The 144,179-nt window shown below is 43.8% G+C and overlaps 1 protein-coding gene across 1 annotated transcript; it reads right to left on the bottom strand.

The window, feature by feature from the left end:
• Window positions 1–21,714: 21,714 nt before the first annotated feature.
• On the bottom strand, window positions 21,715–83,740 carry LOC126260950 (uncharacterized). The gene is made up of 7 exons (XM_049958461.1): window positions 83,620–83,740; window positions 76,860–76,883; window positions 69,960–70,171; window positions 43,316–43,439; window positions 42,309–42,461; window positions 33,482–33,657; window positions 21,715–21,910 (listed from the first exon to the last, which is right to left on the bottom strand). Exons 1-7 carry the CDS (start codon window positions 83,675–83,677, stop codon window positions 21,803–21,805), a joined length of 855 nt encoding a protein of 284 aa, XP_049814418.1. The 5' UTR covers window positions 83,678–83,740; the 3' UTR covers window positions 21,715–21,802.
• Window positions 83,741–144,179: the final 60,439 nt, after the last annotated feature.

The raw sequence follows: 144,179 nt of genomic DNA on the forward strand, positions 1-144,179 counted from the left end.
TAGAAGATGTACTGCGACTATAATAAATACTAGCTAGAGTCGGGAGAAGGGGAAGGGGGGGAGGGAATGGACCAAGGAAATTCTATGCTGGATTCCAATAGAAGAAAAATGGTCTAGTCGGTGACTTAGTGAAAGGCGGGTAGACGGCGTTAGGGAAGATGCAGGAGCAGAATGGATGTGCATCACTAAATCCCAAACCTCACGGGGAAGCCTAGAGGAGCCCTATGTCCAGTAATGGTACGTGAAAGTAGTCGAAAAACATTTGTATGGAATCTCTAGGTTTAGGTGTTATTAGGCTGAAGAGAAAAGGGAAAGCAGAAAGGTGGAAGGAGTATATAGAGGGTCTATACAAGGGCGATATTCTTCAGGACAATATTATTGAAATGGAAGAGAATGTAGATGAAGTAGGCGATGTGATACTGCGTGAAGAGTTTGACAGAGCACTGAAAGACCTAAGTCAAACTAGGCCCCGGGAGTAGACAACATTCCATTAGAATTACTGACAGCCTTGGAAGAGCCAGTCCTGACAAAACTCTACCATCTGGTGAGCAAGATGTACGAGACAGGCGAAATACCCTCAGACTTCAAGAAGAATATAATAATTCCAATCCCAAAGAAAGCAGGTGTTGACAGACGTGAAAATTACCGAACTATCAGTTTAATAAGCCATGGCTGTAAAATACTAACACGAATTCTTTACAGACGAACGGAAAAACTGATAGAAGCCGACCTCGGGGAAGATCAGTTTGGATTCCGTAGAAATATTGGAACACGTGAGGCAATACTGACCTTACGACATATTTTAGAAAATAGATTAAGGAAAGGCAAACCTACGTTTCTAGCATTTGTAGACTTAGAGAAAGCTTTTGACAATGTTGACTAGAATACTCTCTTTCAGATACTGAAGGTGGAAGGGGTGAAATACAGGGAGCGAAAGGCTATTTACAATTTGTACAGAAACCAGATGGCGCTTATAAGACTCGAGGAGCACGAAAGGGAAGCAGTGGTCGGGGAGGGAGTGAGACAGGTTGTAGCTTTTCCCCGATGTTGTTCAATCTGTATATTGAGCAAGCAGTAAAGGAAACAAAAGAAAAATTCGGAGTAGGTATTAAAATTCATGGAGAAGAAATAAAAACTTTGAGGTTTTCTGATGACATTGTAATTCTGTCAGAGACAGAAAAGGACCTGGAAGAGCAATTGAAAATGAATAGGCAGTGTCTTGAAAAGAGAATATAAGATGAACATCAGCAAAAGCAAAACGAGGATAATGGAATTAAATGATTTGCTGAGGGAATTAGATTAGGAAATGAGATACTTAAAGTAGTAAATGAGTTTTGCTATTTGGGGAGCAAAATAACTGATTATGGTCGAAGTAGAGAGGATATCAAATGTAGACTGGCAATGGCAAGGAAAGCGTTTCTGAGGAAGAGAAATTTGTTAACATCGAGAATAGATTTAAGTGTCAGGAACTCGTTTCTGAAAGTATTTGTATGGAGTGTAGCCACGTGTGGAAGTGAAACATGGACGATAAATAGTTTAGACAGAAAGAGAATAGAATCTTTCGAATTGTCGTACTACAGAAGAATGCTGAAGATTAGATGGGTAGATCACATAACTAATGAGGAGATACTGAAGAGAATTGGAGAGGAGTTTGTGGCACAACTTGACTAGAAGAAGGGGTCGGTTGGTATGGCATATTCTGAGGCATCAAGGGATCAACAATTTAGTATTGGAGGGCAGCGTAGAGGGTAAAAATCGTTGAGGGAGACCAAGATTTGAGTACACTAAGCAGATTCAAAAGGATGTAGGTTGCAGTTGGTACTGGGAGGTGAAGAACCTTACACAGGATAGAGAAGCACGGAGAGTCGCATCAGACCAATCTCTGGACTGAAGACCACAACAACAACAGTCTAAAAAGCGACATTCGTCCGCAAAATGCTCTTAGTAAATGTATAGATTCGGTATTTGTGGAAGATTGCGCTACAGTTCCTTTGTTTGCCTCGTATACCTCATGAAGAGTGGACGTGAATAAGGTAAGACAGGTTAGGTCCTGTACAGAGGCATACCACCATTATTCTCAGTATCACAAGCAGCTGTTCCACATTCACTGCTCGGTAAACGCCTCCCCTAGGTTTTCCATGATTTTAAATATTCAGGTAGAGGCGTTCATGTTGTGATTTATTTGCTTCGCCCTTTACGAGAATGTGTGAGGAGCGAAAATCGCTGTACAGGGTAGCCTCCGTCCTGACAAGTATAGCCAGTGCGTTGCGAAATATCCCTCTGTAGTGGAGACAGACTCGTTGACTACTGGGTGCGGTGTGGCTATTCAGCAACGGTGTCATGCAAAAGTAATCATGACCTGGCCATCAGCCGCTGACGCAGCTTGTTCTGTAGCTTATGGACTAAACTTTTTAGAAAGGTTCGACAGCTACGAGGAATCTAAAATTTGATCCAAGCAGCCTGGAAAATCTGACAAACAAACTCACTATTAAACGTGCGACTAAAATAATTACTCAAGGAGGGAAAAAGTCGAAAAAGTGACGGATCAGCTCCAGGCTGCATTCAGAAGAATAGACGTTGAGATCTGGAGTTCTGGCCCTGTCTTTGGAAGCGAATCAGACTTACAGTGTTGAATGGAATGAACCAGCTACTCTGAACAAAATGTGTCTTAGAATAAACAAGCCAAAGATGTATCAGGTAAAACATAATGGGAGAAATAAGTTGTTACGTTTGCTGATATCGCCACTGCGAAAGACAGAAAGGAGTTGGAGAATTTACGCATGTGGTAAACGAGGTATCATAAACTGAACGGAGCAATGAGGGGATCAAAAACAGATTTGCGCAGAGAAAGAAAACTTTTTTCAATCGATGTTGGCGTAGAATTGAGCAAAGAATTTCCGGATGATGAGTCTATGGCAAATATATTTGTCGAAGAGAACAGGGAATTATAGTTAATTCGCAGAAGAAGAAACTCGGAACTTTTGCAATTATGTCCTGCAAATTAAGCTGCAAATTAACTGAACGAATTACGTACGGAGCAATAGACACTGCAAAGAACAGACATATAAAGTAGTCTGTGGAATTCATTTTCAACAAGCAGACACAGGCCAATGAAAAATCTGTTAAAATATCCTTAAAAATTTGATTTATTGACAGTGAGAATGGAAGACAGCAAAGTGTTAGAGAGGGCCAAAATAGGAATATGTTCACAGATTAGCAAGAAAGTTGGTTGTACTGGTTACGTAGATAAATTATTGACAGGAAACAACGGAAGACGCAGATACAGTAAAGAAAACCTACAACTGTAACAGTCTGACTGATAAATAAAATAAACATCAAATAATGTAGTTTTTTTCATTACTTCTTCAGTGTCAGTGCTTAAGCTTTCCTAACCAATGCAAGACTGTCTTCGTCTGCCTCATCTTCATTCTTCTACTTCTTTTTATTATTCTTGTCGCTTAATCCCGTGTCTTCACACGGATGTGGCAATGTTAGTCCGGCCAGATGCGTTGCCCCATGCCCTTCCTATTGCTGTCCCTTAACCCTCCATTGACTCCTGTCCCCAACCTCCGCTCCTCGAAGATGGAATTTGAGCCACCAGTCTCTGTACGGTATTATCCCGTGAGAGTGTGTCAGAACGTTTTCAAAACAGTTGCGAAGCATGTATCTGAGGAGGGACGTTGATACCAGCCTGGCATTCACCTAGTCGGACGTGGAAAACTGCCTGAAAACCACATCCAGGCTGACTAGCCGGCACTCTGGCCTTCGCTGTGGATTCGCTGAGAGGGCCCGATCCGGGATCGACGCGCTCCCCTAATCCCGGGAGCGGCGTGATAACGTGCACGATTATCCGGGCGGTTTCTTCCTTATCTTCATATTTAGATTGATTTACATATATTGCTTAATTTAATTTTGTTTCAGTTACTTATTAAAATAGAAACCAGAAATACTCTATGAGAAAAAAAGGCTTGCACGAATTCAGTCATACGAGAGCACAAAAATACGAATATGAATGAGTGGTTAGGCGGCAGTTCTGAAGCAGCAAACATACACGCCCCCCTCCTCCCCCCCCCCCCCCCCCCCCACACACGCACACACATTAACACAGACACATAAATTGCTACCTTTCATCCAAACACAGAATGAAATGGTGGGAGGGGGGATTTCAGGTCGAGATGAAGGAAAATAGGTGAAGTTTAGTATTTTTTTCATACGAGGATTGTTTTTAGTAAAATAAGGATTTCACCACATTACTATACCTTTATTAGTGTATGTATGAGATTTTTGTATGTCATAACAAATTAAGAATGGCGACTGAAGTCCTTGACATAGTATGTGCCACGCAGCACGTCTAGGTTTGAACGAATCATTTTACAGACTCGTGGCTGCTTCTTAAACCTATAAAAATAGAACATTCTTAATTTAGAATGGCTTTCCGGAGGGCGGGGGGGAGGCAATCACGATGGGGTTTTGAAAAATACCTCGAAATATAAAAAGACAACTACCTGAAAATTATGTCAGTAATTATAATATTTTTAAGAAAATTTAAAATTCAAAAACAAAAAAAGCTCTCGCTAAGGCCCATTACATTTCATTGCCTTTCATTTTAAAAACTGTCAGCTGCGTCGGTTAATCTGTCGAGGGTCTAGAGCGCTTCGCGCCGAAAAATGTTGTTTCAAGACAAACGCATCTAAAATTTGCAGTAACAAACAAGAAGCTGTTTGGAAACTTACTGTTTGTCTGGAATCTCAGGACCGTAGAGGTATCCTTCCTCCACATGCTGTGGTTCTGAAATCGGCGCTGCTATTTTCTGAATCTCTTTTAACAAAGTGAGACATTCTTTGATCCCCGCGTGTACGCCTTTCCTGTCAGATAACTACACGAAGGTTTTGCTGGTCGTCCGTATGACGATTCCTAACACGACCATGCCATTCAGAGTAAATGACTAGCCTTCGGTGAATACACCTACAACTATGTAATTTCCGTTGTTATTTGTAAAATGGTTGCCACACAATTAATGTGTTTCAGTACCTGTTTTCAAATGCACAAGTTGAAGCTCTCGTCGTCATTTAGCGTTTCGGTACCGGTGCATCGTTGAATAAAATCTTCGCCGGCCAGAGTGGCCGAGCGGTTCTAGGCGCTACAGTCTGGATCCGCGCGACTGCTACGGTCGCAGGTTCGAATCCTGCCTCGGGCATGGATGTGTGTGAGGTCCTTAGGTTAGTTAGGTTTTTGTAGTTCTAAGTTCTAGGGGACTGATGACCTCAGAAGTTAAGTCCCATAGTGCTCACAGCCATTTGAACCATTTGAACCAAGCAAATCTTCATTTGACATAAACTGGTATACTGGCTGGATATTTTCTTGAAATAATTCAAAGAGCACCTACAGCTGCCTATTTTTTGACTGGCACAAGGTTACGTTCAAGACGCATATTCACAAAGAGCGGACAACGGAGAACTGTTTCGGCCCATAAGATCCTGATACGGAAAGAAATTTTCGTCGGTGAAGCGAGGTAGAAATGAATGTATTCAGTCGCTCATTGGGTCTCAGTTTCGTGGTTTAGACGCTGAACTGTTATGTCCGTCTGTGTGTGTGTGTGTGTGTGTGTGTGTGTGTGTGTGCGTGTGTACCTTCTAAAATACTTAAAATACTTTCACAATCAAAGATTCCTTTTGCGGACATAATCCGTACACTTAAGTCAGTGTTCGAAAATTTTTTACAATGCTTGTAAAGTAATAAACGCATGTAACACGCACTATTACTCATTCCCATAGCTACGTGTGAGATTCACTGAAGACCAAACTATGGTTCCTCTGCAGTGAGTGATCGAGATTGTGGTGATACTGAAATCTAACAAACTCCTTCCGAATAGCGAATGAGGTGTCGTCATATCTGACTTCTCTATCAGACGGGCGGATCACTATAAACAATGCCACACCGTGTCGCCCCTGCAGCACACACAACCACACACACACACACATACACACACACACACACACACACAGACAGGCAGACATAACAGTTCAGCGTGCAAAGCAGGAAACTTAGACACATATTAGCAACTGAATACATTTATTTCTACCTCGCTTCGCCGACGAAAATTTATTTCAGTATCAGGATGTTATCGGCTAAAACGGTTTTCCTTTGTCCGCTCTTTGTGAATAAGAGGCGGACTGTTCTTTCCAAAGCTGCGATTCTTTCGCTTTTGAGAGCATTACTTCATCGGAGCACCGCCAAACCCCAGATTTCTATTTAGTTGGGTTTCCAAAGTTGTAGAATCAGGTCACCAGTTAGTGTGTGCTACAGTGTGGACCGCTGCATTTTTTGGGCGTGCTTCTACACGTGCCTGCCCAGTTGGCTTTCTTTCAGCTACCCTGAGGTGAATGTCGTATCGAACGGGTATGCCGCTCAGAAGGGAACCGTACGCACTTGCCCTCACCGATTTGGTGCATGTCGACAGTCTGGGTAGAGCACGGCCTGGAATTCAACTTACGCTAGGAGGAAGCCCCAACTCTCCACCGTTTTCGAGAAACTAGTGCTAGACAGTTTTAGGGATGCCTGCGTATACTACTGTGTGATCGCCAACAAACAGGGAGTCCGTAAGCAAGTCATAAAGTGCTTAGTTTCAGAAGCCCAAGGTCTCTGGATCGAACCTCATTGCTGGTGCTTTTTTTTATTCCTACGTAACTCTAACACCAGATTTATTATTGATGTTCAAATTACTGTATCAGTATTTAATGTCTCACTTATTATTTGCATAATATTTATCCTGAAAAATAGGAAAATAAAGTATTTATGTAAGGGCATTGGAAATAAAAAAAACGATACACTTCCATTTTGAATTAAAACAGTATAGACTTTTTATTGACTTTACTTTGCCTACATTTGTGATACGTATGGAACACTTCACGAATCAGGATGATACTGATCGTAAAAACATGTAAAGCAATCATTATTGTGGTATACAGCACGTCGAGTTTTTGCATGACTAAGACTTTTGCAATGTTTCTACTGCAAAACAAACTTGGTTTACTTTCATAAACTGTCCTCCGTCATCACATAGTTTCGGGGCATCCCAGACATATGTGATCATATCACCGAATATTGGTCAGGGAACGGATGGATACGACTGATTGAATTTTTATGCAATCTTGTCTTGAAGCTTTCACCTTTTTGTGTTCGATAATGTACGGACACTTTTGTAGTCGCTTTGTAAGGATTTTCACATCCCTATAAAAACAAACGTCGCTGGCCCCACCAACGGAGTACACGTTGCAGGAATTACTTTAATACTGTACGTTGGCAGACCCTCTCTATCTTGAAAAATTTCGTCGTAGAAAACCAGGTTCGTTTGCCATCCCCATGCATCGAAGGAAAAAAGAAATTGTTCTTCTCTCACGTATGGCTTCAACACGTCAATTAGAAATTTCCTGCATGGTACTGTTGTGTGTTTGCCAGACTTCGAAGATGTTATAATAATGTTTTTATATTTGCGACATTACTCATCTGCTGCTTTTCGCACCCTTGGTCCAAATGAGCCAGTGGTCTCTTGCAAGGCAACGAAGACTGTTTTCAGATCAGGTGACAGCATATTGTGCGTTACATGAATGTGTCACCTTGTGCATATCCTTTCGCTGCACAAGAACCACCTTTGTTCCGAGTTCGACGAGAGGTTACTCATACGTTTATTGATGTCAAACATTCACAAAATAGCGTCGTCTGGTTTATAGAAGTACTATTGCAATTGATGTAAATGAATCAGGTACCTTTGTCTGTACTACCTGTTTGACCTGTGTTGCCGGCCGGAGTGGCCGAGCGGTTCTAGGCGCTACAGTCTGGAGCCGCGCGACCTCTACGGTCGCAGGTTCGATTCCTGCCTCAGGCATGGATGTGTGTGATGTCCTTAGGTTAGTTAGGTTTAAGTAGTTCTAAGTTCTGGGGGACTGATGACCTCAGAAGTTAAGTCCCATAGTGCTCAGAGCCATTTGAACCATTTTGACCTGTGTTAATAATAAAATTCCTATCGTAGTTTGGTATGAGAGCTCGAATCTATAGTAATTTCGGAAATTTGCTACTTCATCACGGATTTTCTGCAGTGAAAAGCGCTTTCCCTCTCGGATACAAATCTGGTGATTTTTCTCTGACGAATCCGATATCTTCTTTTGAACAGCGCGACCTATTAGTCAGAAGCTTGAAAACTTAAATCAGAAAAGGGCTCATTGCTCGTCGTCATTTGCTGATTACATTCTCGAGCTTCTATGAAATAATCATAGATACACTAATGAATTGTTTTGAGTTCTTCATGCTTTGTTCCATCTTGTTTCATATCATCTTCCCATATTTTAAAACCTTTCGTGCTTTTGAGACGTGAAGCTACCCTTCTACAAGGAGTGGTCGAACATCCTGGATGCTGCTTTCTCGCTGCACTGGCAATCCTAACCTTGTAATATTGCAGAATGTAACCGCGTCCATTTTGGACTCCATCTCGTAATCGTGTCATGAAGATAAAGCGAGTCCATCAGGTTCTTCAAACCCACCCTTATCATCTTGGTGGGCAATTAGTTCGTCTTGTGCCACGAGTTGTCTCTCCGCTAGCATTTCAAAAATTGTGCGAAGTATTTCTTCTATAATTTCCACGTGTTCTTGTGTTATTACTGCAGAACTTTTCGGAGAGATGAGATTGTCTTGAAAGAGGAGCTGTTCATTGCACTCCAGAGCCGTTTTTAGTCACAGTTTTGAAACTTCACTGTTAACCGGTTCGCCTTCACAGTCAGTTTCACGTTCTCTTGCTGTCCAAGTATTGGCCACATCAATGCATCTACTCGTAAAATCAGACATCATGGAGGTTAACGTACGTGTTTATAAACGTTGCTCCCTTTCTCCATCCATCGACCGAATGTTGTTTGTGCACATGCAACTGTTTCTGATGGATCAAAACTAACTGCAGGATTATCGGGAAAATGGGTTCATACGGTGAGTCGTTTCGTACGCGTACCTATACAGGGTACCCTCCGCCACGCACCGTACGGTGGCTTGCGGAATATCTGTGTAGATATATACATAATGCTAAACTACTTCCAAAACGTTAAAGAAAAGCTAGAATTTTCAAGGTGAAGATTATATAAACAATAAATGATTCCTTAGGTACTGATAATTTGCACAATCATAATAAACCTGTTATCAGAATTACGTAAATACGAAGAAAAACGAACCACAGTGGCGGGATCGGGATTCGACCCAGAGGCTTCCGACTTGGGTAACCAAGCGTTTATTCCGAGGACTGCGGGCTGCCTATACCAGACATTGGCATCTGTGCATGCTTGAAACTTTCAAACTCGAATTTTCTCGAAAAGAGTTGAGAACTGCGGCCTCCTTTTTACGTATGTTGAAATCCTAGCCATGATCTACACATCCTGTGAATATGAATGAGATCAATGAGGGCAGGCAGGTGCGGTTCTCCTGCCAGGGGAGCTCGACTGTACAGGCACAGCCTGCACCGTTACATTCGATCCTACTCAGTAGTTCACACTACACCAGCAGAGTTTAATCGTGTTACTGCCATTCCCGAACCTAGAAACCAACGGAACCAATCTTTCACTGAGACCCTGGAAGCGATTGTCTCACAAAACCTGCGACGGTGCTCTATGATAAGCCGTTTTTGCAACCGTAAAAACCGTGATACGAAAACCATGTACAAGTGCCATTTCTTCACCCTTCTCATATTGGATGTATCAGGAGTTGGTTGTGTAGACTGTATAGATTAATTCGAAAAAAAATTTCCGTGTACCATTTGCTCTTTTTTATTTTTGTTTTTATTTTAATTTTTAATTTTTTTACAATGTTTTCATTTCACGTGTTCGTGCTCCAGTTGCTGTGCGTTCATTTATGAACTGTCATTTTTGTTTTGAGGTCAAAGTTGCCCTTGAGTTCACATTACTGATTTTTTCAACTGCGATTGTTATTGCGATTTGTTGACTAACCTGCTGTATCGTTTAGGAACGCCTTACATACATATCTCAGCTGTCATATTTCGTTGAACGTACAGAGTAACATACCGTGGATAAATTAGTATGCAGTATTGAGCTAGTAGAACGCACTCTTTCGCCAGGCTCAAGTAGAATTCCCACATACAAGAATATGGGCACTGCTACTTACGAACGCTCTCTATCCTTATTTACAGCGATTTCAGCACCTTTGAGAAGGAGATGAGGGTGGACGATTGTAATTTGAACGTAGGCTAGATCACGTCGCCGAGCAATCCCAATAATACAGTTTACCGACGAAGTCACTTGGACTCGTGACGGTATGAACAACACTAAGGCGTTTGATTGCGTTGATCACAAAATATTGCTCCAGAAGTTCGACCGTTACGGAATACGGGGAGTAGCTCACTACTGGATCATCTCTTACTTTAGCAACAGACAGCAAGAGGTCATTATTCACAGTATTGAGAATGGCTGTGATGTGGGGTACGGTCAAGCGAGGGGTGCCACAGGGCTCAGTGTTGGGGCTACTCCTGTTCCTTATTTATACAAATGATATGCCATCTAGTATTACAGGTAACTCTAAAATATTTCTTATTTTCATTCGCTTATCTCATATGGTATTGTATTTTGGGTTAGCTCTTCCCTTTCTAAAGGGATATTTTTGGCTCAGAAACAGGCGGTTCGGGCGATGGTGTGAGTTCACGAACCTCTTGTCGACCCGAGTTCACGAGTCTGGGTATTCTGATATTGGCCTCTCAGGATATATATTCTTCACTGTCATTCCTTGTTAACAATATTACCTTATTTCTAAGAACAAGCAGCTTTCACTCAGTTAATACTCGGCAGAAATCAAACCTGCATTTGGATCGGACTTCCTTTACTCTTGTGCAGAAAGGTGTGCTGTATACTGCTGCATCCATTTCCAATAAGCTACCACTAGAATTCAAAAGTCTTAGCAATAATCCACGCGCTTTCAAATCTTCATGGGTCACTGATTCTATTCTGTCACCTTAAGGTGATTCTTGTTGTATTGCTGATTGCGTTTACTTAAACTTATGGCTTGACATAAACATTTCATTTTTATCTGTTATTACTTTTATGTTTTAATTTCATGTACTGACGCGTTCCATGACCTTGGAGATTTGCTCCTAAAATTGGTTCTACGGAATTTGACGTCTAACTAATAATAAAAAAATAGCAGTCGTTAATTACATCAGTGATTCGACGAAAACTCGTAGGTCTTTAAGGAGACAAATTCTCAGTAATGCTTCCCCGTAAGTGTGTGGCGTGGTGTGATAAGCAGTCACTTGACTGAGCGTGTTGCGTCACCGCATCGTGGTACAGGGCTCCGTTATCGAGACCTAATTCATTACGAGTCTGCAGCATTACTGGAGGAAGTTCCTTCGGCTACAAGGGTGGGTACGTCCTTCCAGCACGACAGCGCCCCTGCATGTTCCAGTCATCAGCTGACATATTATCTAAAGCTAACATTCCCCGAAATATGGTACGTCAGAAATAGTCACGTTCCTTGGCCACCGAGGTCCCCTTTAGGGAAATCACGGAAAATCTGATCAGGGTGGCCGGACGCGCGTTTGAACCGCCGTCCTCCCGATTGTGAGTCCAGTGTTCTAACCACTTCGTGCGGTAGCGTTCTCGCTTCCCACGCCCGGGTTCCCGGGTTCGATTCCCGGCGGGGTTAGGGATTTTCTCTGCCTCGTGATGGCTGGGTGTTGTGTGCTGTCCTTAGGTTAGTTAGGTTTAAGTAGTTCTAGGGGACTTATGACCACAGCAGTTGAGTCCCATAGTGCTCAGAGCCATTGAACCATTTGATTTCTAACCACTGCGCCACCTCTCTGGGTCTCAATAAGGCTAGAAGTGGCTACTGTCTTATCTGGGAACAGTAATGTGACTGTTTTATGTTCTAAAATTACGTACTCTTTACGCGTTGTAACTCTAGGAGCCCGCCAGATGCCGCCTTCTACTTGTGTATGGTCAAGCGGAGGTGAGGTGGCGTGGTCCTGTTGTGCACCGAGGCTCTAATGAGGCATCGTTTAATTAACAGCCACTTACTTACGAGAGCTGTACAATCACTCTGTGTCGTGCCCACTGCGGACTAGCAGCGGGCCTCACGAGCGTCCGAGGCCAGCGCCGCAGGGGGGCGTGGCGGCCGGCTGCGGACGTCTGTCGCAGCCTCCGCGCTCTCACTGACTGAAGGCGCAGCCTCACACGTCTGTAAACCACACTTGTCAGTTATCGAGGTGGCGTGCAGGCGGAAGACCCGACAGCGACACGGAGGACGGCCTGAGAGGCGGTCCCAGCATGCGACTGGTAAGGCGCTACTTTTTCTGCTCACGAGTGGCGGCACGGGCGCCCTGCCCCCGAGCTGAGCAACTCGCTCACACCCAGATCGGCCCTTCATTCCCAGAATGGTAGTTTCAGCTGTGACGAGCAGGAACGCAGCTCGCAGAGCCCAAGTGCGGACTGACCCGGTAATATTTCGTCGTATTCACCGGGCCATCCTGAAACTACTAGAGCCAGGTGAGTTCGCAGCCGTCCAGCTGTGGGGGGAACTTGGACTCTGCGAGCTGTGTTCCTACTAGAGCTGGCCTTCCATCAGTATTAGTGATGCAGATGGAGTGGCCAGACTCCGACAACGAGTGGAAGGACGGCGAAGGTTTTATAGCAGTCGATTACGTGACGCCCCGACTGGTGGCTGAATGTGCTCCCATTTTGTCGGCGTTTCAGTGTTCTTGGTTGTCCTACTGTTTGATTTCAGAGTTTCGGAGTATTCCTTTACGCAAAGTTTGCAGCCTGAGAGGCGTTGGTGCGGCGTCCCTACATGCAGCTACAACACACGGACCCGACACGTACACAAGAGCGCTGTGTCTGCTCCACAGCGTTCTCCAAGTGCTCACTCTTGAGTTCCTGGAGTTTTCTCTCACACCACGTCAGGCGAAGACTTCAGTGCTTGTTTATATTTCGGTTCTTCCGAGAACTGATATTGTTTATGTGGTGTCACCGCCAGACACCACACTTGCTAGGTGGTAGCCTTTAAATCGGCCGCGGTCCGGTAGTATACGTCGGACCCGCGTGTCGCCACTGTCACTGATTGCAGACCGAGCGCCGCCACACGGCAGGTCTAGAGAGACTTCCTAGCACTCGCCCCAGTTGTACAGAAGACTTTGCTAGCGATGGTTCACTGACAAATTACTCTCTCATTTGCCGAGACGATAGTTAGCATAGCCTTCAGCATCGTCATTTGCTACGACCTAGCAAGGCGCCATTGTCAATTCCTATTTATCTTGTGATGCATGTACAGTCATACCGATGTTGACCAATTATGGATTAAAGTTAAGTATTCCTGAAGCTACGTACTTTTCTTGATAGTATAATTACTTTACCTTTTCCAGACCTCACGCCAGCCTGCGTGAGCTTAAACGCGTGCCTTTCGGCTTACTCCTAGTGGCTTGGCTGTCTTGCCAAGTCACAACAGTTTACGCCATGGCTGCATACTCAACGAGCGTGCTCCTCTTACCGTCGTCCCAAAAGTTTTCAGCATAATTTTATCCCTCGCTTAGTTACAATTTTGCTGTGTGAAACATCGCCCTCCCCCGTCCTTTGCAAAATTCGTCCAGAATTTTCGTACTTTACTAACTGGTATACATGTTCTATTAGTTCACCCTTCATTGCATTTAGCTGTTTTTAAACTAAATATAATTCTGGAAGACATAATCCCTTTAAATCATTATTCTAATTCCTTGCTTCCTCGTGCATAGTTTTACGATTCAACTTGATTACTGTGTTGAACTTCCTCTCATACTGCTAAACCAGGCAGCAGGGAACTGATGCACAGCTAATTCTGCGTGCTCTACAGTCCTTCGCTTGTAGTAAACATCAACTACACAAATGGCGACCAGAATTGTTACAGTACTGGTAGCCGAAATACCTATGTCCGCAACCTGGATACACTAGTTTTTGCGGCACTGTTGGATATGTTACAACATCTGTTTGACGGAAATCCGCTGCTTCAGTGACGCTATTAGTTGGTATAACGTGTGCAGGACATCCAGATTTAATGTATCGTTTAGAAGTGTTTCAAGCTTTGGACTGGCAGTATCTCTAACATCTTCCCAGTTGAAACCAGCAAAGGTTTGTCATCTCGATTATTTTAGTATCCGTAATAGCTGATAGGCAGAATTTTTCCTAGCTACGCCACAAACTGTTCTATTTATTAGCGTTCCACTGTCTTTTAGCTGCGTCTCAGATATTACGGTGACTTTCTTTTTGTGTAACAATTCAGAATTATAACTTCTGGAGTATACACCGAATAAATTCAGTAGGTGCCCATTCTTTGAAAATTCCGATAGAGGATTAAAGTTCCCTCTGTTGCTTCAGATTTTCGCAGGGACAATTGTACCTCATATACTTGGGTGCCGGTCCGAAACACTCAGGTTGGAGAGACCGTAGTACTCTTTTGTTGACAACCCTGCAACTCTTGCAAGGACACCAGATCATAAGTTTCCCTGTTTTCGGAAATTATTAGTACTTTGTTTTTGTGTACAGTACTTGTATCCATTTCCCTGTTGTACATGTTTCAATGGGTGAAGGTGTACAACAAAACACTGATAAGGGGCATTTAAGCATATTACCGGAAAGTGTATCGACACATGCAATCTTGCTCCATCTTTCTTCATTTCGAGTACGGAAATGTGCTAACACAACGCCAAATTGTCCATAGTTGGTTCCGCTGTACGCCGTAACTCGGTTATAAAATCCTTCTGTGCTTCTCGCACTCCAGCTAAGAACTGCTGCAATGACCCTTTGTTGGTCGTGTATGGCATGCAAGGCGGATTACGGTAATGTTACAGTTTCCAATATTGCGCTATTAATACTATCCGACGAAGTCCGTAACAGTGTAGCTACAGCTACCTGCCCATCAGTTGCATCCAGTTGGCTCTGCATCCTTTTCAGACCATCATTCAGAGTGCACTTGGTGCTTTGCATTTACTGTATCACTTCTGTTACCAGTTCTCGTACCATACTCGTGTTATTCAGTACAGTCTGCTCCGATCTCACCACGTGCATGGTATGCCATTCTACCATAGCCCCGGTACTGCTTGTACCTGGCTCAGTGTGCTTTTTAAATTCTGGATATTTTCGTCATCTGCTGTCCCGAACACTGTCTGCAACAGTTTTCCACCTGTATTTAACCATCCTCTCTTTCTCCGGATTAGAGACCGCTTCACGAGGTCGATCATTTGTTTTAACTGCTCCCTCACATTCTCATAAAAGAGTTGTAATTCTTCTTGACCTTCCGCCAGAATTCCTTCTTCCTTTGCTTCTTTCTGAAATTCCATAAAAGTATCTTCAATCCCCATACATTTCTAATCTTACACACATTCAGAGTCAATCCAAGCCTCCACCAACGATTTTTTAACAGGACGTTGGGTTCTCTTGAGAACAGCGCTACAGACTGAAGAGGCTGACCTGTGATTCACCCCTTACTCCCTAACAGACGAAGTGTAGGAACAGCAAGAGTACCATGTTATTCCTAACTGCTTGTGCTGGTATGCCATATGGGAGAAAGGAATTTCTCATCACTTCACCTCTGTCCTAAAAATATTTGTGCACAATAAGATATAACCGAATACTACGTGCTAACGTCCTTGCCACAGTGTTCCGATCAATCACCGTAATTAAGCGCTGTCAGGCTCGGTTAGCAACTGGATGGATTAATGTCCGGATCTGCTGAGTGCTGTTGGCGAGTGGCATGCACTCAATCCTTGTTAGGCAAATGAGGAGCTACTTGACTGAGGAGTAGTGTCTCTGGTCACAAACACTGACGACGGCCATGAGAGTGCTGTACTGACCACATGCCCCTTCATATCTGCCGGCCGGGGTGGCCGAGCGGTTCTAGGCGCTACAGTCTGGAACCGCGCGACCGCTACGGTCGCAGGTTCGAATCCTGCATCGGGAATGGATGTGTGTGATGTCCTTAGGTTAGTTAGGTTTAAGGAGTCCTAAGTTCTAATAGACTGATGACCTCAGAGCCATTTGAACCTTCATATCTGCATCTAGTGATGCGTGTTGGCTGAGGATGACTCGACAGTCTGTCGGGGCCATTGGGCCTTCTGAGGCCTGTTCGGACGGAGAGTACTACATAATATGAACCCCTTCACCTACCAAGGAATGAACCCCCAAAACAAAACAACACAAAACTCAATGGTTCAAAACCAGCAAGACAAAATATAGTCAACAAACAGCAAAAAACTAAACACGTGGTCTTAATGCGTACAGTATTATACGTGAACTCATCATTTTTTAATCTACTGACTCCATGGTCTTCTTAGATTTTTCGTTCTGTATCAGTTGCGGGGTTGGAATCTGTAACAAAGTATCTACTGCTCCACTGAAAAGTTTGACTCAGTTTATATGAATAATCGACGTGTTAGTTGGTAGCTGCACCTTCACGTTTACTGGTGGTTATCACGTTCTCTTAACCGTTTCGTGAACTTTTCACTGACTGTTCATTAGCAGAACCTCAAAAGATGGGACCTTTCTTCTGTATACCACCTTCTATGGTGAGAGATCTGTACTAGGAAGTACTACATGCTGATATGACACGTTGGAAATGCGTATCACAATCAACATGCAGGCTAATTACACAATGACTCAAACATTTTCGAAATTGTGCAATGAGCCCTCTGAGTATGTCTATTTGCTTGTGGGAGGAAAGGACTAGTGTGAACTTTTTGGACTAGAAGCAAGTGTCACAAGTGCTTAAAGAGGTCCAAAATGAAAGTTGTACCCTTATCTTAAATTTTAGTATCAGGAATGCCAAATCTTAGTGTCCCATTGTTAACCGTCACATTCGTGACTGAGCTCGCTCGCTGGTCTGGAATTGCTGTCATTGCTAAGAACTGGGAAAAGTGATCTACTATTATCATAATAAACTTACTTCCAGCTGCTGCCCTATTAAGTGGTCCAAGAATATCAAAATCCTAGCTTTCAGACTGTTCCCTCACCTCTGACCACTTAAATAAGGGCATACGCTGGTCACTAAGATCTGCTCTTTGTGCACATGGCACACAGTCTTTGAAATAGTGTTAAAAATCTTGCTGTCTGGTACTCCATCAAAATATTCTGGTTATGTGTCTGTCTGTTGTTCTACATCCCCCATGACCTGCCAACAGGTGGTCTTACGGTTCTCAAAATACTTCGTTTCTGAACGCTGTGTGAACCATCATGCACGGTCTGCTTTTCGTGCTCCTGCACAGCGAGCCATCGTGTATCACAAACAGCGGCTATGACCTAAAAACCCGACAGTCTAACCCGCTTCTTTTGCCTCATCACACAGTTTTCCTGCTTAGTGTTTCTAGGTTAGTCTGCTGCTTACCTGGTATATGCACCACAACCTAATTAAACTCGCTTGTCTTCAATTCCCACAACGCTGATATGCTGAAAGGATCATTCAATCCCAATATCCACTTAAGGGAAGCATGCTCAGTAACTACCTTAAACTTTTGTCCACATAAATAACAGTAAAAGTAGGTAATACCATAAATAACAGCTGCATTTCCCTTTTTGTTGTTGAATAGTTACATTCTGCCATGTTGAATTGTGTTGATGCATAAGGCACTGGATATTCAATGTTATCCACGATTTGGCTCAAAACGCAACCAACTGCCATAATACAGGGTGAACTATTGTTCAAAGTTAGGAAATACTATCACAAGACTCAGTACCAAGGATGTTTCAGTTTCTCAAATATGGCTTGACTGTGGTGTCACCGCCAGACACCACACTTGCTAGGTGGTAGCTTAAATCGGCCGCGGTCCATTAGTACATGTCGGACCCGCGTGTCGCCACTGTGTGATCGCAGACCGAGCGCCACCACACGGCAGGTCTCGAGAGACGTACGAGAACTCGCCCCAGTTGTACGACGACGTTGCTAGCGACTATACGGACGAAGCCATTTCTCTCATTTGCCGAGAGACAGTTAGAATAGCCTTCAGCTAAGTTAATGGCTACGACTTAGCAAGGCGCCATTAGCCTTAAATAGCTTGTATATAAAGAGTCACTTGTATCGCCACAATCTCCAGATGTCTCATCAAGAACGATGTATACAAGGATGTATTAAAAGTTAAGTATATTCCAAAGATACGTATTTTCTTTATCACATTCATTAAGTCTCCTGCTTCAGACCTCATCCCATCCTTCGTGAGTTAGCGCGTGCATCTTGGCCGCCTCTTTCAATTAGTGTGCGTAGTGTTGGCAAGTCTGCCGACACTACATTGACACTCTGCTCAACACTTCGAATTTCACTCCTTTTTATCACATGCATGATTCAAGGGTTTGGCAGTTTTTACAAGATCCCTCACAAACTTACTATAAAATTAAAGAGGCTTGAAAAGACTGTAAATTCTTACGTAGTCTGGGGCAGCGGAAAATCACCAACTACTGATATTAGCATTGGATCAGTTTTTATTCTTTCCTGTCTAACTTCATGCCACAGATAATTTACTTCTGTTAGAGGGAAATTGTTCGTATTGGCACTGAGTAGAGTATGTGCTGAGTGTAGTCATTTAAAAATTTCTACCAATAGTTTCACGTATTCGCCCATATCCTTTGAAAATACAATAATGTTATCGAGATAAACTATGCATTTTTTAAGGTTTCAGTCCCAAAGCATTCCATCCAAAAGTCTCTGAAATGTAGCTGCCGCATTTCTCAGTCCAATTAGCAGCCTGTGGTACTGGCAAAGTACCGTGTTGTGGAAAGAGCTCTCTTTGGACAGTCTTCTGGAACTACCTGGACTTCGAGCTGGTGGTAACCACTTTCAAATGCATGGTCGAGAAATGTCTACACTGGGCCATATTGTCGAGTTTTTCCGCAATGTTTGGCATGGGATATGCATGAGTCACAGTTTTTGTCTTGAAGGTTTTGTGCTCTGCTACTTGTAGAAATTATAAATATGTGATCGTATTAACAAATTGTTTGGCAACTGGGATACGGTAGAGAACATTAAAATAAGCTACGACTGATGATGGGCAACGCCCGAAACTATTCTGATGAAATAAAATACTACTCCAAAGCAGCTTTTGTTGGGCAATTAATTGATAATATTTTTGTTTAGGTACCAATAATCGCGACAGTATCTGTATTTCCTGATACCAACGGATAAGTTTCTGGGCACAATGACAACTTTTTCTCTACAGGGTTCGTCACTCTCCTCAGTGATCCAATCAGCCAACTGCTGATCACTGAATTCCTCTATCAAATGCTATAATGCTTTGAGACCCTGTGTGTCACTTATATACCAAAGCTTTGCTTCTTGTTGGTATTCTAGGCTGTTTTATAGGTGTCGCAGATAATGCACCCACTGAATCGGACAAATCTGCGAATCTAAGTAAGCAAGCAACAATCCGTCTCTACACACGCCCTTGCAGTGTGCCATTTTATTGGGAATGACGTTTGGTGGTTAGAGCACTGCCAGTAGCGTTTAACGAATGCTTATTTTTATCGCGCTCATCCTGCTTTCTACTTTTGCAGTCACTCGCCTTATGCAAATCTCACCACATTCAAAGCACTGTGGCTAGCGGCATTGTTCCTTCAAGTGGTCTGCTTCCCTACATCTATAGTGACTGACATCGGGGGAGAGAGTACCACGCTCACCGCGTATCTGAGCCGCTACACCTCTCCCCTCCAGCTGTGTGCCAATCCTGACAGCTGAGGAGAAAATCGCTAAGGCTTTCCATCCTCACTCGTCGTGACATCCCTTACGAATACGTCAACTTTCTGCTAACTGCAAAAGGATTTTATCCAGCTCTGCATTATGCATCATTTCGTAAATCTGTAAGTTCATCTTACTAATTCTGTCGAAGAATATCTCTACTTACTATTCTGCTGTGCAACCTAACTATTGTTCTGTTCTGTGGGTATAATTGTGTGCAATGAATTCAGAGACTTCTGTTGCAAATTTAATCTCCTATATGAATATGTTACAAATTAATATATTTTGAAATACTAATGGTTTTTCAAACTTTGGGTGGCGAAAGAAAAGTTCCATGAGCTTTTCAAAACCTACAACTTAAATGAGGCAATATTATTGCTATTGTTGGATGTAGTAGTATTTTCATTTATTCTTCCATTACTGGAATAGCTTCGAAGTTTTCACACCTTGACAACAGTACATATATCAAGTTCATTTTGTTTGTCAGTGTCTTGTCTAGCGTAATCGTCTTACTGAGACGTCATACACAGCATAGCTCCATAAACAACGGAATAAAGGGGGTCCGACTTCTTTCAAGAACAGAGTTTTCTTAATCCCCAAACATGTTTCATCACGGTTTCAGCATTTCCAGTGGTTATTTCGTTTATTTTTTCTAAAATATAAAGGTACATGGAATACATGTGTATTTTACCTTTTTTTGACATGACGTAAGCGGTTTGGCTGTCAAAAAAATCAGCAACAAGTCTATGTTAATACGAGCAACATTTCATCTGCAACACTTCCATCTAGAGCAACCCCTGAATTGAATTTTCCTTTCGAATACAACCTTTAAACTATATATTTCCGTAAAACCGTAGCATGTGTCCCTTTTTGACCTTCACCATTGCTGTAGGCGACTTGTCCTGAGATGTACTTAGTTTTTATTTGGCTGCTAAATGTGTTGTTGTTATTGTTTTTATGTTTAAAGTGACCTAGTGCCATAGGTAAAATTAGGTTGTGTTGCTGATTTATAACACGATTTGTTACGTTTTCTCGTGATCAATAGCTAATTGAAGGGCTTATTTCAATAGTGGTACAAGTCCATTACCTCCACTTTTCTGTCTATAATGCTTCTGAAATTAATGAGCCAAACAAACAGAAAGGAAGGTTCATCTCTAGCAAGAAGCCATATGCTCGAATATTTCTGGTATCTCAACTGCAGATTTTTCAGCGCTCCTTTAACTTTAGGACTCTGTATCTCAATATGAACAAAAATGGACTTGCACCACCATGGAAATAAGCCCTTCAATTGTGGGTGTTACCATGTTGCTGTGGCTTGCATACTCTTTTCCCTGCAATATATGTGTCAGATTCGTTGTTGTCAGTCGTTAATTTAATTATTTTATTTTAGATTGACGCCCGATAAGTCTGAATTTGTTGAGACATATTCCCAATTTCTCTTTGTGTGTGACAGAAAGAGAGAGAGAGAGAGAGAAGAGAGAGAGAGAGAGAGAGAGTAAGCAAATGTATTGTGTGTGGTTTGATAGTTGACTTAGAGTGTTGAGTAATGTTCTGTTTAATTCGTTATTATTTTCTGCGAGCACGAAATAGAGCTCAAAATTCTCTTATAATAAATTGGATAAAAACTGTAGATAACGATGATTTTCATAGAACCAGTAGCGATATATTTTCTGTCATTGATCGTAATCGCTTCCATCTTCCACGTTTCAACGATATAGAGTGTATTCCGTTTGTAATTGCAGAGGCTTAGTAGGGCAATAAATCCATGTCTTGTTCCTTTACTTCACTGATTTCATTTGCGTTTTGGAACTGTAAGAGTTGTTCACATTCGTTAAAGAAGATTTCTGATTTCGTATTAAGTAGTTCATCGTTTCCACTACCAATTTCAGTACATGTAGGTACACAAACACACACACACACACACACACACACACACACACACACACACGCACACACACACACACACACACACACACACAGGAAAAAAACTCTGTCTCACATGTGAAACACGTTGTTCATTCTATATTGACATGTCATGCACTGGAACACACTTTGCAGTATCTTTTATTCAGGATGTACAGTATCAACACCCGATGGTCTTTTCGTTGTCCTTGAAGTAGACATGCAAGGAGATGACTCCCACTTTGTCGACCCAGTCCACCAGGCAGTCAGGAGAGTGTGGAACAGTCGGCTGCAACAAAAAATTGTACTAGAGGGCACATAAAAAAGTATGGATTCTGATGCAGTCTGCATGAAAGCATGACAATTCCATTATAGAACTAAATTTTTTTCATTATTTCATTATATTCAGTCTGACCGCTGATGTGCAGAGGATAACGTGTTACTAAAGAAGACTTCGTTTGCTCTTTCACACGGCAGATTGTATGTACTTCAGCTCAAGTGTCGACCCTAATCTGAACCTGGGTTCGAGGTTGGGGTCCAGCTGAAGGCGTGAGAGAATGTTGAGCACCCTTCAGCTGGGAAGGTCCCCAGACCGCGAGTATCTGTTGTTAACTAGCTCTCGTCCAAGTCTGTGGTGACATATTAGTAGTTTTGTCACAATGAGTGATGGTAAGTACGCTGCTACACGTGTAATAATATCAGCTGCCTTCACGTCTCCGCCTGTTAAGGTGGGCATAGCCTACGATGTGGTCCCCAGTCCGTCCCCTCCAGAGCTGTCAGCGGGCACGGTGCCACTGCCGAGCAGTGCCCACAGAGGGGCGCGGGCAGGAGCGCGCATCTGCACATCGTGCTGCTCAAGTAACTTTACACTGCACAATGTGTGCACTGTGTAACAAATAGTGTGGAAGTGTGGATCACACACACTGAAGACTGTATAAGCATCGTATTCACTACTTTGATTGACTTCACGTAGCACACACAGCAATCGATGATAGCATTTTCTCAAATATGGTGAAGTTCAAAAGTCAAAGAGTAAATCGGTTTTTCAAAGAGTAAATATTTCTCCCTAATTGACGTAATACTCGTCAAATCAATTAGTATCTCGTACTACACACTTTCCAAAATAGCCTTTATTCTTCCTTAGGGTTCAAGCTACCTCCGTACCAAATTTTATCTAAATAGGTTCAGCGGATTTGTCATGAAAGCGCAACAGAGCTACTTTCGCATTTATAATATTAGAACGGATAAATCCTTCAGGTAGGATATTTTCTTTTCGGTCACTTTATTTTGATTAAAGAAAGCCTGTACGGTGCCCCAAGCTATCCTCAAGTTTCCTGTGAAAATCCCATGACAGAAGATGGCGATTTTAAACAAACAGACACACCATAGTTTTATATACTCTACGTGATCAAAAGTATCCGGACACCTGGCTGAAAATGACTTACACGTTCGTGGCGCCCTCTATCGGTAATGCTGGAATTCAATATGGTGTTGGCCCACCCTTAGCCTCGCCTAGGTGCTGAAAGTTTTCTTGGGGAATGGCAGCCCATTCTTCACCGAGTGCTCCACGGAGGAGAGGTATCGATGTCGGTCGGTGAGACCTGGCACGAAGCCGGAGTTCCAAAACATCCCAAAGGGGTTCTGTAGGATTCAGGTCAGGAATCTGTGTAAGCCAGTCCATTACAGCGATGTTATTGTCGTGTAACCACTCCGCCACAGGTCATGCATTATGACAGGTGCTCGAGCCTATTGAAAGAAGCAATCGCCATCACCGAAGCAAGAAGGTGCTTAAAACATCAATGTAGGCCTCTGCTGTGACAGTGCCACGCAAAACAACAAGGGGTGCGAGCCTCCTCCACGAAAAACACGACCACACCATGACACCACCACCTCCGAATTTTACTGTTGGTACTACACACGCTGGCAGATGACATTCACCGGGCACTCACCATAACCACACCCTGCCATCGGATCGTTACATCGTGTACAGTGATTCGTCACTCCACTCAATGTTTTTTCACTATTCAATCGTTCAATGTTTACGCTCCTTAGACCAAGCGAGGAACCGTTTGGCAATTACCGGCGGGATGTGTGGCTTATGAGCAGCCGCTCGACCATGAAGTCCAATTTTTCTCACCAATGTCATAACACATGCAGTGGATACTGGTGCAGTTTGGAATTCCTGTGTGATGGTCTGGATAGATGTCTACCTGTTACACATTACGACCCTCTTCAACTGTTGGCAGTCTCTGTCAGTCAACAGACGAGGTCGGCCTGCACGCTTTTGCGCTTTACTTGACCCTTCACGTTTCCACTTCACTATCACATCAGAAACAGTGGGCCTAGGGAGGTTTAGGAGTTTGGAAACTTCTCGTACAGGCGTATGACACAAGTGACACCCAATCTACTGACCACGTACGAAGTCCGTGAGTTCCGAGGAGCTCCCCATTCTGCTCTCTCACGACGTCTAATGACTACTGGGGTCGCTAGTATGGAGTACTGGCAGTAGATGGCAGCACAATGCACCTAATATGAAAAACATATGTTTTTGGGCGTATCCGGGTACTTTTGATCACATAGTGTATTTATTATTACTCGCAGTACGATTATTAACAAAACCCAACAAGTGCTACAGATATAGTAGATCTTGAGGAAAACTCATTTTTTTATTTATCTTACCATGCCACAGTAACTTAAAAACTTACCCGGGTAAATCGGATTACTAGCAAAGAGGTGTCGAACCGAATTGAGGAGAGGTGAACGTGCAGTTCACAAAGTGACTGAGTGACGGGACAGATTAAAAGGACACGTCCTGATGCATCAAAGAATATTCGGTTTGATTATGAAGGGCGGTAGAAAAGACCAATGTTTGAGTGCAGAGAACACATTCAAGTGGATGTACGTTGGAATAGTGATGCGAGCACTAAGAGATTTGCATACGGTACATTAACGGATAGAGATGTACCAAACCTGTCTGCGGACTGAAGACCACCGCATCTAGTGCAGGGTGACAATTATTGAACTATATGAAACAAACGTAACTTAATTACAAACTACGGTGTGTGCGCAGTTTATTCAACATGTAGACGTCACTACAGATATTCGAATTTATATTATGACGTGTTCGGTATGCCTCCCATCATTTGCGATGATGTGGCGGAGACGAATGGCGAAGTTCTGCATGACCCGCTGAAGTGTCGGAACATCGATGCAGTCGATGACGCCATGAACGGCTGTTTTCAGCCCAGCAGTGCTGTACGCTTTGTCTTTAATACAGCCCCACAAAAAGGAGATCCGAAGAATACGGCGGCCTGTCGAGGCTCATGCCAGCGGTCTCTGGGTACACAAGAGCCAGGATGCGGTCTCCAAAGTGCTCCTCCAGGATATCAAACACCGTCCTGCTTCGATGGAGTCGAGCTCCGTTTTGCATGAACCACATCCTGTCGAAATCAGGGTCACTTTGGATGATGGGGATGAAATCTTCTTCCAAAACCCTCACGTACCGTTCGGTAGTCACCTCGCCATCAAGGAATATCGCACCGATTATCCCGTGACTGGACATAGTACACCACACTGTCACCCGTAGAGGGTGAAGAGACTTCTCGATCGCGAAATGCGATTCTCAGTCTCCCAAATGCGCCAATTTTCCTTGCTGACGAATCCATCCAAATGGAAATAGGCGTCACATCATACTAATTTCCTCCATGCCCCGCGACTAACCGTGCAGTTTCAACGTCCTGACGCAAACCGTTCAGAAGTTACGACGATTTTATGTCGTATAGTTCAAAAACTGTCCTCTGTACATCATTGTTATCGAGATCGAGTGAAATTTTTACCGTGAAACGATCGTTCCTAAAAGTACAAAAAAGATACACGAACTGTTATTCACAGCATGAAGTATGCGTAAGGTTAACAGAAGAGGACGGTCATTGTTCAGACACATTGCTGCTAACACTTCCGTATTGGTTTGTGCTTGCTATCTATCTACTTATTGGGTTGCTAGCACCAATTAGACATTGTCACGTCTCAGGATACGTTTAATTCAATCTGAATAGCAAAATTGTCATATTAATCTGGGAAGTTACCGCCAGTGTTTCAGCTTTCACGGAACTCGCGCAGGATTCGATGGCGAACGAACATTTTCTATACCAAATTTACTTCATTCGTACCAAGGAACTATTAGTGGTAGCCAGTCATTAAGAAAGGTCCAGACTCCCCCCTACCAAGACCTTTCCATAATTTGTCACAACTATTATAGTATTAAAGTTCGACAGAAATAGTTCTTACACCGTGGTGAGCGCGACAGCGGATTTAAGGTTTAACTAGGAGGGATGTTGCATCAGTTGTCTTCAACAAAGACAGTGCCTGCGTTCATGACAACTGCCGAGTCCCTGCTTAACTTTGATCGGCTTCTGTTACTATTGTCGTCATACCAGCGAAAAAATGCTCCTATCGGAACACAAAAAAGGCGAATATGCTCCCGTTTAAAAGACTTACTGTAAAGTGGAGTACAAGCTGCCTCGTTCTGCCTCCCTCAGTACCTTTAAAAGTTTTCACAAAAATTCTGGCATGTGAACATATTTGTGTCATAACATGGATTCCCCTAACCGAAACTCGCTCACACCCGCTAGTCCATTGCTGTAAGTCAGTCATACCCATTCAATCCTACTTGCCCACTCTCACTCACTCATTCGTCCAGACCATTATCTTTTTGTGTTTCTCTATCTGTCACTGTCTGCTGTCTCACAGCCACAGTTTCCTACTACTACTGTCTCCTCTCACTTTCATTGTCTCCCTCTTGTTCTCTCTTAGTGCTACCATCTCATTTATTCCTCGCCACTGCTGCTGTCGCTTATTGTTGTTCCTATCTCTCTCTTCCTCATTGTTATTGTCAGAGATTATGTCTCTTATTATCACTGGCTCTCATCCACTTCCACTTTCTACGTTTCTTCATTCCTTTCCCACTATAACTGTCTCTTTCATTCTTTTGCTAGCATTGATCTGTAATTGTCAACTGTGTTCCACTGCTACTTTGTCCCTCTCTTTCTCTGACACTGCCATTGTTTCCTTCGCTCAAGCAGTGTCTACTATCTTGCTCTCTCAGCATAAAAAAAGCGCGAACATGTTCGCATGCTATAAGTTATGGGAAAATTTAAATAGGCGCTGAGAAAGGTAGAATAGGTACTGAGAAAGATACAGTGAGGCAGCTGATACCCACTTCTCGGTCTTTTGAAATAGGAGCACTCTAGCCTTTTTTGTGCTCCCATAGGAGTACTTTTTCGCTGGTTCCCTTATTTCCCTTTCCACAAGAGGGCATGTCACTCATATGAAAAAACTTTTTGGATCAGTAAGATTTTGATGTATCACGTATGTGAAATTGAAATAACGCAAAACTAATTTTACATCTCAGACCAGGATTTTACGTGCACAAACATTTTGCGTATGTTTCTGTACTACATCGTGGTGGGGTTCCCAGAGCCCTTCTGATGCTAACGGAGACATTTTACAGCTTATTTCTGGGTGCTACGTCATTTTATAAACTATGTTTTCGCCTCACACCGGATTTTACGTGTTTATTTTACATATAGAATTAGAGTAACTGTAAACATATCTATCTCGGAAGCGGATAAAGATATTACGAAAATTTTCGAGATTGAGATTGGGGTTTTAGGAACATACCGTAAAAATTTCAGTCATTTGCTGTGCATAGACGTCGTCGAATCCGCGACTCGATTTTGGTACCAAAAAACGGCACACAAAATTTTTCCGTGTTTTCTAATGGGGCGTCCACAACCCCCGTAGGATGAAACTGATTTGCTCCATTTATCTAAAGAGAAATAATTGTGTAACATCATACTTTCACCCTGTACTGTAGTATGGTGACACTAAGACGATCGTCCTGTTGGGTACGCAAATGGTCCATAATCCAATGGCTATTCAAAAGGCTTGACCCTGCCTTTATATGACTAGCAGAAACCGAGGTATGAGCCCCGGAGGAATCCAGGTTTTACGCGCGGCCCTTTGGAACATACTTGGTAGCACAAGCTGTCGCTTGCGTACCGATATCTATTCCGGTGAGTGAAACCTGTATAGTTGAATTACATTTAATTGTGCCGCAAAGCCATCGACTTTACGAGAAGTGAAATGGATTGAAACAGTTCGAGGAGGAGCATCGAAAATTGTTCTAACGAAGACAGAGTTCGATAACATAATCTTAGTATGAAAATAGAATTCTATAGACGAAATTTAATGGTTAAGAACCGAACAGTGAAATGATAACCTTATGTTGAGGTCCTCCTCCAAAGTGCAGCTGATACGAAACACCAGAGGAAATAACGAGAAAATAGCATCCAAACTATTTTGCGATGCATATTCATAAATAATCTAAGAAATATATTAGTCGAGTCGTCTGAGTAGTGTATCTGTTGTGTTTAGGGAACATTCCAAGACGTCGAGAGCCCGTATTTTAGAGCTGCCGAAGTTCAGCTGTTCCACCTTTTCCTGCGATGGGATCTATGAACGATTATTCCATCTGGTCTATTATCTGGACGAGAGGACATATTTTTAAAGTCGTACTGTAAAATACGTACTTGATAGAGCAAACGCAACCATAGCAGTGAAAATTTTTCATAAAAACTATTGTTCTAGTAGTTAGAGAAAATATTGTCACATAGAAGAAAATGCAATTAGATGAATGACTAATACCAACTTCACTTAACGAAGGTTTATTCGGCACTTGCACATACAAGAGCGCGGAGCGAACTGCCTCCGGCCACAACATGTACAGTATACATACAGCTACAGAACATTCCAATACAGTGATTCTTGTGGATACTTCTAGAATGTACTGCAATTTACCCTGGGTTGCAGGATCCTTATAGGGCTTCATTCGAAAGACGTGGAACGTGTCTCTGATCTTTCGCTTGGCATGCGAGAGGTACTGGGATCGATACCCAGCGTCTAATGTCGCAGCAGATGCTGAGGAGCACCGTGATGTAGTGAATGTGCTACTAAACTGTTGCATCGAGAGTCGTGAGATCAAAACTCACCTGGACTGCACAGTTTTAATTTCTATATTAGGTCCGAGTACATTCTAGAAGTACCCAAAAATGTTAAGAATCACTGTACTGGAATGTTCTGTCGCTGTTTATAAATTGTATGTGTTCTGGCCGGAGGCAGTTCGCTCCGCGCTCTTGTATGTGCAAGTGCTGAATAAACCTTCGTTAAGTGAAATTAGTGTTCGTCATTCATCTAATTACACCTTCTTCTACGTGACATTATTCTGATGGAGGCGCCGGGTATTGAAGCTTGTGATAGCGCACATTATCGACGACACAGTGGCTCCCGTCAGACCACGGTAGAGCCGCTTTTTGCGTGGCGAGAAACCCAAGTTCGAGCCATATTCAACAGATCGAAATCTATTGGAGACAGAAGAAGAAGAGAACGTTTACGATGACAGCAGCTGTGTGCCACCACATGAGACATCCTTCCGGGTTCTCTGGTGAAGATGGAAAAGATGCAAAGAAGTGGCTGAAGGTATATGAGCGTATAGCCAAATTCAACAAATGAGATGACACCGTGTGTTTGGCTAACGTATTTTTCTACTTGGAGGGCACTACCAGGCAATGGTATGAGAACAACGAGGAGAAGTTCAGAAGCTGGGAAGTATTCCAGGCGGAACTGCGCAAGTATTTCGCCGACACACAACGACAGAAGTGCAAGGCTGAAGATAAAGTGCAGGGCACAGCGTCCAGGAGAAACAACAGCATCCTACATTCAAGACGTCTTTGAGATGCGTAAAATAGTGGATCCTCGAATGAAGGAGGAAGATAAGGTTGCACATCTCATGAAGGGTATTCCTGAGAACATGTATCAAGCCCTACTCCTGAAGGAGTTTCCGACAGCAGACGACTCCACAAAATGGGCCAGTATATCGAGACAATGCATCAAAAAAGAATTACACGCAAGAAGTTTGAACGGCTTCCAAACGTCGTATCGATGTCTGTGATGGTTTTCTGCAACTGGCGACGGTACTTCTCCAAAACCACTGAATATGATGCTCCAGAGTCCACAAGATATTTGCTGACGCCCGCGCCAGAAGACAGCAGATCGATCCTAGCCGACTCCAACTCCGGGATGACGAAGGTGAACAAGAAGATGTGGGTGCAGGACGACGTAGGTCACCATCACCACAGGCGAGCCGCTGCAGAGGACGCTCCTCAACACGCCGGCCAAGGTCTCCATCGCCGTTTAGAAGCCGCAACCTGGAAAACTAAAGGCTGTGACCTTCCTTGGAGGTGCGGCCGCCGAAGAGAAAAATCCTCCGCCGTCGATCACTACAAAAATGATAGGAAACTACGTCGATATCGTCATGGATGGCCGACCAGCCCAAGCTCTTGTGGACTCTGGAGCATCATATTCAGTGGTTTTGAAGAAGTACAGTCGCCAGTTGCAGAAAACCATATTTTTCGACAGCAAAACGTCTGTGCTGAAGGTGGCTGGTGGGAAATATGTAAAACCTACAGGAAGATATACCATTCGTGTGGGTATAAGTAGCTATACACAGCCCTTAGAATTCATCGTCTTACAATAGTCATGACGTCATTCTCGGATGGGCCTTTTCCAGCAATGGATTGTTGTCGCTCGAAGATTATGCTAGACGAGATGAGATACTGTGGACAGGAAGATGCGCATCCGAGTGTGTGGAGACTATGTGAGCCGGATGAAGTGATACTTCCTGCAGTCAGCGCTAGAAAGATAACTGTCACGTGTCAAGCCATGCATCAAGCCACGGATCTTGTAGTGGAATTTAAGAGAAGCATAGCACTGAAGAATAAGTTGGTCATCCCAGGCTCTGTCGTCTCATTTGAGAATGGATTCAGTGAATTGTGGACAACTGTCGCCGAGAACCGCAGATCCTTCCAAGACGCATGTGCGTAGCAACTGCAGAGCCGTTAATTTAAGAACAGCTGTGTGCCATAGAAACCTCCCATGCCGAGTCTGTGGGCGTAATTAGCGCTACCACTACGAGACAAGATCTTCTAGCTGGACTATCACATTCACTACACCACGGTGCTATTCAGCGTCTGCTGCGACAATATTATTACACATGTGTAGTGGGTTAATTAATACGAGTGGTCGGTTAATGCTTTGGTGAGATAATGGTTACGTACGCCGTACACTAGAGCGTAGAGAATATTAATTCAATTTTAAGTTACGAGAAAAAATAAATAAGAACAGCGTAAACTGTGAGGTCGGCAAACATGACGCAGTGCAGTCTACGTGGGTACATCGTCAAGCACAGAGACAACAAAACAGGAAAACATAAAAGCCTATACCGTATATAAATAGAAAAACTATATTGTCTCTCATAAAACTATTTAAAAGGTCTACTTTTAATGTAATACCAACTGTTACCCGCGGCTGGGTTTGCTTATTTAGTTTATTTTTTGCTCGTGCGTCGAATCTTAGTTTAAAAAAAACTACAAATTCCTGTCATTTGTATATACCGTATACACCGTGGCAAATCTTTGGTTTTCTTGTTTTTTGACTCGTTTTGTTTCTTTTTACTTTCCCAGTACTCACTGAGATATATAGTGACTCTTTACATAATTGAACAGCTTTGCTTGACACGGTGCCAGTATAGAAGCTGAGGAAGAAAAGTACGTAAATGAATACTCCAGTGTCAGATTTTGGTAAGTGCAACTAAACGGGCAACATGGCAACCAACATGAGATTCACACATGTTATCGAGGCTAGTGTATCAGAAAGGTTCACACCATTGTTTATATATTGATAATAAGTGTCCATTTCCACCTAAATACGCAGCTACAATTTTGACGGAAGTAGAGAATTTTATCTGTCTTTCTTAAGATTCAGCGGGGAATTTGTAGAAATTAGCACGACAGAGTGAAAAAATGATTGGACGCCAGTTGAAAGACGTACATTAAGATGGAACTCCAACTGATTTCACATTAGCAGGAATAACAATCTTGCCGGCCGGTTTAGCCGAGCGGTTCTAGGCACTTCAGCCTGGAACCGCGCGACCGCTACGGTCGCGGGTTCGAATCCTGCCTCGGGCATGGATGTGTGTGATGTCCTTACGTTAGTTAGGTTTAAAGTAATTCTAAGTTGGTTCAAATGGCTCTGAGCACTATGGGACTTAACTGCTGAGGTCATCAGTCCCCTAGAACTTAGAACTACTTAAACCTAACTAACCTAAGGACATCACACACATCCATGCCCGAGGCAGGATTCGAACCTGCGACCGTAGCGGTCGCGCAGTTCCAGACGGTAGCGCCTAGAACCGCTCGGCCACTCAAAGTTCTAGGGGACTGATGACCTCAGATGTTAAGTCCCATAGTGCTCAGAGCCATTTGAACCATTTGCATAACAATCTTCGAGGACACAGCTTAGAGAGTAAATCATAATGCAGCATCAGAATCTACGAAATGGTGCAAGATCCCTAGAAATTTAAACTTTAAGACAAAATAAATGATAAATCCGGAGAAAGACGTTGTAATCCCACGAAAGAAACAATGAATTTATAATTTTAAAGGTCAAATTCATATGGACAAGAAGAAATAACTAATAAGCAATGAAAGTAATAATTTGTGTGACATAATTCAGCCACAGGAAGTTCAATCACCTGTATCACAAAGATAATGAAATATATTCAAAGTATATAATTATTCGCTGTGATCTCATCATTCGATGAAATACAACTGATCTGTACACGTAGTAAATTGTAGTGAGTTTATGACAGACGACAGGCAACTGAAGACTACAGCCGATTCGAAAAATCTCCGAAAATGATAAGCAACTAACAGGCTGCGGTATTTCCTTTCTTAATGTGGCACGTCGCTGATATTAAAAACAATTCATCTAGCTTTTATACTTAGAATTTTAGTTGCAATGCATATTCCTCGCGATAAATTCCGCAATTTTATTGACGTTTGAAGTTTATCGTTTATTTTACCATCTCAGTCGCAAATTAAATTTATGTTCTTAGTAGTTTTTATCAAAATAAACATCACTACTAACAGTATTTTAATTCACTCTTAAAAAAGTATGATACCCCAAATTTGAATACATGAATAAATAACTCAATGAACAAATAAATTAATGAAAACTCAGACAGTGTGCACAAATACGAACTTCAACCTACGGACTATGAATCTTTCAGAACTGGTGATTAGATTTAAAAAAAAAAGTCGATAGCATATTCACAATGCCAATTCCAACGGGCGAATGTAGTTATGAAGGTATGGTTCAAATGGCTCTGAGCACTATGCGACTTAACTCCTGAGGTCATCAGTCGCCTAGAACTTAGAACTAATTAAACCTAACTAACCTAAGGACATCACACACATCCATGCCCGAGGCAGGATTCGAACCTGTGACCGTAGCGGTCACGCGGTTCCAGACTGAAGCGCCTTTAACCGCACGGCCACACCGGCCGGCTATGAAGGTATGAATTAGCTGGATCCTATGGGAGTCAATAATTCTCATTGTTTTGAGTGTGCTATGATTCTTCCTTCACGAATATGCGATACTCGAAACCAACGATCATGTTTGGTGGAAATCGTCATGTTGATTATCATGAGGGTCTAAGAGGTTGGTATTGTTTCGTTAGGTTTCGATGCCTCCGATAGTCTGAAACGAAGAGGGGAGGAAATCGTCGCAGGCCACATCGGACAGGTCAGAGGAAATAAAAAAAATTGTAAACAGGCCAAAACTAACTAGAAAATGTGTGTAAAACTCTCTCTTTGAGCTTGAGCAACTGAAAAGTTACTGTATGATTTTCAGGGATTCTTAGTATGTTTTTAGTGACACTCTCGCACAGGACTGCTGCACGTACCTTGATGGCGGCAGTGGGGATGGCCTCGAACCAGTTCCTGCTCTTCTTGCTGGCCTTGCCGTACGTCTGAAAGCCGACGCCGTGCAGCTTCCCGGAGCCGCCGTCCACCAGCAGGAAGTAGGGGAAGAACTGCGAGCAGTCCGACGTCTCCGTCATGTTGTAGTAGTAGTGCGTGCCTGTGGACGCGAGGAAGATTTCCTTACGTAATGCGGGAATAACAATTCACCACCTGCAATCTGCATTTATATCGTTCAAGGAACGTAAAGGTCATGATATGAATGGAATTAACAGATGACAGAGGATGCTGCGTACCAGTGGTGCAGAGTGAAGTCATTAAGATTCGGTTTACTGGACCAGGAGTGTAAGTGGGTTTTCAAACTGATATAGGCCTAATCACCTTCAAAAAATGAGATCCCATTGAGCGTCGGCTTTGAAGACTAATTTAAGAAAGTCACTCCCCATTCTAGAAGACCACGATTTCTGCAATAATAAATTCTAATTACTAAAATTTTATCACAACTTTTCAGTGAATACGGAAATGTAGCCTGCAAAGTTGAAGGTAATTTGCAGGCAAAAAAATAAAATAAAATAAAATAAAATAAAATAAAATAAAATAAAAATAAAAAAATAAAAACAAAAAACTTTTTTCTGGCGAGCGGTTTAGTCAGCAATTATTAGTTTCTAGGTTTCCTTATCTCAGTCAGTAAAAGCGGAACTCTTATACGATCACTTTGTTATCCGTCTGTGAGTCTGTCTCTTTGTCCGACTGCCAAGGCCGTATTTTCCAGGAACGGGTGAAGGAATTAAGTTCAAATTTATGTCAAATACTATTGTCTATGGTCCTTTGCCGTTATAAATAATGAAAACTAAGTCATTGCAGTAAAAAGATACGGCCATAAATGTCACATACACGGAAGCGCCAAAGAAACTGGTATAGGCATGCGTATTGAAATAGAGAGAGATGTAAAGCAGGCAGAATACGGCTCTGCGGACGGCAATCCGAACATATGACAAGTGTCTGGCGCAGTTGTTAGATCCGTTACTGCAGCTACAATGGTAGGTTATCAAGATTTAAGTGAGTTTCAACGCGGTGTTATAGTCGGCACACGAGCGATGGGACACAGCATCTCCTAGGCAGGTATGAGGTGGGGATTTTCCCGTACAACCATTTCACGAGCGTACCGTGAATATCAGGAATCGGGTAAAACATCAAATCTCCGACATCGCTGAGGCCGGAAAAAGATCCTGCAAGAACGGGGCCAATGACGACTTTAGAGAATCGTTCAACGTGACAGAAGAGCAACCCTTCCGCAAATTGCTGCAGATTTCATTGCTGGGCCATCAACAAGTGTCACCGTGCGAATCATTCAGGTAACATCATCGATATGGCCATTCGGAGCCGAAGGCCCACTCGTGTACCCCTCATGGCAACATGGCACGAACTTTTACGCCTTGCGTGGGTCCGGCAACACGGCATTGGACTGTTGATGACTGGAAATATGTTGCCTGGTTGGACGAGTGTCGTCTCAAATCGTATCGAGTGGATGAACATGTACGGATATGGAGACAGCTTCGCGAATAGATGGACCCTGCATGTCCGCACGGTACTGTTCAAGCTGGGAGTGGCTCTGGAATGGTGTGCGGCGTGTGCAGTTGGAGTCATCTGCAACCCCTGATACGCACGTAAGCATGCTGTCTGATCACCTGCAGCCACTCATGTCCATTGTGCATTCCGATGGACTTGGGCAATTCCAGAACAATACGACACCAGAATTACTGCAGGGTGGCTCCAGCAACACTCTTCTGAGTTTAAAAACTTCCGCTGGCCACCAAATGAACACTATCGAGCATATCTGGGATGACTTACAACGTGCTGTTCAGAAGAGATCTCCACGCCTCGTACTCTTACAGATTTAAGGGCAGCCCTGTAGGATTCGTGGTGTCAGTTCCCTCCAGCACTAATTGAGACATTAGTCGACACAATGCCACGTCGAGTTGCGGCACTTTTGCGTGCTCGCGGGGGCTCCATACGATATTAGGCAGGTGCACCAGTTTCTTTAGGTTCTCAGTGTATTTTGATACTCGCTCATCAAAACCTACACCTGGACTACCTATCAGTATGTTAGCCTGGTGGTCTGGCGGTTATAATTCTGCCTTGGGCGCCGAGCGAGGAGGTCGTTGCTTACATAACTTCCTCGCCTCAGCGTCGCAGTTCTTGGGAGTTATTAGCTTCGTGGCGTTTCTGTCTGTGTGTGTGGACATCGTCACTGTATCGTCCCGTCATTCGCTGGGTGTCTGTATCTGACACCGGCGTAATCCGCTCGTGTTTGTTTCGCATGGCATACAAGAGTGTTCCACTTGAAGGTACTGTGAGTTCTTGATTTCATAACATGCAGCCCTGATCTTCAGAAACCCATGTCTGGTTACCTGATACTTTTGATGTTAGCTCGTACCAAGTGCATACCACATACTCTGACTCGAATGCCACGATACTTCGTGTGCTTTGCGCACTATTTGTTTCACAATATTCCTGTTTCTTTTATGTTTCCCAGCTCTCTGATGTTTTCCTCTGTAGAAACTTCAAGTAAGTTACTTGTTTTTCTTCCTTAACTTCAGACTTGTACTTAAAAAAAATAGGTAACGCCTTCACAAACAGTGCACCCTAGGAAAACGCTCTTACATTTTCTCCGTCGACGGCCGCGCGGCTGGCGGGAACCGACTGTGCCCTTCCGTGAGCCGCCTCAGGGAGACCACTGCCAGCTACCCTACGCCAACGTCGTTTCACTGCCACCGTCGCTGCAGTCCAGTCACGATGTCGCTCCACACGGATACTATTAATTATTTTAAAATGTTTGTTGTTTCCAGTTATTTATCTCCAATAATGTAACAGAAGAACTATCGATCCTTCCGAACAATCATACGAAATCGTTATCACAAGTCGTTGTGTTCACTGTCGAGCGTCGTGACCCGACGAACCAAGTGTTTTCAGCCTGGACACTTCCCATCTTCTCTTAGAAGGTGCTGAACGAACAGAACGAGGATCTCCTTGATTTGATCCAACCACGTGCACGCTTCTCTTCACCTCGGTCTCTTGCCTTCATCTTCCTCTCCGTGATTATTTTTTGTAGGTACCTGAAGATAATGACATAACGGATACATACTCTCTTCTTTCTGTGCATTTGTTTCTGCCCCAGCAACGAAGCTCGAGTGCATCAATACGCTAGCTGTCCCTGGCCTTAAGGTTAGACGTAACTGAAAACACGAGTGTTTCAACAATGCAGACCTCTGTGGTGTCTGTTAGCGCTCTCTTCTGTCAGATGTCGGTCAGTCTCTTCGTAGCAACTCGCCCTAGCGTGATCTGTCTTCTTATCTCATCTTTACAGCTTCCTATCTCGAACATGGATGACTCGAGATAGATGGAAGAACGCATGATTTCCACTTCCTTTGACCTTAGTGCGAGTCGAACCTGTGGTCCTCGAACAATTACCATAGTTTGAACTTGCTGAGATTGAGGTCCAATCCATATGATAGACTAATGTCGTTTACTTTTGTTAGCAGCTCAGCAAGTTTGTCTTCGCTGCCAGCTAAAAGCACAGTGTCATCAGCCAATCGGAGTTTGTTAATAGTTCTTCCACAAGTTGAGTGCCTGTAGTCCTACCATCAAGAGTCTTACTGATGAAGTGTTCTGCATGGACGTTGCACAGTTGGGAGGTAAGAACACACTTGTATTCACAGCTACGAAGTGGTTTTTGTATAGAATACCGATCCACGCTGTCGAGCGCGGTGGGACACCAAAGTCTGAAAGCAGCTGCCACAACTTTACTCACACAGACGCTTTCCTACAGTCAAGCAACCATATGCAGACAAACTCCCGCGATTTGTCGATTTTTTGTCGTACGTTGAAAATCTATTCGCGAGTTCCGTTTTACTTCAACAAAACGTGCTTGTTCTTTGGATATGCGTGGCTGAATGTATGGCGTCAAACGCTGGTTCAACATTTAGGGCAAAAATTTGCTTGCGTGGGATATGAGAGCAACACTTTGGTAGTTGGAGAAGTTTCTAATTGACCTTTTCTTGTGTAGGGGGACAAAGAGAGACTTTGACCAATCTTCTGGACACTTCCCAGTTTCCCACATTCTTGTACATATTTAATGCAACACATCAACACCTTCCTTTGATCATCTCACCAGTTATAATATCTAGCGTAAGCCTGTATGATCCAGAATAGGTTGTTCAGCTACTGGACTTCCCATACTGTTGTTGATCCCAGAACACAACTTTCCAGGGAAGTGTTTCCATCTCGGAATCATGCGCAATACGTTACATTTATTTATGTAATATGAGTTGCTGCACCAAGCGCCCCTCCTCTGCAGACTCTCCAGCTACACTTTTACGGCACTGCTACTATGTTACACGCAACAGTAAAATCCGCGAACAGCCTTAGGAGCACCTGTGACCTTCAGCTGGAACATTTATACAATATGGTAAAAAAAGTTTCGCACCACTTGCAGATCTGTGAAGGCTTGTGAGCTTACTTTCAAGGTGAGCGGGGAACGAAAGAAAAGGTCTTACGAAAATGAAAAGTAGCTTTTTTCTCGAAGAGAAACAAAAGAATAACCAAAACAGTGACAGTCTAGTCGAAAGCGGCCATCATTGCGAATCTGCCGCCTCGATCCACAGCTCGGACATCCTTCGGCATGACGGCTGAGCCGCTGCACTTCAACCTGCCCCCACGCTTCTACAGCGGCCCCTGACTTGTATCACACCCACCATTTTCGTATGGCAGCGAAACTTGGTAGATATTGTAATGAATTATTGTGGAACAGATTTATGCTGGGAAACAAAATTATTTTCACTTCTGACCAACATCCGCAAACCTGGCCTGCGGATGCAAGAAACACGTATACAGGTTGGTCCATTGATAGTGACCGGACCAAATGTCTCACGAAATAAGCATCAAACGAAAAAAACTACAAAGAACGAAACTCGTCTAGCTTGAAGGGGGAAACCAAATGGCGCTATGGTTGGCCCGCTAGATGGCGCTGCAATAGGTCAAACGGATATCAACTGCGTTTTTTTTTAAATAGGAACCCCCATTTTTATTACATATTCGTGTAGTACCTAAAGAAATATGAATGTTTCAGTTGGACCACTTTTTTCGCTTTGTGACAGATGGCGCTGTAATAGTCACAAACGTACAAGTACGTGGTATCACGTAACATTCCGTCAGTGCGGACGGTATTTGCTTCGTGATAAATTACCCGTGTTAAAATGAACCGTTTACCAGTTGCGGAAAAGGTCGATATCGTGTTGCTCTATGGCCATTGTGATCAAAATGCTTGCGCGTGTGCTACGTACTCTGCCCGGTATCCTGGACGACATCATCTAAGTGTCCGGACCGTTCGCCGGATAGTTACGTTATTTAAGGAAACAGGAAGTGTTCACCCACATGTGAAACGTCAACCACGACCTGCAACAAATGATGATGCACAAGAAGGTGTTTTAGCTGCTGTCGGGGCTAATCCGCACATCAGTAGCAGATAAACTGCGCGAGAATTGGGAATCTAAAAACGTCGATGTTGAGAATGCTACATCAACATCGATTGCACTCGTACCATATTACTATGCACCAGGAATTGCATGGCGACGACTCTGAACGTCGTGTACAATTCTGTCACTGGGCACAAGAGAAATTACAGGACGATGACAGATTTTTTGCACGCGTTCTATTTAGCGACGAAGCGTCAATCACCGACAGCGGTAACGTAAACCGGCACAATATGCACTATTGGGCAACGGAAAATCTACGATGAGTGCGACAAGTGGAACATCAGTGACCTTGGCGGGTTAATGTATGGTGCGGCATTATGGGAGGAAGGATAATTGGCCCCCATTTTATCGATGGCAATCTAAATGGTGCAATGTATACTGATTTCCTTCGTAATGTTCTACCGATGTTACTACAAGATGTTTCACTGCATGACAGAATGGCGATGTACTACCAACATGATGGATGTCCGGGACTTAGCTCGGGTGCGGTTGAAGCGGTATTGAATAGCATATTTCATATATTTCATGACAGGTGGATTGGTCGTCGAAGCAATCATGTTTACCGGATCTGATGTCCCCGGATTTAAAAAAAAAAAAGAAAGAAAGAAAGAAAGTGGTTCAAATGGCTCTGAGCACTATGCGACTTAACTTCTGAGGTCATCAATCGCCTAGAACTTAGAATTAAACCTAACTAACCTAAGGACATCACACACATCCATGCCCGAGGCAGGATTCGAACCTGCGACCGTAGCGGTCGCTCGACTCCAGACTGCAGCGCCTAGAACCGCATGGCCACTCCGGCCGGATTCCCCGGATTTCTTTCTGTGGGGAAAGTTGAAGGATATTTGCTATCGTGATCCACCGACAACATGCGTCAGCGCATTGATAATGCATGTGCGAACATTATGGAAGGCAAACTACTCGCTGTTGAGAGGAATGTCGTTACACGTATTGCCAAATGCATTGAGGTTGACGGACATAGTGAGCCGTATGTTTGTGACTATTACAGCGCCATCTATCACAAAGCGAAAAAGTGGTACAACTAAAACATTCATATTTCCTTACGTACTACACGAATATGTAATAAAAACGGGGGTTCCTATTTAAAAAAAACGCAGTTGATATCCGTTTGACCTATGGCAGCGCCATCTAGGGGGCCAACCATAGCAGCATAGGGATTCCCCGTTGAAGGTAGAGAAGTTTCGTTCTTTATAGTTTTTTCGTTTGATGCTTATTTCTTTAGATATTTGGCCCGGTCACTATCAATGGACCACCCTGTATAAACGTTTGCATGTGTAATGGATTAGGAACGGGACATGATCAGTTGAGGTCAAACAAGTGATATGATTAACTGGCGCTTACACAATTTGTTCGATGTAAGCACCGGAGGCTTCGACGAGATGCTGTATGTGTGAAACGACGTGATCAACAATTGCTCGTTGCAGTTCCGGTGGGCTCTGAGCAACGCCTTTGTGTGTACTGTACTTCAGATCAGGTAGAACGTATCCCTGGTACACGCTTTCCTTCAGATGCCCCAGAGCAAAAACTTACGGGGCTTCAGATCAGGTGATCTCGCAGGCCATGCATCTGGAAAACCCCTGGAGATAGGATGTGCGTGGAAGATAGCTTGAAGCAGGTCCTTCACTGGGCAATTGACATGAGGTGGCCCATCTTGCATGAAGACAAGGGTTTCCAGGCAGCTGCGCTCTTCCAAAGCAGGAATCACGTGCAGTGCAAGGAGGTCTCGATAACGTGCAGACGTCATGTTACACCTGTCAGGCTCTCTGGGTGTAGTCTCCTCTACCAAGAATGGATCTAGAGTAAAGCTGATTGTGAATCCACACACACAGTCACATACGGCGAGTGCAGTGGCTCTTTCTTAACAACACACGGTTTAACAGTACCTCAAATTCGGCAGTTGTGTGTATTCATCGCAGCCTGTTGTGTAATATGTGCCTCGTCGCCCCGTAGAATATTGCCAGGCTGTATTTCATCAAATCTGATCCACGCCAGAAATCGAAGAGCAAATTCAGACCGTTGCTACGATCATGAGGTTTCAGTTGCTGCGCCGTCTGGATCGTGTGCGAATGCCAGTGTAAAATAGACCGCAAAACTTTCCATATTGTTGACCGTGGGATGGACAAGTCTCGTGACACTGTATGAGACCTAGCACTACCCGGACAAGTGCTGCATGGTCAGTTATAACAACAACGAGCTCATCAGTAACTTCCATTGGGGGTGGGACGCCTTCCTCTTCCAGGTGACACACCAAGCTCTCCTGTGGTTTCGTATTTCATTGTCATCTTCTTTAAACCAGTTATGACATCAGGTCTCTCTGTAGACCATTCGGCCGCTCTCTCATTGCATCACTGCAATTGCTGCCTTTCACATACAACGGCTTCACTGACAGCGCAGCGTCTTTCTTCTCGATAGCCATACTGTTCGTCCAAGTTACGGCTTGTCAAGTGATAGCGTGGACGTCTTACCGTCATACAGACAGTGTACAGTGCCAGATTTGCACCTGGTGTCCACAACTGGAACTAATTTGTTTTCCAGCACAAAGTGGTTCCGCATGAACGGAGCAGCACCTCTACCAAGTTTGACTGCCGTATGTTAACTGCAGCCCACACTGGACCTCCGTTAGAAGGTGCACTTTAATTACAGCGATCCGGCATTAACTTTGCGGATATATTCAGTGGTATATGTGAATAGTGTCTGCAAAATGTGTTGCAAATAGTCAGTGGTAATAATAGGTCATAACTGATGCTGGAGTTCTACTGCGTGAACAGCAAAAATGTGGTGGGCGATAATCTGTTTGCCCTTCTTTTCTCGTGTCGGATGGGTGGGGGAGAGGGGGGGTAGACGAGGAAAAGTTTCGAAAAGTATTGAAGTTATGTATAAAATTTACTGGAAGTCGCTAAGAGTTCTCATTCTCAGATGCTGGCTGAATACAGTTTGGGTAATCCGCAGAACATGAGTTACGTTGCCTCATGATATATGAACTTTAATATTTGACTTATAACGTTATACCTTTAACGTCGGGTTATAAAAAATTACGTGAAGTACTGAAAATCATATTTTTGCTGTCCCTGTAAGCCGTTAGATACGCAACCTGCAACGCAAGCTCTTGTAGCTTTTGCTCTCTCTCTCTCTCTCTCTCACTCACTATCTTCACACATGAACACACGTTAGCTGTTTGCAGTCTATAATTGATAAGTAGTCGCAAATCCCAGCTGAGGCTGTTCACGGCGAGCGCATGCGCATGCGCCACACTCACCCATGGTGGGGATGCACGCCTGCTCGGTGTACGGCGTGTCGCTCTCGATCTTCGCCTGCTCGATGGGGATCTCCAGACGCCCGTTCTTGCCTTCGAACCAGAGACCGCTGCCGAGGCCGTTCTTCCACGTGCTGCGCCCTTCGTTCAGTTCATCTGTGCATCATGGGAGTCTGCTGTTACTGCATAGCTGACGACATTATAATAAATTATTATGGTGCAAGCATGAATTCTACATCTAAGTGCGCAGTCCTCAACTAGTGCCCTGTTAGGAGTGTAGATCATTCCATCTGTGGATTTCTGTCAAATGTTCGAGTCACCAGACGTTTGTTACATAGTGATACTGCTAAAGTCACTAATAACCACCTAGTGCTTATGCTTACTACAATGATACATTTGGAAACTGGGACTCTTTCGCAACGATCTTTCAATCTGTCATCAGTAGACTAGGAATCAAGATTTTTTTCATTTTCTTCTGTTCATATCCGCTTCATTTGACATTCTCCAAATAAGTTGAAAACAAATAAGAGCAAATTTCTTGCAGGTAGTACATTTTATTGGAGAAACTGAAAACGACACATAAGCTATCTTCTACGAAATGATATCGATATTATTGCTCATCATTTAGGATTCATTCAAAGAACTCCCATGGTTCTAAGAAAATACTGAAAAGTAACTGGTGTGGTGTGAACAGGGGGAGAAACTAGTGATCCAACCCCTCCCCTCTTCCTTTTCTGTACTGACGAAACAGTTGCGGTTAATTACTACATACTTTCTACCGTTTGATGATGTTCAGAATGAATAACTTGTATTTTTATATATTATGATGAGGCTTTTAACGGATTAATTATCACATCTGAAGATGGCAACAAATTTCCGAAACCGATAATGTAAATATCGTAGTAATTAGGCGATCGTAGCATAATGGGGTAGTTACAGTAGCTCTCGAATGTCGAAGACAGTAACTCAACTTTCATAATTTGTAGAATTTCAGAAGAGAGATTGCGTACCTTCCGACACCCAGTAGACACGGGTTCTGTAGATGGGGACACCAAAGCGCTCCATTTTGACGAACATCTCCTGCGAGTCCCAGTCGTAATCCACGTCCAGCCCGGACACATCGTCCACCAAAACCTGCAAAACATTATGCCTGTGTGGAGCGAAGTGCACTTCCCAGTCGACGGAGCGCAGTTGGTCAGGTGATACTGTACAACTCATTCCTAAGAAAATGAACGTTCTACTACACAATGAACTACTCAGATTGTCAGGTAGAAAATTATAAAAAGTCTGCAGTTCTACAGTTTTATTAAATAAACTGCAGATGAACTGTCGGTGTCACTGGCGCTTCTTACTGATTTCGCATTGGCAATATCGCATTTTATGAGTTGAAGCAAATCCAAACAGTAAAAATAGTATATTTTTTGGATATTCGGACACATATTTCGGAATGGAGGGTCTTTGTCTATGTGTAGTCAGGAAGTAGCAGTAAAAAAACGGCTAATTCTAGGCTTTGCTAGTATCACAACCAGTCTGCACAATATCCCCAGCGATTAAAAAAGTAATTTTCATCCGACTTCGTATGCAGAAAAAATATTTCAGTGTACACTGTTATGGCACTCCCTGGCAGACAAAAACGAACACTCGTACATTCTCAGACTTCGGTATATTTTTTCTCGCAGTTGCGCTAGGCTAGAAAGTCCGAAGCTTTGAACAGGACTGCCCCACCGCTGTATCGATAGAGTTTTGAGGGTGAAAAACAAGCGTAAAGGTTCTGGGTTCGGTGTGCCATTCTACACTGCTGGCCATTAAAATTGCTACACCACGAAGATGACGCGCTACAGACTCGAAATTAAACTGACAGGAAGAAGATGGCTCTGATCACTAACTTCTGAGGTCATCAGTCCCCTAGAACTTAGAACTACTTAAACCTAACCAACCTAAGGACATCACACACATCCATGCCCGAGGCAGAATTCGAACCTGCGACCGTAGCGGTCGCGCGGTTCCGGATTGAAGCGCCTAGAACCGCTCGGCCACTCTGACCGCAGGAAGAAGATGCTGTGATATGCAAATGATTAGCTTTTCAGAGCACTCACACAATGTGCTGACTTGGGTAAAGTTTCCTACCGATTTCACAAACACAAACAGCAGTTGACCGGCGTTGTCTGGTGAAACGTTGTTGTGATGCCTCGTGTAAGGAGGAGCGATGAATACCATCACGTTTCCGACTTTGATAAAGGTCGGATTGTAGCCTATCGCGATTGCGGTTTATCGTATCGCGACATTGCTGCTCGCGTTGGTCGAGATCCAATGACTGTTAGCACAATATGGAATTGGTGGTTTCAGGAGGGTAATACGGAACGCCGTGCTGGATCCCAACCGCCTCGTATCACTAGTAGTCGAGATGACGGGCATCTTATCCGCATGGCTGTAACGGATCGTGCAGCCACGTCTCGATCCCTGAGTCAACAGATGGGGACGTTTGCAAGACAAGAACCATCTGCACGAACAGTTCGACGATGTTTGCAGCAGCATGGACTATCAGCTCAGAGACCATGGCTGCGGTTACCCTTGACGCTGCATCACAGACCTGAGCACCTGCGATGGTGTACTCAACGACGAAGCTGGGTGCACGAATGGCAAAACGTCATTTTTTCGGATGAATCCAGGTTCTGTTTACAGCATCATGATGGTCGCATCCGTGTTTGACGACATCGAGGTGAACGCACATTGGAAGCGTGTATTCGTCATCGCCATACTAGCTATTACCTGGCGTGATGGTTTGGGGTGCCATTGGTTACACGTCTCGGTCACCTCTTGTTCGCATTGACGGCACTTTGGACAGTGGACGTTACATTTCAGATGTGTTACGACCCGTGGCTCTACCCTTCATTCGATCCCTGCGAAACCCTACATTTCAGCAGGATAATGCACGACTGCATGTTGCCGGTCCTGTACGGGCCTTTCTGGATACAGAAAATGTTCGACTGCTGCCCTGGCCAGCGCATTCACCAGATCTCTCAGCAACTGAAAACGTCTGGTCAATGATGGCCGAGCAACTGGCTCGTCACAATACGGCAGTCACTACTCGAACTGTGGTATCGTGTTGAAGCTGCATGGGCAGCTGTACCTGTACACGCCATCCAAGCTCTGTTTGACTCAATGCCCAGGCGTATCAAGGCCGTTACCACGGCTAGAGGTGGTTGTTCTGGATACTGAGTTTAGGTTAGGTTAGGTTAGGTTAGGTTTTCTCAGGATCTGTGCACCCAAATTGCGTGAAAATGTAATCACATGTCAGTTCTAGTATAATATATTTGTCCAATGAATATCCGTTTATCATCTGCATTTGTTCTTGGTGTAGCAGTTTTAATGGCCAGTAGTGTAATTAGATCCGTAATTTCCCAACATGGCTAGAATAAATAGCCGGTGAAGAGAAACTGCCACACTCGGAGGTCCGGACGCTATTCCACATCCAGATTCAAGAAGTTTCTTTGGCAGAATTAGGATGTGCCCGTTTTGAAAGGAGCCGGCAACACTGTCACATCATGCAGCGCACGGGAATGGTCAGAGGAATGCGTGCCACCCTGCGCTGCCCACCGGCCGCCATCGTGGGTGGCTCTCTGAGTGAGGGGAGGGGCCCAACGCGCTGTCCCAGCAAATGTCCGCTTCGAGGGCCGGGCGGGAAGGTTCTTGTTTACTTCACTCGCCACAGCGTCGCTTGTGTGGAGTTTTCCTTGTTAGTGTTGTTCTGTCTGCCGAGTGACTCGTAGCGCCTCCGCTCCGCCTTCCTGTCCGTTTGTGTTCCTCTACTTGCAGCGCCGTCGACTGCTCCGCAATGGCTATGAAGGCTCCAACGTGCATTCTACGAAAAGGTACTGTGAGCTTTACTTTCTGTAAAACAACGCGACACGTGCAGCCCGGGTCTTTAGAAATCCACGATTGGTTTGTCGATACAATACGAGTATGAACTCTGATCAGGTCCACACCGCTTATTTGGTGCAGACGAGTACGTGTTTTAAGTGAAATTTATGGATCTCCTTCACGTTAAAAGATTACTGTCGCGACATGGTTCTCACGTCCCGTTCAAACATCGCGATAATTCCGTCAGTATGGTGTCACTCACTGATGCTGAAATTGAATATACCGATGTTCGAGTGTTCAACCTCCCGCCAGAAGATAATGACAACCTTCTAAAGAACGCATTGACATATTATGGTACTTCGAAAAACGTCCGTCGTGAACTCTGGTCTACTCAACACAGATTACAGTGTTGCAGTGGAATTCGTTCTGTGGAAAATCAAGTGAAACGCAGTATTCAATCACATTTACAGGTGTGTGGTTACCGCGTCCCTGTCATGTTTACTGGTCAAGAGGGATCCTGCGATACCTCCCGCCCGTGGTACGGTGAGTGGTGAAGATGTTATCTCCAGCATCCCCCCCCCCCCACTCTCTGTGTATCGAGAGGGAACGGAGTCCCCCCCCTTAGTCTGAGACGATGCAGTGTCCTCCTGCTGCTTCGTCTTCAGCCGCTGACGGTTTCCTGAATTTTCTGACCACTGCAACTCCTGAGGGAATAAAATTAGCGGCCAAGTATCGTCTGTTGCATTGGCAGTTCCACAGAATGCTTCCGCCTTATTGACTGGAAGTGTATTACATGCCCCTAGTCCTGAGGGACAGGAAGCTGTGCCTATGATCCCTCCCAAACCTCCGTCTACAGAGGCCGCCATGGCTCGTAGCCGACAGAAGCAGCGCATAAACCTGACCGTGTGGTGGCACGTAAGAAATCTCAGAAACAAGGTTGCGATGGCGGCGGTTCTGGACCCCCGACGTCTGACTCATCTGTGGATTCCGCAATGGACCTTGGCTCTCAGCTATCTACTTAATTCTGTTCGGATGTTTCGTACATCGCTGTACAGCCTACACGTTCCTTTCCTTCAATGTTAATCGTGTGAAATCAGAATTACGATTGGCTTCGCTGCGTCAGTTCATGTTTGATTCATGTGCGGATATAGTCTTCTTATAGGAGGTGTTATTTAGGCATTTCTCCTTACCTGGTTTTCGTGTGATCTTTAATGTAGCACCTGAATATTCTCCGTGACCGCCTTATTCTTTCGCGAAGGCATTCCTATTGCTGAGGTGGAAATCTTGGATTCTGGCAGGGGCATAGGTTGTCAACCTTTTAGTCTTACTTTGGTTCTTTTATATGCTCCTTCTGACACTGGTCGCGCAGTGGATCGTTCGCGTTTTTATCTGTTGCGTCAGGGTCCTCCAGGTATTCTGTTGGGTGGTGATTCTAACTGTGTGTTGTGTCCTGCAGATCAATCTCCAGATTTTAATTTCTGTCGTCAATTACATGAATTGGTCCACTCTTTACGCTTGCAAGACGTCTGGATATGTAAATACTCGTTAAATTTACCCACTTTACTACGCCTTCTAGTACCAGGTTGGATAGGTTACATAGGTTTTACTTATCAGACTACCTGCGCGATTGTACACTTAATGCTGAAATCATCCCAGCTTCCTTTACGGATCACTGTGCTGTGACTACAACTCTCAAACTAGAACGGCAACCAGTCAGATTGTTTCGCACTCCGTGGATGTTAAACGTCGCTCACCTAGCTGACCCCTCTCTCGATGACGTGATGCGAACCGTGTGGGAGCGTACTCTACAGTCCACTAGGAAGTACTCTTCCATACTTGACGGGTGCACACAGCTGGCAAAACCGAGGCTCAGGCAAACATCGAGACATTCGGAGAAATTACGAATATTATTATTCAATCGTGCGTGAACTTTATGATGCTGCGGATCACGCCCCTTTGCGAATTGCGAAGTTAGGCGTGTAAAGGCAAAATTGTTGACCTTGAAAAGAATACAAATGGAAGTGTTGAAAATGCGATCATTGGTGACAGAACAACTGACATCCTTACATCATTTGCTTCGGCATCAGTCAGGGTTCCTCCGAGCCATAATCCGTGGGTAGTGGCCAATCACTGCAGTGGTATCTCTTGAGCGGCCTGTGCGAGGCATGTCATCGACACTTCCTGTCTCTCTGTATCTTCTCCATGTCCGAACAACATGGCTTTGGTTCACACCGAGACGCCTGGACACTTCACTTGTTGAGAGCCCTTTCTGGCACAAATTTACAATGCGGAGGCGGTCCAACCGCGGTATTGACCGTGTAGGCATGTTCAACTACAGACAACACGAGCCGTGTACCTCCTTCCTGGAGGAATGAGTGGAACTGATCAGCTGTCTGACCAGGCGCTGCTCATGCGTGGTTGTTTACATCTTTGGGCGGGTTTAGTGACGTCTCTGAACAGTCAAAAGGACTGTGACTATGACACTATATCCACAGTCAACGTCTGTCTTGAAGATTTCTGGGAACCGGGGCGATGCAAAACTTTTTTGATGTGTGTACTACGTGATGATTGACTATGGTCATAATAGTACCAAGTCACTCTGTTAATTAAAAAGAAAGACTAGACTGATGGGACATCGAAACAACATCCAATATGGTGCTATGGTTCGAATCCTTGTCAGGTGTTTTTTTTTTTTATATTTTTTAGACATCTGTTCCCTAGTTCTCGTCGTGTGTAAGTAGGACATCATTTTGTCACCCCGGATCCCAGGGGACTCACCACTCTTTGGTGAGCCGGCCGGAGTGGCCGATCCACTCTAGGCGCTTCAGTCTGGAACCGTGCGACCGCTACGGTCGCAGGTTCGAATCCTGCCTCTGGCATGGATGTGTGTGCTGTCCTTAGGTTGGTTAGATTTAAGTAGTTCTAAGTTCTAGGGAACTGATGACCTCAGATGTTAAGTCCCATAGTACTCAGAGCCATTTGAACCACTCTTTGGTGAGTACGTGCTCGGTTGCTACAAGGTCCCAGGCTTTGCAAAGCTTCTTCCCTTTCAATGCTGCACGACTATCCTCCTGGTATTCTTTTCCACATCCTTGGTGACCAAGTCATCTTCTTAGTGATACTGAACGCCTTGGTAAAAATGTGTACGGATTCGTCGCGTCCACCCATCTTTCTTTCCCTGCCCTTCCTTTTCTTGCTATTCCTCCTCTTTGGCGTTTGACGTCTCTCGTTTTGCTTTTCTTCTTTTTCCCCCCTGTGCATTTTTAAAGACCAGTCCACTGTGAAACGTAAAAGTTGACTGGATAACCCGTAATTCCCAGCCTTGGGTCGACAAGTAGGGCTCATACGATCCCTGGTAAAGGCCATGTCTAGGGAGTGGTGACTGCATGAGCTGGTGCCGATTGGTACCTCTGACTGGAGTCTAGCAGGTGTCACCTGAGGTGTGAACATTCATCTCAGGCTGGTGAGCTGTTCCTGATGGGGTTCCCCAGCAGGTATGAGCAGGTATTATGGGAGATGAGTTCCTCATCTCAAAAACGTAAATGGGCTGAGGCGAAAGAATCGCCTCTCCCGGCTGCACCCAAATACCTCATGCTGTCACACACGGAAGGTGGTCACAGTTTCACGATAGTTAATCCATTTGTTATTCAGAAGGGTGTTGATGCAGTTGCCAGTCCTGTGAAATCCTGCTCTTGGTTGCGTTGTGGGAACTTCCTTTTGCAGACGGAAAGTGCTTTTCAAGCACAGAAACTGCTTTATGCAACACTATCCTGTTAAAGCAGAGATCCACTGCACTCTGTATTCCTCCGGTGGTGTCGTATAATCTCCACTGCTTCATGGCCTGTCCGAGGTTGAAATAACGGCTTCTTTCACTGACCAGGGAACTGAAATTCACTGGATCATGAAGAGGGTTGGTAAAGAATTTCTACCAACCCACATTCTATTCCTCACATTTGATCATGTGGTATGTCCATCAAAAATTGAGGCTGGTTATGAAGCTAACACTGTCAGATCATATATCCCAATTCTCATGCGTTGCTATAAATATCAGCATTACAACCACACCTGTGAATCTTGTGAAAATGCAGCCAAATACATAAACTGTGGCACGGACACTCATGAGGGTGTGTGGCCACCTCCTTACCCCCACTGTATCAAATGCAAGAGTTATCATGCTGGTTCCTCCTGTGACTGTCCAATCTAAATGAGAGAGCTGTTCAGGAGATCCAGAGGAAGGAAAAGATTCCTACTCACATTGCTCAAAAATAGTGGCTAACCACAAACCTTGTAAACCACTCTCTGGCAATTACGGTATATTTCTCGGTTCACCTCCGCCTATGAAGCACATGGCCCTTCAAACTTGCAACTTCCAGTTCAGTGCCATGGTTGTGAAATAGACCAGCTCGAAGATCACACCCTCATCTTCACCTGCTACAGGTCCACACCATACCAATCAACCTTTTCCTGCGCCAGCGAAATCGCATGCCTCGCAATCAGAAGCTCGGAAATCCGAAAAAGGAGTATAACCCCAATGACTTTTTCCACACACCTAGCCAGCCAACGTCTGGGTATACGCCTGACAAACGCCAAGGTTCGAAGCAGCCAAACAAAGCAAACGATCTTCCCTTTCTCCACCTCAGCGTTCTTCTTCAGCGGCGTCACCACGCTATACACTCACCCAACTGACCTCCTTTTCACTGGGATGCACTGCCAAGAGTCTGCTGGCCAACCAAAGGTGAATACTGACATCTCTATCGAACTAATCAGGATTATCCAGCCTCTGAACCTGGTCAGTATCCATGTTCAAATTCTGCACTCAGCAACCACCTTATTTGACCCATCTCGTATCATCGGGTATGGTTACTCTCCAATGGGACATTCACGGAATCAGATAGAATATGACTGAATTACAGCTCCTCCTACCATCATACTGTCTAGTTGATTTCTGCCTCCAGGAAACAAAATTACGCCCTCACGATCGCTTCCACCTCCGACACTTCTGTCCATTTTGTCCCACTCCCCCTGAAGTGGGGACTCAGGCTCATGAGGGAGCCATTTGCTCACTCAAAACGACGTCTATAGTAACACTATTTTCTTACACACCCAGCTTAAGGCTATTGTTATCTGTGTTTCCCTTCCCAGTTTCACCTTCTCTTACTCCATCTACTCACCCTCGTCTTCCACTGTCACCAGGGCAGACTCATTTGGAACTTATTGCTCAACTTCCTCCTCCCTTTTTGCTGCTATCCTTCTTCAATGCCCACCATCCCCTTTGGGGAACACGGCTACACCCACATTTCTTTCCAATTCCACAGATTTCTTTTCCCACTTGAACCTTTTGATCCGTACTGCTCAGCTTGTTTGTCGTCTCGAATGGTCCGTTTCCTCCGACACACACTCGACTGACCACATCCCCTACGTCATTCGTTTGCTGATGCCCATCGTATTTGTGTGTCCAACCAACTGGTGGCGTTCCAAAGCTGACTGCCAGCTCTACTCCTCGCTGGCCGTTTTCGACGAACATCATTTCCCCTGCACTGATGAGCAGGTGGAATACCTTACAAACACTATCCTTACTGTCTTGTAATGTTTCATACCTCGCGCTTCTTCCTTGCCGTGACGTACACCCGTCCCCTGTTGGAACGAGGCTTTCCGCGACGCAATCAGCGCGTAGAGACGAGCTTTCCGCGTTTTTAAACTCCACGACGGCGAATTGTATCGGTTATAAACAGCTATGTGTTCAGTGTCGCCGCATTTTTATGGATAGCAAAACAGCTAGTTTGCTTTCTTTTCAAAGCTCTTTTACTCCCTCTTCTGTTGTTTCGGGTAATCTCTGTCGGCTTTCAGGAAACGCGGTTCATTCCCCAGTTCCTGGTCTGACCGTAGCGAACAATGTCATTGTAGACCCTCTTGATATCCTCAACACTTTGGGCCAATGTTTTGCATACCTTTCGAGTTCCAACCACTACCATCCTGCCTTCCTTTTTCTGAAACAGGTGGCTGAGGCAATGTTTCTTCTCCCAGGATCGTGAATATTACAATACTACTTTTACTATGAGGGAGCTTAAACATGCACTCTCTTCGTCCTAGACATCAGCTCCAGGACTGGACGACGTTCACATTATGATGTTGCAACACCTATCTCCCGAGGGCCTTCGCCTTCTCCTCCATGAATATGTATTTGGCCAAATGGCACATTTCCCAGTCGCTAGCGTAAGACCATCGTCATTCCCATACCTAAAGGTGGTAAGGAAAAAGACCTTCCTTCCCGCTATTGCCCAATTTCCTACACCAGTAGCGTCTGCAGGGGTAGGTCGCTTTCGTTTGCTGCTTCGACACCTGTTCCCCTTGGCCACGCGGGGTAGCCACGCGGTCTAGGGCGCCTCGTCACGGTTCGTACGGCTCCCGCCATCGGAGGTTCGAGTCCTTCCTGGGATATGAGTGTGTGTGTTGTCCTTAGCGTAAGTCAGTTTAAGATAGATTAAGTAGTGCGTAAGCTTAGGGACCGATGACCTCAATAGTTTGGTCCCATAAGACATTACAACAAATTTCCATTTTCCACATTCCCCATGTGTGCGAGCTCTTCATTGCTCTGGATTCGTGCCAAGGTATGTGTCCATTTTGGAGCCTATTCGCTTCCTAAGGAACCTACTCCTAGCTTGGTGTATCGCAGCAAGTTTCTCGCACTTCACACGCAACTTGGGGACAGTGTCCTCGTCTCCACCAAAGGTTCCAAAACCGACCATGGCGTCGGGTGTGCCTTTGTACTTGGCGATGATACTTTTCAATATTGGCTTCTTGCCCAGTGCTCAACTTTTATTCCAGAGCTCTACACCCTTTATCGGACGACCCAGTACATCCAGCGACATGGGCTTCCAAATTGTGTCATCTGCTCAGATTCTCTCAGTGCCCTTCAAAGCTTCCAGTGCTGTTCTCAGTCCACCACCTAGTGCAACGGATCCAAGAATCCCTGCATTCGCTTACTGAGGGGGGGGGGGGGGGGGGGGGGGAGGGAGCCAATTTGGTGTTCCTGTACATTCCTGGTCACGTCGGCATGCCAGGGAATGGTGCTGCTGATGCTGTTGCAAAGGCTGCAGCTGTCCTCCCTCAGCCTGTTAGTTGTTCTGCTCCCTCAGGTGATTTTGTCACTGTCTGTCAGCATGTAGTATCAGTTTGGAGTGCACAATGGTCTTCTCTCCAGGGGAACAAACTCTGGGACATTACGTCTCTCCCAATAGCATCATCGACTTCCTCTCGGCCCTCACATCGTGAGCAGGTCATTCTATCCTGACCGCGTATAGGACACTGTCGTTTTAGTCACCGCCATTTATTAAGTGGCGACCCTGCACCACTCTGTGCCTACTGCCCTCAACCCTTGACAGCCCGTCACTTTCTGATCCCATGTTCATTTTTTAATTGTTCACGTTTACGTCTATGGTTGCCGTCTACTTTGACAGATGTTTTAGCCGATGACACACGTTCTGTCTATCGTATCTTACGTTCTATTCGCCGCAGCGGCATGGCGAAGCAAACGTGATACCCTCCATGGGGACCTACGCCATCTCAACGGTATTTTGAGAAATTTTCCCTAGGAACGTCCTGGTCCTTAGCTGTTCTTCTTTTAAACTTGCTTGACTGAGTTTTTGCTTTTTTCCTCTTGGTTTTTATTTAGTAGCGGTTTTTCCTTGCATTACGATACAGGAGCTTACGACCTTTGCAGTTTTGCGCCCTAAAGCACCAAACACCACATCATTTTGTCACATGACAATAGGCTATCACATGACAATGGGATCCATTAAACTGCACGCATGTGTCTACAAACCATGCAGTGCACAACCATAACTGGTTCTGTCCAGTTCATGTAGGTCGGCTTCACGATGGGACACACCAGAGGCTGAATCTCCCCAGGGGGCTCACCGCTCTTTGGTGAGTACGTGCTTGACGACCACAGTGCCCCAGCCCTCGCAGCAGCTATTCTCTTTCTGTGCTGCTTGTCTCCTCCTGTCCTTTTTCTCTCTCTTGGGGACATGTCTCGTGCCTCCATGGTCTGCTTGTAGGAATATTCTCCCTTGTACTGCTCTTTCCTCGTTTTGCTCCTTCCCTGTTTAGCTCTTTCCCTGTTTAGCTCCTCCCTGTTCACTTTGTCCATGTTCCGCTCTTTCCTTGTTCTTTTCTTTTTCCTCCGCTGCAGCGTTTGAGGAAATCCTTTCTTTCTTCCTTTCATTCTTATCTTTTTTTCTCCTCCCTGTATGTGCCTGATGGCCACCCACACGTAGCAGGACAATGGGTAACGGGTAATTCCCAGCCATGAGTTGGCACATAGGGCTCGCACGTACCCCCTGCTACCAGCCAGGCCCGCAGAGGTGTGATTACCTGAGCTGTTACCTTCCTCCTCTTCCGATTGGTCCCTCTGTCTGCCATTATGGAGGTATGACCTAAGGTGAGGACAATCACCTGAGGTGGGGGCCTCCCCTTTGACGGGCCCCTGGCTGGAAGGAGCGCGCCATCAGAGACGCTGGCAATCATGGGGGACTTCTTCCCAATGACTGATTTTCCTTCTGTTTCTCTGAGTGTTTCACATAAAATAAAGCGGAATGAGGTTCCTGCCTCAATGTCTCTTCCTGTAGCGCCTCGATATCTAGTAGTCTCACATTTAGACGAAAACAAGACTTTTGCTACTGTTAACCCCTTTGTTATACAGAAAGGCGTGGATGGCATCGCCGGCCCTATGAAGTCATGCTCTCGTCTCCGCAATGGAACTCTGCTTTTGGAAATTGATAGTGCTCTCCAGGCCCAGAAACTACTCAAGGCCCAAATCCTCCCCGAATATCCTATATAAGTGGAGGCTCACAGGACACTTAACTCGTCCCACAGTGTATCTACACCCGGCTGTTGGATGGTATGACGGAGGACGAAATAACTAATTATCTATCAGATCAAGGCGTTGCTGCTGTTCATTGAGTTATGAAGAAGAAAGCTGCCGACACAGTGCCGACTCGCACGTTGTTCCTGACTTTCGATCGATTAACGCTTCCTACCGAGATAAAGGCAGGCTACGAAGTCATCTCTGTCTGCCCTTACATTCCCAATCCGTTGAGGTGTCATAAATGCCACCAGTTCAATCATACCAGCTCGTCATGTAAAAACGCAGCCAAATGCGTTACTTGTAGCAGGGATGCATACGAGGGCGTCTGTCCACCTCCTTCCATCCGCTGCATCAATTTTAATGAAGACCATGCTGCTTCTTCTCGTTCTTGTCCCGTCTATCGGGACGAGCGGGCTCTTCAGGAGATAAGGGTGAAGGACAAGGTACCTTTTCCTGTTGCCTGGAAACTGTTGGCGAGCCGTAAACCGACTGTCCCTTCGTCTGGAAGTTACAGCACCGTGTTAGCCTCTCCCCGTCCCACAAAAAACATGGCTACGCAAACTTGTGCCTTACGGTTCAGTTCGTTGGTGGCAAAGTCGCCTCGCCTTAAAGCTGTCTCCTGCTTCCCGGGCCGTAGACTCTGATACCTGTTCTTCACCCTCACCGGCGAAGACAGCTGCAACGCAGCCATCAAACCATCAATTCAAAAACGGTTATTCCCAGGAAGATTTCTTGCATACCTCGAGTTCGCAGCCGTCTGGCTCATCTGCAAATCGCCAAAAGTCAGAAGAATCATCCAAAGGCAAACAGTCTTCCCTCTCTCCGACTCGTCGGCCCTCTTCGGCTCGTCGGTCCTTCTCAACTGACCGACACCGGGGAACCTTCGTTGATACCGCAGATCCTCCACCTGTGGATTCCAGTGGCCATCCTCACTCGATGGCTCGCCCTAAGCGGCCGTTGAGGAGAGTGTTTCTTATTTATTCTTCGGTGTTACTAAATTTTATGGTCCTTTTACAATGGAATATCGGTAGCCTTCGGTCTGACCGGGCGGACCTCCAGTTGCTCCTGCGACCGCAATGTCCGCTTGTAGTCTAAGAAACCAAGCTATGTCCTCAAGACCATTTTGCTCTTTCCCATTTTACTTCGCTACTGATGGACCTTCCTCTTACGGCGGGAATTCCTGCTCATGGTGAGGTCATGATGCTTCTACGAGATTATGTTTGTCGTCGTCCTATCCCCTTGCACACCCACCTGCAAGCAGTTGCTACCGGTGTTTTCCTTCCCGAATTTAGATTTCCCTTCTGCACCATCTATATCCCTTCGGCTTCTGCTGTCATTAGAGCGGACCTGGTTCAGCTTGTTGCTCAGCTTCCTCCACCCTTTCTGCTCCTCGGTGACACCAATACCCATCATCCTCTTTGGGGCTCGCCTGTCACCTGTCCGAGAGGTTCTCTTTTGGAAGATCTTCTTAATCATTTTGATCTTGTGTGCCTTAACACCGGCGAAGCCACGTCTCTCTCTGATTCCACGCACACTTATTCCCACTTAGACCTCTCGATCTGCTCTGCCTAGCTCGCGCGACGTCTCGAGTGGTGTGCTCTTTCCGATACTTACTCGAGTGACCACTTACCTTGTGTGACTCGCCTGTACAGTCATACCCCGCTGACTGGAGGCTCTATTCATACTTGGCAGTCTTTGACGAACGGCCGTTTCCCAGCTGTGATGATCAGATCGAGCTCCTCGTGGACGTTATTCTCTCGGCTGCCTAATCCTCTATCCCTCGTACTACTACTTCTCCTCCCGGTCCATCGGTGGACTGTAGAGTGCGGCAGTGCGATTCGTGCCCGACGACGTGCGCTTCGTGTCTTTCACCGTCATCCTACGTTAACGAACTGCAACCGCTACAAGCAACTACGTGCGCAGTGCCGTCGCACTAGTAAGGAAAGCAAGAAAGCGTGCCGGGTTTCCTTCACTAGCTCGATCGACAGATTTACTCCGTCCTCTCCCTTTTGGGGTGGCCTGCGCTGGCTTTCCGGGACTATCGCCCACTCCCGGATTTCTGGGCTGACTGTGGCGGGAAACGTCATAATCGACCCTGTTTATGTTTTCACTGCTTTGGGGCGTTACTTTGCGGAGGTTTCAAGCTCCACCCACTACCATCCAGCCTTCCTTCTTCCTAAACAGGCGGTGGAGGCTCGTGCAATCTCTTTTCTCTCTTTGAACCAAGAATGCTACACTACTCTTTTTACTATGAGGGAGCTCGAGCGTGCTCTCTCCTCATCCAGGTCTTCTACTCCTGGGCCCGATACAATCCACGTCCTCATGCTGCAGAATCTTCCTCCTGCGGGAAAACTCTTTCCTCTCGATACCTACAACCGTACCTACAACCGTATTTGGAATGACGGTGTATTTCCCATGTTTTGGCGTATAATTACTATTGTTCCCCTGCCTAAGCCTGGTAAAGACAAATCTCTTCCTCCCAGCTATCGCCCAATTTCCCTTACCAGCAGCGTTTGTAAGGTGATGGAATGCATGATCAATGATTAATTAGTGAGGTGGTTGGAGTCACACCACCTTCTCACTAATGCTCAGCGTGGGTTACGAAAGTGCCGCTCAGCGGTTGAACATCTCGCCATCCTGTCGACGTTCATCATGAATAATTTTCTGCAAAAGCTTGAAACAGTGGCCATGTTCTTTGTATCTGGAGAAAGCCTATGATACTTGTTGGTGGACGGGCATTCTACGTACTATGCATACATGGGACTTTCGCGGTCTTATTCCCATATTCATCTGCGAATTTTGAACAGACAAAGTTTTCCGGGTATGTGTGGGTTCCTCCTTATCCCACACCTTTTCGCAGGTGAACGGGGTGCCTCAGGGATCCGTATTGAGTGTCGTCCTCTTCGCCATAGCCATCAACCCTATTTTGGACTGCCCTGCAGCTACCATTTCCGGCTCTCTTTTCGTTGATGACTTCGCTGTTTATTGCAGCTTCCAGCGGACGTGTCTCCTGCAACGCTGTCTTCAACGTTGTCTGGATCGTCTCTATTCGTGGTCACAAATTGTTTCCGCTTTTCTGCTACCATATCAGTTTGCGTCAACTTCTGGCAGTACAAGGTGTTTCTTCCACCGTCCTTACGACTGCGCCATATCCTCTCCCGTTCGTGGATACAACGAAGTTCTTAGGGCTTATGTTCGATAGCAAACTTAGTTGGTCTCCCCACGTGTCCTACCTGTCTGCACGCTGCACCTAGTCCCGCCATGTCCTTCAGGTATTTAATGGCACCTCTTAAAGAGCTGACTGGACTGTCCTCCACGTCTATCGATCTCTTGTCCGCTCCAAGTTGGATTATGGATGCACTGTCTACTCATGTGCACAGCCGTCTATCTTACGCCGTCTAAATACAATCCATCATTTGGGGATCCGTCTTGCCACTGGTGCCTTCCGTACTAGCCCAGTTGAGAGTCTATATGCAGAAGCCGGTGAACTACCACTGTCATACCGGCGCGACATTCTACTCAGTAGGTATGCGTGTCGGCTTTCTTACATGCCAGGCCACCCAACCTCTGACCTTTTTTTTTATGACATTCTTGACCGCCAATACGAGATGTACGTTTCTTCTCTGCAGTCTTCCGGCCTCCTCTTTCGTCACCAGCTTCAGCAGCTGCAGTTCACACTTCCTGCCACTTTCCGAATGGGTGAGAGCCCTCACCACTTTGGCTTCAATCACAGGTTTGTGTTCATTTTGACCTCAGCTAATTCCTGAAGGATTCAACTCCAGAGCTGACGTATTGCTGCAAATTTCTCGAACTTCACTCACAACTTGCCGATATCATATTTTTGTACACCGCCACGGTGCTGGCTGTGCTTTTGTCGTTGGGATGATAAGTTTCAATACCGGCTTCTCGAGAAGTGCACAATTTTTATTGCATAGCTTCTTGCCCTCTGTCAGGCTGTTCACTTCATCTGGAGGCACCAGCTCACTCGCTGTGTGATCTGCTCTGACTCCCTCAGTGCCCTTCAGAGTCTAGATGATCCTGATCCAGCCCACCCCATCGTTCGACGGATCCATGACTGCCTCCATTTGTTCCCAGACGGGGGAGCCAAAGTGATGTTCCTGTGGGTTCCTGTCCGTGTTGGTATGCCTGGGAATGATGCTGCTGATGTTGCAGCTAAGACCGCAGTCCATCTCGGTCGGCCTGCCTCTTACTCTGTTCCCTCGCAAGATATTTGTAATTTTCTGTATCGGCATATCACGTCACTTTGGCATGACCGTTGGTGCTCACTTCATGGGAAGAAAGTCAGAGAAGTCAAACCTTTCCCAACAGCTGGTCGACTTCCTCCCGGCCGTCTCGCTGTGAAGAAGTAATGTTAACCCGGTTGCGAATAGGGCACTGCCACTTTAGTCACCGCCACTTGTTGAGTGGCGACCCTGCACCCATCTGTCCTTTCTGTAGCCAGCCATTAACAGTAAGACATTTCCTGATCCTCTGCCGCTATTTTAGCCACTTACATCTGAGGGTCGGGCTGCCGCCCGCTTTGCCGGGCATTTTAGCGGATGACGGGCGAGCTATGGCTCGCATTTTAAGGTTTTTTAAAAAGCAGTGATATGACAAAAGAGATTTGATTTCTCCCTGGTGACTCCGGTGTCTTGTCGACTCTTTTAGATACTCTTCCGTATCGTCTTGACATTTTCGATTTGTTTTTTCTTCCTTTCTGTATTGGTCCTCGAAACGGTTTTTTTCCTTTGCGGTGCTGGGCCCCACCCCCACAAAAAACAGAGGATGAATATGTCGATATCGTTTTAGTGGTGGGCACTTCTGGTAGCCAAGTAGCTGCTGCTGCTGCTGCTCCTCCTCGTGCACATGCTGTGCGGTGCCCTCAAAGGTGCCATCCTGATAAGAATATTTTTGTTGCCCGGGGCAACCAGTAATCTTCGGCCACAGGTAATGGACAAGGGTCGTCCAAGGACTAGACGTACTCCACATACAGAGGACGTGCTTCTTGTAACCATTCACGAACCACAACAGCGAAGTATCCATGATATTGCAAGGCAGTTCCAGATATCTCAATACTGGTGTTGAAGTATTGCACAGTGAAGAACTGCATCCATATCGTTACATGTTAACACCACACCCCAGAGGGTACACAACTATTTTGTGGATATGTGTGTAGTGAGCATGGGACCTCGAGCTAGTGTGGCCCTCTTTCCTTTCCGGGCTGCATACCTTCCTTTTCCACATCCTTCCCCATCCCCCACCTCCCCCCCCCCCACCTCCGCCTCTTCCCTTCCCTTTCTCCCCCTTTCGGAGTATGTTTAGTGCCTATTCCCAGAGACAGACGCTTCAAACTGCAAAACAGGCTCTCTTCTTTGCTTTCTCTGCTGGCAAGTCTCTGTCCTTCTCTTTTCCTTACTTCTTCTCTTTACCCTCTTCTCCACTGCGGCGTTTGAGACCTCTCTTCTTTTCTTTCCTTTCCTTTTCTTTGTTCCTCCCCTTCTCTTTTTTCCTCCCTGTGCGTGTCTGAAGGCCGACCCACGCATTCCCACGCATAGTCGGTGACGGGGTAACGCCTAATTCCTCGCCCCAGGTACACAGATAGGAAACGTACGTACCCCCCTGGTAATGGCCAGGCCCAGGGAGGGGTGATTACCCGAGCTGGTATCTTCTGAAAGTGCCGACTGGTCGCTCCATCTGCTTCTCAGGAGGTGTGACCTGTGGTGTGAACAATCACCTAAGGCGGGAGTGCCCTCAGAGAGGGCCCCCACAAGGAAGGAGCGCGCCATTGAAGACGCCGGTAATCATGGGGGATTCTTCCGCAAATGTTTCCTCATCATCTACTATGTCTGCTCACAAGCGAAAGTTAAATGAGTCTCAGCCACAGACAGTTCTTCCATCGTTGCCACAGTTCCTTGTTGTATCTCGGTCTGACGAAGGTCAAGACTTCTCCACGGTCAACCCTTTCATTATTCAGAAAGGTGTCGACGCAATTGCAGGTCCTGTAAAGTCTTGTTCCGATTACGAAATGGCACCTTGTTGTTAGAAACAGTCAGTGCCCTCCAGGCACAAAAATTGCTGCGTACTTCACTGCTACACACCTCCGTCTGGGTGGAAGCGCACCGCACTTTAAATTCATCACGTGGGGTCGTTTATACACGCTCCCTCGACGGATTGTCCGACGAGGGAATTCAAAACTACCTGTCTGACCAGGGCGTCCCGGCTGTTCATCGAGTCTTGAAAAGGGTTGACAAGAACATCGTTCCAACCCATACTGTCTTCTTGACATTTGACAGAGTTCAACTCCCATCGAACATAAAAGCGGGCTATGAGATAATTTCCGTTCGCCGTTACATCCCAAACCCTACGTGTTGCAATCGGTGTCAGCGGTTCAATCATACCAGCCAATACTGTTCCAATCCGGCCAAAAGCGTTACATGTGGCAAGGATGCCCATGAGGGTGCTTGTCCACCTCCATCCCCTCGTTGCATCAACGTATGGGTGACCACGCGGCTTCCTCTAGAGATTGCTCCATTTTCAAAGATGAAAAGCTCATCCAGGAAATCAGAGTGAATGAAAAGGTGTCGACCTTTGCTGCTCGAAAGTTATTCGCCAGTCGAAAGCCCACTGTGCCTCATGCAGGTGAATACAGCACTGTCCTTGCGTCTCCTCGGCCTACAAAGGAGGCAGCCACGCAGACTTCTGATCTCACCTTTAGTGCCACAGTCGTCAGATCGGCCAGCGCAAAGATCGCCCGTTCAACCTCACCACTTTCGCCTGCCCACTCTCTGGCTCACCCTTCATTGGGTTCTGCTAAATCACGAGCCCCAAAATCAGACACCCAGACTTCCAAAAAAGAGCCTACTCGTGAAGATTTTTTACGTACCCCGACTTCACAACCATCGATTCCTCCCTCATCTCAACGTCCTGTTTCTAAGAAGGCTATAAAGAAACCCAGTTCTCTCCTTCTCCGCCACGGCGTGTCTCATCTTCAGTGCCACCTGGCGGTAACCACCCTCGGCCGTCTTCTGTGTCGCCAAGGCGAACTGTTGGCGGCCGATCAACCGGCCGATCGCTGATGGCAGGAGCTGCTCCCGAATAACCTATGGATCAGGATCTTCTGCCTTCAGCTAAATGCCGTTCCATGCTGTCGGCCGCCGGCTCTGAGCAGTCGTTGAGTTGAGGGCAACCTTGGTCACATTCTTCCCTTTTCTGTCCACCCTATGTCCATTATCCATTGGAATATCCGCGGCATTCGAGCGAATGGGGATGAATTGTCGATCATCTTACGATCCTACTCGCTGGTCATCTTCTGTGTCCAGGAAACAATGCTGCGTCCCCACGATCGCTTTGTTTTCCCTCATTTTCAGTCAGTCCGATTTGATCTCCCCTCTGTTGATGGCACTCCAGCACATGGAGGACTCATGATTCTTCTCCATGATACTGTCCATTACGAGCCAAACCCCTTAAACAGTTCCTTACAAGCTGTTGCTGTCCTTTTCTGGATACACCTTCTCTCTTTGTACTGTATACATTCCATCTTCCACACCAATGGCCAGAGCTGATCTCCTTCATGTTCTTGGTCAGCTTCCGCCCCCCCCCCCCCCCCCCCATTTGCTGGTTGGGGACTTCAATGCCCACCACCCACTTTGGGGATCTCCGCGTCCTTGGCCGCGTGGCTCACTATTGATTGACGTCTTCCACCAAGCGGATCTTGTTTGCCTCAACTCTGGGGACCCTACATTTTTGTCTGCCTCCATGACAAATTTCTCTCATTTGGACCTTTCGGTCGGTACTGTTCCACTTGAATGGTTCGCTCTTGCTGATACACACTCGAGTGACCACTTTCCATGTCCTTAGATTGTAGCCACAACTGCCATATATGCGCCCGAGACGCTGGAAGTTTTCCAAAGCCGACTACCGAGCGAGGTGGCGCAGTGGTTAGCACACTGGACTCGCATTCGGAAGGACGACGGTTCAATCCCGCGTCCGACCATCCTGATTTAGGTTTTCCGTGCTTTCCCTAAATCGCTCCAGGCAAATGCCGGGATGGTTCCTTTGAAAGGGCACGGCCGACTTCCTTCCCCATCCTTCCCTAACCCTATGAGACCGATAACCTCGCTGTTTGGCCTCTTCCCCCAAACAACCAACCAAAGCCGACTGGACACTTTTTTCATCTCTAGCAACATTCGATGACCGTCACTTTCCTAGCGTCGACGATGAGGTCACTCATATTACAGAAGTTATTCTTACAGCTACGGAACGTTCAATAACTTGCACCTCCTATTTGCCCCGGCGCCCCCCAGTTCCTTGGTGGAACGTGGCATGCCGTGACGCAATACGTGAGCTGCGACGTGCTCTTCGCATTTTCCGCCACCATCCTACTTTGGCCAACTGTATGCGCTATAAGCAGTTCCGTGCGCGATGCCATCGCGTCATCCGCTATTGCATGAAGGCAAGCTGGGACTTCTTTACTAGCTCATTATCACCTTCCCTCCCTCCTCGGAAGTTTGGAGTCGGATTCGACGGTTATCTGGCGCGCCTAGTTTCTCCCTGGTCTCTGGGCTCACTACCACGCATGATACCTTAGTGGACCCCATCGCAATTTCTAGCTCATTGGGTCAAAACTTTGCTGAGATTTCGAGCTCTTCAAATTACCCACTAGCTTTTCTCCCGAAGAAACTTGCTTTCTCCTCTCAAAATCGCGAAAGCTATAATACTGTTTTCTCCATTCGGAAACTCCAACACCCACTCTCTTCTTCTCGCTCTTCCGCCCCAGGACCGGATGGTATCCACATCCAAATGTTGGTGCATTTATCATAACATGGTCTGCGCTACCTCCTTCGCCTTTATAATCGAATTTGGGCAGACAGTACTTTTCCCAGAAGATGGCGGGAAGCTATCGTCGTTCCTGTTCCGAAACCTGGAGAGGACAGACATCTTCCCTCTTGCTATCGCCCCATTTCTCGCACGAGTAGAATATGTAAGGTTTTGCAGCGTATGGTGAATTGCCGTTTAGCCTGGTGGCTGGAGTCCCAATGCGGTTTCCGAAAGCATCGTTCTGCCGTTGACCATCTTGTTGCTCTCTCCACTTATATCATGAACAATTTTCTCAGGAAACGCCAAACAGTAGCAATATTTTTTGATCTGGAGAGAGCATACGATACCTGTTGGGGGACAGGCGTCCTCAGAACATTGTTCTCTTGGGGCTTTCGAGGTCGGCTGCCCCTTTTGCTTCGTGAATTTATGGCAGAGCGCACACTTAAAGTGCAGGTGAACACTACTTTCTCCCATTGCCATAAATCAAATTATGGATTGTCTCCTTCCCGATGTCTCGGGCTCCCTCTGTGTGGACGATTTTGCGATCTACTACAGCTCTCAACGGACCAGCCTTCTTGAACGACAAGGATGACTCGATCGCCTCCACTCTTGGAGCATCGAAACCGGCTTCCCCTTTTCTCCCAGTAAGACCGTTTGTGACAATTTTTGGCGTCGTACGGAGTTTCTTCTGCCTTCCTTACATCTAGGCCCTGTCAACGTTCCGTTCGTGGACGTCGCTAAATTCTTGGGTCTTATGTTTGACAGAAAACTGTGCTGGTCCTCCCACGTTTTCTATCTTTCACCTCGCTGTCTATAACCTCTCAACACCCTCCTTGTCCTGAATGGTACCTCCTGGGGAGCGGACCGAGTGGTCCTTCTCCGCTTCTATCGCACCTTAGTGCGCTCGAAATTGGATTATGGAAGCACAGGTTACTCCTCTGCTGGGCCGTCTATTCTTCGGCGTCTCCACTCTGTCCACCACCGTGGATTACGTTTAGTGTCTGGAGCTTTTTACACCAGCCCTGTGGAAAGCCTTTATGCTGAGACTGCTGAACCTCCGCTGTCCAATCGGCGTGCTGTCCTTCTGAGTCGTTATGCTAGCCATCTGTCTTCCATGCCTGCTAATCCGACATTTTTTGCGACGCCTCCTTGGATTTAGGGTATGCAGGCCGCCCTTCCTCCCTACTACCACCGGGGGTCCGCTTCCGTCAAATGCTACGTTCTCTTTCCTTCCACTTTCCTAAAACTTTCTCGACAACTTTGGGTACAGCACCGCCTTGGCCCCGGCCCCGGACCTGCCTGCTCCGTGACCTTTATCAGTTTCCCAAGGATGGTACCCCTTCTCTTGTTTATCGTCGGGCATTTGCTGCTCTATGCGCACATATGAAGGATGCCACATTTATTTACTCTGATGGCTCTAAAACATCATTTGGTGTTGGGAGTGCCTATATTGTTGGCGACCCCCCTAATTGATTTCGTCTTCCCGACCAGTGTTCGGTTTTTACTGAGGAGCTTTACGCTGTTTCTAGGGTGTCCAATACATCCGTCGCCATCAGCGGATACTGTATATTATATGCTCAGATTCGCTCAGCTCTCTCCTGAGTCTCCAAGCTATCTACCCTGTCCAACCGATTCAGGACTGCCTCCACATGCTCCACTTGGGGGGCGTCTCTGTGGCGTTCCTCTGGATCCCAGGAAATGTTGGTATCTGTGGAAATGAGGCGGCCGATATAGCGGCCAAGGCTGCAGTCTCTCTTCTTCAGCCTGCTGTTCGCATGGTTCCCTTCGCCGATCTACGGAGTGTTTTATGTCGTCGTGTTGCTCTTTTACGGCACGCATATTGGTCGACACTTCCCAATAATAAATTGCGGAATGCGAAAGCTCTTCTCTGTGCTTGGACCTCTTCCTCACGAACTCGTCGTCGGGAGGAGGTAATTTTAACTGGTCTCCGAATAGGGCACTGTCTTTTAGCCATCGACATCTTTTAAGCGGCGATCCTCCACCACTCTGTCCCCACTGCTCTCAACTGTGGACGGTGAGACACCTTTTACTTGAGTGCCCCTATTTTACTCCGTTATGAGCCCGTCTACAGCTGTCGCCTGATATATCTTCCATTTTAGCAGATGACACGAGCTCAGCTGATCGCGTTCATGAGTTTATCAGTGTTAGTGAGATGACGTCAGTCATTTGAAGCTCTTTTTGGTGACAAGCTACCCCCCTTCTATAGTGGTTTTCCCACTTTTTTGAGTTTCGCTCCCATTGCTGCTGGTTTCCAGTTTGGTTTCTTTATCTTTTCCTAAGTCACAGACCGGGCGCCAATAACCGTAGCAGTTTTGCGCCCTAAAACCATTAAAAAAATCTCAACACCAGCGGCCAGAGGACTGCATTTAACGAGTACAGTTTTATGAATGGCTTTTGCACCAAGCAAAAGATAACGTGATATGCACTGACGAATATAGCTTCACTTGTGAAATAATTTGTCAACCTCCACAACATCCATTTTTGTTTGGAACACAATCCACATGTCAACAGTGAACGTGACTTCAGGCACACTTTGGCATAAAACTGTGGGCTGGAATCGTAGGAGGAGTACTTTTAGGCCCTTACCTATTGCCGGGCAATTTGTATGCGCCCCTGTATCGTACGTTTCTTTGCAATACTTTGCCTGACGCATTAGAAAATGGTTTCAGCATGATGGTACACCTCCACACTTTGGAATGAATGTGCAAGTCTTTTTATACAAAGCGTTTCCAGGAAATGGATGGGACATGAAGGTCCAATGTTCTGGCACATTATTGGTGGGAACACTTAAAGGAACAAGTTTATAGTATTCCACATACGTATATACAAAATCTAACAGATCACATGCATGCTGCTTCAGCACCAGTGAATGCAGGTGTATTGCGTAGGGTCCAGAAAAATATGATGCAGAAAATGGCGAATTGCTTGCAGATGCAAGGTGGTCGCTTTGAACATCTTCTCTAAAGTGAACATTGCACGTATGTGTACGAACTGGCTCTAAGAAGGGATGCCCGGACATCTGCTGTACAAAATGGAATTATCGTGCATAGCATATGCGCAACTAGTTGTAGCCTACCTATTATGTTTTTGTACCCTTTATTATTATCATCGTATGCATCAATTACAGTAATACACATTTAGCAAAACAAACCTCACTGGATACAGAAGATGTTACTGTATCCACTAATTTTTCTATTGGCTTTATTTGTGTCGTGGACGAAACGAAATGGTCGTTTATGTCTGTAAGAAGTTCATGTTATGTGTTAATATTTAAATAAAGGTAACCGTAACAGAAAGCAGTACGCAAGGTAACTGTGGACCAAATAAAATTGCCCCAGATGACTGAAGGGAGCCAGGACGTCTCCTAACATAACTGATGGGTCGAGAGAGGCTGGTTCCATCATGATCAGTAATGAGGTCGTAAGGCGCAATGGGCATCTATGCCACAGCTTTAGGTGGGCACTGCTGTAGAAGACGAGGCTGAAATGCCTTCTGTCCTTGGGTGGAGTGAGGGACTTGTATCTAATTTTAAACAACATCCCTTTTCTGACAAAGAAGCTGTAATGGTCATAACACTAAAAGCCTGTCCCAGGGATTGTGTGACGTGTGGAAGCCATGGTGCTAAGTACAAGTTGGCATAATGTGCTCACAGCACGATATTTAGAGACCATAAGAGTTGATCGACTATGCTGGCCCATAGGCGTCTATAGTTCAGTGTTATTGTGTGCAGGATGTTGGGTGTGAAGTCCAGTTCTAGGCATCATAGAGCATTGGTAAGCAGAGAGGGGCAACGCTCCCTTGTGACAAACCTGACCCTATAAGCAGCTTTAGTGACTTGTCGATGTTGAGTTTACTTTCTGATTCTGTTCCGTATATTACAACCTAGGACATGACATCTCTTATGTCATCGGCTCCACGGATGATGAACACCACATCATCAGCATACACCATGGACTGGTAAACTTATCAGCCAAATTGGAGTCCTGTTACTTGTTGGCTCAGGCCACACAACAAAAGGTTCCAAGGTCAAAGCATAAAGAACCATAGGAACAGAACAGCCCTCGTGCACGAAATGGCTGATGTGGAGGGTATCTGTCAGGCAGCCACTGACAAGTACCCGTGATGGTGCCGCCTGTAGAAGGTGCATTATTGTATCAGTGAAGGCACCCGGATATCGCATCGTGCGTAGCACTGCAGTGACATAGGTGTGGTTGACACAATCAACTGCCTGACTAAAATCCAGTGAGGTCAGCATGCATGGCTGGCGCTGGATCCATGCTAGGAAGATTAAATTCCTGTATTGGCACAGAGCAGATCTGATATTGTATTGACCTCCTAGGGAAGTTTGGGCTGTGGAGTGATGTGGTGGATTGAACATCGTATTCAGTTTTCCACAAGCTGTGTGAAAATTGTCGAGTCACTGTTAAGCATTATCAAAGGCTGGTAGTCTCGCATTCAGATTTCACCTTTACGTTTGTGTATTGACACTACCAGACCTTCAAAGAAAGCCTCAGGTGACACATTATGGGGGACAGCAATTCTCTTCAGATCTCAGTCCAACATGGTGTCAACAAGTTCCAAGTTGATGGATCGAAAGCCGTTCCTGAGACATACTGTCATGAGCTCACGACCTTATAGTGGATATGTGTAGCTGAAGGATCACCAGTGCGACGATCTTTACCTTGGCGCTATTGATCAGCATCTGGTGATCTGGTGATGGAGGCATAGCGGAACACTCTCGAAGGATGGTATAATATTGGATTTTGCTGCATCCCTACCATACACCATCATTATCCGCCAGGGAGCTGGCTTTGTACTTTTGATGCATTAAGTTAATGCTGATCTGAAGTGAATGTGATGCCGAACAACTTGGTGCCATGCGGTCTCCACTACGTCCCTGCACACTTGTGGGGCGATGTGGTTAGTGTCCTGCTTCCAGCGGAGTCGACTCCTCCATATGCAGAAGGGTCAGCAGTATCACAGATATGTGCTATGTGGTCAGCGAGGGCCATAGGCCATACTTCCACACGTCTTATAACTGCCATTAGGATATGTGTGATGTAAAACCAATCTGCTTCAAGAGCTACTGGTAAGGTGGTGGAATCCAGGGGGGTCAACAGCGGCTAATCAGCGGCCCCCAGTCCTTGCAAGTTCCACAGGATCCAATCTCCAACGAGCCACTTCGGCTGAACATTGCTCCCACATACTTATATAAACTTGTGGGTCTTTCACAAGCATGAAAGTGGTATTGACGCGAGGTCTCCGCGGAGTGACTGATTTTTTTGTTCCATGTGTTTTATATAGTCACAACTTTAAATATGGTATAGAATAATAACCGCTACCAATGACCACAGAATGTGATTTTATGTGGCATACGACCGGTTTCGGGCTTGTGCCCATGTTCAAGTGGTTTACATTCATGGACATGTTTCCGTACTCATTGTTAGAAACGACTATTTAAATCAAAAACAAACAGTGATCTCAATGGAAAGATGTACGTGAATAGAAGACAGTTGAAGATGGGCACAAGCCCGAAACTGGTCGTGTGTTAAATAAAATCACCTCCTATTGTGAATGGTAGCGGTTATTTTTCTACTCTTCTAAAGAAATACTCACGGAATTCAACTACATCGATTATGAATGAAGTTCGATTTTAAATAATATTGTGAAATAATGAATATTACCAAAAGTTCGTTAGAGTAGTACTTATTAGATAATGGTCAACATCGCTGCAATCACCTGTTTCACATCAACTGGTTGACAAACGCTTCCTATAAACTCTTCCATGGAATTAGGTCCCCAGACAAACGCATCAATGTTGCTGCTGTTTTTCTAATGTGATCCGCTCGACGTCTATTAAGTCATTCATTGTCTAGTCTACTGTACTGGACTCAAGCAACGTATTTCCTCTAAGAGTCTGCATCAACTTTAACGGCGCCATGCAAGGCATTCCAAGTGCCGGCTCTCGAAGTCTGAGGCAGCCGTGAGGACATGCGCGCTATGGTCGCTGTCCGCCTCCACGTCAGAGCCCCTGGTGTCGGGTACTGCAGATCTCAGACAGAGGGAGAACGAGGCAAGGCAGTACTCACGCTGACGTCGATTCCGGCGGCGACGCCGTTGGCGTCGTAGAGCATGCAGACGCGCGGGTCGTCCTCCATGCAGTAGGTGGTCACGTTGGAGGTGACGCCGGAGTCCACGGCAGCCAGCCAGCCGTCGGACGTCGCGTCGCTCACCGTCTTCGGCATGTCGAAGAACGACGCCAGGTGGAAGATGTCCACGAGGCCCAGGACGGACCACCTCACTGGCGAACAAGTAGGCGCAGATCAGGCCTACTGAAGTCAGGGGGATAGGATGCTCCAGTCCTACCTATGTGCCAGCGCACGTGCTTTTGTGTGTGTGTATGTGTGTGTGCCCTGTACATGTCTCCAGGACAGCTACTTAATTGTTTCGAAAGTTCAAGAAAGTCTCGAAGATATTGTATGTATATGCCTCTTAATTTCTGTCTCTTGAATGGTGTACTCTTAACAGTGTCACAATTTGACATCATAGGTGATTTCCTTTCATTTTGCGTCTCAGGAGCGGCACTGTTGGTTGAAAAGACAAGAACGAGTCGTTTATAGTTTGAATCTTTTATAATTTCAGAGTAAAGGTGCACGGAAGACAAAAGAGTTTGCAGGGGTTCGAATAGCAAATGCCGTTTACAACGCTAGATGAGTGACGTCGTAATCTGTCAGCAGCTCTCACACCCCTTGTTACTGGAGAGTTTCGTGTTTCATATCAAAGTATGTAGCGACTCGACGAACACCACTTTGAAATAGGTAGAAAATGTAGCTCATATGAGTATAAAAGGTTATACGTAACCCTAGCAACCACTCGAAAGAAATGTCTTATTTCATTATTGTTCTGTCCCAGTGAATTGCTAATGTTTTTTTTTTTTTTCTTTTAGAGTGTGTTTCTTGCCTCCTAATGACCTTCTTGCACCACAGAACTACGCAGGGAATCTTGCTGCGCTGGTTGACCATCTAATACGTTTCGTGTCCTCCTCGGCTTAGAAACGGTGTTGTCAGCAACACCTAACGCGAGGCTGATGGTGACTCCACTGAAGACATAAATCAAATGAAGAATGATTACGGAAAACGTTCTAAGTGCCAAATATGAGATTACCAGATGAATGAAAAATGATTGTATCCTGTATGTACATAACTGATTTGTATCTAAAATATTGAGAAGATATAGTATGCCACAGAATTATGCTGATTATCGGATTACCGCTCAAAAGATGAGACGAAGTACAAAATAAATACTTTATTAATAATGTTCTTTGGGTCATACCAGGATACGAACTGATTTTAACTGCCAATAAGAAAGTTTTTCCAAATTGTTTCTTGTAAAGAAGAAAACCATGAACGGCCACTGTTAATAACGCTGTTTATTTCCACAAATAGTTTCGAAATAATACATTCATCTTCAGACGGCTGTTCGCATTTATATTACATTTGTTGTCGTTTACATTAACTTTTTAAAAATTTTCCAACAATTTATGTAAAGAACAACAAATGTAATGTAAAAGTGAACAGCTGTCTGGAACGTTCGTTTCTGTACAGGTAACGGTGCTGTTTGTGGACAAAACAGCGTTACAGTATCAACAGTGGTCGTTTACTGTTTTCTTCTTTGCAAGAATCAATTTGTATTTTATGCACAGCAACGATCTGATAAACGTCAGATTTCCAGAAAACAGCGCGTAGGAAGTTTTCGTTGCCAGTGCCGTTAATACTGAGGCACTACGTTTCATTTTTGATAATACAGGTACAGAAATACAGAATTAGGTTTTTAATTAGTAGAGCTGTAACCAACAAAAACAGGTTCTCATATTTTTCTGTCCTTGGAACTGCAAAAGGAAGCACAGCTTGACACAGAAAGCCATGCACCATCTACTGACGCATGTTTGGCACACTTTCTCCATGGTTTGGGAAACTTGAACAAGTTAATGGACACGCAACAGTGTGTCAGGAACACAGAAGGACTGGATACGCGTTCTAAGATGAAAATGGCACTGAGAATGTTTTTCATGTTCAGTCTTCATGTATGTCTCAGGTGCTCTAAATACGAAGATTATAGGAATGACACAATCCATCAACGAGAGATATAAAAATTTCCTTGTAGTATTCCCGGCTATGTCGTTACATGCAAGATAGCATACAAATTCATCATAACGCGTCACCTTAGTGTATAGGTATTCTTTATAGTCCTAGTACGCTACTCAGTTTAGTACAAACATAATTATAAATGTTCGAAGTTGAGACGTGAACTGACAAGAGGACGCACGCACGCACACACACACACACACACACACACACACACACACACACACACACACACACGCACACGCAAACGCTCACACACACACGCACGCACGCACACACACACACACACACACACACATATATATATATATATATATATATATATATATATATATATATATATATATGTGTGTGTGTGTGTGTGTGTGTGTGTGTGTGTGTGTGTGTGTGTGTGTATGTGTACAGGGTGTCTCACCTAACTCTGCCACCTCAAATACCTCTGGAACAACAATTGGTATTCAAAAACGGTTTTCACCAGCATGAACCAGCTTAGGAAACCAAATACCATGTGAAATTTTAGAACGTAAACAAATACTGTTTTCAACACAAACTTGTGTATTTTTAAATGGACACTCCCTATTATTTCGTATGCAATTAATACCATGAAAAATCTCAAAGATAATGGCGTTGGTTGCATCGCAATACGTCAATTACATCCCGACAAATCGCGAAGCGAAGTTGACGCTTGCAATAAATTGAAGCGCATAGCTAGCGCACGTCCTGAGACTCAAGCGTGCAGCTCACGCTGCCGGTAATCGTGATGTGATCGACTTACGTCAGTGGAGTGTTAATGTATGGAGTGGTATTGTATGACAGCACATCAGTGGCCCATATTTCATTGATGGCACTCCTAAAGGGGGATAGCGTAGCTCCTTCTTGAGCTGTAGCTTACGTCAACTGGTCCAACTCTTACAATGTGTCAATAATGCGGCATCAGAATGATGGATGTCCTGCTGCTAATGTTTACTGTTGTGAAATGACAACTAGAGATGCAATTAGTGGTAACACACTTGGTTTCACGTTTCTAAACCTCATAAATTCACAAATGTGTGGCTTGTAAAGTATAACAACGGCGTCACAGTTTCTTACGTAATATATCGCATGTAATACTGTGCTCAGAGCAGGGTTTGCCTTCACTGGCGCCTGTATTCTGCGGTAAACATACCAATATCACCACGGCACGCTCTACCTTCAGTGTACAAGTGTCTCCTAATCTGGTCTGCTTAACTGCTCTCATATTGTAACGTAATTCACATACGTTGCCACATTAAAACTTCTTTTCTTGTGGCTTGTTAAATCTGCCGTCATCTAGTCGATAAGCCGGGTTTCAGTAATGAAGAAAAACTATACAGGGTGTTACAAAAAGGTACGGCCAAACTTTCAGGAAACATTCCTCACACACAAAGAAAGAAAATATGTTATGTGGACATGTGTCCGGAAACGCTTGCTTTCCATGTCAGAGCTCATTTCATTACTTCTCTGCAAATCACATTAATCATGGAATGGAAACACACAGCAACAGAACGTACCAGCGTGACTTCAAACACTTTGTTACAGGAAATGTTCAAAGTGTCCTCCGTTAGAGAGGATACATGCATCCACCCTCCGTCGCATGGAATCCCTGATGCGCTGATGCAGCCCTGGAGAATGGCGTATTGTATCACAGCCGTCCACAATACGAGCACGAAGAGTCTCTACATTTGGTACCGGGGTTGCGTAGACAAGAGCTTTCAAATGCCCCCATAAATGAAAGTCAAGAGGGTTGAGGTCAGGAAAGCGTGGAGGCCATGGAATTGGTGCGCCCCTACCAATCCATCGGTCACGGAATCTGTTGTTGAGAATCGTACGAACATTTCGACTGAAATGTGCAGGAGCTCCATCGTGCATGAACCACATGTTGTGTCGTACTTGTAAAGGCACATGTTCTAGCAGCACAGGTAGAGTATCCCGTATGAAATCATTATAACGTGCTCCATTGAGCGTAGGTGGACGAAACTAAAATGAGCTCTAACATGGAAATTAAGCGTTTCCGGACACATGTCCACATAACATCTTTTCTTTATTTATGTGTGAGGAATGTTTCCTGAAAGTTTGGCCGTACCTTTTTGTAACACCCTGTATATTATTTCAATTTATGGCAAATGTCACAGAAATGCAGCTGCAACTGTGACACTGTATGCTGAACGCTATCCAGATCGGCGGTGTCCGTCACTTCGATCCATTGGTGACATATGCAAGACACTCACGGAAACAGGAAGCTGGGCTCCCACAAAACGTCGACGTACAACGCCAGCGACTGGCAATGGAAATGAATTTGCTGTTCTGGCTGCTGTGGCGCACAATCCTCAGGGGTGTGTACGAGAAATTGCACGAGGTGTAGGAATAAGCCACAGTAGTGTATGCAGAATGCTGTATCGGCATCGCTTTCATCCGTTCCATATCTCACTGCACCAAGAACTGTACGGGAATGACTTTGAATCCCGCACTGCATTCTGTCGTTTTGCACTTTAGCAGTTGCAAGGTAATCCAGTATTCCTAAGCAATACGTTGTTTACGGACGAGGCTTCATTTACAAATCATGGTAACCTGAAACTGCGGAACATGTACTACTAGTCCGTGCAAAATTCCCACTGGATTCGCCAAGTTGCTCATCAACGACGGTGGAGTGTCAGTGTTTGGTGCGGTATCATTGTTAATCATATTCTAGGCCCCTATTCTGACAGTGAAACATTGAATGGACAGCGATGTGCATCATTTCTTCGACACACACTAGCGCTTCTCATGGAGGATCTAGGATTGGAAACTCGTCTATCAATGTGGTTCCAACATGATGGAAGTCCCGCACACAATGCAAAAGTTTCCAGAGACGTTCTAGATGCGACATTTCCAAATAGCTGGATGGGGCAGGGAGGTACTGTGCGATGGCCAGCACGGTCCCCCGACTTGACGCCATTAGACTTCTTTCTCTTGGGCGCACTGACAGGCACAGTGTATCAAAAATCCCCAACGACAGTAGAGGACATGCGACATCGTATTACTGCGAGTGTGTGGCAATATCAGCTGTAGAAACTCTACAATCTGTGCAACACTCTCTCGTTAGCCGTAGCCAAACATGTATTGATGCAAACGGAGGGCACTTCGAACATATGTTGACGTAACACAGTGTCATTGGTCAAGATGTGGGTGTATTTTCTATGCTGCACAACAATACAGTTTCTGTGGACGACAGGGCGCTAGTAAATGTGCTTAGCAAAGTGAATTCGAGTGTGTTAATTCTAATTATAGCTCTAGTTGTCATTTCGCTAGAATAAACATATATTTACAATTTGAAAAACATAACTTTGCATTGGACGTGTTACTTGTTTATTTTAGTAGATTGCGCATACCTTCCCATTGTGTGAGCCCCTGACACAGGCAGCGTGATGGCTCAACTGGCTCTGACCACTATGGGACTTAACTTCTGAGGTTATCAGTCCCCTAGAACTTAGAAATACAGAACCTAACTAACCTAAGGACATCACACACAGCCATTCCCGAGGCAGTATTCGAACCTGCGACCGCAGTGGTCGCGCGGTTCCAAACTGTAGCGCCTAGAACCGCTCGGCCACCCCGGCCGGCAGGCAGCGTGAGGTGCACGCTTGAATCTCAGGACGTGCGCTAGCTGTGTGCTTCATTTATTTCAAGCGTCAACTTCGCAATTTTTCGGGATGTAATTGACGTATTGCGATGTAACCAACGCCATTATTTTTGTGATTTTTCATGGTATTGATTGCATACGAAATAATAGGGGGTGTCCACACAAGTTTGTGTTGAAAACGGTATTTGTTCACGTTTTAAAATTTCGCATAGTATTTGGTTTCCTAAGCCCCTGCCGTACGTTGATGCTGGTGAAAACCGTTTTTGAATATCTATTGTTGTTCAGAGATATTTGACGTGGCAGAGTTAGGTGAGACATAACGTTACCGCTGGATGAAAAAAAACCTACGTTTTTTTAAATGGAACCCCGTTAGTTTTGTTAGTACATCTGAACATATAAACAAATATGTAATCAGTGCCGTTTGTTGCATTGTAAACTGTTAATTACATCCGGAGATATTGTAACCTAAAGTTGACGCTTGAGTACCACTCCTCCGCTGTTCGATCGTGTGTATCGGAGAGCACCGAATTACGTAGGGATCTAAAGGGAACGGTGATGGACCTTAGGTACAGAAGAGACTGGAACAGCACATTACGTCCACATGCTAATACCTTTTTATTGGTCTTTTTCACTGACACACATGTACATTACCATGAGGGGTGAGGTACACGTACACACGTGGTTTCCGTTTACAATTACGGAATTGAACTTTCGTACGTTTGTTTCCAATAGCGCAAAAACTTCATTCCGTATGTCCAGTTCCACAAATATTCTTGCTGTTCTGTTTCCCCCACAAAGGAATAAGCTGCGTGTTCAAGGACCAGAACTTGACAGTATGTAAGAATTATTGGTAAGTGGATGATGATCCAACTGGTTGCGTAAGACTACTACTGAAAAATATGTCTTCCTTATATTCACACCGGTGTCGTAATATTTGTGATTTGTTGTAATAGCAGCCTTACCTTTTTAGATCATCATATTCCTTTTTGTTTGTTCTAAGGAGTAAAATGTGATACGGGAAAATCAAAGCGTTACGTTAGGTAACGAAAGTATTTGTACTATGCATCAGGCTAGAGTGTAATAGTGAACGTAGGAGAATGCGTGCTTAGCCTCACCTTTTCAGGGACAGAGTTTACCTGCATACGGTGTCTCTGATGCAAGTTTATTCTAACTTACGCAGATGCATTACTCGGACATGGTTATCTCACCTCTCAATCCGTCCCACGACGATTCTGAAACAGATATGGCAAAGCCACGACGATTAGTTATTTTAAATTTCAAGTGAGCCATAGCAGCGTCTGCTGCTCGTAATGAGTACACTACAGCTATAATATATGAGTATTGTGTTTACATTAAGATGGCTTGGACATATATCATTTGTTACTGTGCCTTACATGGAGAATTAGTTAAATCTCGGATGATTTATATGACTATCTTCAGGAAATATCATCTACAACCGTAATGAGGTATATACTTTTTATGTATATCTTCTCTTGTTTACTCTTGCCGGAGTAGTTCCTTGACCCATCGTCTTACAAGGGCGCAGAAGTAATCCACAGAGCAGACATCTTTAAGTAACAAGTGCTATGGTTTGATGGACTTGTCAAACTGACATCTGGTGGTGATTATACGCTGAGAGGCGTTTCAGTGTGTTGGGTAGGGAGCGCTTCTATCACCGCTCTGACTGAAAACTCTGATCTTGTACTCATTATCACTGTGACGGCCAAGACGAGTGACAGCTTTTGGCATGCGTTCTACGTCCCACGTACAATTTTTGTATCTCCTGTCTGGGTTTAGGAAACCAGACGGAGAACGCGTTTGACACCGCCGTCTCAGGCAGGCCGCTTGAATTTACTCTCGCAACGACCTGATTTGCTAACTTCACTGCTAATTAACTGCGTAAAGGCGCAGGTTATCGAGTTTTTTCTTAACAATTGTTTCTCAGAACGACATACTATGCAACACATTTACAAGCTTCTCGGACTGTTTCTGACCACCTCGTATATTACTGCAAAGTACACAGGTTAAGTCAAGGGCCATGCCCGGAACGATGCTTCAATTTAAAACCTGCTGTTACAGACCTCGCATTTTACGTGAACTTGACTGCAGACTCATAGTCAGGTGAGAACCTTATTTCTTATTTCATGGAAATGCATTTGAAAAGGAAGTCTCGTTGTAGAAGGTACAAATTCTGATGAAAAACAACATACATTTCTCTTTCACTGGTGTTAGAGAAGACCCGTTGTTTGATGAAGTCGTTGTGGCCTTGAAGGAGTTACAAGGATGGTTTTCTTAACTTTTGTGGACACTGCCATTCTTACATCCGTTTTCGAGACCGTTTGCCATTTCAGCTGAAAACACACCTGCACATCTGCACATGTAACTGGTTGATCTACAGTGTAATTTCCGTTTTAAAGACAAATGCTTTTACTTTAAAACTGTCCACGATGTCTACATCGTTTGGTTACGGCTGTAACAACGTATGTGTGTGAAAGATTTTTTTTTTCGAGTATGAAACTAAATAAGTCACAGTTATGTGACAACCCGAGCGCGAAAATCTGTGAAATTGTCTGCCTCTGTCCGGATGCTAACAGTCTGTACCAGACAAAAATTGTATTATGTCTTCAGCCCGCCAAAAGTAATTAAAAAATACTGAAAATTTGTTTTGTTTGTTTTCTATGTTATTGAGGAACTAGGAAATCAAGTTGAAGTCAATACGACAACATTTCCATTTAAATGCGGTGCTTTAACAGTTTCTCCCTGTCCCCCCACCTACAGCTCAGACAGTGTGCCACGATGGGGGGGGGGAGGGGGGAGGGGGGCGGTCACGCGTGCAGGCACGCCAGGCAGGAAAGCGAGCACTGCTAATGCTCTGACTTTTTGGCTGCCCCTGTTCTGAGTTCTGACTTCTCTTCTGTACTGTGCAGCTGAAGTTGGCCATAAGGCGTTGTGGCACCATAAATTTTAAAACATCCTATTATGCCGAATTATTGATGGCACCATCAGTTATGCCACGATCAGTTATTCACGAAATATATTACTTAGTAGGGGTTTGTGATGTGGTCGCATTTGAGAATCAGGCTTAAAATGTATGTTTTTGTATTCCGACATGTGCGAAGGAAATGACTATGTCCAGTCGTAAGTAAGGTATGGATTTGGAGTACTGTGATAGCATGGGAAGAGTGTGTCAAGCCATAAGAACGGTACTGATATTTCTATTCCCAGAGCCACAGCCGTCAACAGAGTGTGTTTCCAATACTTTGCTCATTGTCGAATGTTGTTCAACTGAGACTGCGACCGTAACATTTAGTTGTGCGTACAGGGATAAAATGTATGCGACCCATTTCTTAGGATAAACATTCTACCTGTGCGTGCTCGGCCTGCAGTGCCGGTGACCTGTGCGGGGATGATTCACGTTTCCCGTTAAAGGTAGGAGCTGTCAGACTGGAGATGACTGTTGGAGTGTAGGAATGTATATGAATTAACCGTGTTGTCCTCTAGACGACCTAATAGCGAACTAAAACTTAGATTGTGTTGGACAGCTTTCGCGATCGCGTGGAAATCTGACGAGATTCAATATGGACATGTGTTTGCGGTGGGCCATTATTCCCTCCTATGTGAACGTTCGGTTTACTGTTTCTTCACATTTCCCGTCCTTATTTATTTGAGAGGAGATCGATTGTGGAGTGCGTGTCTATCAGGCGGAAGTTACGTTTGCAGATTCTCTAGACATGAGAAACACCTTATTTGACTTTGCAGATTATAGTGATGATTTGGAATCTGCTACATCACTGACATCTGTATTTGCAAGTGTAAATATCTATTTCCTTTATTTGTTTCGAGTTCTCACATAAAGGTCGTCACAGATGGAATAAGTTTGTAGTTATTCAATGGTCTAGAGCACTCCCCAGATAGCTAAAGTATGGGGTCTGTTGAGAAATAATTCCCAGTACGCATCTTCAGAATTATGTTGCGTGAGCGATTGCTAGGATACTGCTGTGTGCAAACCGTGCGAAAATATATTTGTTCTTGTAATCCCAGACTCTGGAGGTGTGTGTAGAAAAAAGTAAGCAGGGAAGCAGATCCAGACCAGAAACAGTAACACATTTGTGTCCAGGGGGAAACGAGCCAGTCTTTTCACAACACTTCTGAGAGTGACTTACATTCACTGACAGCTTTCTGATGTAAAAGAGATGATTTTGTATGGTGTAGAATATGAATTGTATGTTCACTACATCGACACAGTATGCAGTAATATATGGCTGGGTTGGAGATTGGTTTCACACTGTAATATTCAAGCTCCTGTCCTCAGTGGGAGAGCAATGTAATTGAGTAAGAGTCTTTCCATATTTGACGATATGTATGGCACTTTGCGAGGTTTAGTTGTTGGTGCAATATGGCGATCAGTGTAAAATAGATTTTTTGCCGCTGAAAGTCACGTCTGTAGAAAGAAATAAAAGGCGGACGGTGCTTCCCTAGGACTGAGGAGAACAGTGAAATATAGCCGGTGTGAGTGTAGGCATATAATAATTTTTTCGAGTGCTGCACAGATATAAAAGGTAACTGAACTGTTTGTGTAAAATGCGTATATGTTGCATTGTAAAGTTACTGTGGTTTATGTTGTGGCATGACAAGATAAAATGAGTGCATGTGCTATTGTGAGGGAGGTATTGATTCAGCACATCGATAACCACTAGGGTATGAGAGAGATTTCTTATATGAAAAATTAGGTGGGCTATAGATACTGAGATTCGTTTCACAAGCACAGCCACCACAAGGAGACATTACCTGTACATCGATCGGTGTCAGACTGTAGAAGCAATCGTAATATTTAATTGTAGTTACACTGGTAAATATGTTCCTGGCTTCCAGTATTCTTGTGAGTCTCTTATGTATTTGGTGATCCGTAGACAACTTTGGGGGTTTAACTGTCAATGCAATTTAGCGACCTGTGCAAAATTATTTTACCACTTAAAGTCTCGTCTGCAGAAAGAAAGAAAAGGTGGATGGTGCTCCGATACTGGCGGCATCAATAATTCTGCAGGTAAATTCGATAAGAGCCAATCATAGTGCTCGATTCATTCACAAGACATCCTTTGTGCTAGGATATAGGAGTCTCTACGTAGCGGTGGGAACATTTATGTGTGTTGAAAGCAGGAAGGTTAACACGTGATGGACAGGGTATCACGTTAGGAACGCTGGCGAGAGTGCATTCAATGTTGTTCTGCGTTATTTTCGTAAACAGGTTCTGTTAGGGCAAGGATTTCCGAGCATACAAGCTGAGACATCATGAAAACTCCTACAAAAGCTCACATTAAGTATTTCTGGGACACTATGCAGTTTACTAGAGTTCGACTTGTTTATTATTTTAGATAGCCATGTGGCTTCAGTATAACATTGAGAATGTTGCTAGATGCACTTGTGATGGTATGTAGCTACGCGCGGCAATGCGTCAGCCACACTTTACACATGGTCCATTAGAATCGCTAGGGAGAAAGCAGCTTGTGCTGTTCTGGAATGGATTTCTGCAGCGTTTTCGCCAGACAGCAGGTAGAGGGAAGGTAGGGGTGAACACACGTGCACATGGCCCAGCTTGGAGCGTCTGCAGTCTGTAAATAAATCTTAGCTCCTGTTAGTCGCATCAGCAACGGTGCCTAGATATTTCGAGAGGAATTTCTTAGGTACCAAGTATGAAAGGGACATCGCCACCTCATGTATGCTTGACTTGAACTGGCACCTGTGTATGGTTTGACAGTTGACTTCCGTGTCACTTTGCGTGGCTGTCAGAACACTCATGTGCGGTCTAGTGGACAGGGGACAGTGTCTGGTGTCTGCATACGTTGTCTGGGTGTCTGTTGCATTATTTTGAGAGTGGGTCTGTGGACTGCACTATGCATTATTTGGATAGTTTGAGTTGATTTCATGTCTGCACATGTATGTACTGCATTATTTAGGAGGAGTTTGCATGTCTGTTCTGTAATTATTTCGGTAATTTAGGAGCTGTTTGAGTGTCTGCAGAGCGATATTTAGAAATGGTTTGCAGGTCTGTCGTCATGATCAGTAGTACACAGGATTTTCAACGTTAATATCTTCTTGAGTGATGTTACCAGTATCGTAAATATGGACAAATACAAAAGATCGTTCTTCTGACAGATAAAAACGTGAAATATCACCCACCATATAAAATTTCGAGATGGATTTGACGTATAACATGCCAATGATTCGTACATTCTACGAAATTTGCTGAGGCATAGAAATACAGACTAAATATACAAATATGGCACAAACCAGTCAAATTAATGAAGAGTGAAGTAATATTTCAAAAGAATGTCTATGATGTATAAGAAAATACAATCCTTCTTAGAACGGAAAATGTGATGATTTGATACGATTTTTGTGGAATCGTCTATGGTCGACGTCAATACTCGTAACCACTCACAGACTGCGGGTGGCAGTACTAGCAGTGGAGGATATATGAAGCGTGTCGGACGGATGCTGAAAACAGTGCAGTCGTTGCAGTAATGCGGAAGTGGAGCATGGCGTATCTGGCGTTCAAAAGGGCACGATCGCTACCTCTGGGGCCAAGTTGAGATGCATTTGCAAAACAGATGTGTGAAATGTTCGCGTACGACCATAGTTAAAGCACACCGTGCATGACAAATTGGCGATACTCAAAACCGGCGGTGAGGTAAGTCTGATGCACCGTGGGCCATGACAAGGGTGTACGAAGGCTGAGGAGATGTGATCAGGCGTATACACGTGCAAGTCTTGAGCAACTGACTACCCAGATGCACCAAGGGGCTACCAACAGCGTCTGCTCAACTACCGTTCAGCGAACGTAGCTGTGTGGGCCTTGCAGCGGACACCTGGTCCACGCACCCGTGCTGACCGCTCTACATCACACGTGAAGGCTGGGATTTTCACACCAATACCGTAAATGCACGTCCACTGAGTGGTGATATAAGGCCTTTCCAAATGGATCACGTTTTATGCTCCGTCGGCCAGACGGCAAACTCGCTGCAACAATCGTCGTAAGGGTTCGTTGCATTCCCTGGGTGATCTGGGCCATTCTGGGAGGCACAAGGGATCAATACAAGTACGCATCTGTCATTGGGGTCCATGTCCTCCCCTACATCCGGCGTGTTTTTCTTCGGCACGATAGCATCTACCAGCAGGGCAATAGGTTCGCAGTGTATGTGCGTAGTCCGAAGACCTGCAGGATGAGTTCAGCATATCCCCCCACCCTTTCTCTCGGCCAGCAAGTTTTTCCGGATCTGAACCCAATCGAGAATATGTCCAACCACTTCGATCGGGCTGCACGCGCCATAGATCTTCAGGTGAGAAGTCCAACACAACTGGCCACAAAAATGGAGTCAGCGTGGATCCACCACATCTGTGTCCGTACCCTCTAGAATTTCATTCGTTCTCCTCCTGCACGTCTCAAAAAATGGTTCAAATGGCTCTGAGCAATATGGGAATTATGAATGGTGGGTTCCATGTAGTTCCCAAGTCGCGCAGTGACCGTAAACCAAATATGCAGCAACATGGTTTTGCGACTGGTTGCTGCATATTTGGTAATAATATGGGACTTAACATCTCAGATCATCAGTCTCCTAGAACTTAGAACCACTTAAACCTAAGTAACCTAAGTACATCACACACATCCATGCCCGAGGCAGGATTCGAACGTGCGACCGTAGCGGTCGCGCGGTTCCAGACTCAAGCGCGTGGAACCGCTCGGCCACTGCGGCCGGCTGCACGTCTCACAGCCGTCCGCGCAGCAAAAGATGTTTATTCCCTCTTTTGAAAGGTGATCACATTAGTGTGACTGCACAGTGTATAAAAACACATTTGATCGCTCAAAGCCTTCTACACGTCCACCCTACAGTCCGTAGTATTTTACTCCAGGTAGCACTAGACAGATATGAGATATATAGATGCACGATAGGCGCAAGAAGGAAATCTCACCTGTGGCGCAGGCAGCTGAGATGCAGCCGACGAGGAGCAGAAGTTTGAAGGCGGCCATGGTGACGAGGGCGGATGAGCGCTGCGCCGGCCGCTCACGCCTACGCCTTTATACCGGCGGCCTGAGGCAGTGGGCGCTGCAGTGAGTGTGCGCGCGTGTGTGTGCACAGCTGCAGCATCAGATGCAGGGCTCCACGTGCCGGAGAGCGCCCAGCCACAGCTGCACCTGCCAGCTGATACCTGCTGCTGCTGCTGCCACTGCTGACGTGGTGTGCAGAAGAGAGCAGCTGCACGAGTGCTGCGTGCTGCGAGATACCTCTTTCTGCCCTCAGTCCCACACAACAATCAGTCTCAAACTGTAAAATAAGAGACTTTGCTGTATCACAAGGTGACGGAATGGATTGCGAATTACTCCTGGGATTCGCCCGCAAGTAGTAATAGGCTAATTTTTTGTTCAACTGTTGGTTGTCGCAAGAAACGTCACCAAAAACACACAACTAAAGTACAACTTCGTTTCGAACGTCCGCCACTTTATTATTGTGTCAAATTTCAAATAACTGTGCTATTACCCCGTGCTCAGCATCCCGCGGTTTAATATTTTTTTTTTTTCATTTCTGGTAAGATTTGCAGACTGCAGGACTTTCGTCATACACACATCTCATTTTGCACACAGCAAACTTAACTCCTCGGATGGGGGGCTTAATGATGACTGATTTTCTTTTAAAAAAAAAAAAGTCAGAAAATGTTGTCCAAGAATCAACAAACATTGTGCGAAAAGATTTGCTTTGCTTGTTTTATTAGTTTTCACAAAACAGAAACGTTAGAATGGCGTATACGAGTATTGTAGGCTGACTGAGAAGCATAGACCGTCAAACAAAAAATGGTTCAAATGGCTCTGAGCACTATGGGACTCAACTGCTGAGGTCATTAGTCCCCTAGAACTTAGAACTAGTTAAACCTAACTAACCTAAGGACATCACACACATCCATGCCCGAGGCAGGATTCGAACCTGCGACCGTAGCGGTCTCGCGGTTCCAGACTGCAGCGCCAGAACCGCGCGGCCACTTCGGCCGGCAGACCGTCAAACAGGCGCGGTCAAAGAACAGCCCGCGTCCCTTGAGAATGCATGCGTATTGCATGGGCTTCCGGCATCTTCGGGTCCATTCACCTCTAAAGTCCAGAAAATGACAACTGAAGATGACACACAGACGAAACCTGAGGTGAGAGGTCTGCTGTTCCAACCATCTCCCAGTGGACAACACGGCAGCCACCATTCTGACAGTAATAATGACATTAGCGGCGAATTGTAACTACGATTTCAGTTGGAATGTAAGATATCGAAGAAGGTGTTTCAATACCGCAATTTCTACCTTTAATTCGTCATCAGCTACCTTAAAATACTTTATACCCGAAGTTTTACTCGAATCCGATAAATACATGATTTTTTATCCTCCATTTCCCAGTTTGTAATTCCAACGTCTGATTCGTAATCAGCGACCTCAAAAATCTAAAAAGAACACAGTTTTCTAGGATTTTATGTAGCTCCGTCCCTCACTCCGTCTCCATCAGACATTAGTTGCGTTTCCACATCTATACCGTAGCCAAAAGCTACCTAATAGGGTGTGGCGAAGGGTAGTTCTCTTACCACTGACTGATTATACCACCCGTTGATGTTCCATTCGCAAATGGCATTTGGAAAGAAATGTTGTCAGTAAGCCTCTGTATTAGCTCTTTGGGGAACAATATTCAGTGTTATAACACATACTTTCTGATGTGAGCACCTTTATTATTCACAGTTTACCCACATCTTTCAGAGAACAACTTTACAAACTTTTTGGTGAACAAACATTAGACAAAGAACAAAAGAGATTACAATCGTCCATACCGGTGCATCCCATGCTTCATAAGTTCACAATCGATCTTCGATTTATGTGTGCATCCGCCACAGCTCTAATTGCTCGAATTTTCTCCTCTTTGCCATTTCGTGGGATGTGTGTGGGAGGAAGCAAAGAGTTGTCCTACTTTCCCGTAACGATCTCACTCTTAATATTCAATAGTAAAGCCCTACGTGCTGCACAAATCCTAACGGCTGCCACTGAAGTTTCCTGAGGATGTATGTAACGCTCCCGCGTCGACTAAACTATCTCGTGATGAAACCCGCCGCTCCTAGTTATATTTACTCTATCTATTCCATCAGTCCTACTTGATAAGGGTCGCAACTTGATGAACAATACTCAAAACTCGGCCGAACAAGCGCCTTGTAGGCCATCTTCTTTGTGAATGAGCTACATTTCCTTAACATTCTTCGTAATGGATACATTTGGCTTATGTCCCCCATTGATTTCTACGGACATTTCACGCACTGTTGCTAGTCTGTCAACACTGCCAGCTTTACGCAAGCACCGCTGCCCTCCGTCATCAAGCGAAGGCCGTTGACCACTGCGCTGTCCGTGGTGAGAGGTAATGCATGAAATCTGGCATTCTCGGAACCCTCTTGATGCTTGGATCTCGGAATATAAAACTGTCTAACGATTTCCGAAATAGAATGTCCCATGCTTCTAACTGCAACTACCATTCCGCGTTAAGAGTCTGTCAATTCCTGTCGTGAGACTATAATTACGTCGTAAACCTTTTCACATGAATCACCTGAATACAAATGACAGCTCCGCGGGAAATGTCCTTTTTTACTTTGTGTACGATGTACTACCGCCGTCTGTACATGTGCATATCGCTACCCGGTGACTTGTCACCTCAGCGTATTTGTTTTATGTTGTCATTGCACTTAAGGTGTGTCTGGATAGCTACTCTTAGATATTGTACGGTTGTTACAGTTCCAGCAGTTTCGCATCGGCAGTTAATTTTACAGTAGTGGCTCTCTTTTCCTATGTATGCGCAATATGTTACATTTATTTACTTATTTACGTTCAGGGTCAATCTTCAATGGCTGCGTCATTCATAAATTTTCTGCATATCGTTCTGCAAATCGCTACTGTCTTCTGCTATTTTCTCACGGGGCAACCGCATCATGTGCGAACACCCTTAAAGAGACATCGACCAGTTCTACGAGGTCATTTGTATACGGTGTAAACAGTAGCAGTCGCGCCGCACGTCCTCGGGGTACTCCGCAGTTTACACTTACACCTGTCCATTTCGTTCTGTTAAGAGCGACGTGTTGAGTTCTATCTGCAAGGAAGTCTGGAATGCAGCCGCAAATCTGGTTCTCTACTTGATAAGTTCGTATACCTTCTTTCACTAAACGGTAGTGCCGAACAGTTTAGATGCTCTGCTGAAGTCAAAGAACACGACGTCAACCTCGGTGCCGTTGTCTACAGCTCTAAGAATCTCATCGAAGAACAGAGCGAGCTGGGTTTCGCATGATTTCTGTTTCCGGAATCCATGCAGATTTTTATGGAAGGGATTTTCCCTCCCCAAAAACGTGAGATGTCTTAAGCATAAAACATATTCCCTAATTCTACAACAGATTGACGTCAACGATGTGGGCCTACAATTACAAGCATCTGTCCTTCGCCTTTAAACCGGGAACGACCTGTGCTTTTTGTCCCGTCGCTAGGTATATTTCGTCGCTCCAACAATCTACGGCAGAGGAAAGGAAGAAGGGTGAGCAACAGTCCAGTATTCACGTAGTCGGACGTGGGAAACAGCCTACAACCCACATCCACCCAGGCTGGCGCGCACACAGGCCCTCAATAATCCGCCATGGAGTGGGCCAACTTGCTTCAAAACCTGGCCATAGTAGTGAAACTGATCGTTTTCTCACGGGAATATTTTCGCGTAAAGATCTCGGTGACGTCGGATGTGCTTATTTCGGGCTTCTTGCGCATCTTCAGATACACGACCAATCAGCAAAGGAGCAGCTTCTATTATGGAATCCCTGCACTTCAAATGTATCTGCACTAATGTCGGTATTTGGCATTATTACAGAATATTATGCATTAGTGCGTATTAAATGTCTACCGTGTGGCACTGCCGCACAGTAGAAAAATGATCATCCACTAAATACGCGCAGATATGCACACACAAATACGCTTGAACTCATCAACTACGGTGAGCCGACAAAAGTCAGGAGGTACCGGTACCTCCTAATATCGCGTCGGACCCCCCTCTGCCTTCCAAGTGCAGCAAGTCGACGTGGTGTGGGCTGAGAAAGTCGCTGGAAGTCCTCTGCAGAGATAGTGGCTTGTGCTGCCTCTACAGCCGCCCATAAATTTGTGGAAGTGTTGCCGGTGCAGGCTTCTTTGCACGAGCTGATGTCTCCATTATGTCACATAAATGCTCCATGGGATTCATAGCCGGCCTGAGTGGCCGTGCGGTTCTAGGCGCTACAGTCTCGAACCACGAGACCGCTACGGTCGCAGGTTCGAATTCTGCCTCGGGCATCGATGTGTGTGATGTTCTTAGGTTAGTTAGGTTTCAGTAGTTCTAAGTTGACTGATGACCTCAGAAGTTAAGTCCCATAGTGCTCAGAGCCATTTGAACCATCTTGGGATTCATCTAGATCGATCTGTGTGGCGAAATCATTCGCTCAATTTGTCCAGAACGTTCTTCTAACCAGTCACCAACAATTGTGGCTCGGTGACATTGCACAGTGTCATCCATGCGAATTCCATCGTTGTTTGGAAACATCAAATCCATGAATGGCTGCAAATGGTCTCCAAGTAGTCTGATATAACCATTTACAGTCAATGACCTGTTCAGTTGGACCAGAGGACCCAGCCCATTCTATGTCAACATAGCCCACACCATTCTGCAGCCACCTCTTGCTTATACAGTGCGTTGCTACCAACTTGGGTCCATGGATTCGTGGAGTGTGCGCCACACTCGTACCGTACCATCAGGTCTGACCAAATGAAATCGGGACTCATCGGACCAAGTCACGATTTTCCAGTCGTCGAGACTTGGGCAGCTGAATACGACAATGAAATGAAATAAATGCTGTCATTGAAAAAATTAGATGGTAAAGGGAAGCTGACAGATGCTGTAATTGAATAAATTCAGAACTGTTGTAGTCTAGCAATCAGACAAATTACAAATGAGGTGGAAGTTATGAGGAAATCTATATGGGTACTTTTACCGACATTGCCTCTACAAAATGAGCACCCTACTCAGCAAAATACTAACACGAATTCTTTACAGACGAATGGAAAAAGTAATAGAAACCAACCTCGGGGAAGATCAGTTTGGATTCCGTAGAAACACTGGAACACGTGAGGCAATACTGACCTTACGAGTTATCTTAGAAGAAAGATTAAGGAAAGGCAAACCTACGTTTCTAGCATTTGTAGACTTAGAGAAAGCTTTTGACAATGTTGACTGGAATACTCTCTTTCAAATTCTAAAGGTGGCAGGGGTGAAATATAGGGAGCGAAAGGCTATTTACAATTAGTACAGAAACCAGATGGCAGTTATAAGAGTCGAGGGACATGAAAGGGAAGCAGTGGTTGGGAAGGGAGTAAGAAGGGGTTGTAGCCTCTCCCCGATGTTATTCAATCTGTATATTGAGCAAGCAGTAAAGGAAACAAGAGAAAAATTCGGAGTAGGTATTAAAATCCATGGGGAAGAAATAAAAACTTTGAGGATCGCCGATGAGATTGTAATTCTGTCAGAGACATCAACAAAAGCAAAACGAGGATAATGGAATGTAGTCGAATTAAGTCGGGTGATGTTGAGGGAATTAGATTAGGAAATGAGATGCTTAAAGCAGTAAAGTAGTTTAGCTATTTGGGGAGCAAAATAACTGATGATGGTCGAAGTAGAGAGGATATAAAATGTAGACTGGCAATGGCAAGGAAAGCGTTTCTGAAGAAGAGAAATTTGTTAACATCGAGTATAGATTTAAGTGTCAGGAAGTCGTTTCTGAAAGTATTTGTATGGAGTGTTGCCATGTATGGAAGTGAAACATGGACGATAAATAGTTTAGACAAGAAGAGAATAGAAGCTTTCGAAATGTGGTGCTACAGAAGAATGCTGAAGATTAGATGGGTAGATCACATAACTAATGAGGAAGTACTGAATAGGATTGGGGAGAAGAGGGGTTTGTGGCACAACTTGACAAGAAGAAGGGACCGGTTGGTAGGACATGTTCTGAGGCATCAAGGGATCACCAATTTAGTATTGGAGGGCAGCGTGGAGGGTAAAAATCGTAGAGGGAGACCAAGAGATGAATACACTAAGCAGATTCAGAAGGATGTAGGTTGCAGTAGGTACTGGGAGATGAAGAAGCTTGCACAGGATAGAGTAGCATGGAGAGCTGCATGAAACCAGTCTCAGGACTGAAGACCACAACAACAACAACTCAGCGATTGTGTCTACGTGGCGAAATCAGCTGGCATAAGTATAATAGGAGAAAAACAATTCCAAGCATCATCATAACATAAGAGAACTTGTAATGGGTAAAATGAAAACCAATTTTCAGTCATCTACAAGAGACACACTACAAAAAACAGTGTTTGTGTGTGTTAAAATATTTCATTTTGATTTATGTGATGCTGTGGTATCACTTAACCAATACAAATTTGAAAATTTCCTGGGTCTTGAGATAATGGAATTGCCTGCTGCCTCCTACAGGGTGAGTGCCACATTGGCCTTAGATCAGGTCAGCTTACGACCTGCAAGTCACGAGACCATGTGAGGCACTGCAGGTGCGCTGTCACCAGAGGCACTCGGGTCGGTCGTCTGCTGCCATTATTAACGCACTGCCCCAACGAATGCGTTCGTCGTACGTCCCACATTGATTTTTGCGGATATTTCACGCAGTCTTGGTTGTCTGTTAGCACTGACAACCCTACGCAAACACCTCGTCGTGGTCCGTTGTGAGAGTAATGCCTGAAATTTAGTATTCTCGGCACACTCTTGACTCTGTGGATATCGAAATACCGAACTCCCTGACGATTCCGAAATGGAATGTCCCACGCGTCTAGCTCCAACTACCACTCCACTTCAAAAGTCTGTCGATTCTCGTCGTGCGGCCATAATCACGTCGGAACCACCTGAGTGCAAATGGCAGCTCCAGCAGTAACCTGCCATTTTATACCTTGCGTAGGCGGTACTGCCGCTATCCGTAAAGCTGCATATCGTTATCCCACGACTTTTGTCGCCTCACTCTACACTATTAATGTAGTAGGAGGGCCATTTACAAAACTGGAGTCATGCAGAGGAAATTTTGTAGCCAACAGTTTCGGATAACACGGGTAATAATTTAGTTTCAAGTCGATATACGGCATTACACCGATTAAAACTATCGTAATAAAATTCTCTGGAGTGCCATCCGTCTTATTAAATCCTGTCATCTGGGCAGGACCTCTGTCGTGTATGCACATAAAAAAAAGTGTTGCATCACCACGGTACCGAGAGTTCCGGAACCTGCACAGAAAACTGGAATAGAGATCAACATAAACACCATTTCCGCCCCTTTTATTGCTCATGAAAACCACACATTGCATGTTGTACCACCGTACAGCGAGACCTTAAGAGGTGGTAGTCCAGATTGCTGTACACACCGGTACCTCTAACACCCAGTAGCACGTCTTCTTGCATTGATGCATGCCTGTATTCGTCGTGGCATACTATCCACAAGTCCATCGAGGTACTGTTGGCCCAGATTCGTCGTAGATTCGTCAGAGTGGTTGGTGGCTCACGTCGTCCATAAACAGCCCTTTTCAATCTATCGCAGAAGTGTCCGTTAGGGTTCATGTCTGGAGAACATACTGGCCACTCTAGTAGAGCGTTGTCATTATCCAGAAGGAAGTCAATCACAAGATGTGCACTATGGGGGCGCCAATTTTCGTCCATGAAGACGAATGCCTCGCCAATACGCTACCGGTATGGTTGCACTAGCGCTCGGAGGATCGCATTCACGTACCGTACAGCCATTACGGCACCTGCCATGACCACCAGTGGTGTACGTAGGCCCCATATAATGCCACCCCAAAACAGCAGTAAACCTCCATCTTGCTACATTCGCTGGACAGTATGTCTAAGACATTCAGCCTGACTGGGTGCCTCCAAATTCGTCTCCGATGATTGTCTTCTGTGTATCGGTGAAGATAACGTGATGCCAATCCTGAGCGCTCCATTCGGCATGTTGTTGGGCCCATATTTACCACGGTGCACAGTGTCGTGACTGCAAAGATGGACCTCCCCATAGAGGCGGGAGTGAATCTGCGCGTCATGCAGCCTATTGCGCACAGTTTGAGTCGTAACACGACCCCATGTGCTGCACGGAAATAATTATTCAACATGGTGGCATTGCTGTCAGGGTTCCTCAGAGCCACAATCCGTAGGTAGCAGTCATCCACTGCAGTAGTAGCACTTGGGCGACCTGAGCGAGGCATGTCATCGACAAAATGGCTCTGAGCACTATGGGACTTAACTTCTGAGGTCATCAGTCCACTAGAACTTAGAACTACTTAAACCTAACTAACCTAATGACATCACAGCACATCCATGCCCGAGGCAGGATTCGAACCTGCGACCGTAGCGGTCGCGCGGTTACAGACTGTAGCGCCTAGAACCGCTCGGTCACTCCGGCCGGCCTGTCATCGACAGTTTCTGTCTCTCTGTATCCCCTCCATGTCCAAACACCATCGCTTTGGTTCACCCTGAGACGCCTCCAGTTCCCTTGTTGAGAGACCTTCCTGGCACAAAGTAACAATGCGAACGCGATCGAACCGCGGTATTGACCCTCTAGGCATGGTTGAACTACAGACAACACGAGCCGTGTGTAGTGTTGGCAGAAGAGCCAACACTGTGTTTCTAGAGGAGGCCGAAATGCACGCGTTTAATTACACGCTGACTGGCGTGAGGTCTGGAACAGGACAATGTCTTGAGAATTGCAAATAAAGTACGTAGATGATGTAATACTTTAATCCACAATTGTAGAACATCTCTCTTGATGATACATGCTTCACATACTAAATATCAATTGAATACGGTGCCTTGCTAGGTCGTAGCAAATGTTGCTGAAGGCTATGCTAACTATCGTCTCGGCAAATGAGAGTGTATCGGTCAGTGTAGCTTCGCTAGCAAAGTCGGCTGTACAACTGGGGCGAGTGCTAGTAAGTCTCTCTAGACCTGCCGTATGGTGGCGCTCGGTCTGCTATCACTGACAGTGGCGACACGCGGGTCCGGCGTATACTAATGGACCGCGGCCGATTTAAAGGCTACCACCTAGCAAGTGTGGTGTCTGGCGGTGACACCACATTCCTCACCCGCAAATCGGCGAACGGTTGTGTTATAAGGCTTCCGCCCGCCGGTGGAGGACCCCATGTTGACGTATGCGACGAGGTGGGGAGCCTAACAACAGGCGAGGCTGTGCCACCCGCACCCAGCCATTCGGTCCGAGGGGAGCTAGGAAACGCCTGAAAGCCTAGTCCAGGGTGCACGCCAACATGCGGTGTATGCGCCCGTAAAGAGACAGGAGGGGCCGAAGGGTCGACCTCCATCAGAACGGGGCACCCGACGGGCGAAGACGACATCTGGTCCGGAGCGGGCAAGAGTTCCATGTCGGAGGACAGCTGGTCACGGGAAGCGATCGGCAGCGCGTGACCCAGGGAGGCGAATGGCGGTTGCAGCGAAGCGTCCACTGCGGGCGTCGCCGGCGGGAGAACAGGCGGCGTCGGCGGCGCGTCGCCATGTGGCAAAATGGAAGGCAGCGTCGGTAACACCTGGCCGACGCACCTCACCAGTGGCCCCCAAAACCAAATACATAGCGCGGCCGAGGCAGTGAAGAATGCGCCCAGCGAGCCAACGCCGTGAACCTCGATAGTTGCGATAGTATACAACGTCACCTGGAGCAAAAGCAGGCTTCTGCCACTGCACAGGAACCTGATGCGGCGGATGTAGCAAAGACATCAAGATTCGATGAGGACGACCGTGGAGCAACTCAGCCGGCGAGCGACCATCTCGGGGCTGAGAGCGATACGAGGACAAGAAGAGCAATAACGCGTCCTCCCGAGAATGCGACTCTTTCAACTTCAACATCTGTGACTTGAAAGTCCGGATCAATCGTTCAGCGGCACCGTTTGACTGAGGCGAAAACGGCGCGGATGTCAGATGTTGAATACCATTGGCCTTGCAGAATGACTGAAATTCTGCGGACATGAATTGTGGGCCATTGTCGGAAACAATAGTCTGTGGAAGACCTTCAATGCAAAAGATAGCGGATAACGCTTGGATGGTGGCAGATGACGTCGTGGAAGACATCCGGATAACAAAAGGAAAATTACTGAAAGAATCGACCACAACCAACCATCGAGAATTCCAGAATGGACCAGCAAAATCGATGTGCAAGCGTTGCCAAGGGGAAGTGGCTTTCGGCCATGCAAAGAATTTCCATGGTGGTGCGGATTGTTGTTCGGCACACTCCATGCAAGAAGAGCACATATTCGTAATCGCAGCATCGATTCCGAACCCAGTACAGTGCTGAGGAGCAAGTTGTTTCGTTCGCACTATACCCCAATGTCCTTGCTGGAGAAGCCGTAAGACAGAGGACTGTAACGAACGTGGGACCACGATCCTGGACTGATCATTATCAGAACGCAACAGCAAAACACCACGTCGAACAAAAAGTCTCTCCTTGTGAGCAAAAAATCGGCGAACCAACGGATCCTCGATCCGTGATTTCGACAAGGGCCATTGCGTAGCAACAAAACGCAAAACGGTAGCAAGGACAGGGTCAGCAGCTGTGGCAGTAGCTACACGACGAAAATCGATCGGAAACGATTCGACCACGTCATCGGTTTCCGCATCAATGAACATGCAAGCAAGTTCGGAAGAATCGAATGCTCTATCCTCAGCAACAGGCAAACGGGACAACGCATCGGCGTTTCCGTGCTTAGCAGTGGACCGATACAAGATATCGTAGCGGTACTGCGAGAGGAAAATAGACCAGCGAATGAATTTCTGCGCTGTACGTGGAGGTACAGGCTTGTTCGGATGAAAAAGCGATGTCAAAGGTTTGTGGTCTGTGATGATGGTAAAGTGACGACCATACAAGAAATCATGAAACTTAGTAACACCAAATACGAGAGCCAAAGCTTCTTTCTCGATCTGTGAATAACGTCTTTGCGCAGACGAGAGCAATTTGGACGCAAAGGCAATAGGGCGATCATGCGATCCATCTTTGTGCGCAAGCACAGCACCGATCCCGAAATCCGATGCATCTACCATCAACAAAAGGGGTTCCCGGGGATCGAATGGCGTAGGGCAAGTATTTGAAAGCAACGCCGATTTCAACTGGCGAAAGGCGCGTTCGCATTCCGTCGTCCAGACAAACGGAACACCTTTACGGCGTAAGCGATGAAGCGGAGCTGAAATGGAAGAGGCATGCGGTACATATCTGTGGTAATAATTAATTTTTCCCAGCACACTCTGTAGCTGCTTCAAATTCTGCGGCGAAGGCAAGTCTTGTATGGCATGGAGGTGCTCTGGACTAGGATGTATGCCTTGGGCATTGATTATGTGTCCCAGCTATGGTAAATCACGAGCAAAAAACACACATTTGTCCTTCCGCAAGCGAAGACCATTTTGGCGCAAGACCTGAAATAATGTCCTGAGATTGGCTAAATGTTCTTCTTCCGTCTTTCCGGAGATCACTATATCGTCCAGATAGTTTGCTGCAGTAGGGACCGAGGCACAAACAGTTTGCAGATATTGCTGAAACAATGCAGGGGCGGATGCACACCCGAATGGCAGTCTTTTGAATCGGTACAAACCAAGATGCGTGTTAACCACCAAGACGCGCTGGGATTCTTCGTCCACCGGTATTTGCAAGTACGCATCTGCGAGGTCCAACTTCGAAAAATATTTACCCGGGCACAGTTTGTCAAAAAGATCTTCCGGGCGGGGTAAAGGATAAGTTGCTATCACTAGTTGTGGATTCACTGTAGCTTTGAAGTCCACACAAAGTCTCAGTTTTCCGGAAGGTTTCGGCAAAATTACTAAGGGTGATGCTTAGAGAGAAGCCTGCACACGTTCAGTCACACCTTGTGATTCCAATTCGTGTAATGTTCTTGCGACCTCATCACGCAATGCGTGGGGAACATTCCGCGCTCTGAAAAATTTCGGTTGCGCGTTTACTTGCAGTTCCAAATGTGCTTTATAGTTCTTAGCGCAACCAAGGCCCGGTGCAAAAATGTCTGCAAATTCTTCACATAGACTAGAAACACTGGCTGAAGGCACAGTCTGGTTCACTGATAGGACCTGATTTACTATAGATAAGTTAAACAACTGAAATAAATCTAAACCAAACAAGTTCACTGCAGAAGAAGAACGAAGTACGTAAAATGACACAAGTTTTGTTTGTCCCTTGTATGTGGCAAGAAGGCTGCACTGTCCTAACACAGGGATATTCTGACCGGAATAACTATTTAACTTAACATTTGCGGCACGCAACGGAGGTGTGCCCAGTTGTTTGTACGTGTCGTGATTGATTAGTGAAACTGCAGCTCCGGTATCGAGCTGGAATGGGATCACGTTGCCATGAATGTCCAAATCTACAAAAAGTTTATTGTCCTGCTGACGACAAGAGCGACTGTCTTGTGCAATTTGAACTGACACTGGTACAGAAGCACTCGCGACTTGACGGGATTTCCGTCGACGTCGACGCACACTATGTGTGGGACGAACACAGTCACTGTTAGAGAGAGTGGCACTGGGCGGAGTGGAATTAACTACATGAATGTCCATGGGCGAAGGTTCACGAGCCTGAGTATTCTTGGTTCGATTCCAGCGCGAAGCAAAGGGCCTGGAATGGTTGTGAATGTCCGATCTGAGCTTTTTCTGGCAAACACTCTGAACATGTCCTTTTTTATTACAGAAAAAGCAAATAGCTTGGCATGACGGGCAATTCTCATGCGAATGTCTAGTAGCACACCGCGGGCATGATTTTAGCACTGCATTTGCCTGCTTACGCGGCACACGTGGCTGCGCGGACGGGCGCGAGGGCTGTTTACTGTTCCGTGCAGCTCGCCTGGCGGGCCAGTTAACGTGACACACGGCTGGCGAAGTTTCAAATGATTCCTGAGCAAAGTCAAGTGTGTCTTGCCTATCCATTATGTCTATCACTTGTTGAATGGAGGGATTGACTAGTTTCAATATTTGCTCCCATATATGAACATCAGAATCGTTCTGTGCAATTGCATCACGCACCATAGTATCTGAATAAGGGAGTCCACATTCACACTCAAAAGCACAATCCCTAGTAAGGCCTTGCAAAGTTGCAACCCACTCCCGATTAGTTTGACTGGCCGTACGTTTTGTACGAAAGAACGTATACCGTTTTGCAACTACATTGACTGATTCCTAAAAAGATGCATCTAATGCAGACAAAAGGACAGAGTTGCTACGTCGTGGCGGGGAAATAATTTCACTATCACGCAGTATGTCTGCACCCCTACACACGCCAATAAGTGAGGCTGCCGCTCGTTACCTTGAATTCTGTAGGCGGCGAGATGGAATCCAAATTGGCGTGACCACTCCGTCCAGCTTTCCAGTGCCGCATCAAACAGACGAAAAGGTGGTGCAACTGCGTGTTGTGGCTGCGGTAGCGGTGGAGTGGTGGCCGCCGCATCGGTTTGCATTGCACGGTGACCCTGGACGAGCTGTCCAAGGGCATCCAATAAGGCCTGCGTCTGCTGATTCTGCAAGCGATAAAATTCGGACAGTACATCTGGAGATTGTGGCGAAGCCATGACAAGTAAATTAGAGCAATACCACCGTTAAATCTTCGTCGCCAATTTGTAGTGTTGGCAGAAGAGCCAACACTGTGTTTCTAGAGGAGGCCGAAATGCACTCGTTTAATTACAAGCTGACTGGCGTGAGGTCTGGAACAGGACAATATCTTGAGAATTGCAAATAAAGTATGTAGATGATGTAATACTTTAATCCACAATTGTAGAACATCTCTCTTGATGATACATGCTTCACATAATAAATATCAATTGAATACGGCGCCTTGCTAGGTCGTAGCAAATGTAGCTGAAGGCTATTCTAACTATCGTCTCGGCAAATGAGAGCATATCGGTCAGTGTAGCTTCGCTAGCAAAGTCGGCTGTACAACTGGGGCGAGTGCTAGTAAGTCTCTCTAGACCTGCCGTATGGTGGCGCTCGGTCTACTATCACTGACAGTGGCGACACGCGGGTCCGGCGTATACTAATGGACCGCGGCCGATTTAAAGGCTACCACCTAGCAAGTGTGGTGTCTGGCGGTAACACCACACCGTGTACCTCCTTCGTGGGGGAATGACTGGAAGTGATCGGCTGTCGGACCCCCTCCGTCTAATAGGCACTGCTCATGCATGGATGTTTACATCTTTGAGTGGGTTTAGCGCCATCTCTGAACAGTCAAAGGGACTGGGACTGTGATACAATATCCACAGTCAACGTCCATGTTCAAGAGGTCTGAGAACTGGGGTGATGCAAAACTTTTTTGTTGTGTGTATTAAGCAGGCCATACAAAGTATATTTGAAAAATTTGTCGTTGTCCGATTCTGTATTTGCCGGCAGCTGTGAAATTGTGACTGGAATGCCTCTGAAGCATTGGACAAATATGCACCAATACTATCTATTCAAGCTTTCGTGGACCTTATGTCGTAACGAGCACCATTTCCTCATCTGTTCTGTCCAGTTGCCCTCCTGACTTCAATAGGAGGTGGCTGGAACACTGAAATTTGTGGTAGACTGTCACTTGGGAGGATAAATGGGCTGCGTATAAAGAATCACTTCGTTGGTTACACAGTCAATTGGTTTCGTGTTGTATGGACTATCTCTACGGTTAATAGTAATGATATGGAACTCGTAATTTTGCATTCAGATTACACGAACATTTCTAACTCCATTTAATTTTTTTTAAATATAGGTGCGTAGTATTTTCACCTACAAACTACGAAAAAAAATTCGTCTAAGGAAGAGAAATAGTTGTCGAAAATAAAATTTTTTGCTTTGTTTTCAAATTTAATTTTGCAATATGACATTTTAAGGAATTTTCGAAGTGATAAAAAATTTTAGTAGCAGCATTCTGGACTCTTTTTTGTGCCAAAGAGAACCTTAATGCGGAGTAAAGAATGTCAGGTTTTTCTTCTGGTATTGTAATTATGTTGTAACACCCCGCCCATCACTTATCTGGTTTTGGCGTGTGTTCACCCCAGCTAATTGACTAACAGATCAACAGAGAGTGCAAAACTGCCGCAATATCGGATAACGCAAAGAAGTAATAAGGCCCTGTGACTCCTGATTGAACTGCGGTGGCAGTGTTGACATTAATTGATTCAGAATTGATCACTTTTAACTAAAAAGGGGTGCACATTGATGTTATATGCAGCTATTGAACACCAGATGCAAATGTTGAACATAAAATTAATTAAGAAAGTGACTTGGGATTTCAACTACTTGATTGAAAACAGATGCAGTCGATTATCACAAATTTATTTTAACTCACGACCTTACGTGACCTTCCTACCAGGCAGTGGTAATAAATTGCGTTTGCGTGGAGTAAAGCTCGATAGCTGAAAAGTTAATTCCTATCGACTGACCCAGGCGTAATGCGAAGTGCGAGAAGAATTCTACAGTACACGGTCCATGAAACCCTCGTGGAAACTTTGCCAACGTGATACAACAAATTAATCAGTGGCCAGAGTGGGTGCAATATCACTAAATACACCATGGCGGAGCGGCGTCATTGTGTGGATGTCGGCCGACCTCTTGGTGCTGCAAGGCTGTGCTCATCTATTCACTCCTAGCTATCTTGCCCAGTACATAGCTGAACCAAAACTTTCTATCTCCAAGCTCAATCGTTCCATTTGCTAAGTCCTAAACTGCAGAGATGCTCACTCTTTCTCGGGCAATCTGAGTAAAGTTTTCCGGAAGTCTGACTCCCAGGAGATTACTTCAAATTCCTTGGTCCTACGTTCCCATCGGAGGCCGGCGTATTTCATGCTGTCGCTCTTCACCTGATTTACTTCAGGCTCTGCGGACCGTGAATTCAGCATGAAGTTGCTATAGTCACGAACACGCATATTTTGACCTCTGTTGACCTCTCCACTGTAGCTTTGCATGGCTTTGTAGCATGTTTTACAGAAAACGAGACGACAGACATTTATCAACAGGCGTACAAGTTCTCCATCTGTTTCCCGGTACACCAGCATGGAGCCAGGGTCAACCACCCACTCCCTGTCACTCATCTCAAGGCGGCTGGAGGCCGCGCTGTGTTACCGCTTTCTCAGAGCTTGAGCCGCCCTAAGCTGCCTATTGTCGCTTCTCTTCGCTGTTCCCTAGCCGGCCACGGTCAACTCTAAATGCTTCCCTGGGGTAAACTAGCGTCCAGTAAATCGACTCGTTTCCACAAAGTTTTCATGTCGTGTGAATTACTTAAAAACCATCACCCGACATTAATTATTCCAATACGTCCATACCATACCCTCTACAAGATGCATTGTGCCTTGTCAGTCATTTTTTGTTCAGCCCTACTGTTCGCTCAACGTGACTTAGGTGATCTTTAATGACTTCGTGTAAGGGGCTTAGTTCTTGCCATCTTACAATGTACATCATTATTCCTTTTATTCAAAAACTATTCTTGACAGTATTAATATATTGTGAAGTAGTAGTCAAAATGACTAACTCTTTAAAAATATGTCTACAAGATAATCGGAGGAGGGGGGGGAGGGAGGGGGGGTTACCCACATTAATCTTACAGCGCTTTTTTAGAAAGAATTTTTTTTAAAAAAAGCTTAATATTCACGTACGAAACTTTACTTGTAAATTAGCGATTTATCTAGTCACCTCACAACATTTTCCACCACTTCGTTTTTGACATTAAGTGTAACAACGATGGCAAATTTAAAACAAGTCAGCCATGAGTAAAAGCTGTTTCGAAAGTGTTGTTGAGCGAGGTAAACGCCAATTTTGTTCCTTATACGTAGTACATCCTCGTGGATATGTCCAGTTTTTCAACGAACATCGAAAGGACTCGCGCTAGGGAGTTCTTCATGGCCATGGCCTACTCTGAATCAATGTATAATGTCCCTAAAGCAGAGAAAAGCTGTGAAAAATTAAAATTGGCTACGGTACACTTGCCAGTAGGATACACAGAGTCACTTAACCGTTTTATAATGTTGAAGTGAGTTAATTTCATCAGATCTGACCGTAGCAAGTAAATGAAGAAAAGTAATGCCATAGAAATATGTGTTCTTTGTTGGCACTTCACGTACAAACATTTGCTACCAAGATCGCCCAGCATGCAGTTTCCGAAATGAAAGATAGAAGATACTTTCATACTTGTGGACAAGTTCTCTGTCTAGTTGCCTGTTTAAGAATTCCATGCAGATCATAACGTTTGGAGGTTCACAGCTATGACTAGACAGTACGCCACGCGGAATTTTTATTCTCCGATAGATAGTTTCTGTCGTCACCAAAAAAAATCCAAAATTTCACTGTACATCATTGACGAACGATCAGAAATTTCTCCGAATGACTCAACTCCTTCTCACTCTTAATGAAAATGACCGGAGTTCCGGGCTAAGCGACCTCCCTTCACGAATACTGGGTGCGGACTCCTTTGGAGCCTGAGGACCGAAGCACGCGAAAGATCTCCTCTTGATTAGCTGGGCACACATGAGTGGATTTTAGCGACTGTGGAAGAGCCACAGGCTTCGCCTGTGCGTCTGTGGACAAACGACCTTCTGTTTTCGTATCCGGCGATTCCGCCTGCCGCCGGCAGTCTGGAATCGCGCGACCGCTACGGTCGCAGGTTCAAATCCTGCCTCTGGCATGGATGTGTGTGATGTCTTTAGGTTAGTTAGGTTTAAGTAGTTCTAAGTTCTAGGGGACTGCTGACCTCAGATGCTAAGTCCCATAGTGCTCAGAGCCATTTGCACCATTCCGCCTGCCAACTCAGGCGCGCCTAACCTAATTTTTGCTAATGGCTAGCTTTAGGTAAGTGAGTTTCCCTGTGTTTTTGGCGTGTCAGGAAGTTCCAGTTGCATCCAGTTGGTGCAAGAGCTGACCGATGACCACATCGGAAAAAATTAATACAGTTGTACCGAAAAGCCCCTTGTTTATGGAACATAAAAACTAAAAAAGTAGGCCATACGAAGGGCTTTTTGAAATATTTCTGGACAGAATTCCAAATGTGGACCAAAGTATAAGGAAATTAAATTACAAATTACGAAATCAAATTTAGGTAAAGAGCTCAGAAAGATGCAGGTAACCGAGAGGACGGAAAACGGAAGAGTGGGCAGGGGATTAATTACATAAATCGAGAGTACGGTGAGTGCTAGTAAAATGTTACTCCCACTGTCTTCAGTAGTTTATTACTTATAACTGTGTGACATCCAATACTTTACAGGCATTACCAGTTACTGTATTTTACAAAGGACCAAGGACGCCCTCCTCCTAGCTGATCGAACATTCACGATTCTGAGGAGTGCACACGATTCCAAATCAGACCTTTATGGCTGGGACATTACCTTTCGGTAGTCCATTTTTTCACCAATGTTGGGTGATTTTTTCTGAAATAATATATGAGTATGTAGCTTACAAACTGCTGGCAACTGCCACATTTTACTCCTACTGTCGTCCATTTTAAGTTCCTTTCGACGATATAAACGTTTCAAAATAAAATATATGTACACGCGACACTGAACAGCGTACTTTCAGCAAGACACAATCACGGCTACTGAAATCCGTCGCCTGCGACCTCCGGCGTGTGGAGCGTGCACCACAGTCCTGGGTCCACAGGCAAGCTGCGGAAATCCGCCGATTTTCGCCACACACGGAGGTACTTGGCCTGCGGACAGATCTTTGAGTTCCGCACGTTTCACTGGCAAACGACGCGTCCGACATCGGCGGGCCGGATCCGCCACAAGCAGCCGTGTGGAGCCGGCGCGCTGCACGAACCCCCTGCTGTGTGTGTCCGGCCACTGGCTGAATAACACAGCAGCCAATCAGCTCCTTATTTCGAATCATATAAGCCAATACTGTCGCTCCTTGAACCAAGCTCTGTTCCGAAATTAGTTTACAAGAAATCACCTTGAAACACGGCAATCATTTTGCGTGCCAGTCTCGTCAACAATTAGAATGTATTTATCATTCTGAGGCTGACAACAGGGTAAATAGGTTTAAAAATGTTATTGATATTATACCGTGATTGGCACCAGGGTGCCCTGTGTAATTTGTATGTCTCTGTTATTAACCTAGTGACGGTTTTTAATGGATTGTGAATGGTTCTGCGGTGCATGCGAATGTGTAGAGCAGTGGACGTGGGACGGAGCAACGGGAAACGCTTCGGCCGAGCTGGTCGGTGGCCGGTGGACGGGACCGCGGCCTGCATAGCCTAAGAAGTGAGATCGACCTGGAAGCGGCAAGCATTGCCCTGCCACACGAGTGCTTGCGGCTACAATGCGGCCAACGGTGTTACGGCGCCGTGTGAGGTAGTCGGGGGTGTCTTTCCAAGTTTCCCGACCCCTTTTGAAGATTGGCATCTGCTGCTTAGTCGCTTGTAGAACATGCAGGTCACGGAAAACTAACTCTAGCCTCGTAACGGACATCTCTGAATTTCTCAGGCGCAGTTGTGAGGCTATGAACATTGGCGAGGGCGTTCTCACGACTTGGCACAGACTCGCAAAATTGCTGACGACTCCGTCTCTGCAAAGGGGCCAGCACGTCTGCAGCACATAGTTCGGCACCCCGTAGCCTTACTTACGGTGAGCACAATTCGCAGCGAGATGGTAAATTAACAGGGCGAGAAGTAATTAGACTCATAGGGGAGCGACACTGCTTTACATTTGATATTCGTGCAAATGTGGATAGACAGAATTACTGCAGGTTTTGGGTATTCGTTTATATATTTAACCAAAAGTGTGTTTATGAATCGATGTGAATATTGAGTCTAATCATTGTTTCTGTTCGTCTCCTTCGCGTACTTCAAGTTGTGGGCTTGTAACATGTGACCAGGAAGATGTTCGGAGACAGGTCAAAATCGTAACCAACCTTTTACTCCAGTCAGATAGTGTTAGTCAGAGTGAGAAATTTGTTTTGGAGTTTTCCCACTTTAAGAATTGTGCCTAGCACCGTAATCCATTTAGAAGTTAGTTCACTAAAAGTTGGCCTGCCCATAATTAGTTTTGGAGGATAAAGCGAAATTCTAAACATGGGATTTTGGTACCAAATTGTACATTCTCACAAAGCAAACGAAATTGAATGAACCGCTCTACTTTATCGTCTGAAGGATCGACCTAAGTATTATATTTCGGAAGTACCGAAATCGGTTGCTTTCCAGCTATCATTTCCTCTCATCGACTGACTTACATCAAGGCTGTATAATCTCATTAATGCATTCACTCGCAACTAATTATTCACATTTTGAACAATTCAAACTTCACGTACATGACAAATTCACTACTTAATTCACACAAACAACACCAGATATGAAAATCATATCGACCAGCAGATGAAATGATACTGGCAGCCTGAATTTGAAGTTATGACACACATTGTAGTCTTTTAAGGAAAAAGTCCCCCCCACAATGGGCCTTGCCGTTGGTGGGAAGGCTTGCGTGCCTCAGCGATACAGATGGCCGTACCGTAGGTGCAACCACAACGGAGCGGTATCTGTTGAGGGGGCCAGACAAACGTGTGGTTCCTGAAGAGGGGCAGCAGCCTTTTCAGTAGTTGCAGGGGCAACAGTCTGGATGATTGACTGATGTAGCCTTGTAACACTAACCAAAACGGCCTTGTTGTGCTGGTACTGCGAACGGCTGAAAGCAAGGGGAAACTACAGCCGTAATTTTTCCCGAGGGCATGCTGCTTTACTGTATGGTTAATGATGATGGCGTCCTCTTGGGTAAAATATTCCGGAGGTAAAATAGTCCCCCATTCGGATCTCCGGACGGGGACTACTCAAGAGGACGTTGTTACCAGGAGAAAGAAAACTGGCGTTCTACAGATCGGAGCGTGGAATGTCAGATCCCTTAATCGGGCAGGTAGATTAGAAAATTTAAAGAGGGAAATGGATACGTTAAAGTTACATATAGTGGGAATTAGTGAAGTTCGGTGGCAGGAGGAACAAGACTTTTGGTCAGGTGAATACAGGGTTATAAATACAAAGTCAAATAGGGGTAATGCAGGAGTAGGTTTAATAATGAATAAAAAATAGGGATACGGGTAAGCTACTACAAACAGCATAGTGAACGTATTATTGTGGCCAAGATAGACAGGAAGCCCACGCCTACTACAGTAGTACAAGTTTATATGCCAACTACCTCTGCAGATGACGAAGAAATTGAAGAAATGTATCACGAAATAAAAGAAATTATTCAGATAGTGAAGGGAGAACAAAATTTAATAGTCATGGGTGACTGGAATTCAGTAGTAGGAAAAGGGAGAGAAGAAAACGTAGTACGTGAATATGGATTAGGGGTAAGAAATGAAAGAGGATGCCGCCTGGTAGAATTTTGCACAGAGCACAACTTGATCATAGCTAACACTTGGTTCAAGAATCATAAAAGAAGATTGTATACATGGAAGAAGCCTGGAGATACTAAAAGGTATCAGATAGATTATATAATGGTAAGACAGAGATTTAGGAACCAGTTTTTAAATTGTAAGACATTTCCAGGGGCGGATGTGGACTCTGACCACAATCTATTGGTTATGAACTGTAGATTAAAACTGAAGAAATTGCAAAAAGGTGGGAAGTTAAGGAGATGGGATCTGGATAAACTGACGAAACCAGAGGTTGTACAGAGTTTCAGGGAGAGCGTAAGGGAACAAATAGCAGGAATGGGGGAAAGAAATACAGTAGAAGAAGAATGAGTAGCTTTGAGGGATGAAGTAGTGAAGGCAGCAGAGGATCAAGTAGGTAAAAAGACGAGGGCTAGTAGAAATCCTTGGGTAACAGAAGAAATATTGAATTTAATTGATGAAAGGAGAAAATATAAAAACGCATTAAATGAAGCAGGCAAAAAGGAATACAAACGTCTCAAAAATGAGGTCGACAGGAAGTGCGAAATGGCTAAGCAGGGATGGCTAGAGGACAAATGTAAGGATGTAGATGCTTATCTCACTAGGGGTGAGGTAGATACCGCCTACAGGAAAATTAAAGAGACCTTTGGAGAAAAGAGAACCACATGTATGAATATCATGACCTCAGATGGAAACCCAGTTCTAAGCAATGAAGGTAAAGCAGAAAGGTGGAAGGAGTATATAGAGGGTCTATACAATGGCGATGTACTTGAGGACAATATTATGGAAATGGAAGAGGATGTAGATGAAGATGAAATGGGAGATACGATACTGCGTGAAGAGTTTGACAGAGCACTGATAGACCAGAGTCGAAACAAGACCCCAGGAGTAGACAACATTCGATTACAACTACTGACGGCCTTGGGAGAGCCAGTCCTGACAAAACTCTACCATCTGGTGAGCAAGATGTATGAGACAGGCGAAATACCCTCAGACTTCAAGAAGAATATAATAATTCCAATCCCAAAGAAAGCAGGTGTTGACAGATTTGAAAATTACCGAACTATCAGTTTAATAAGTCAAGGCTGCAAAATACGAACGCGAATTCTTTACAGACGAATGGAAAAATTAGTAGAAGCCGACCTAGGGGAAGATCAGTTTGGATTTAGTAGAAATATTGGAACACGTGAGGCAATACTGACCCTACGACTTATCTTAGAAGCTAGATTAAGGAAAGGCAAACCTACGTTTCTAGCATTTGTAGACTTAGAGAAAGCTTTTGACAATGTTGACTGGAATACTCTCTTTAAAATTCTGAAGGTGGCAGGGGTAAAATATAGGGAGCGAAAGGCTATTTACAATTTGTATAGAAACCTAATGGCACTTATAAGAGTTGAGGGGCACGAAAGGGAAGCAGTGATTGGGAAGGGAGTAAGACAGGGTTGTAGCCTCTCCTCAATGTTATTCAATCTGTATATTGAGCAAGCAGTGAGGGAAACAAACGAAAGTTCGGAGTAGGTATTAAAATCCATGCAGAAGAAATAAAAACTTTAAGTTTCCCCGTTGACATTGTAATTCTGTCAGAGACAGCAAAGGATCTGGAAGAGCAGTTGAACGGAATGGGCACTGTCTTGAAAGAAGCATATAAGATGAACATCAACAAAGGCAAAACAAGGATAATGGAATGTGGTCGAATTAAATTGGGTGATGCTGAGGGAATTAGATTAGGAAATGAGACACTTAAAATAGTAAAGGAGTTTTGCTATTTGGGGAGCAAAATAACTGATGATGGTCGAAGTAGAGTGGATATAAAATGTAGACTGGCAATGGCAAGGAAAGCGTTTCTGAAGAAGAGAAATTTGCTAACATCGAGTATAGATTTAAGTGTCAGGAAGTCGTTTCTGAAAGTATTTGTATGGAGTGTTGCCATGTATGGAAGTGAAACATGGACGATAAATAGTTTGGACAAGAAGAGAATAGAAGCTTTCGAAATGTGGTGCTACAGAAGAATGCTGAAGATTAGATGGGTAGATCACATAACTAATGAGAAGGTGTTGAATAGGATTGGGGAGAAGAGGGATTTGTGGCACAATTTGACAAGAAGAAGGGACCGGTTGGTAGGACATGTTCTGAGGCATCAAGGGATCACAAATTTAGCCTTGGAGGGCAGTGTGGAAGGTAAAAATCATAGAGGGAGACCAAGAGATGAACACACTAAGCAGATTCAGAAGGACATAGGTTGCAGTAAGTACTGGGAGATGAAGGAGCTTGCACGGGATAGAGTAGCGTATAGAGCTGCATCAAACCAGTCTCAGGACTGAAGACCACAACAACAACCCCTTTATAGAGTTCAAATTTGTCGAAATCACCCTTAACCATGCCACTGAATCATTCGGAATTACATGTCCCTTCTCTGATTTCGGGCTATCTGCCCCGCTAACATCGTCTCTGTCCACACCAACATGTTCAGATTTAGGACTAACTGGCCCACTCACATTGTGTGCACCTACACGTGCTGGGTGACTGCTTTCTCTTAGGAACCTCTGTTTGTAACAACAACTCATCGCGTTCACACGCATTGAGGCGGCAGTGTTTGTCTTACCGGTCGTGCTGGCTGCTTCAGCCGTACTGCTGCTGCCCAGAATGTCGGTGATGACCCGCATTGCAGTGGCTGCCACTGCCACTATGGCTCCATCGAAGTCTCTTCTGCTGCTGGTCGCTGCAGACTCGAACTCAGTACGTCTCTGCGTAGCCTTTTCCTTTGTTGAAGTTTCGCGGCCAGCTTCCCCACACCTAGCTTTCCCTACCGATTCTCACTCCAGCAACTGCTGTGTGGCACAACTTGTCTAGAAGAAAGGATCGGTTGGTAGGACATGTTCTGAGGCATCAAGGGATCAGCAATTTAGTATTGGATGTCAGCGTGGAGGGTAAAAATCGTAGAGGGAAACCGAGAGATAAATACGCTAAGCTGATTCAGAAGGATGTAGGTTGCAGTAGGTACTGGGAGATGAAGAAGCTTGCACAGGATAGAGTAGCATGGAGAGCTGCATCAAACCAGTCTCAGGACTGAAGACCACAACAACAACAACAACAAGGAAAAAGTTGTTCACTCAGTTATTTAATGATCAGGTATTTAATAAACTTTTTGTTACGGCCAATACGTTTATGGACACTTGCACTGTGTGCTGGAAGAGAAAACTTTACCTCCTGCTTGCATCTCACGCCTTGTTAATTTAACCCTAGGTGTGTCTAGTTGTAGAAGAGCAACGTGTTGTTTCAATCTTGTATGTAATGTATGTGTGTGTGTGTGTGTGTGTGTGTGTGTGTGTGTGTGTGTGTGTGTGTGTGTATGCGTGTGTGTCCTCAGTGTGTTGTTCTATTTATATTTGATGCACCCTTTATCCACAGCTATGTGCCATCTTCAGTGAAGGAAGGAAGGAAGAGTAGAGTTTAATATCTCATGAACAGCACGGACCACAAGCTCGGGTTACAGAACGCCGAGGAAAGAAACTGGCCGTACACTTTTCAAAGGAACCATCACGTCATCCTTCCTTCATGCGATCAATACAGCTCTAGTGGGGCAATTTCCTATTTGTCCTCACAAGACGGCTGGAGTGGCCGAGTGGTTCTAGGCGCTTCAGTCCTGAACCGCGCTGCTGCTACGGTCGTAGGTTCGAATCCTGCCTCGGCCATGGATGTGTGTGATGTCCGTAGGTTAGTTAGGTTTAAGTAATTCTAAGTTCAAGGGGACTGATGACCTCAGAAGTTGTCCCATAGTGCTCAGAGCGATTTGAACCATTTTGTCCTCACACCTAAGGACGTCAATAAACATCTATCATTTGTTGTTCTCCTGTAAATGACTTATTTGTGTTGAGTAAATGTGGCAGGAAGGCGATGACCTATCCCTTTCAAATCACAGGACCAGAAACCCTGCTGCGAGATGAAAAGAAAGTCCGAGTTGCTTGTTCAAGGTGCAGGTGATGTTTATTACCGTCGGATGTGGAGTAACTTCCCCTCACAGCAACAATTCCAGAGCCGCTTCCTGCTCCACCTAGCTCCACCTCCTGTCCTCTGCCTCGCATTACCACAGGACCTGCCAGTATTCACGGAATTAGTTTTACAGGGGCACGGAGCACAGTCGGACTTAGCCTCTACCGTATAGCATGTGTGCAATTACAGAGGCAAGCACGTGACGTGACCATCAGCGATCCCGTTATCAGCATCTGAGAAAGCTGTAATTGATGTAAAACGGAGGGTGTTAACAGTTTGTAAGGCACTCCAAGCTAAATTTTTGGCTGCTGAAGTCGGACTTCGTGATTTACATCCCGTAGACAAAGAAAGCGCAGCTCAAACGTTGAGTGGTGTAACCGACTCGCACAGTGAGATGAAGTTACCTCAACTCTCCGCCCGCAGCGCCGATGGCACGAGTGACCGCCGCAGTGACGTCACGTCCTCGAGGCGACCCCCGCGCCAGCCCGTGGCCGGCGAGCCTGAGGTTGAGTGGGCGCGCCGCAGGGAGGGGCAGAGCTTGTTGGTGCTCCGTGTAGTCCGCGCATCACGCTTGGACCCGGACTGCTCTTGGACTGTGTGATTCTGTACTTCTTGATTATCGTTTGTCTATCCAGTCAATACGGAATAAAGAGTGTTAGTGAGTGTAAACCTCGACGAGTACTTTCGGACCTGCCGTGCTTCCATTACTCTGACATCTTGGACCCGACATTTCTGCAGTAGTTGCTGGCACGACAACAGGAATATCGTCATTTGGGAGGCAGTTAATGGAGCAATAGCGTCATAACTTGTTTTTACTACAACAACAGCTATCAGCGTTGCTTGTGGGAGGTGACTCGCTCCTGGCTGATCCTTCATTTCCTTCCTTCGTGGACGGCATTGGCCAGTGGGGCACGTATCTGTAGCACGTCAACCATCATTTTGCGGCGTACCAGGTAACTGACACCGATCGGAAACGATCCTTTTTTTTCTACCACTCTCAAGACGTGTCAGTTAGGCTCCACAAGTTGTCTCCTACACTGAACCTACAGTGAATCCCGTCGTTTCCTGATATTTGCACTTAGTTGTCAGACCTCTGCACAAGCCAGTCTCATGTGGCGTGTGCTAGCTTGGAATTCTATCGATGGCAGAACCACCGTCAGAATCGTGTAAAGAATGGATCACTGAATTTCGTGGCCTTAGTCGTCGATGTACTTTCACGTGCCTGGCAGATGCTTGCCGAAGATCGTCTGCCGATTCAATGATTCCAAGTTCCCTTCTTAAACTTCGCCAGATAAGGGAGCGAGTGCACAATTTATGCATCATGCAGATTCTTCTGGACAAAATCGCTATGGCTTTTGAATGCACGTAGGGTACAGTAGAAGGCAGTCTGGTTTTACCAAGTCGTCCGTGACGTCTGGGCCGGTAGTCCATCCGGCACGAGCAAGCACCACGAGAGCTGTGGCATGCCCGGTCACTCCGAGTAAACGACTCGTTGCCCGAAGTTGAACAGTGACACATCGACTTTTCCCACTGCTAGTTCCATTCTGGAGACTGTCTCTCCTTCCCTGTCTGGCAACACGTGGGCACCACTCTGTTCCCTCCTGCACTCGCCGTTTTTCTCGGCATTTGCGTTTGCGCTATCTGTTTTACCTGTGGTGTTTGCGGACACATTTCTTCCGTGTGCCACATAGTGCCAACAAAGTGGCGCAGTGCGGTTGCGGCGTGTGTCCTCAGACTCATCTTTTCTGGCTGACGCATTCACACCATTAACATTGTGCTTAGCTCAGAATCAGGGAAACCAGCTTAGCTCCTACTCACACAGCACATGATGGGATGGTGGTACTATTTGAGGTATACATTGACGCCTCTTTTTCTCTGATCAATAATTCTTCCAATTCTGGACTCTCCTCCACTGTAAACATTTCAGATGAAGGCCACAGCCTATGACGATCATAAAATTCTGGTGCAGGGCGTCATTTCGACAGAGTTCTTACATAATAATATGTCCCACATGCTTTCATTTTTGGTGGTTTCTTCTGGTACAGCAGAAAATTTTTCTGGCTTACATAACTTTAAGCAATTTGGATTTCCCGTTTCTGAGTATGTGCGTTTGGTATTCTGTTTCAAGACGTTGAAGATTTGACGGCCCCCGTTTTCGGAACTGTTCTCTTCAGATTTGAATTGGGCAGCATTTGTTGAGGTGTGCCTTCACTCGAATCCCGATTTGGCCCTGAACTTTCTGCGGGCCTGCCCGATTCCACGAGTCCGCTGGACTGTGTTGAATGTGGCATTGGATAGGTTGGTCCTCCTCGATGTAGTCACTCCGGTCTCTTGCAGTCAGTGGACTCCTCACCTCATAGTCGTAAAAAAACTGGATGGCTATCTTTGGTTGTGAGGTGACTTCAAAGCCGTGAACGACTAGTTGATTGTAGAGTTTTCTCCAGTTCCATGACTAGAGGGCCTCTTCTCCAGAATAGAGACATTAAACGAAGACTGATATTTACATCCAGAATCCTGGGATCTGCTGGTGCTCAACACACATTTTGGCTTGTATCGGTTTAATTGGCTTCCATTCGGAATGATAGTGCCCCAGTTGTTTCTCAGCCCTTCAGCTGTTTCAGGCATTGGTTCAAATGGTTCAAATGGCTCTGAGCACTATGGGACTCAACTGCTGAGGTCATTAGTCCCCTAGAACTTAGAACTAGTTAAACCTAACTAACCTAAGGACATCACAAACATCCATGCCCGAGGCAGGATTCGAACCTGCGACCGTAGCGGTCTTGCGGTTCCAGACTGCAGCGCCTTTAACCGCACGGCCACTTCGGCCGGCTGTTTCAGGCATTCCCTCATGCGGTCATTATTAGATGACATCATTATGACAGGGGCATCTACTACCGAAAACCTCCAGAATTTGTGCTCCTCAGTTTCTCACTTATTGATCGAGGGCCTGAATTGTGACCTTAGTAAGTGTAATGTTTCGCAGCTGTTGGTGGATTACCTTCCTCCTCTGTACATGAGACACATATGTGACTACAGACCCTGTACTGGCCATCGGCAACATTTCCTATCACCACTCTCTGAACCACTACAGTCATTTCTGGAAAAGTTCAGGAATTACAGTCGTTTTATCCCCCCAGGATGCCAAGATCACTACCCCCCTTAAATGCCCTGTGTAAGAAGAGGGCTCGCTTCGTGTGGTCACCTGTGTGTGATGTGGCATTTCTCGCGCTGAAGCAGGCTCTGTACTCGGCGCTGTGCCTCGTCCCACACTCGCCAAGAAAGCCCCTTATCCTCGCCTCTTATTCCGCATAGCATGCAGTCGGCATGGTGCTCTCCTACTGGGATCCTGATGGCTCTGAACACCCAACTGCTTTCAATTCCAAATCTCCCACCCAGGCTCAGCATAGTTACTTGCACATAGAGAAAGAGGCGTTAGCTATTGTCTAAGCAGTGCTGAAGTACCATACCTATCTGTACAGCGTGGTTCCAGTCGATTAATGACCATAAACATTGCGTTGTTTGGTCCTCAGTCCAGATTCCCGGACAGCATAAAGGGTTCAGCATTTGACGCTGTTTCTACCCACGTACATCTACATCCTCTACAAATCCGCCAACGCAACACAAATAGAGATGCTGTGTGTCCTCTGCTAGTTAGATCAGATCCCAAGTTCGACGCTCAGAAAGTCGTCGTGTTTCGACTAGACTCTGATGTCGTTGGCCGTTCAGGAGTTCCCCCTTCAGGAGTTCCCCCTTCGTGCATCACCAGTGGTAGCTCAGACGTGGGTGGACCCCACTTTTCGCTCCATTGCCTGGTGGGTTCGGCATGGTTGGCCTCAGAGACTGTCCACAGACTGCCACGATAACTTGAAGACATACATTGCCGTCAGGCCCCAACTCTCCCTCCGTGATAGGATTCTCCTCATCCAGGCAGAAAAACACTGGCCTTGGGTCATTATTCTGCTGGCTCTGTGCCCCAAGTCCTCGACGTACTGCATGTCAATCATTGGAGTGTTTCATATTTGAAGCAGCTGGCCTATAGGCACGCCTATCGATAGGAATATCAAGTCAATGGTTCACTCCTGTATAGTATGGTGCCAACAACAGCCAGTTGCCCCAAGACTTTCTCACCTTGGCCCCAAAGCTGGACCCCAGTCTGCATATCTAGCCACTCCCCTTGCGGCGGCGTGGTTCTTTCCGTCCCATTACGACGAACCTGCACCTACCTGTGCACATTGTCTCAGCAGATCATCAGTAGCAAAGCCGAGCGAAACCTACAGTACTTTGACGCGAACCAGGCTGTAATTACAGTCACTAATCTACGTTTCGGGAGAAAGTTTTCACACAAAATGAAAGGTTGGAAATTTTGTCCTTAATTAATATATTCTGAAACTTAGGTGAACAAGTATCACTGCCAAGCCTGTGCTAGTCTTAACACAGTCACTCACAATCCTTTTCACTCACGTTAGCAAGTTTATGGTGTTACATTTCCGGAAAACGTAATAGCTACAAAAATACTGATTGTTTTTTGATTGAGAATGCTCGCCAAATATTAAGTCTGTCGATACCAAATGCAATCACAGTTCTTAGCCACCGACCTGCTCAATACGCCACGTAGAATATGTCTTTTCTCGTCACAAAATTCACTTAAAAATTCCGAAATTTCTACACCCATATCGGAATAATTATGCCGTCACTTTACCACACTTTTGATGTATGAAACACTGCTAGATCGGTCAACTTTTCGTTTCCGTCGGAACTAGTACTACACACGTCCGAACTGTTCCATGGCTAGGCTCCCACTCCTCTCTAGAATACTAAGTCTTCTCCACCAGCAGAGATAGGCGCGCGAGGAATATTGCTTTACCATTGGTCACTTTACTCAACAGCCAATAGCAAAACAACATTCTCCCGCGTTAGTCCGCGCTTTTCATCAATAACCAATCACAAAATAGTAAACCTAACGACTGCACTTTTTACCGACGTAATTATCTAATATGCTCAAAATTTGTTGATGCATAAAGTTATTTACTATTGTTATTTATACCTGAATCAACTTTCCCTTTACCATAAACTTACTTTACAAATCTATTCTACAAAAATCCCCTTTGTTCACATCCATACTTCTTCGAAATGTTACCACACTAAATCCCACTACATAACTCGTTAAACAATTATCTTCATATTAACTTTAAACCACACTCACGCATCATTCATACTACTAAAACACATTTATAACATATTACCTACACAAAAAGAAATAATAACACTTTATGAAAATACTATTCTCGCTTCCCGCGCCCGGGTTCCCGGGTTCGATTCCCGGCGGGGTCAGGGATTTTCTCTGCCTCGTGATGACTGGGTGTTGTGTGGTGTCCTTAGGTTAGTTAGGTTTAAGTAGTTGTAAGTTCTAGGCGACTGATGACCATAGATGTTAAGCCCCATAGTGCTCAGAGCCATTTTTGAAAATACTAGAACAATTTATGAAAAACATTCTATAACTCGCCTAGAGTGGGGTTACCCTGAGGGAAGATTTGACGCGCGAAAGACTAAAAGTTTTGAACGCTGCGATCACACAGTTCGACCTTCAAAATGTATGGACCCAGGATGGCAGGATCGTAGTCAAGACGGAAGGAGGGAGGAAAACGGTGACGAACATGTTCGAACTCAAAGACTGAGCGAAATCTCGCATTTTTTAACGTAAATATTGCTTCGTTATTTCTATAAGTACCTTACGTACTCTATTTAAATTCAGTCAATTGTTTCACATAAATATTGCTTCTTTATTTGTCTATCATAAGTGCTCATGTATATTCATATTGTCAGTTAAACGGGAATGAACATTCTCCATTAACAGGAATCTCCCTAAAACCGCCTTTCTATATCTGTTATTTTCATCCTGGTCACTACCACTACTACTACTATTATCTTTTTCGTAACCACTACTGCCACTTTCCATCTTTCTTTTCGCTCCCTTCTCCGATACCTCCAGCCTCTCTTTCACCTCTAGCCCACAGACGCTTGAGTCAGCCACGACCTTGGGCACACCTGTAAATATGTCTTCCCCCGTGAAATCCAGCTTTTGTCCCTCTTCCGGCCAGCAGGTAAACGGAGCGCGCTCTGTCCTACGGGCGGCCACAATGGGACGGACCGGTTCCGGCGGCGAGCTCTTTGTGGCCCACGCGAACGCGCAGTCGCTAACGGGTCACTTCGACGAGTTCTGTGACCTGTTCTGCCAATCGCTGTTCCATATTATCCTCGTCTCTGAAACTTGGTTGAAACCGAACATTTCTTCCGACGCTGTCCGAATCGCTGGTTACTCTCTACTAAGGGCAGATCGTGAAACACGATGCGGGGGTGGTGTGGGTGCCTATGGTCGCTCTGATCTGACACCTACTATACAATGCACATCGGATGCAAAGGGCGAAGGAGAAGCAGAGTTCTTGTTTTTCGAAATAAATACATCAAATCAGAAACTGCTAATTGGAGTAATCTATAAACCTCCAAACGTCGGTGCCATATTCTGCCCTGTCCTCGCTCGTGACACAGTATGAACACATAATCATTATGGGCGACACAAACATCGACTTACAGTTAAAATCTCCCTCTGCAGAAAAATTAAGGAGACTGTTCCACTCCAATGATATGAGTTTAACACCGCTGTACCCAACTCATCACACGCCACACAGCCATACACTCATAGATATAATAGCAACAAAGCGACCAGATAAAATAATTCGCGCCAATCAGACATCCGCTCCGGGACTCTCTGCTCATGACGTGATATTCTTAAATTACTCAATGCATACTACCAAAGAAAAATCTCACCTGGTAACCTACAGAAACCTAAAAAATGTTAACCATGACGCTCTTCAAAAGGAATACTCAGACATCCCTTGGCATGATATAAGCAATCAACCGACTTTGGACGGAAAAATTCGGGAATTATGTCGCAAAATTATTGAACTGTATGATAAACATGCTCCTCAACGCACTGTCGAGGTAAAGAGAGCTCCCGCTCCGTGGCTCACCACTGCATTACGCCACTTAATGAATAAACGTGATACTGCACAAAGGGCCTTCAAGCGTAACCCAACTCCCGAGGCGTACGAAGCTTATAGGAAACTCCGAAACAGAACCAAGCAAAGCGTGAGGAATGCCAAAATCAGACATGCCCGCTCTGTCGTGTGCGGCATATCAAAACCTGCTGCACTGTGGAAAAAGCTGCGCAGTTTCGGTATAGGGAAGCGAAGATCTGACGCTGTTTATCAAGCGTCTGTAGAAGAATTAAACGATTTCTTCTCAACAGCTGTAAACTGCCACGCAGCGATAAATTACCAGCCCCAAGATATCAATCTCTCGAGAGACAAGTTTTTCCTAAAACATGTCACTACCGGCACAATACACAAGGCAATTATGAGAATCTCTTCCGAGGCAGTAGGAAATGATGGAGTGAGCATTGGCATGACTAAGAACGTCGTAGACACTATTACTCCAGTTATCACAGACATCTTCAACCTGTCTCTTGTCGGTAGAACATACCCTACTGAGTGGAAGCAAAGTTTAATTCAACCTATACCCAAGACTGACAACCCTAAGTCGCCAGGTGACTACAGGCCGATCAGCATACTACCTGCAATATCTAAAGCCCTAGAATACATCGTCCATGAACAGCTGACGGATTACCTCAAAACTCATAACATCCATGACAAATATCAGTCAGGCTTTCGAAAGCACCATAGTACAGCAACTCCATTAATCAAAGTAACTGATGACATTAAACATACTATGGACAGACGTGAAGCTACCATCCTAACACTGCTTGACTTTAGCAAGGCTTTTGATACAGTTGACTTTGATGTATTACTAATTAAAATGTAACAGCTGAATTTGTCAAACAGCGCAATACACTGGTTCGATAGCTACCTCAAAAACAGAAGTCAACAAGTCATTTGTGGGTCGGAAAAGTCATCACGGAAAAACGTGCGCTCTGGAGTTCCCCTAGGCTCCGTCATTGGTCCATTACTCTTCTCACTGTACATTAATGATATTTCTTCCGTGATTCACTCCTGCAACTACCATATATATGCCGACGACATCCAACTGTACAAAAGTGCAAGCCCCAAGAACATTGCTGACGCAGTAGCGAGTATGAACGCAGATCTTTGCTTCGTTTCTCGATGGGCACAGAACCTAGGTCTGAAACTAAACCCCAAGAAATCCCAGGTCATACTTATATCTCATCCAAAGTTAATCAGCCGGTACTATCGCGAAACAGTCCCTCAAATACTCCTCAATGGTACCTCAATGGTACCTGATACCAAAAATCTGTAAATGACCTTGGAATAATCTTGGATGAACACCTAAACTGGGAAGAACAAACAGTCACAGCTTGCCGGAAATCGCTCTCCTCCCTACCTGCAATTCAAAAGTTTAGAAAAATATTTCCAACCCATGTTAAACAAAAATTAGTCCAAACACTAGTCTTGCCTAATATTTACTACTGTGATGTAGTTCAACACGGCACAAATAGTGAAAATTCGAGATGCCTCGAGCTAGTGATGAATGCTTGCGTTAGATAGGTGTGCAATATACGGTTGTATGATCATATCAGTCCTTCATACTCCCAGCTAGGTTGGATACGCCCACATAAGGCACGCGATCTCCACACGATGTGCTTACTTTATCGATTTCTTAGCCACTGGTGCCCCCAATACTTATCTTCTCACATTAAACATCTATCATCGTTCCACAACCGCAATACCAGATCGGATACGTCTAGCATCTTGGCTGTACCTTTACATAACACAAAATCTTTCTCCGTGTCATTCTCCACATCAGCCATACGACTATGGTACGCGCTCCCCTGTGATCTGCGTCTTATCCAGAACCACTCAACATTCAAGAGGGAACTCAAAAATTACATATTAGGGACGGTATAGCCACCATTGTTGTGCCTCTCTCATCTCTTTCTTTCTCCTCTCCATAATAGCTTCGAATTTTACCATTCTATTTCTCTTCCTCTTACCTTCCTACCTCTTCTATATCTCTTTCACCCCATTCTATCGTCTTATTATTATTATTATTATTCTTGATTGTTATAATTATTTTTTTGATTGTTATAATTATCATCGTACTACTGTTATAATCTCTATTTTTTTCTTTAACATTAATACTGTGTAACACGTGGTATGTCCATAATGGTCTGTAGAAACTGAAATTCGTTCAATCTGAGTACGCCTGGTTAGGTGTAAGAGAGGGCCTGAAGGCACTAATCTTGCCAGGTAAAATAAATGCATAAATAAATAAATAAATACTTTAGTGCACTCTAGTTGGCACAATCGAAACTAAAATCACAGTCCCCCTATCCAATATTGTCCTGTATCGGCTGATACATAAACTACGTGCGCGTCCAGTCTCGCGTCAGCATCTGTCACTATCCAGCTATGAGACACATCTCCCACTTAACCGCCTCCAAGGCAGGATCGGTATACGGCGCTACGCCTCACCTTCTACCACAACAGCAAATGTCATTTGGACTTTGTCTCATGTCTTTCCTATTGAGAGTCTCCATTAGCCATCGTCCCAGGCAACAGCCCCCAGTTTACTTCCACCCAGTTCACCTGTTCTTGTAAGCTACAACAGATCACACATTTGCCCACAGCCCTCTTACACTCATCCTGGTGAGTGCAATGGATGGTGCAGACTTCCACGGAGAAGATGTTTGCCATGGTACACTCTGCTTCCATGTACGAGGCCCTCATGGTGTTTTTAGCCACTTAGCGAGCCACTCCCATTGCTGGGAAGAGTCCTAATGAGTTACTACATGGACATAGGAGACTCCCATTACACTACTATGTCCACCAGGACTTGGCCCCCTTCTCACCTACGGCCTGTTGCCAGTTCCAGTTGAGCATCCCAGTGTGAGCATGATAATTCAGTCGCTGTTTCATCCAGGGCTCCTGTTATATGGTTGTAGTTCTTTCCAGACGTATGAGGTCTCCACTGGGACCATATTTTGTGGTGCAACAAGAACCGGTTTCGCCTCAGACAGCCACAGTCGGCATTCGCAATCCTGGATGCATGATGCTTCATGCTCTTCTGCCTCTCCAGCCACCAGCTCTCCATTGCCCTGCCTGGGACCCAGAGAATCTCGCAATGGATCCTGGTGCCCCATCGGCCTCTGTTCCAGTTCGAGTGGAGGCGACTTCATTTCCAGTCGCTGCTTCGTGCATGGCCATGCCTGCTTCTGTCAGTCCTAGGATTGTCGATATAGCGATGCATCCTGTCCCAGGTGGGACCCCCACCAGAGGTCATCCCAGCCCCCCTGTCGCCACCAAAGTCTGCACCATAGGGACTGCATCTGTTCCTATGTGCCGTTTTTGGGAGGGGGAGGATCGATGAGACTTGGAGAGTAAGATGGAGGTACCATAAGTGTGCTGATGGCACGCTGTGATGTGAGTGACTGCCACAGGACAACAAATAAATAATACAGGGTGAGTCGCATAAGACGGAACACCCCCATTACTCCGGGGACGATTGCACGTAACGACAAGCGGTGTTCGGCAAATCGTAGCCGACTATGGGGCGCATACTTTGGTACATGCACAATAATCACAACGTTTATATTGACCGAGATAATAAGTACGTGTTTTTTAAATGGGACGCTATACTTTTTTTACCATCATTCGAACGCTCCGGAAAAGACGCGTATAGTGATGTAACGTGTGTTGCTATTGTGGTTAAAACTTTGCTTAAAAGACGCTGAGAAATATTGTACGATTGAAGCTCGAGGCGGTCGGAAGCGGCTGCAGACTGTAAACACGCCTCGCGTGACCCGCAGGCCGAGTTGCCGTGCTCTATGCAGCATGCACGGCTTACGCTGCGTAGGTAAATCTTCATCCACCCTCTTCACGATACACCATAGGTACAAGGGTGGCAAGACGCGTTTCGTATTTAACTGTGGCACATGCTAGCTAATTGCATATCAAAAGGGGATTATGAGAACTATTCCAGTTACTGTTACTAGCAGAGATTCCTAAGAGAAAGCAGTCATCCAGCACGTGTAGGTTCAATTAATGAGAGTGGGCCAGTTAGTCCTAAATCTGAACATGTTAGTGTGGACAGAGACGATATTAGCGGGGCAGAGAAGGGACATGTAATTTCGAATGATTCAGTGGCATGGTTAAGGGTAATTTCGACAAATTTGAACTCTATAATGGGGTATTGGGTACAAAAATAGGTTCAATGAAAAGAGAGATAGTTTCAGCAGAGACAAGTGTAGCAAAAAGTTTAAAAGCTGAAATAAAGAAAATTAAATCCGATTACATCTGATTAGAAGCTGTAAGGGCGGATGGAGATAAAATTTGTGTGTAAGCTCGCCTGATTAACACCAGGGTTGACAAAATGGAAAAATATTTCGGGGACAAGTTGGAAAAAATACATTACGAGCTAGGTGGAGACGTTAAGAATTTTGTGCTGACGCCAAATGAACTTGAGGAAGTTACCATTAAGTCTATTAACAATTCACCTGGTGGAGTGGTAGAGTGTGAAACAGAGATGGTGAAAAATAGACAACAATTGTAAGCAGAGATTAAAAGCGAAAATTTTGCAGCGGAACAGCAAATTAAAAATGTACGTGCAGAATTAAATGCTTTAGCAGCAAATTAGGCTACTACTGCGATAGGTGTTCCATTGGTTAATTCAGGAACGAGAAAGTCCTTTGCAAATTATGGAATATACCAACCAACTGATTTTCTCGCTGAGTGTAGAGATACTTTTGTGAGACGAACGTCGGAAGAGGCAAAAATTGGATTTGTTAAAAGACATCTTGAGCGCAATATATAATCATAGGGAAATTTAATGAGTGCTTCATTTACGACCCATGAAGCGTTGAAGAGTTGTTTCCTGAACAAATTTTGGAGTGAAGCGAAACAAACGCGACTTCAGAATGACTTTCTAAATAGACGAAATATCAAACACGGAAGTGGGTCGACGCGTGAGTTTTCTGTGCGTGAACTGGCCAAGCTGACGCGTGTAAGTCGTGCTCTGGCAGTGTTAACAGAGATAATGACGCTCAAGAGACGCTTACCGGAACACTTATGATGGTATCTTGTACACAGTCCACCAAATTCCATTGACGAATTTTTATATTTTCTTGAAAAACTTGAACAGGTTTTGAAATTCAAGCCACATAATGGGAAGAGGAGATAGTTGTACCAGAATGGGAACAACAATAACATCCAAGTTAATTATAACGACCATAAGAGAAATAAATACCAGTGTAATAATAATTTTCAAAGGGGAAATGGAAATGTGGATTCTCACAACGGAAATTCACATCGGGAACGAGGCTCTGAGGGGCAGGAGCTTCAAGAAATTCAACGCCAGAATACGAGGTCGGGAAATTAGAGATCGTCTCATCTCAGGTCGTTGAAAAGCACACTGTATTTTAAAAATTCTGTGGGCGTCAAAAATTCGTCAAAGAAGCCGCAAATGTTGGAGGTTATAAGAAATAAAAATAAAATGGGAAATAATTCTGAGCAGCGCAACTATGAAGAGGGCGTAAGAAAGATTGTAAATGTCTACGGAAATTCGATAATGAGGATGTGAAGGTGAAAAATTTATTTGTGAAGGGAATAGTGAATGATGGAATGAATGTATGTTTGATTAAAGACTCTGTGATCAAAAGAGAGGCTGAAAAAAAAAATGGTTCAAATGGCTCTGAGCACTATGGGACTCAACTGCTGAGGTCATTAGTCCCCTAGAACTTAGAACTAGTTAAACCTAACTAACCTAAGGACATCACAAACATCCATGCCCGAGGCAGGATTCGAACCTGCGACCGTAGCGGTCTTGCGGTTCCAGACTGCAGCGCCTTTAACCGCACGGCCACTTCGGCCGGCTAGAGGCTGAAATCGGTGGAACTGGAATGTATGACGAATTCTGATGAGACTCTAGCCAGTAACAACGCTTGTAATAATGTAAGTACAAGTAATGTGGATGCGGTATCGACGAAAATATGTGAAGGGCGATGTAGCCGTAGTTTCCTCAGCTGATGATTATGTATCGGCGGAGGTGGGTGATTTATTGTTAAAGGGAATTAAAGATGGTGTTTTAGGTGCTGAAGTTTCTAAGGTTGAAGCTATTGATTTAGATATGTCGGAGGAAGGAATTTGTACATTTATTTCCATTGTTGGAAGCGAATCGATAGTTCTTGATGAAAGAATGCATGAAGTGGAAAGAATTAATGTGAAGGTAACGTGTTCGCCGTGGATCAGAATTCTAAATATTGGAGAAATCTGAGAGTAGAAGAAACGTAAAGGAGAAGGGTTAGATCGGAGTTTGGCGTAGCTCAGGTGTACTGAGAGTTCTAATGTTGAGCGATGCAATAGTGGCAGTTTATATGGTGTATCAACCAAGATTGGCAGAGTTATTGGTGGTGTTTCCAGTAAATAGTCGGATGTAATGGATGTTTTAAGCAACGAATCTTATGAGATACCGGCTGATGTTATTGGAGTTTGCAGTGTTTCGGCAGAAATGAGGGAGGATTTGTTTACGACAGACGAAGTTTAAAGTTGTGTGGTTAATTATACAGGGTGGTCCCGAATTCATGGTACAAACTTTAATGGTAGGTGCAGGACATTGTAACAAGGATATATTGTATAGGAATGTATAGTCCCAGGTGACGCGGTGAGGCGTAAACAGGGGAAATAACGGCCGAAAGGAAAACGAAAGATTTTATTGAAATCGTTGTTGACAAGTGTCATGTTTACAGTAAGTGTTCAAAATTGCGTCCACCATGAGCGATACATGCTTGACAGCGTCGGTGCAGCGATTGGTGTACACGTTCAAAGATGCCTGGTATTTCACGCACACCTGCAGCAGCTACAGATATGCGAGCAACGAGATCCTCATCTGAGTCAACTGGAGTCTCATAAACAAGGCTCTTAAGATGTCCCCATAAAAAGTAATCGAGGCAAGAGAAATCAGGAGATCGGGGTGGCCAAGGGACTGGTCCACCACGCCCAATCCATCTAGCACCAAACGTGGCATTCAGGTAATTCCGTACAGCAGTGCTGAAGTGTGCTGGCGCTCCATCGTGCTGAAACCACATGCGGTTACGAATGGCGAGCGGAACATCTTGCAGCAGTTCTGGTAACACTTCTTGCAGAAAAATAAGATAGCTTTCGCCACAGAGTCGCGTGGGTAGTAAGTATGGCCCAATCAAAAAGTCGTTCACAATACCAGCCCACACATTAATACCGAAACGTTGTTGATACGCATGTGGACGCGTTGCATGTGGATTATCTGTTGCCCACACATGGGAATTGTGCGCATTAAAGACACCCTCGCGTGAAAATGTCGCTTCATCTGTAAATAGCACATGACCTACGAAATCCGGCTGCAACGCACATTGCTGCAACAACCACTGGCAGAAGTTCACGCGAAGAGGATAATCTGCCGGATTCAATGCTTGTACTTTTTGAAAATGGAAGGGGTGTAAGCGATTTTCATTTAACACTCTGCATACAGTCTGATGACTCACATGTACGTCACGCGCAACAGTTCTTGTGCTTGACTCGGGTCTATCAGCCACTATGTTCAAGATGCGTTCTTCCAGTCTTGGAGTGCGTACAGCTCTTAATCGACCAGCGTCATGTCTGTTGACGTCGAACGTACCTGTTTCACAAAGTTGACGATGTAACCGTTGAAAAATTCTATGATCCGGCATTCGTCGATTAGGATACTCCGCGCGATACATTCGTAACGCAGCTCTGGCGTTACCATTTGCACGGCCGTACATGTAATGCATGTCTGCTTTTTCTGCATACGTAAAGTCACCCATCGTCTACGGCAGCACAATTGTGAATGGCGCTTGTCCCTACTGCGATACATCATGTTCATCTACTGCCCTCTACCGGCAGTGACACCAACCGATCACTCCATTTCTCTTTCCCCTGTTTACGCCTCACCGCGTCACCTGCGACTATACATTCCTATACAATAAATCCTTGTTACAATGTCCTGTACCTACCATTAAAGTTTGTACCATGAATTCGGGACCACCCTGTAGAATGTTGCAGCTACTGATATCGTTGATTCGGAGGAAAGAGGCGGTATATTTGGTTCTGAAGAGGGCGATGAAACGACAAATACAGCGGAAGAGTTAAATGCTACGGATTATTTGGAAGTAGATGAGAAGAATCTAGGAATGGTTAATGAAAGTCAGGATTGTTCTGAAATTATTATGTGTACCATAAATAAGGAAGAAAAGGGAAGGGATGTTGAAAATGATGTTTTGAGAGCAGTGTTTAAAGAGGGGTGAAATAACAGATGTGCAGCCTCTGGGTGAAATGAAGGATGTAGATGAGGAAAGCAAGTATTTCAGCGGGTAAAAAACGCGAATAAGTGAGATTCACAAAGATACACTGCCGAGAGAAACGATATAGGAGACAATGGTGGCAGAGTTGCTGCTTGTGAATGAAAAAAACGTGACTTGTGTTGATATAAGTGTGAATGTAAGTTCAATTTCATATATTTTTTAGTGGGAACATGAACAGAGTGTTTGAAATCTTGAGCTGAATCATGTGTTTTTTCTGTGCTATGTTTGTGAATGTATCGATTCCACTGCCGTTCAGAGCTTGAGTCTATAGGGAATCCGGAAGACATATGATTACTGGTAACTAAACCACAGTCGTATTTCTACAGCTATCATCCTTCAGCACTGACGGTGACAGCAGATTGACGCATGTTTCGACACGGTATTTGGCCAATGGCGTCATGAATTTTGCCAGAGGCAGCTGGACTGCGAACCATCTAAACTTCGACACCAGAACTCTGATCATGAGCTGTGTCGGTGAAAGTGAAGTGCTACGATGTAGTGGTGAAAGCAAAAGGTACTATCTGAAGAGCGCAAATACACTAAAAGCTTTTGAAAGGAAAGGCGTGACACGAGAGTTTATTTACATTTATATGTATATGAGTCGTGGTAAAAATTGCTGTTTTGAAGAGCGCGCCGCAGCGCTTAGTGTGAAGCAGTCGCCCTCAGTTTCTGGCGGTGGCAATCGCAGCTTTGGTGTCTCCCTCTGGTGGGAAAGGGGAAAGGTTGCCTGTTCACGTGCATTTAAGGGGCGCTATGAGCTTGGCAGTCGGTCAGTCTGGGTGAGTCTCTCGTCCCCAGCTTGCTAGTCTGTCTCTCGTCCGCATTTGTTAAGCAGTTAGTGTCTGTCTGTCGTTCGGATCAACCTTTAAAGCCGGCAAAATGAGAGTCTTTCTACTCCTCCAGTAAGAGAACTCAGCGAGTGGTCACCTGGTCGGGGCTTAGTTCCTGCACCTGAATTTGCGCGTTAACCCGCCAGTCTGCTCGAGTTTGCTCAGGCAATGGTCATTGGCGGTTGGATCGATCGGTTGGTCGGTCGCGCACTGAGACACAAGATGACTTGTCCGTCGTGAGCGTCCGCGCATGTGAGGTTGCCACGTGAATCCAGTGGGCCGCGGCGTATAGCGAGGGGTAGTGGCTTCGCGGCCGACAAGAGAGTAACAGGAGTCAACCCACATCAGTCTGGCCGGTGCGAGCTGCGACGCCGTGAGACGGGAGATCGGCGCGCCTTCGTGCGTCCGTTGAAGCGGCTGGCAGCGGACGGTTCGGGAGAGCGATTTGGGGATGCTGCGCCAGGTCTCCTCGAGAAATCGCAGTTTATTGGAAGTTAAGTGATTGAATTTACTCTTGTTAAATTCTACTTGTTTTCTTGGTGAGGTCACCAGCCGTTTTGCTTTGGGTTCGTTCCACCATTCTTCTCCGTTTTCCCACCCACGGGAAGGTGGTTGTTTATAAATAGGGTGGTCGGTTTTTCCCTTGTGGAATAGGGGCGGGTTAGAGCAACCTTCCGTTCGGGTTGTTTGGTAATCTCCATATCAATCTACCGTACGTTAGTAGCTGCCTCTGTCATGTTTGTCGGATTAGGTGCGTTAACGAATTTATTGCTTGGAGTGTAACGGCCTAATACCTGAAATATATTTGATCTTTGGAAACTTTGATATTATTGCCTATGATCTTGAGAAACGGTATCTGTGTACTGTAGAGCATCTTAACTATTGAAACTTCCTGGCAGATTAAAACTGTGTGCCCGACCGAGACTCGAAATCGGGACCTTTGCCTTTCGTGGGCAAGTGCTCTACCATCTGAGCTACCGAAGCACGACTCACGCCCGGTCCTCACAGCTTTACTTCTGCCAGTATCTCGTCTCCTACCTTCCAAACTGGCAGATGCTAGAGCACTTGCCCACGAAAGGCAAAGGTCCCGAGTTCGAGTCTCGGTCGGGCACACAGTTTTAATCTGCCAGGAAGTTTCATATCAGCGCACACTCCGCTGCAGAGTGAAAATCTCAATCTCAACTATTGTCTGGCCAGCCTTGTAGAAATTTATATAATATTGCATTTCATGGGCTTTTATTTAAATGATCGTGTTACTATATAAAGTTGCCTCTCTTTCACTGTAAGACTTTTCTTAGAAGTTAAAATCAAGTTGCACCTTCAGTGGCAAGGTTAATATTTTAATTGTTAGTGTTTTGTAACATTTCCATCCCTCCTGTTGGGGTGCATGGTTTGTGTGCTTGTGTAAATTGTTAAAACTCTTAGTTTCAAGTTATCTGGTATGTTGTAGATTTGCACCAGTGTAGTCCTTCAGAGGCTGTTGTGAGCAATGGTAACTACGGCCGTGTCAAAAGGGGAGCGGCAAAGTTCCCTGCCTGAAAGCTCATACAGTAAAAACTTGTTTCTTTCTGCCTCTGAATAAATTGTAACTTTGGTATTTAGGGGGTGCTTTCTGATTATAATTTTAAATCTATTTCTTTTAAAAAATGCTTTTAGGCACTATTAAAGTGAATAAAATTCCCATTTGTTAAAAGGAATTTGGTTATGATTTCATCACTTAGTCCCTGGCAACTACTTCCATGCGTACATAGTGTTAATGTTCTTGATGAATCGCTAGTAAATAAATTCTTAAGAATATTCTTTGAAAATAAATCATGGTTCAGTACATTTTGGCATTTAATTATTACGCTGTAATTTTAAATTTATGTCAGAACAAACAAATACCGTACAAACAAGTTTTGAAGGCCAAACAGTACCGACCGGCTGCCATGTCATTCTCAGCAGCTAAAGCGTCACCAGATGCGGATGTGGAGTGGTCCCCCTTTAGCACATAATTAGCGGGCTAATGTGGTGCACAGGTCGCGGTGTGTGACGTCACGCGTCTATATCCGAGGTGAGCGGCCACCTCTTTAGTAAAACATAATTTCGTTTTATATCTCATTCATGCTTCACTGCAGTGCAGCATCATCTGTGGGTTTTTCTTTTGTGGCTTTTTACCACATGGTGTGGTCTTCCTGAGGTATTATGTTTTTATAGTGCCCTTTCTCTTCCACTGTTTGTCATGTTTTCTTTTTTCCTCATCTTCTTCACTGTGATGTTCTGTATATTGAGTTGTCATTGTCACTATTTCACTGTCTTTGAGATTCGATAAGAACTCAGATCAGATATTAATGGAAGTCTCAATACAGTTGCGATCTCAGATAGAACAGGTGGTTCCACTGACACAACAGTATTTCAGTATCTTTACAACTACAGAAATTAATATCTCACAGTGAATAAACATTTACACAGTGACCCTCTGAATTAGCGACTTTTAATCACTTCATGTGATTTGAGCAGAAGATATCTCAGATGATAGCATTGCCTTAGACAGCCACATATCTGCATTTATTTTATTTACTGATGAACATCTTTTATATCTTTACCATTATTCAAATTTTCCAAACACGTGAAAGTCACATAGTGAAAGGTTGGGACTGTACGCTGGATGTTCCAGCGCTTCCCGCCGAAACTGCAGCAATGTCGTCTTCACCGTGTTGGCTGTGTGTGGACAGGCATTATCATGCAGGAGGATAACGCCATTGGACAATATGCCTCGGCGTTTCAATTTGATGGCTCGTCTAAGGTTCTGTCAAGTCGCTTGATAATGCTGGGCATTGATGGTGGTTCCCTGTTCCAGGAACTCGACAGGCAGTGGGCCTTACCAGAACTGGTGTGCACTGCCTTTGACTTCTTTGGAGGTGCTGAAGTTGCATGTTTCCACTGCTTGCTCTGACACTTGCTTTCCAGTTCAAAATGGTGACACCATGTATCATCACCTGTGACAATACACTACAGAAAGCCGTATTGCTCGTCCAGGATATGAATTCTACCCGTATAGATACACAACTGTATTCTAACACTTTATAATATTAAAGGTCATTATATGTGAGTACATTGCCATACAGAAAGGTGAAATGGTCGGATGCCATTCTAACTTCCTACATTTCCATTATTTTTCCATTACAATCATCTTTAATTTTTCCAACAACGATCTTGTTTACTAGTGCAATACGATAAATATTATCTGCTGGGTAGTCACTTGTATCAAATTTATCAATCATTGATTTCATGTCAATATAGATATCTTCAGTGTTAATGTTCTAAATGTAACTGTCCATATCTTAATAACACAACTCAATATTTTCTCCATATTTTTGTTTGATAACTCTGTAGTGAACATCATACATCAATTCCTTAGACAGATCAAGTAAACTCATTCCAACATAGATGGGCTTATTAAATGTGATTTTTGTCTTGTTCATATGAATGGCTGTAAGATTTTCATTAAATATGGTTCTTCCTTTATAGTTTGGCTTAGCTACAACTATTTCACACTTTTCTCCATCTGAAATCAATGTCATATCCACTCTGTTTCTTATATTTACCAAACACAGAATTGTTCATGAATATGTAGAAGTCTTTCTCAAAGTCATTTGAAGCCTTGGTCCTCATCTGTGTGTTCATATTTATATATTTCTTTAGCCAATCAGATTGTTTAAATTTTAAAAGTATGTATTTTTATGAGTTTCATTCCAAGAGACAGATACTATTTGAGTTTTTATAATGAACTCCATAATTATGCCTGTCAAGCAGAGTAGTCATCAATTTGCTTTCCTTCGTCCCTGGCACAATTTTCCCTTCAGGAGCTAATGGGAAACCTTTATGTAAATCGTGTAATTATTTTGGATATTCTAGATCTACTTCGAATATGTATCCCTTTTGACAAGTGTTTGACATCTCACTTATTTTTGTACAATCAAAATTAGGTGGCTCATCTCATTCAAATTCAGAATGAGATAAATATTGACTCATAGCATAACCATACAGATTGTTTGCCAAGTAATTTGATATCTTTTTATCATCAAAATCATTCAAATATTTATTATTTGCTTTTACATATCTCTTACAACATTGTGATATTCCTCCTGTTATTCCGTTTTCAACCATCAGAATCATATCATAATCATGTAAGAAATCAAGTGGGTGTTTATCATTTTCAACATTGTTTCCCAGGATAAACCAGGTGCTGTAAGATACCAACATGGATCCAAATCATAAGCTTTAATACAAGTTTTTCTAAAGTTGTCAAACACATCAGCCAATAACAAAACAGTTTTCAGATACAGATCATGATATTCACCAAGATTTTTCATATTGAATTTTTCCCAAACTAATTTTACATGTTTGTAAACTTCATCACTTATGTCACAGTCATTCAGTTTATTGTAAAATTCTTCTTTTGGCACTAACTGTGTCTCTTCAAATTTCTTCCAAGAATCAATGTAATTACATGGATATACTTCTTTCCTGATCACTTGCTCGAACAACTCTGCTGAAAAAAAATTTCCTAATGTTTGTCATTTAATTCTTTTTCATGTTCAATGAAAGTTTATCAAGTAAGGAATCCATAAATTTAAATCTGTCAATAAATCTGGTTTTCAAACTTTCTGTACTCTCCCCAAAACGTATGTGTCTATCTTCATGGTGTGGGATTAGGTCTATCTCCATCTCATTGTAGCCAAGTTCTTTCACAAAGAGGTGAGAATGATATCCAGATAAATTATGTGTATAAAGAGGTACAAAGCTAGGATGCTTTAGTTGCAAATTACAATTATTGCACAATGGGGCAATGTATTTTCCAGTTAGGTGATCATGATGATGAATCTTGTTACATTTCTGTGAGTAATGACATCCAACAATGTACAAATTTTTGATCTTCCATGTTTTGATTGTTCCTAGGAGTTAATGTTTTAATTTCTTCAGCTTCATTCTTCCAATTTGTTCAACTTTTTGTTTTATACATTCAATGAATTTCTTACGGCAATTTGGTCCACAATAAATAACAGGATCTATGGAAAGTCCATTAAGGGGCTCCAGAAAGGCTCAAAATCATGAAAAGTTCAATTTTTACTTTTTTACGTTTTCTGAATCTGCAGACTATTACCTTTTAATAGATATATAATTTATTCAATTCCGAAGACTACAACTATTTTTAAATTTTTTTTGAAATGTGTTCTACATGGGCGTGACCCACTGTGGCGCTGTTAAACTGCTGTCAAATGGTGCTATTATTAACGTCCGTGTTCATCAGGTACATTTTAGTGATGTGAGATAAAGTATGTGTTGTGGCTAACCTGTGATGGTTCAATATATATCGCTGGTGTGATTGTCGATTGTTTCATGTTTATTTACTCTGTCGTTATCTCGAAAATATTCGTAATTAATTCTGTTTCTTGAGTCTCTGTTTTGTTGAAGTATAATTATGAGTAAAAGTAAAGTTATTAGAAATCCTCTGAAGGCTTTTAAGAAAAGGAGAAATGTTGGAAAGCCAAAGGTATGTGTTATTACTGTAAACAATAAAGACGATAACCAAGTGAGTGAACCTAACCTCTCAAGTACACCTGCCCATAGCAGTCAAAGTGGGAAAGAAAATACTTCACAGACAGAAGCTTGGTCCAATGAGTGAAAACTATGAATGTTTTATGGGCGAATCGGATGTGAATGAAATATTTGATATGTCGGTTCTCAAAGGAATTTTTTCAAACTGTGTAAGATGTATTCATTGTAGTGAAGTTGGTCTGGAACTCTCCATAATAAAGCACGTAGGACTTGCTAGTGAAATACAACTGAAATGTGATAAGTGTTCATACATGACCATCTTTTGGAACAGTGTTGCAGTAACTGCAACTGAAGAAAATGGTAGCAAAATCTACGAACACAACATTAGATTTGTTTATTCCTTGCGTTCAGTTGGTAAGGGTGCTACTGCAGGTGGCAGGTGGCATCATGAATCTTCCTAATCCCCCAACCAAGTTTACGACCTATAATAAATTAATAGGGTCTAAAGTAGAAGATGTCTGTATAGAATCTATGAAGAACGCTGTGGAAGAGGCAGTAATGGAAAATAATGGTAACAGAGATTTGACTGCAGCGTTCGATGGTACCTGGCATAAACGGGGACACACATCTCTTCATGGTGTAGTATCTGCCACCAGTATGTATACAGGGAAAGTTTTAGATGTAGCAGTAACATCAAAGTATTGTAGATGTCCACAAAAATATAAAGGTACACATGAAAATAATTGCAAAGCTAACTATAGTGGCAGTAGTGGAGGAATGGAAGTGGCTGGTGTTGCCAGTATATTCCAGCGTTCTGAGGCGTGTGATAAAGTGCGATATGTTAATTACCTTGGTGACGGTGATTCTAAAAGTTTCAAACATGTTCAAGGACTGAAGCCCTATGGTGATGATGTTGTAGTGCAGAAATTTGAGTGTATTGGACACGTACAGAAGTGAATGTGAACAGGACTTCGGTGACTGATAGCTTCATACAAAAAACAAAAACTCAGTGATGGTAAAGGGTTGGATGGGAAGGGAAGGTTAACTGACAGTGTAATTGACAAAATACAGAACTATTATGGAATGGCTATTAGGCAAAATACACAAAGTGTCGACGAAATGAAGAAGGCTGTTTGGGCTCTTTTTTTTCATACTTCTTCAACCGATGAAAATCCCCAACATAGCTTGTGTCCCAAAGAAGAAGACAGTTGGTGTAAATATAACAAAAGATTGCTAACTGGTGAAGGGTACACTCATAAGCATAGTCTGCCTCATGCAATAATGGAGGTGATAAAACCTATTTTCACAGACTTAGCAGCACCTGAACTGTTGAAAAAGTGTATTCACGGAAAAACTCAAAACTCCAATGAAAGTGTAAATAGTGTTATATGGTCGAGAATCCCCAAGACTGTATTTGTTGGAATAGAAACACTTCACTTTGGTGCGTATGATGCTGTTGCGACTTTCAATAATGGCAACATTGTAAGGTGCAAGGTATTTAGAAATATGGGAATGAAGGTAGGTTCTAACATGGTACGAGCGATGCTTGCTTTAGACAAGGAACGCCTTCGGGCTGCAGACAGGGCTGTAAAGAGTCTAGAAATACAAGCAAGAGTAAACAGGAGGAGGAACAAGAGGAAGCTGGAGGAGGAGTTTGCAGAGGATGAAGATAATCCATTCTATGGACCTGGAATGCACTAAAAAGTTAATCCAATCTTTGTCGCTCGATTCCCAAAACTTTTATTGTCTCATACTAATTACATGTTTTCTAAGGATCTTCGAAACATATTTGTTTCAAACTTTCAGTAAATGTTACACAGTACGTTCTGCATAATTTAACACAGCCTTTTTCCAAAAAACTGTATTTTTGAATATATAAATAAAAAATTGCAAAAAAATGTTGTGAATTTTTATTACAACTGAAAAAAAATCATCTTTAATAACTGAACTAAAATTTTGTAAAATCCCTGTGTTAAGTTGTAGCCCATATTCCAATAAATAATCTGTAAAAAGTTCAACTTCGTACCTCAAATACTTTGTGAGGAAAGATGTAATTTATAAGCGTTATTTTAACATTGCAAGTATAGGGCGTTCCGGAGCCCCTTAATGAACTTGATATAGTAGCAGAATCCACTTGGTTCATGTTATTGATATTTCATTGTATATGATTTTTCTGGATTTGGTTGACAGTTGTCCATCTTCAACAGTAAACTTTCAAAATCAGCATAAATTACAAATGGAACTTTCTGTGCATGTTGATAATTTTTAAAATGTATGTAAGAACCTTTCTGTGGTATTTCTACTTTAAATGACTTGTTAGTCAAACAATTTGATGAGTGTTCATCCAACCTCTACTTCCTGTTGAAGTGAAGCAAGCACATGTCACAAATAAGTTTTGCTTATTGGTCTTTAGTAATTCGACTGGAAACAAGTCGAGATAACAGTAGTGTGAATTGCCTTCTTCCTTGAAATAAAGCAGATTGACATGTTTCTCTATCTTACTTTTCGTAATTTTTAATGGATAAACTTGATATTCTTCATCAAATGAATAGATGTTGAGAGATACATTATTTCTACTCTCTATTTTTGGAATATGATCAACCAATACAAGAAACTCAATATTTTCAATTTTCTGATTAAGATCAACATTTCTAAACTTCGATACTCTGTCTGAATGTGTGTCAACAAGTTACAATATAGTTTTTATACACCACAGAAAACCTTTTAGATCTTCATTTTTTACGTTGATTTCAGCTTTTTTTGTTATAGCTGGTGCGTGTTCGATGTAGGATGACCCCGTCAGTGGAACATATCTGTTAATTGCTAGCTGTAAACCAAACATTCTACTTAATGTCCATCCTCATCCTTGTGCTTGAAAATTAGATCTTTTCGCTAAAGTATCTTGCTTCCGATGCTCTAATTTATTACTAAAATTCTCCTGTCATAATGGTATAGCTTTGTGTTTGTTGTCCAAATTCCTGAACTTTATCATCCATCTGCAATATGTACTCACAAAATAAACCGAAATTTATCTTCAAACCACAATGAACTCTCAGGTCGTCTTTTAAAATTTTCACGATTTTCTTCTTCACTGCAGTCAAGAAATGACCAGGTTCAACTGAGATTATACTGTTTTCAAAATTTATAGTTTGTAATCTGTTTGCAAATGCTTTATCAACTACATAATCTCTCTTTTCCCGTCTCTTGGTTTCTCAAATCAATTAGTGTGAAAGGGAAATATTTTTTCATCATTGCTCCCAGTTTTTGTTTTTACAAACACATTCTTTTCAACGGTTTATCTTCAGTTTTCTGCTATGAAAAGACATCGGTAGAAAATGGAAATATTCTTTTCAATGGTCTATCTTCTTTATTTTGGGAAACATCATTATTTTCAATTTTGTGACAAGGTAATTATTTTCAAAGATTCTCTCATGTTAAGTGTATGATGTCTAAAAATAAATGCAATTAGGTCAGCTTTCCTTAATTTGCTATATCTTCATAAATTGTTTCTTTTGCAATAATCTCATAGTTGAGCAATGATGAATTGCTCCATTTTTCCCACGAAGTTGAGCAACAGTAAATTGCTCCATTTGACCTTTCTATTTAAAGGAAAAATCATTAGATTTGCAAAAATAGTTCCCAAATCGATGGTAACGATTCACAAATCGATGGTAAGGATTCTTATTTAATAGATAATTGATCATTAAGTTCAAGATGCTTCAGTTGTCAGCTGGTGCTGTACACAGTCCTAAGTGCACTTCTTTAGCTGCTGCTGCTTTAGCTTTCTTATTCTTCATGTAATCTAAAGTACACTTCTTACATTTATTGTTATAGTTATCTTTATGTGAATAATTTATATAAAAACAACTTAAATCTTTTATCTTGGCAACCTTTACATTTATTTGTAGATGTGGGTGCTTGATCAGTGACAGCTTCTTCTTTATTCATTGATAATGTTTTCGACTGTCTCCATGCGGATCAGGCGTAAATGTTCTTTCTAATAATATTTAGTAACCCCTTTTTCAACATATACAAGGAATTCTACTTTCACTGTAATTTTTTACATGATATAACCACCTTTTATGTATTTCTGTAAAATTATCTGTTGACTTCTCAATATTACAGTATTTGCTAAATTTGTGTAAAAATACGATCTGTGAAAAATAAGATTACATTTGTTTTTACAAATTGATGATTTTCATCACTTAAAAATATAGAACATTCAATATTGTCAGGTTGTTCCATTAGTTTATAAGGATGAAATAGTTTTTGTAAGAAAAATTCTGATATACATGATTCTTAAAAATTATTTCCCAAATAAATTTATATTGAGATTCTACCATAAAATCTTCTGACAATTCTTGTGAAAATGATACAATAGTCCAATCTAATTTATCCTGAAATTCTCACATGAAGTCTTCAATCAATACTTGTCCATATGATATACCCCCTAATTTACTTTATCTTGAAACTCTCTAATGAATCCTTCAGACAATACTTGGGTAGATGATATACCATTCCAATCTAATCTATCTTGTAATTCTCTGATAAAATCTTCAGTCAGTTTTTACGGCATGATCCATTCTAATTTGTCTTGAAATTTTCCCATAAAATAGTTTGATAATTTACAATATATTGATTCATATTCCCAATCAGATTTACTATTTTCTTTTGCTCTAACTTCCAGCTCGCATTCCAGATTGTTGAGGCGCACCATTTATAGCAAGTATTTTTTATTAGATATTTTCATTAAAATATCTCGTTTCAATCATAGACAACTATTGTATCATCAAGAAGGGTTTCCATCACATTAAAAAAGTCAGCTCTTGCTTGCACAATGTCAGATCTTGCTGGTGCTCTGTTTTTAGTAACTGTTCTACAATATGGACAAGTTTCTTGTTCCTTTAACCACTTGTCAATACAAACCCTATGAAAAATATGATTACAGCTTGTTTTGACAAATTCATAGTTTTCATCACTTAAACATATAGGACAATCAATGTATTCAGGTTGCTCAGTTAGTTCATAAGTTTCTTTTGCTTTAGATTCCACCTAGTTTTGGTTCGCTATTTATAAGAAATAATTTAATTAGATTTGTAAAAATAAAAAAAGAACATTTTTCATCAATGAATCATTTAGTTATGAGATCAAAATTATCAGTTGCAAAAAAATTATAAGATGAGTTAGAAAATATGGTGAACACAAACTACAAATTTCATCTACTGCTTATTTTTTGCAAAACTAATAAAGTTATTTCTTAATAAATAGAATGAATTGTAGATCTATTCAACAACAAGCTTACATACAATAGCTAAGTTAAATATATACAAAAGTCAACAAAATTCATTAGTGAACCTGGTCTTTATTCTTTAGTTATGAAATCCAAAATGGCTTTTGCAGAAGATTTTCAAGATTGGGTTTATGAAGAACTTTTTCCAGGCATTCGAAAACATGGTGAATGTACGATAAAGATTGCTGTAAAACAGCTTTATGAAAGTCAAATAAATCACTTAAAAGAACAGAATAAAATTAATGATAAGTCTATAAAAAACTCAGATAAAATACATGAGAGAACTCTAGAAATTTGACATTAAAGAAGTGTAGAAATAAATAGTATATTACCTAATGTTGTTCCTGAAACTGTTAATGAAAATTTAAGAACAACATTCGATCTTTTGAAATTATTCGATGATGAATGTGAATATGGTTATTATGTGATTAGAACTCAGAGGAAAAATTAACCGAAACAGCTGTATAGAATTGAAGTTCGACACCCTAATTGTGAAGAACTGTTAAGCCTGAATTACAATCAAAATTCAATGAATTTATACCAAAGAATGAAAGAAAACTTAGCCATTGATTGTTATCAAAATTATTTTAATCTTTTGGGTGACTACCAACAAGAAGAACTGATTACAGATATTAATCATATACATGAAAAATTCGACAAAAATGTGGAGATGGAAGTCAATCACTTACTTCTTATAAAATTATGTTTATTTACCCAGCTGTTGTGTGAATTATCAAAACCCAACCGTTTGACAAACACCTTGTCTCCTTTCTTTCTCAAACCTTTTTCAATGATATATACATCTGGATATTTTGTCATCTGTAGTTCTTGCTCAAAATAATTTCCTCTTACTTGCTCACCATTTAAGTCTCTCAATTTGTATATGATTGGATTAGAAAGAATCACATCTTTAACTTCAAAAATTTCCGTATATCATTTTTCGAAAAGACCTTGAAGTTTAGTAATTTTCACTGTATCACCTTTTTTAAGTTTTGCTTTTTCATTAGACACAATGGTGACAATTTTTAAATTTTTCTAACTAACTTCTATTGGTTTTATTTTTATAGTTAAATGTTTTGTGTTGTTGTATTCACCAAATAATTTTGAGACTAGTTCAATCCATTTGTAATTTCCTTGTATGTGAAATCTCTTCCAAACCTTTTCTTTAAGTGTTCTGTTGAATCATGCTTTCAATTCTGAAAAAGCTGAATAATGATTGATGTAGTATTCCTTCATCAATTCTTGAAAGTCTTTGTTGTAGAATTCTTTACCATTGTCTATCTGTAAATCTTTTGGCTGTCTAATGCTGAAAAGTTTTTCGAGAACATCAGCCATATTCTTACCCGTTTTATCTTTTAACAGGAACATCCCACACAAATTTTGAAAATACATTCATAATAGTTAATAAATATATGTATCCTTGATTTATTTCTGAAATTCCTTTCAGATTACATGAATCCATCTCTACAAAATCAGTTTGCCATAAACCGTCTATACCAAGAGAGACAACCTGTCTTCTTTTAAAAATTATTCTCATCGGTTTATGTAAATCATTAAATATTTCTTTACAAATATTATTCACACCTTCACTAGCTACAAAATTTTTTAACGAATTTACTCTTTTTAGTTTTACATATTGTACAAAGACCTTCGATTTTTTGTCTTCCATTTTTTTTGTTACTCTTTGTGTATTATGTGTCTCAGTAATTTTTTTACATTTCAAGTAATAACGTGATCGTCCATTTAAATAGATTAAAAAATATAATATAATTTCAGCATTCAGACTGCATGTGCTTCACTTTCCACACGATTAATTCACCCAAAACTGGGACAGTCGTAACTGGTTCACTTAGAGATAAAAGTATTTCATCCATCTTTTTCATTTCAAGTGATGGATTATTGTGTGGTGTTGGATATAAAATTTGCAGTTCATCAACATTGAATCTTTTTCTCTATTTTAAGATCAGTATGTCACAGATCATGATTTACATTGTCTCCAAATAAAATAATTCCCTTGTTTTTTACATTATATTCAAATGGTGACTTGAATATTTCTGTGCCAGTATGAAAGTCAAATTCCACTCTATGTGTGTCATACATTATTTTCTGGAGATCACTTATTTGACTTAGGCATGGCGTTAAATCTGCCTTTGAAAAATAATCTTCCAAAGCTTTTCCTACTCCCTTTTATGTAGAGAAATGCTTTTTAGTGTTGTAGCTATCTTGATGAATCTGATTAATTTTTTCATTAAACTTTGTAGTGGAAAAATAGTTATTGAACTGTGTTAGAGTACTCGTGTATTTGGATTTTGTAACATATTCTCTTCCTAAGTATTGTTTAGTAACCACATCACAACTGTTTACTGGATGAAACTTCCTGGCAGATTAAAACTGTGTGCCCGACCGAGACTCGATCTCGGGATCTTTGCCTTTTGCGGGCAAGTGCTCTACCATCTGAGCTACCGAAGCACGACTCACGCCCGCTCAACACAGCTTTACTTCTGCCAGTATCTCGTCTCCTCCCTTCCAAACTTTACAGAAGCTCTCCTGCGAACCTTGCAGAACTAGCACTCCTGAAAGAAAGGATATTATGGAGACATGGCTTAGCCACAGCCTGGGGGATGTTTCCAGAATGAGATTTTCACTCTGCAGCGGAGTGTGCGCTGATATGAAACTTCCTGGCAGATTAAAACTGTGTGCCCGACCGAGACTCGAACTCGGGACCTTTGCCTTTTGCGGGCAAGTGCTCTACCATCTGAGCTACTGAAGCACGACTCACGCCCGGTCCTCACAGCTTTACTTCTGCCAGTATCTCGTCTCCTACCTTCCATATTTATCACTTTTCCAGAACGTGTGTGGAACATTGTTCAAAAATCTAATCAGTTATGGAATTCCTTTTACATTGTTGGTGACGAAGTAACAAAATTTGTTCATCATCATCTGCATGATGCCAACTTTTACATTGTGAAAATTTTTATTTCCCACTAATTCTTGGATTACTGCTAATCTGTCGATTAATTGATGAGCGTCATTCATCCAAATATGTTCAACTGGTTTTTCTGTATACCTTTTAATTAAACCATTACCTTTCTTCTCAGCAGTCTTAGGTGAGCTGAAATCTGAAGAATCTATAGTTGGTCTTCTTAAGTTTGGAAAATAGTCATCAACAATTGGTTTTATCAAATGTTTATATTTCTTACCCTTACCTGATTTTATTTTATTTGGATTATTGTCAGAATACAATGCTCCTGAATTGTATAATATGTCTGCATAATTTGATAAATCTTCACCATCTAACTTTTCGCCCATACTATCCATAGTAATCTGTTTTTCAGTTAAGACTCACTAATCCATCAGTTCCTTCATGTGTCTTTTCGCCAATTTTTAATTTACCCGCATTGAATTTAACTGGTAAATTACCAACATGTTTCAATTTGCCAACAGGTTGCAAACCAAAAACTGAATCTTCACTATGATTAATATAACGTAACATTCATTCACTAACATTTATCTTTTAACTACTTGCTGACTACCAGACTGTGGCTCCATTGCTTTTTTTTAGATTATCTCTCTTCTTGGTATCTAGTCAATACATCCTGAATTTCTGATTCACTTAATGTACAGTCAGGAATATCTTCAGCCAATTTTTAATGGTGTAATTGGTGATAAATCTCCAAAATCTTCTATATGATGACCATATGGAATCACCTGTTTTTGTACTTCTCTATTTTCTTCAGTTGTTTTCAGTACGTTATCTCTAATCCTTCGATTTCTTGTTTACTTTTTCGATAGCATTAATTACAGGTTGATCTTCTTTTTTATATTTTTCAATCTCTGTTCTTGGTTGTTTCTTCCAAAGCTTCAATTGTTCTTTCAGTGCTTTAGCTTTCTTTCTATTTCATTTGGCGTTTTTAAAAACTTCATCATACTTTGGAAACATTTATTAAGGATAAAAACACATTAATTATGTTTATGTTTAATGTTTTTTTTATAATTAACGTTATATGCTTGTTGGACATTTATGATGAACATTTACATTTACATTTATGTTTAATGTTTATTTTGTTATGAAAAGTTGTATTTTATTTCTGAACTTACCTGCATTTGAATTTCTAGTCATGTCTATCATAAAGAATCTGTACTCATCACACATTTCTTTAAAACCACCAACAGACTCCTGATAAATGTGATTTAAATTTGTGTCATCCTGTCTAAAGATATTTAAGAATTTAGATTGTGTCTGACTAATTGTTTCAGAATTTTCGAGTACATTTGAGCTAAGTAAAGACAATCAATTCCTTTGTGTCTACCTCTAGTAAAATAATCTCTAATGATATCTTGGTTCTCAAGAACGAAGTCATCAAATATGACAACTGAATTTTCTTCACATTCATATAATGGAATGACTTCTTCATTATTTTCAATAAAAATAACAATTTTTCATTAATTTTATCTTCATTTTATTCACAGCTTTTTTTAAATTCTTGATACTTCGGTTGGTCTAAACTTTTTGAATAAACATACAAATGATTTTTTTCCAATTCAGTCATCCTGCAACTAAAATACTATTATCAATCATAATGTTGTTTTTCCACATCCACTTGGCCCAATTTTTGCACATCAGAGAGAATTTGGTAAAAGCTTACCATGTTTGTTTTTCGACTTCTTCTTTGGAAATCTTGTTTTTTCTCTCCCAATCAGTTTTGCTCATTTAATAATAATTTTTTTTCAGTAGTAAATGTGGCGGTTGTTTCAACGAAGTGGTAAGTCATCAGTTCTCAAAAAAGCTATAGTAATGTTGCACTGGTTGGTTTCCATACAACTTTTGTAACTCCAAATATTAGCTTGAGAAATAATAAATTATATACTGATGGAGAAACGGAAAAATTCCTGAAGGACACTGTACTTTGTTAATTTTTAAAAAAGTTTATTCATTCGGAAAAGCCTAATATTCACATTAAAAAAGATGTAATTCTGAACATTTACTACTGAGAGTGACATAAAATTGTATATGGATATAGCAGATAGCATTGGAAGTTTGCTTGGTTTTAGTAATAAAGTTGCTGAGACTAAAGAAAAAGCTGTGGCTAAAGATGTTCCTAAAATTATTCCACTCAAGTTAATCAACAGAAATTTTAATCTCGCTGTTGGAATGTTTGTGAAGCATTCTGATCGTTTTCACAGATAAAGCAATATTATTGTGTCATTCAAGCATAGTGCAGAATTTGGTGGACCAATAATTCTTGAACCACATTACCCTGTAAATATTCCTTTTATGATCCAATTCAAGACTTAGAAATTACTGTAACTGATGAAAATTATAATTTACTTTAATGGTGCTACAGTGACAGTTGTGTTAGGAATGTTTTGAAATTAAATGAATTTTTTTTCCATAATAAATAAGCAATATGAACAAAATTGAGAGTTATCAGTTGTACTCATTACCTGTGAATGAGAAAACTGAAAATAACTTAAATACTCCTAACAAGGATACAGAGATTGAAATAAAGATTGGCGATGGGTGGCTTCATCCAAATCATGCACAATTACTGGAACTGATGGAACGGATAATGCAATGCATGACAGAAAATTAAAGAAGCGATAATTACGTAGCAAAACTGTTTGAATTCATAACAATAAGGAAAGGGAATAATATTTTACCTAGAATTGAACATCCTTTTATGTCCTCATCAGTTTTACTGCATCTGACTTCATCTGTTGCTGACACGATAAGCTTAGAGGGACATATTCTTAAGACTGGAAAAATAAACAGAAATTAAGTCCTTTATCCGTTGTCAATGCTTGGCGGATTTCTTAAAGATTACAAAGAAATTATGTGGGAAGGAGATTTCACTGTAATTTTTACGCGTACTTCAATTTCTGGACATGCAATACTTTGATGGTCTGACTATAATGAGGCCGGAATTGAAATTAAGGATAAACTTATTAAGGAAGGAAGAATCGTCATAGAATCGATGGAAATTCATGTTCCTATTGTTAAATACGAAACAAATTACGAGCTTGAACAACGAGCAAATATTCTGAAAAATCCGAAAATTCCGATCTTTTTTTATGAACTTCAAGCTGAAGAAGTTGCTGGCTTATCTGGCAAGAAGAGCTTTGAACTCGATATCACAAATTACTATAACTCAACAGAATTTGATATGCCATATTTCGTGTTCGTTGTATTTCAGACCAATCGTAAAAATAATCAGTTAGTTGACTCTTCATTATTCGATCACTTTAAACTACAAAATACATTTGTGTAAAAAGGTAGAAAGGAAATGTGGAATATTAATCCACCAAATAATTTTCTCAAAGCATAGGATGCATTTCTCGATTTCAAACGAATTACACTACTGAAAACAGACACCGATATTAGCCCGTTTAGTTTCATAACGAATTATCCTATTTATGTCATCAATATGACTTGTAGAAAGAATGTTGTAACTACACAGAAAGCGACTGCGAAACTTCGTGCAACTTTTAACGATAAACTTTCAAATTATGCACTTACTTAAATAGTTATGTATGCTAAGAAGAATCTTACATGTGATGCACAACATAGAATACTTAAAGAAAATTTTTAATTATGTGAAAGAATAAAAAACCAGACAAAGTTATAGAGACGCTGGCGCCATGTTTACATTCCCTTTCAAAGAATTTTCGAAAAGTAAAAACTGAAAGTGAATAATTTACCTTTGTTAACCAATTCATTTTATTTATTTTCTTACGTTCACCTTTTATAGAATGAAGTAAAAATGGGTGAATTTGACGTGCACTTTTTTTTCTTACGTTCAACTTTCATATGAAATAAAGAACTCAGAAATCCGTTGGTAAAAGAAAGTATGAGGTAAATAGCTAAAATCGGTGGAGTTAGTCAGAAATTAAGGTATTGAGCTAGAACTCAGAAATCGATGGGAATGAGCTAAATAGGTGGAATCTTAGAAATCGGTGGATTAGTCAAAAATTGCGGTATTGGGCTAGAGTTGGTCTAGTGGTCGATAACCAGCAAAACCCTTCTACTTGTTCCGCATGGTCGCTTCTGGGTTGAGAGAGAACTTCACAGAAAATGCTTGGCATTTAGGTCAACTTCAAATGCATGATATTTATGGTAATTTATACGCGTGCCATTATTGAATTCCCTTTGAAACTCAAAGCAAAATCCGAGAGCCGGAACCCATACACATTGACTCATATACATGACCTGGATAAATGGAAGCTACGGGAACATAAAGCCGACGGATCCCTCTACCTTTCCACATTCGCTGATTATCGAGAAAAACTCGCAGATTTGCTGCTAATATCTGAAACTAAGTCAGCGCTACTACTGGATGAAAACCATGTTGCGCTTCATTTCCTATCAATTGTCAAAATGTACAGGTGCATATCAAATCATCCAAAAGTGCCTGAACCCTTTAACTAAGGGCAAGGGATTATCAAAGTATCTGATTGTTCTATCCAGCACCTGGTCTCTGTGGACATGTCTAGAGCGGGGAAGAATTATCCATATATGGAGCAAGTACCTTTTGCTGACTTTGAATGTCTCCCCGTTAATGAGGCGAGCTCTAAGGGTGACGCCACTGCCTCACATACTACCCTCAGAGAACGACACGTATCATATGTCAAAGCTTATCAAGGTGTGTGCCGTATGAGTCAAATCGTAATTACACTGAAGAGGTACACCTATTTGATATCGTGTAGGGCATCCGCGAGCAGGTGTTGACAGATGTGAAAATTAACGAACTATCAGTTTAATAAGTCACAGCTGCAAAATACTAACGCGAATTCTTTACAGACGAATGGAAAAACTAGTAGAAGCTGACCTCTGGGAATATCAGTTTGGATTCCGTAGAAATATTGGAACACGTGAGGCAATACTGACCCTACGACTTATCTTAGAAGTTAGATTAAGGAAAGGCAAACCTACGTTTCTAGCATTTGTAGACTTAGAGAAAGCTTTTGACAATGTTGACTGGAATACTCTCTTTAAAATTCTGAAGGTGGCAGGGGTAAAATATAGGGAGCAAAAGGCTATTTACAAGTTGTATAGAA

Source organism: Schistocerca nitens, chromosome 5 (assembly GCF_023898315.1).
Source record: "Schistocerca nitens isolate TAMUIC-IGC-003100 chromosome 5, iqSchNite1.1, whole genome shotgun sequence".
NCBI lineage: Eukaryota > Metazoa > Arthropoda > Insecta > Orthoptera > Acrididae > Schistocerca > Schistocerca nitens.

What these genes read in the sequence shown, in the direction of transcription:
- LOC126260950 (XM_049958461.1), bottom strand. Translation starts at nt 83,677, where the DNA reads ATGGCCGCCTTCAAACTTCTGCTCCTCGTCGGCTGCATCTCAGCTGCC. An exon ending in CTCAGCTGCCTGCGCCACAG is followed by an intron (nt 76,884 to 83,619) that starts GTGAGATTTCCT and finishes TATCTGTTTCAG; the next exon opens with AATCGTCGTGGGACGGATTG. An exon ending in GTCGTGGGACGGATTGAGAG is followed by an intron (nt 70,172 to 76,859) that starts GTGAGATAACCA and finishes CTTGTTCGCCAG; the next exon opens with TGAGGTGGTCCGTCCTGGGC.